A 119,429-nucleotide genomic window follows, 5' to 3' on the forward strand; every position below is an offset into this window, starting at 1 on the left:
CGGACCCTTGTTTGGTTCAGTTCAGCTCAGTAACACTTTCTCATCATATAAGCTTCTTTATAACAATATACCCCTGAGCCTCATTCCATGTTTTGATTTGAGTACTCCCAGTTTGCAAACTGTATTTGTCTATTTCTGAACTTTTGAGAGGATTAAGAGAATGGAGTCCGGGACATCAGGACAGATAGGAATCAGATGTTAGGGCCATGATGACAAAGGTATAAAGAAGGATTTGAAATATAAACTACAGGAATCAATTGATGGCAGAAGGGTATGGAGGGAAGGGATCTACATAGAGGTTTTTGAACGAGATGACAGAATAAGAATTAGTTATAGGTGTGGCTCCACAGTGTAGCGGTTAGCACATCTGCTTGACACGCAGAAGGTCCTGAGTTCACGCCCCCGGTGAAGCCACGAACATTAGCCCATAGCCCTGGTGTGCCCACCCCGCCCGTTCCCTCCAGTGCATGAAGTGTGGGAGAGAACGCCCCGCCTTCAGAGATCCAGTTCTTAAGGGAGAACCGGTAACATCCATAGGTCAGGGGTGGAAGTGGGAGGGGAAAGGAATTTAAAGGGGCGGGGGGAGGGAGAATTAATTATGAAGTTGGGATATTAGAACTTCAGCTTGCAACCCATTCCCAGACAGAAGCTGGTTTGGGATCCCAGCCTACCCACTGTACAACAAATTCAAAAAGAGTCTGGAGGCTTTGGCTAGGAATAAACGATAAAGATTTCTTCAAAGGTCTCAGGGTTTCCAAACTGGAAATAACTAGGCAATATACAGAATGTTTTGAAGAAGAAAAACTGAGGGTTCTTATAGTAAAAAGTACATTTCTGAAAAGAATCAGTCCTGTATTCTTAGCATTTGAATTTGTTCGAGATAGTAATCCTCTAAAGCAGCAATCCCCAGCCTTTCTAGCACCAAGGACTGGAGCTCCTATGAAAATCAAATGCCTAATGATCTGAGGTGGAGCTGAGGAGGTGATGCTAGCGCTGGGGAAAAACTGCAAATACAGATGAAGCTTTGCCCGCCCTCAGCTCACCTCCTGCTGTGCAGCTCTGTTCCTAACAGGCCATAGACCAGTACCATCAGTGGCCTAGGCATTGGAGACCCTAACTCTAGATGACTGGAGCTCTCGATAATGGATGTCAGGTGGTCTGGCTATGTGAACGATCTTTCCTTAGCCCTTCAAGGGATAATCAGAGGGTTGTTTGGAGATTTGATGTCTATTCAGGCAATGATGTAGGACTGGAAAGTTCAAAAGGTTATGTTCTCAGGCTAATTAAAACAAAAATAGAAGTTTTTTTTTCATATCTCATTCTCCTTGATTTTAGTAATTTAGCTACTTGACTATAGTGACTCCATTTTATTTCTTCACTCTATTCTTCACCACTAAAAACTGATTTTTGGCACATGACTTCTCTAATTTCTTACCAGTAAAAGAGAGATAATATCCATCTTGCTGGGTTATTGTAAGAGAGAATTTTGTCCAGCACCTAACCCAGTACCTAGCAAAGGTATTCAAATCCTGATGATGATTATTATTAAAGTTCAAATTTTAATCTTGACAAATGATTCCCTTCAGAATCTTGCCCTTAACTTCCACTACCATGATGGTGCTCGCTCTCGCCCACCTCTTCTGTCTCTGCTCTCTTTAGTGCCCCGATTTTACTATGCATTTGCGAACCTCAGATATTCAACTTCCCTTTCACTAGGATCTTCGGCTTTGACTCAAGCTCAAATCATAGCCATCTTAAAACAAAACAAAACAAAACAAAACAAAAACAGTAAAACACAAATAAGTCATAGGAAATATAGTCAATAATATTGTGATAGGGTCATACCGAGTCAGATGGTTGCTGGACTTATCATGGTGATCACTTCTTTAGGTATATAAATGTTGAATAACTATGGTGTATACCTGAAACTAATACAATATGTTAGCTATATTTTAATAAAAATCTTTAAAAAAAAAAAAAACACACAAAGCACTCATTCTCATCCCTGCCAGCTACCCTGTATCTTCTATTCGCAGTCAAATTTCTCAAGAAGTGTTTTCACTCACCGTCCTCTTCCCGTTTCAATTTAGTTTAAAGACAAAAACAATTATACAGGGTACCTAGAACAGGCAAATTTATAGAGACAGAAAATAGAACGGAGGTTACCAGTGGTTGGATAGAGGAGGGGACAGGAAATTATTGTTTAATATGCACAGAGTTTCTGTTTGTCATAATAAAAAATTTTGGAAATGGGTAGTGGTGATGGATACATAATATCGTGAATGCTAATTTAAAATGGCAAATTTTATGTATATTTTACTATAAATTTCGATGTATTGAGGCTTACCAAAGTATACTAACCTTAATTGTACAGGTTAATAAATTACTGGTCCCCTCCAGAGAGGGGCTCTATTCTAATGGAAAATCACCATCTATGAGTATTCTTTTCTTGAACTTTATATAAATGGATTTGTCCATTTGATCATTGTCAAATGTGTTGGCATAAATTGTTCAAACTATCCTCTTTTTCATAGTTATAGCTCTGAAGACTACCCTCTTTTTCATTCTTAATGTTAGTAATTTGCAATTTCTCCTTTTTTCTTGATCAGCCTTTTTAGTGGTTTATCAATTTTGTGTTGTTTTTCTTCATTGTATATCTGCCGTTTCATAATTCCTATTCTTATATTTATCATTCTTTCCATCTATATTTGGGTTTTTAATTTACTGTTTTATTTTCTGAAAAGAGAATAGATAATTTCATTTCAATTTTCCTCTTTTCAAATTGTTAAAAAAAAGAAGCAAGAGGCCAAAATGGAGTCATTTTTGCTAAGGCACATCACGAAACCAAAACTTAATAACTAACCTAACTGCAGTTTCAGACTCTCCCAGGAGTTGAGTTTTTAAACCAGTCTGGAATTTCCTGGTCAGCACTGGTGAGGTAATCTACCTGATATGACCAGCCTCTCACCCCACCTCTTCCACCCCCATCTTCCCCTTGAGGGTGTCCTTGCCTAAAATAATCCACTCTTTTAACTTCTTAGTCCCAATCTCTTTCTGCCTATAAAAACTTTCCATTTTGTACAACTCATCAGAGCTTCCTGTTAGTTGCTAGACAGGATGCTGCCCGATTCATGAATTGCTTAATAAAGCCAATTAGATCTTCGAATTTACTCTGTCAAATTTCGTTAACACAGTATATGCATTGATAACTATAAATTTCTCTCTAAGGGCCAGATAGCTGCATCCCACAAGTTTTGTTGTGTCATATTTTATTTATTTAGCATTCTGTTCAAAATATTTTCTAACTTCTATTGTGATTTCTTCATTCACCAATGGCTTCTTGTAATCTGGCTTCTTGTCTCACTACTGTCTTTGCTAAGGTCATCAATGACTTACTTGTCCATGTGTAAATCCATCAGACTTTCAGTTTCATTTTGGTCTTTAAGCAGCTGAGGACACTATTAACTACTTCCTTAAAGTTCAAGGCTCTTGGCACTGTCAGGGAGGAACTAACTTTCCCTCAGGGTTCTTTTCGGAGTTCTAATCATCAAATAGACATGACACAGATTAGCAAGACAAAATAACCAAATTTAATATATACCTGGGTGTGGGAACCTCACATATATGGACTCCCAAATTGAATCCCATGATACAAACAATCAGGTATTTAATAAGAGGCATTCTGTGGAAACAAAAGAAAAACAAAGGTTGATAATTGGAGCAGACTATAATCTTGATTTCTGAGTTCTGAAGGCAGGCAGTTAAGATTTTTAGATGTCTGTCTTGAAATCATCTTAAGATGGAAGAAGGCAGACAGTGACAGTCTGATAGACTCTCCTGGTCTGCAGTGTGAATGGCCCTGGTGATCTTTCTGAAAGGTACAACGATTTCTGTAGATAGGCTGTTGGGATTTCTCTGAAGTCTACATCAAGTTGTCCAGCTTCAGCTTGCATAGCTTTTGGAAGAGGGCAGTTTTAGTCCTCAATGATTCAAAGTCAAAGGATGGGAAAATAAAAATGTTAACTCAGAGAGAAGCAGCTAAATACTTAATAAAACTAGAAAAATTCAGGGTCCAGTCTGGTTTATAGGTACAAATATTTTTTTTTAATGCAAAAGACTATAAACAGCACTAGAATCTAATATCCACAAAAGTATATTACGGCTTCTCTTGAAACAATTTTCTTCTCTAAAATCGCCCCCATTTTAACCAAAGATAGACAAATTAGATTAATTTATTTGCAAAATAAGTCTAGTTTCAATAAACTCAGCCTGATTACTTGTAAAAGTCCAGCAAGAATAGTAATTAACCACATAGGCTCTTTTAAATCTGCTTTGCTGAAATTTTTCATAAGGAATCTTCAGACGGAACTTTAAAAGGCCTTTCAAGGCCAAGAAGCCAAACCACGTCCTTGCCATCAGACTTTACCTGCAATACCTATAGATTTGGAGTTAATTCTCCCTTCTCGAGGTACCCAATGTATCTTGAGCCTCTTTATTTGCATCTCTGTTGCAGAGATTGGTTAGGAAGAAGAGTCGGAGTCTGGAAATGCATTAACTAACATGGAAAAGGGAGAGGAGATGAATGGCAATGCTAGCATCCCCACCCCTGTCTCCATGGCTTTTTAGTCTCTCTCTCACAAAGCTGGCTTTGTTATTATTATTAACTACTATCAGGTTAGAATTACAAACTACAGCCAACTCCCAAATTCAGCCCCAAGGCCACCATCATGTTATTAGCTATTTCTTCTTTTTCTTATCCTTGTCCCTAGACAAGAAGTCCCAGAATAGGTAAGACGTGTGTGCCCTGCCTGCAGTGTGACCTTGTATGCAAGTCCACACCCGCTTCTGATGACCTTGTTGCTCCAAGACCAGGTATCCTGCCAGGACTGCAGACGTCTCTCACAACACATCTTTCAGGAAACAACCTTACCTGGAAAATCTGCTGTGAACTGTGTAAGCAAGGTACCAGGCTCTTTTCCCAAAGGGCTTTAATTAGCTTCCAAAGTCAATCTTAATTCCTTAAAGCTTTCTGGCTGTATTTAAGTCTATGCACCTCTTTCTCAAACGTGACATTCTAGTCAAAGCCTTGGTAATAAAACCCGTTTCCAATTGTGTCCTGTTATAAAGAGAACAGATTCTTAATGAACTTAGGCAAACAAAAATATTGCCATGAAAATAAAAATATTCATTGAGAGTTTCCAAATTCTAGAGGGATTAAGTAGAGAGAAAAAAATTAATGTTTTAATTCTGTTTACAAAGGTATAATGTACCAAATTGCTCTAAGTCGTAGTTAGCTTAAGAGAAAGAAAAAAAATCCTTATATCTAGAAAACAAAATATTTTTTAAATTAGCAATATTTCAAATAAAAAGTCATAAAATTTTACCATTCTCATCAATTCATTCAGTCCTGTGTAATTAAACTTGTTCTGCTTGATCAAGTTTTCCCATTATTTGTGATTCTTGAGAACTAATTGAGGGTGATAGAGCCCGTAATAATTCCAAAAAGTTTGCAAGGCTGTCCATAAAAGCTCATGTGATTTGTTCAGCGAGGTGAGTGTCCCAATCACTATAGATTGTGCAGGTATATGTTGTAAGAGACGCCTGCAGTGCTTGCAGAATCCCTGGTCTTGGAGCAACAAGGACATCAGTAGCAGATGTGGACTTACGCACAAGGACACATCACAGGGAGGGTGCACACACCTGACTGATTCTGAGACTTCTTGCTCTAGGGACTAGAAGAGGATACTTCAGAGAAGAAATAGCTGAGAACATGGTGGTGGCTTTGAGGCTGAATCTGGGAATTGGCTGTAGCTTGTATTTACTAACCTGATAGTAACTATTAATAAATTACAAAGCCAGCATTGTCGTGAAACTTAATAAAAAGCCATGGAGACAAGGATGGGGAATGCTAGCATTGCCATTCATCCTCTCTCCCTTATCCATGTTAGTTAAAGCATTTCCAGATTCTGACTCTTCTTCCAAACCATCTCCGCAACAGGTATATGCTAAGTGGGATATGCGTTTTCTAACAGTTTCTGTGCTACTGTGAGGGCATCAGCTTTGTGGAAGGTGAAACAACAAAAACATTTTTAAAACCCAGACTGGGTTTTCAAGAACGTCAGGATGGCGAAGTCTGGCAATAAGGGGTCATTTTTGCAAAAATAGAATGGACTTCATCCATGTTGTGGCGCGTTCAAATCTAAGACCCATGGAGCCAATTGAGATTAATTATGAGCTTTTATTAGCCGGCCGGCGACTGATTTCGCCCCACTAGAGAATCAGCCCTGAGCTTCCAGAGGATAGCTTAAAAAGCCCCCCAAACCCACTCCAGCAAGCAAGTAGGTTTACAGAAGCTGATGTTGGCGGTTAGTTTTGTTATCTATACTCTGGCGGCAATATTGTTTTATTGTTCTTCTTGGGAGCCTTGGGAGCTATTTTCCCCTAAGTAGCTGGCGCTTTGAGATATCACTCTCTGCCCTGTCCTTGGGGCTGACTTACTGAGGAATTGATACCAATAACCATAGCAACAAATTTTCCAAAGTAGTCACGGCCGGAATAAAGAGGGGAGATGTGAACAAGGAAGATGTTATTGAAATGCGCTTTTACACTATTACAATCCACATGTATCACCATCCGATACTCAGGTTCAATCCTTCTAGTGTGTGCCCCAAATGTGATGACAGACATTTTATGTTAGAACATTTCAGCTTTCCAGGAATTTCACAATTTCTGGAACACTTATAACATGTACAAATACAAATACAACATAAAGAAAGCTCAGCATTATTTCTTTTTTGACAATGCTTCCCATGTAATTTCAACCCACCAAAATAAGCCTAATTAGTTTAATATTTCTCTTTTGAGAAACAAGAGAGAACACAAATCTTTTGAGGTATTTTGGAGGTACTTCTGGAATGCCTCAAAGTTATTTCCAAGGTAAGATTGTTTATAATTTAAATTTTGGGAAGTTTATCAAAATATATCAAAAGATTTGGACTTTTGACTAAATAGGATAATAAGTCTTTATTAAGTGATGATTATCTATTTACCCAAAGTGACAATCAAATATTTTAAAGAAAAATAGAAGTTCACATAATTGTTAGCAAAACTTAGTTCTTACTATTGAGGAGATTCAGTTTTCTTAAGTAATGAAGGTCCTGATTAAGACAACATAAAACACAGAAAGTTATTTTGATAAAACACAAACTGGGCTTTTTAGGCAGGAAACTTGTACACAATATCAGTAGCAGACCAATAGTTTAAGAGGATTTTGTCCTTTTTAGCAGAAAGAGAAAACCAAACTCTAATCTTTTACCCACTGACTTTTGATATTTAAATTCACTTGATTAAATTTATTTCATTCTTATTCAGCTTGACCTCATATAAAATTTCCTTTCTCAAGACTCCATTCTCATAGACTTTCCATAATTTTCTGTGTCCCTTTTAATATGGAATTTTCTCTCACCCATTCAGAAATAATCAGGACAAAACTATTTCACTTCCCTTAACAAACCATATCTCATACCTTTTTTTTTTTAGCCAAAACATATTCTAGTTTTCTCGTATATACAGTTGCTTTCCTCGTTATGATTAATTTCTGTAGCTTTGTTGCAGAAAAGTTGCAAAAACTCAGACCAGCAAGAAACCAAGCAACGCCCGGAGGTTTGGAGTAACTCAATCTTATTACGCCAGTGGTCCCAGAAGAGCTAGTGCTCTGAAAATCTGGGCCCTGAACTTAAGGGCAATTTTATTTTTATATTCGCATTGTTACAGTTGGCATGGGCTGATTTACAGACCTCTGAAGTTGCTACAGGCAGTTACAGATCATAGGATTTTCTATCTAACAAGCACTAAAGTAATACATCTTTCTTTAGAGGATGAGTTCTCAGTTGACCTTGAGATCTCTGGCCTTGCAACAAGCATGTTTACAGAAGCAGAAAAGAACTGATTAGAAATGTTGGCCAGTTAAGAGAGAAATTCCTCTTCAGCTTTAATTACAAATATTAGAATTCTTACCCTTTAAAATCTTAATTTCTAGTGAAAACTAAGTAAGCAATTGTGAACCGTATTTTTCATCTGTATTCTTTAGATTGATACATGTTCGGTTGCTCATGGGCGCCATTACACCAGCGGGAAGGTGGCTCAATACCTAAGATGGCTGAGGGCTCACAACCAAAGTTACAGCAGAGGCTTTCCATGTGGCAAGATCAGCCAAACAGAAAAGTCCCCGCCCTGTAACCCCACCGACATCCTGAGCCAAAACCTTTAAAAACCGCGCCTATACCCCAGACACGTGTGACTTCCCTGGCCCTTTTGCTGGACTAGTCAATCTCACCCGAGGATCCTAAAAAAGCCTGTTTCATACTTGGCTTTGGATCAATTTCACCCTCATTCTCCTCATTCTCGTCTCCTCCGGCCGATCAATACATTTATGCACACATTTCATAATTTCTAGAAATATATATTTCCTCATAGCACCAAAATTTTTTTTTTCAAATGTGGCACAAGACATGTTTACTAATGGACCCAAATATTTTTAGTTCCTGTTTAATTACAGCAAAAGTAGATAAATCTATGTTTGGTAATTAATGTTTCATTATTGTCTTATTTGGAAATGCTCTAGACATTCAATGAATATTCATCATTTAATTTTGCTGGCAAAACTTTAAAGTTGCAGGTTACCAAAGAGATTTAGAAAAGCATTTTAAAGTTGCTAAAGAATAAACCTAAAAGAACCTTCTTATCCCATTTATGTTTATTTAATTTACTTGCTCCTAACAATTAAGTTCAGATTCCTACTGAAAATTTCATCATACCAAGTTATTTTTCTCACTGGCAATTTTTGAAACAGATAGAATGAACTATTGAACTAATAAACACAAGTAGAATAAACGCATTATTTAACGCTGATGATTCTAAAATATGCCTCTTTATCCAAACCAAACTCAAATCAGCTTTAATATCAAATATTTTCCCAAATCACATAATTCTCAAAAGCATTAAGGTTAGTTTTTGTTATGATTTTGAGAATGCTCATGTAAGTGCTGTGTTTTTAAGCCAATTTAATAGAGCTTTATATACATATACATACACACACACACACACACAAATTAACAATACCATTCGGAAGTAGAAAATACCACACAACACACAGACACAGAGATCTTTTAGTTATGAGACAGGTACCACAATGAAGAAATTAAAGCTGTTTTATTTGCAGAACGCCAAGCAAAGAGAATCAAATTGATCAGAAGGCTAAATTTTTTTAAATTAAGAATTACTTTACTGAAATTTGCATTTTAAAAGATGGCCCCGATAGGAGTTCTTTGAGAAGACCAGCTATTTACATCTCAAAGGTACAGGGAAAGAAATGCAAGCTTCCTCCAGGTCTTTGGTTTCATAAAGCCAATTTTATAAGCCTTTGAGATAAATAGGGAGGTTTGGGAAAGGTAAGAAGAAATGGTGGGGTTTGAATTGTTTCTGGAGCCACATCTTTGGTCAGGAACAGACTTCATTTGTATAACAAAGACAGTTTTTTTTTAATACCTCAAGAGTTGAGTTGCCACCTGAAAAGTTGCAAAGGACTGACAAATCCATCTGCCCGGTGTTGGAATGTTTCTTTCTCTCAGGGTACACTTCTTTCAGGCTCTGAGATCAGGGTTTCCAATCCAGCCAAATTTCTCTTCAAAAAGCTATTAAATCCATTCAAATATCTTGTCATGTTTTAGCTAGGATAAACAGTACGTATTTGTGGCTGTATTAAACAATTCCATGGATCCAAGAGGGCACAAAAATTATTACCTTTTAGAGCCTTATCCTCTGATAGCCAAAAGAAAGACTGACAGCCCTTAGGTCAAAACAATCTGTACCACAGAAGCACTTCTTGTAGCAAGCTGCTCTGAAATCTCACCTTTAAGTCTTCTTTGGTAGAGATTCCACGTCTGTTTATATAATACAATCAGACAAAAGAGATGCAATCAATGAAAGTTGATCTAACATTTTTTTTACATAAAGCCTGTCTAATTTTCATAATCTTATCTAGCCTTACATTTCTATATTTTTTTAATCTAACTGTAGCCCAAGCCAGGGCTTCACCTATGGGTTTTGGTACCACAGTTCATGAAGTCCTATATCAGAGAGTCCTGAAAATTTATTTTTCTATCTCCTAACTTTTGTGGTTCGCTCAAATCTAAGACCCATGGAGCCAATTAGGATGAATTGTGAGACTTTATTATTAGCCGGCTGGCAACTAACTCTCTGCCATGCAAGGTCAGAGGAGATCAGCCCCTAGCTCCCAGAAGAGGCAGTTTATAAAGCCTAGAACCACACCCTGGTTAACAGAATCAGGAGTAAATCCTTAATCCTTCCTGGTTTACTGGAAAATTTTCCACCCTTAACATTCTCCACTGGTTTTCTAGGAGAATTCAAATCATTGATTTGTCAACCTGGAGCAGTGGGCAGTGAGCTCTGAGAACCGTGAGTTTCACTGCCCGCACCCTTTTTTGACATACGTGGTTAACAGTAGGTCTAATCCTCTCCTATTCTGTCAGGTTTCACTTAAAGCCATACAAAGACCCCCTTACTTTAGGGCAGAGAGAATTAAGATGGTCCAGACTGGACCCTCGATAGTCTTATCTTTAGTGGGTCCTCTGTCCAATGCAGGGTCCATTGCTCTGATGTCTGTGGTGGATGCGCACCCCTGATTCTGGTACGGTGAATCCAATGACGATGTCCAGCTACCTTGACCGCAGTGGGTGTTGTGAGGACAGGGAAAGGTCCGTCCCAGCGGGGCTCAAGAGAAGCAGGCTGTACCTTTCTCACCCAGATCCAATTGCCTGGAGCGTGGTTGTGTGGCTGGACTGGATGCTGAGCGGTTGTTCTGGTGGCAGAGATCAGTTGGTGGGTCTCCTGCCGTGCGAGACAGAGGGCCTGCAAAGACTTAAGCAGTGAAAAATTATGAACTTCTGTTAGCTTTTCTTCCCCTAACTTGGGGAGGAGAGGTGGGGGTCTTCCAAACATGATTTCATAAGACGTGATGCCCTTACAATAGGGTGTGCACCGAGCCCTTAAAAGGGCATAGGGGAGGAGACTCACCCAGTGTTCGCCAGTTCCCACCTCGAACTTAGTTAAGGTTTCCTTCAAGGTCCTATTTATCCTTTCTACCTGTCCTGAACTCTGAGGCCTATAAATGCAATGCAATTTCCAATTGATCCCTAACACCTTTGCTAGAGATTGGCTGGTCTGGGCGATGAACGCCGGGTTATTGTTGGACCCCAGTGTTATGGGCAGGCCAAATCGAGGTATTATTTCTGAGACTAATTTCTTTGTTAGTATCTGAGCCGTCTCCTGCTTGGTGGGGAAGGCTTCAGTCCATCCCGATGAGGTGTCAATGAACACAAGTAAATACTTAAATCCAAAAGTTCCAGGGCTTATTTCTGTAAAATTTAATTCCCAATGTTCCCCCAGTGCTTGTCCATGAAGTCTCGTCCCTTGTTGTATTTCCTTGAAGGGCCCTGGATTCACTTGTGCGCAGATGTGGCACTGGGCTGATACCTGCTTGGCCATTTGTTGCAGTCCCGGAATGTAATAGTCTCTTTTTAACAGTTCAGTTAACTTGGTTCCTCCCAAGTGCATGCTCTGGTGAACCTGGGTTATAAGGTCTCGGCTCAAGGCTTCAGGTACTACAATGTGGCCATTCAGGAGCCTAACCCACGCAGTAGATTTCTCTTTTCCTCTCAGCTTGTTGTATAGTTTAACTTCCCCTGGAATGTAGGTAGGGGTGTCCATTAGCACCCTAGGTGGTAGGGCCGGCAGAATGTCAATTGGCCCCACTGGTTTTCTGGCAGCCTCCTTTGCTGTCTGTATAAGTGTTCACAGTCTTTTTTTCACCCCACCACAGAGCCTGAGTCACTGCTATTAGTTTAGCCCGCTGAGCTAAAGTTCTATGGCTTAGGACCTGTGCCCAGATAACAGTCCCTCCTGTAACCACTGCCGCTCTAGCATACCTGACTCCCTCTGAGACAAAGCTGCTCAGTCATCCAGTTATGGCCATGGGACGTCAGTCAGGTCTGGTCTAAGGCAGGTGATGTTCTCTAGGACCTCGAGGCAGTCGTGTATGGGCTGCTTGGGGTCATTATCTGGTAGCAGGGTGGCCAGGTTGAGAGCAGCAGTTTTCAGAAATTGAATGTGGGGTTTATTGTTGTTAAGTATGACTTTAGTCATTTTCTTAATCTGAGTGATATTAACTTCATCCCGGTTGTTGAAGATGCACAGGGTTACCTCAACTAGCTCACTCGAATTCTTGTCTTTAAACCTTCCTAACTTTTGTTACTTTTTTCCTAATATCTGGGGCCGACTGACTAACAAAAGTAAGGTTTTATCAGAAGCTGGCAATACCAATTGAGAGTCTCCTTACTTTGTTCGGTGTTGGGGTCCCAAGGCAGATGGGTGTATGGGAGGACATGTTGAATACGAGCTGGGTCTGTAGTTGGCTGTCTGTTTGGCTCTAACACAGCTTTGGCGCTCTCCCGCAGGATCCGCTCCCTTTCTTCTGAAGTGAATTAAACCTGCAGAGCTGCTGGCAGTCATCCCAGGTGGGCTGATGAGTGAGGAAAATAGTCTCTAAAGGAGAGATTAGTCCCTGTGGTTTTTATGAGAAAGAAAGGTTTTTATGTTTCCATTTATACAGATCTTTCCTGTTATCCGAAATTCCAATTTCAATATCAAGACCACGTATTTACTCAAATCATAGCTATCTAATTATTGTAATAGTTTTATTGTCATGGCCCAAATCAGAGCCATGCCCTTTGCTTCTGAACAAGCCCTTTGTTTCTGAACAGTCAGGTCCATTCTTGATATTCATGACATACGACAATTTATAATAACTGAAATTATGACTGAAAGATATTGACAAATTTCTAGGAACTTTATACAATTTCAAAAACACTTATATTGGTAACATGCATTTATAAAAATGTAACCTAAAGAAGGTTAAGCATCATTTATTACTTGACAATGCTTCTTATATAATTTAATATATCAAATAGACTGAATTAGCTTAACATTTCTCTTTTATAAAGTGACAAAACTAAACCTTTCAGATTTTCTAGGTGCCCTGTGGGAAGTCTCAAAGTTATTTCGAGATAAAACAAAAGATCTTATTTAGGTTTTATGTTGGGAAATTTGTCATAATGTCACAAGGTTTGATCACTTGATTAAATAGGATTACAGGTCACTATGAAACAATACTTAGTTATCTATTTAATCAAAGTGATAATAAAAGTTTCAAAGGTAAATATGACTATATAAAACACTTAGCACTCTTAATGTTAAGAAGACTCAGTTTTTTAAATAAAGACTATAAAGCACAATAAATTATTTTGACAAAATATAGAATCTTTATTTCCTAAGTGTATTGTTTACAGGTAAAGAAAAATCTTTTATAATCTCTTATTAGGAACAGACCAATAATCCAAACTCTAGTTTTGTGTCAATATACTGTTGATATTAAAGTTTATTTTAAAACCTTATGATAAATATGTTTAATGTTAGCCAACTTGGCTATAAAACAAAATTTTCTTTCCTTTTTTCTTAAAAACACATCCTTCATATCTCAAAACACATTTTATTTTCCTTGCATACTTTATATACAGAATTTTTTCCTTTACTTGTATTATTCTTAGTAATTCATTTACATATACTAGAATTCATAACTCTTAGCAGCCTTAATTTCTAGAGAAAACAATGAAGTAGGCAATTGCAAACTGCGTTTTATATATTACCATTCAATAGATTAGTAAATTTATGAATATACCAATTTTATAATTTTTAAAGGCATACATTTTTTCATAGTACAATTTTAGGAAGGCATAATTTATCTATAAGTGCTTATGTCTTTCTAAACCAACCAAAGCAGAGTTCTTTTACAAATCCACCTTTCCATAAAATAAACTTCAACCCAAACCGAAGAACCAGTTAGAAAGGAGACTCTACACTCTGTGAACCTTCTATTCAAATTCACGTTCAGTCACTCTCCAGACTCAAACCTCCAACACCAATGCATGTCCATCTCTCCACCATCCCTCAACGACATCCCGCTTCCAATCTCTACTTACACAACCATTTTCCTACTGCTCTTCCCTGCTCTAATCTAAAATATAAAGGATTAGCCTAACAGGCCCCTAATAGCTTTTTTAACTCTTGTATTTTCAATATTAAAAACAAACTCACTTCTATCACTGGGCAAATTATTTAAACTTCCTGCACCTCAGTTTCTTCATCTGAAAGGCTCTTTGCAGGTTGAGTGACCCCTCTGATGGCCACTCTCTTCCAAATGTGGGCCAATCTAACTGGCAGAACTCTGGAGATCGAAGGCGGTGACGCGGGACCCATAACCTTGAGCCTGTTGCCTGAAGTCTCTGAAATTACGGAGGAGACACTGTAGAGGAGTGGGTCTGGAAGAAGCTTGACCCATGGCGGTCAGAACAGCGGTGAAAGAAAATATGATACCTGTAAAAGTTAAAAAAGTTAGAGCCAGAGCCACGTGTTCCCCCGGGGACCAGTCTGGCAGGGCAGTGGCAGCTAAGCCAAGGGAGAAAAGAAGAATCAATAGACCTATAAGGAAAAGAAGAAGGATAAAAACATATGACATTCAGAGAGACTACAATTTCAAAAACAGACACCAAAGAGACAGAAATGATGGACCAACACAAGACAGGCACCAGTGCAAACAAGACAAAACCAACCAACCACTAGTTCACAGGGCCCAACCAACCAACCAGATACCCCAAAATCTGAATAGCTGTAATGCAGTCTGACTCACCCATGAAGCTGTTCCAGATGGCTCATGCCCAGTCATTACAGAATTGACTGATTCTCCCACTAGAGAATCAGAATTGTCCACCTGCCCTCCTGGGCAAGTCTGCCTGGTGTCCAGGGCTGAGGAACGTCTCTCAGCGGCTGTCCCCTGGACGGGGCAGGTCCTTGCCCAAGGTGGCTGGGGCCGTGAGTCTTAGGAGATCTCCGCCACCAGAGAGATCTCCTTGGGGCCTCCAAATGTTGTGGCGTGTTCAAATCTAAGACCCACGGAACCAATTAAGGTTAATTATGAGCCCTTATTAGCCAGCTGGCAACTGATTCTCCCTACCAGAGAATCAACCCTAAGCCTCCAGAGGAGGCAGCTTATAAAGCCTAAAACTATGTCTTGGTGGCCTTTGATTATGCAAGCAAGCAGTATACAGAAGCAGATGTTGGCAACAATATTGTTTCATTGTTTTTTCTTGGGAGCCTCTGGAGCTATTTTCTCCTAAGCAGCTGGTGCTTTGAGATATCACTCTCTGCCTTGTCCTTGGGGCTGACATACTGAGGAATTGATACCAATAACCCATAACAACATATTTTCCAAAGTAGTCACAGCCGGAATAAAGAGGAGAGATGTGAACAAGGAAGATGTTATTGAAATGCACTTTTACACTGTTACAGTACTAAAAGTTTTGTTTAAACCCATCGACGACCATTTTATTTATCCCAAATTTTTTTAAACTAAAGATTTCCACTCTGCTGGGAGGAGTCCTGAGACTCGACTTTCTCTTTGTTTCCCCCTTATTAATATTTAAAAATAGGTATCTCATTCTGTTTATTTCATTTGAAAGCCTTAGCTCTTTTTTTTTTAATTGCACACATATATTTAACGATACAATTTTACATAGAATGCTAAGAGTACTTCCTTCATATTTTACAGAAGGACTTAAAATACGGACTTTCTATTTATATTTATACCGTAGCATAGTCAAACCTAACTCCTAAATAGATGCATTACAATTTGTTTAGGGTTTAAAGGCTTAATGGCAATAATGAGGGGAGAAAAAGCTTAGGGTCGTTTTACATAATCAAATGAAAAATAAACACAAGAAATAGTCAATAAAATTTCATATGGCTTCATGCACCCTAAAGGAGAACGTGGTGCCCAATTTGGAGGTATGACTGCTATGTCCAAATAATCTCCTTTCTGGAACTTCTGCAACTGCAGGGTCATGGAATTGTCAGTCTCTTCTCTCTCAAATATGGTACTGCCAATCTCCTTTACTTGATAGCCAGGTCTTTTAATATCCATAAAAACAACTCCAAAATTGAAGTGTGTGCCCTTATTTCTAGCTTCTGAGTAGACTCCTTTCATAAAACTAGTCAGTTCTTTCAAGGTTGCCACACATTCCCAAGGGAGAACTCATCCATGTGGGGCTGGAAGGTCGTTGGTGTAAAGACAGACAGCAGCAAGTGGGCACATCCTCTCTCACTCCATCAGCTTCTCCTGCTCAATTTCCTCCTGGCTAACCCACAACTCAACTGCCATATTCCTCCTGTGGCCCACCAGAAGCTTGCTCTGGAAGGCCTTACTTTTCAACTACACATTTAAATGATCTAATCTAATTGAAACATTCCTCATAGTGGCTATTGTAATTTTAGAGTAACATTTCCTTGAAGACTGGCAGCAGTTTGGTAGAACTCTAGCTGTAAATGAAGTTTAGCCCACATTTCTGTCTGGCCATATTTGGGAGCTTTTACCAAGCTAAGTTCTTAGGACATAAAATTATAGGTTGTCTTTTAGCAAGATTTTGTCATTCTTTTTCTTTCATATTTCTTTTTAAGCGCAGGACAATTGTACTTCTAAATTTCCTGATATTTTACAATATCTGCAAATATCTAAAGGCAAATAGGAAGGAGTCTGAGTGGACTTTGATTTTTGTTGTAATTTGTCCTTCCTCCTTATTAGGGGAATCTTAATGACTAGCTATTATAACAATATGAGGGCTTTCTAAAATATTTCTTTTTTTTCAATTGGGAAGTTTTTCCAATTAAAAACACCATTGTCTGGCCTTGACCGTAGACTCCATAGAGACTCAAAACCAATACTGTGGATGCAAAGGAGAGTGGGAAAAAAGATGCAGCCTTCACAAGTTAAAATTATTCCAAGAGTTGGCCTAAGAGATAGGGGTGGGGGGGCCGGGGAGCGGGGACACTCTTTAAATGACTGTTTCAAAACACAGGAAATCATGTGCTTTCTCCCTTGAACAGAATAAGATTTAAGATTCCCTAAGCTTGGATCCACAGCCTATTTGGCTGCCTGCCAGATGCATAAGCATCATCCAGCTGGTAGAAATAATAAACCATCTCTGGGAGGAATGGGATAGACACAGAAAACTCTGGAGGGCCGTCATGGCCAGATGGAGAGCAAGGTACACCTTTGTAAGTGCGCCCTCTAGATGGTAGCAGCCAGAGAGAAAATATTCTCATTCATCATAAAGCCAAGTTCGCAGGATATACAAGACGAAAGGAGAGAGACAGAGAAAAACAAAATCCCATGAGTATTCATACCAAGTAACCAAGAGTAGCTAACTCAAGAAATGAGTTTCACAAATATTTTCTCCCGCCAATCTAAATTTAGAAGATCCTCAACACTTTTCCTTCCACCAGATCCTGCAGGTAAGACACCTTAGGGCCTTCAAAGGGTCATTGCAGGATGATAAGATCAAATGTTTAGTAAATAAAAGTTTGCCCTACCATATAGATGGGTCAAAAATGTTATTGCTGATAATCTCTTATGGGCAAGACCTCTAATTCAAGAAGTTTCTCTTGAGCCTGAAGCTAAAATTGCCTTCACATACCACAGAAGCACATCTTGGGATGACTAGCTCCAAACCCCCACAATTCTCAGCTGGGTTGTGCTCCAGAAGGTGGTGGCATGGAGTCTTGGAGAAATATTCTATCCCTTTGGCTGAGCTTTGGCCCCTGAAAACAGGGCAAGATGAAGGGTAAGATCATGTTTGGGGTCTAGAAGGAGAACCTCTATTTGGTGTTTAGAGAGGAAACACTATTCTTCATCTATGGTAGACTGGGCATGTACAAGGGAGAGAGGTAAAGAAGAAAGCATTTCAGTCTGGACCAGCTTATTGAGCCTGGCTTTTGTCTTAGCTGTGATTGGGACCTTGGACTGATGGGTGTTGACAAAGAGTGTTGTCATTAAACAATCTCCTTTACTCCTCTCAACAGTCTTTCAGTGTGTGGTATTGTTTTCATTTTATAGACAATGAAATAGAGACAGTAAAGAGCCAAGAATTTGTCCGAAGTCCCACAGCTAGGTAGTGGGACTGCGAAGCTTAGTCTTTGGGCTCAGGGCGCTGAACTACCTGAGATGAACTGTTCAAGGCCATTAGCCCACCACAAAGGAGGACGGAAATAGCAAAAGAGGCTGAATTTTAACTCTCCTCTTTCCCCTCACACACTACTTTTCCTTTCCGGTCTCCTAGCGCATCCTGCCTCCGTTAAAAAAAAAAAAAAAAAGTGCTGCTGTTCTTATTGTACATTAAATACTCTAGAAGACATCAACCTCTTAACAATAGCTTTCCCATAAACCTCGAATCAAAATCAACAAACCCTGTTGCATAATAAAGCAAATTTAAATGAATTATAATCAGTGTGCACACTAGAGCGAGCCTAATTTCCCAGTCCGAGCTATCCCAGGTTTGCTTTAACAATTTATTCCCAAACACTGGGCATTTGGGGAGTTTTCTGTTTGTTGTTTTAAATCCTGTTTTCCCACAGACTGCTATTTCCACAAAGAAGCGGGGTGGGGGGCGGAGGTGGATACTATATCCTCGACTCAAAAACAAAACACTTATTGCCATTCTACTTAAAGAAGACGCACCCCAACGCTGACTACAGGAGGTACCGAGCCCCCGGCACGCACCTAACCAGAGCAAAGTCTGTGGTCAGGAGTTACCACTGAGGGGTCGGTATCTGGCCAGCGCGGCCTTCAGCAGACAGCGGAGGGTGATAGGCTGCTGGACACCCACCCCTCTCGCCGATTGGTGGGGACAGCGAAGCCCGGGATTGGTGGAGCCCGGAGGGCTGCCTCCCAGCCGCTGCGGCTCCGGCTCCCTAAGAAAGGCGAAGATGGCGACTATGGCTTGGATGCTGGGACGGCGCGTTGCGAGCTGGAGGCTGCAGACATCGCTGTCGCCCCTCGCTGGCTTCATTTCCCGGCGGACCCACTCATTGTTGCCCGTGGACGATACGATCAACGGGCTAAACGAGGAGCAGAAGCAGGTAGGGAGCCTGACCGCGTTCCCCGCCCCAACGTCTCCAGGTCTGCTTCGTGCTCGTGCTCTCCTGCCCAGCGCCCACCCAGCCGCGGCGTGTGCCCAGCTTTCAGAGTTAGATGAGGTGTCAAAGACAGGTGTTTTGGTGGAGGATTGGCCGGGGCCACCTATATGTGGCAAAAGGGCCCTCAATCTGTCCTAAGTCCTTTTTACCTCAACACTGCCCAAGGCTGTGGTTCTCCAATCTGGTTAATTATGAACCCCAAGAAATCTTTTTGACATACACACCTGGGTTTTGAAAGACACAGTGCAGAGTTAGAGCACAAAGTTAAACAAAATATTTGAAAGATGCCATTACAAATTAAGTTGAACCAGAACCCTTCCAGGAGTAAGGACACGGTGTTTACATGAACAGAGTCCCCTCCGAGAATGTTATTCTCCTAATGTTATTCTCCTGTCGCTCTGAGCATGTGCGTGCACCTCCCTGAACTCCAAAGCCCATTTCGGTTTACCGTCAGCAGACAGAGCTTTAAATCCCCCCAGAGAGAAAGTGTTCAATCCTAGTTCTCAAACTTTCCTCTCAAGAGGAGTTTCTAATCATTTTTAGCCACCTGTCAGAGCCTGACAGGCACCTAGAAATGAAGGCAGTGTGGCTGGAGCTCAGTAAGTGGGGGTAAGGAGAGGTACTGGGGAAGGCTGGAAGGGTCAGTGGGGGTCAGCTTGTGCAGGGCCTTCTAAGTACAATGGAAAGCCATGGAATGGTTTTATGTAGGGGCGTGGCATTTAAAAAATAATCTTCAATCTGTCTAGATTGAGAACCTCAAGAAGGAGGGCTGAAGATCCTGTCTGAGGAAGCATAAACTAGTGGGGCCTCTAAGTTTTAGTCTGATGCTGTTTGGTGAGGTTACTTGTGGCCTGTTTCCCTGAATGTGTCCTTAGTAGTGGAGATGCTGTCCTCAGTGGCAATAATGTACTATTTCATAGACATCTGCCTACCTCTTTCCTCTAGCTTCGGCAGACCATGGTTAAGTTCCTTCAGGAGCACCTAGTCCCCCAGGCCCAGGAGATTGATCACAGCAACGAATTTAAGAACCTTCGAGTGAGTCCTGAGGCCCACACTGGGGGTGGAGGGGGCGGGGAAGTCTAGGAGCTGGGCTGGGCTGGGCTGTGAGTTGCACTGCTGCCTAGAAGGGCTCAAAGTCTTCTGATGAATGAAACTTCCTTAGGAATACACCTTTCTGTGAAGCATTTGGGTCTCCTTGTTCCAGGTGTCCAGGCATCTGTGACTGGCTGACTTCTCACAACTCTACTATACTCACTGCGTTCTGTTGACAGGAGTTTTGGAAGCAGCTGGGGAACCTGGGAGTTCTGGGCATCACAGCTCCTGGTAAGTATAGTTTCTTTTCCTAAAGAAAACCTATCTTGCACACTCTTTAACACCAATCCCAAAAGAAGCAGGAAAGGAGGGGATTATGCTCATAGAAACCTAAAACTTTCACCCCCCCCCCCCTTGGATCTGAGAAAGTGGCCATGGACTGTCAGCCCAGAGAAGACTACGCCCTTCTCTTTGTACTCTTCTGTTTCTTTAGGCAGTGGCCTTGATGAGACAGATTAGGTCAGTGTGGTTTACCACTTGAATCAGGATCACTCGGACTCTTGAATTCTGCATGCTTAATAAGTTCCCCCAAGTGATTCTGGTAGTTGCCTTAGTACCTCAGTGTTATTGCCTCCCCTAATCTCAAAGCTCTGCCCTACTAGTAGCATCAGGCAGGACTACTTAGGTTAGGTATGACACTGTGGGGACTGCTTATGTCCTTTGCCCACAGCTTGGCCCTGGAGCTCATTTGGGAGCAGGTAGTGCAGAGGAGAAGGATGCCTGTATCTGAGCCTCCACACATGATGGCCAGATGATGTGTTTCATAGGCTTTTCCTGTTTTCCTGGGCCTGTCCTGTGTCCCCTGTGGGTCTTATTATTTTCCAGGGATAAAGAGCACGGGGCTGGTGGGCTCTGGTTTGGATGTTGGCCTGTGAAGGAGAGGCGCAGCCTGGCTTGCAGTACCCAGTAAATAGATGAGCTGGTAGCCTCATCAGACAAAACTTGAAAGGAATACCCTACTTTGACTTGTATTCATTAGACATTGAAATAGAGGTGGAATTCAATATACTTCTTCTTACATCTTCCCCCCACCAGTTGGAGACAGCTCTGGGTTTTGAGCCTATCATAAAAGTTACATCATGAGTAATGATAAAATGAAACCTCTTAAAAATTAATTTGACCATCTCAATGGAAGATGATAGGGGGAAGGCCACTTGGAACTCCCAAACAAGACACTTTTTTCCTCTGTGTTTTTGGGGTTTGTGACGCACATAAAGAAGATGCTTCTGAATCAGGTGGTATTTAATGGAAGAAAGAGGCAATTAGAAATCAGATGAAAACCCTTTTAAGGGGGAACCTTGAAAAGAAAGCCAGATATGAGTTCTGGTTTCCACATGGTTGTCATGGTAGCTGTTTACAGTGTCATCCACCTCTGGGCTTTCCTTCCGAGAATTGCAGGGGTCAGGCCAACATTTCTCTGGAGCTTTGGATGAGCCTGACTTCTTGGTCAGAGTGAACATGTGCAGAAGGCCTCACCAGAGTTTACCCAAACAGCAGGGCAGGGGGTTGGTACCAGATGACCCAGCCACTTAGGTTTTGGATCTGCTACCAAGGAAAAGGTACATTTTTTTGTAAGGAGTTCTGAAACTCCCTACCAGCATCTCTTCTGCCCTCTGCTGTACTGCTGCTCCGATTTTCTCTCAGACTACGGTTCTGCTGTCCTCTAATATTGCTTTTTATTTTATTATTATTGGTTTTTTTTTTTTTTTTTTACTTTTATCAGTGAGATATAATTGTCATATAACGATGTGGAAGTTTATGGTATACAACATGTTGATTTGATAGTCCTGCTTCTTCAAGTCCAAACCTATGCTGTGTAACTCTCACCTTCCTCAGGCTATTTACACACACATTCTTTGCTTTGTATCTGTTTCTTGTGCTTTGGTTCTCCATCTTTGATCAGCATGTGTTTCTTAGTAAAACTCCAAGTCCTCTTTCTTCATTTATTCATCTGCCTCTGCACTTCCGTAGCTTTCCAAATAGTGAGTACTCAGGTCCTCTTGTCTTCATTAAGAGGTCTGTTTGGATAAAGCAGGAACTGCAATGACTGTTTTCTGAACCATACCTTGGCTGACAGGCAGTAGACAAAACCAGTTCTGTGTGTTTGTAAGCAGAGTCCATGGCACCAGCCTGTTAAATTTGCTGGGGAAACTTGGAATAGGTGCTACAAAAGTATTTCCCTGCACCTAATAAATGTAAGCTTCCTGCCAATGTCATAGTTTAATCTGAGCTACCTTTTCCACTCCCCCATACAACTTCCACCTCCAGCCCAGTATGGTGGCTCTGGCCTGGGCTATCTGGAACATGTGCTGGTGATGGAGGAGATTTCCCGAGCTTCTGGAGCAGTGGGACTCAGTTATGGCGCTCACTCCAACCTCTGCATCAACCAAATTGTGCGCAATGGAAACGATGCCCAGAAAGAGAAGTACCTCCCCAAGGTAAGGAAATCGGAATGGAGAAACACATGCCGATCTTGTGGTATAATCACCAGCCATGAACCACACTGGCAAGATCTGGTCATACTTGCTTTCTGTAGTATGATGCCCTGAACAGATATGGTTAGTTTGGGAAGAGGTTAAGGATTTGCTTTCATATACTTCAGTGAAAAAAATTAAAAATTGGGCCAGACCTCCTGAGTTGAGTTTTTCACTGGACAGCATGTGCAGAGAGCACTTTTAAGAAATGGAAGACTAGGACTTGCTTGCCTAGCAAGGGGAATGGGAAAAGGAGAGATATTTTCAACCTTGTAGATACTTGGCTTCTCTTGTAGGACTTTACCAATACCTTAGTCTGGAGAGACGTTTAAGGGGTTATATGAACAGGCAAGCAGTATTTATGAGCACCTATCGGTACTTCTGAAGACATAACCAAGCCCTTTGGGATTTTCCTTGCAGCTGATCAGTGGTGAGTACATTGGAGCCCTGGCCATGAGTGAGCCCGGTTCTGGCTCTGATGTTGTCTCCATGAAGCTAAAAGCAGAAAAGAAAGGTGAGGCCTCTCTTGACTTAGGAGCTGAAATGGGCAGAGGGACAGATCTTCTCGGGATAAGGGAGCAAAAATTGGGGGGTAGTCTCTGCTAGGTTTCCAGAACTATATCTCATCTGGGCAGCTTCCTGCTTAGCAGCAGGTCTGTGGACTAGCTGGCCAAGATGGGCCAACATGGCTAGAGTAAGTAGCCAAATTCCTGTTCTTAGGAGATCACTACATCCTGAATGGCAACAAGTTCTGGATCACCAATGGCCCCGATGCTGACATCTTTGTTGTCTATGCCAAGACAGATCTCGCTGCTGTGCCAGCTTCTCGGGGCATCACAGCCTTCATCGTGGAGAAGGTGAGTGTGACCGGGGTGGGTGGGGGTGGCTTTTGTTTCCTGATAGTGCTGCCAGCGCCAGATCCCTTCACTGATCACAAACACGGTCAATATTGTGTACTCTGCCAGGGCTCCTGGGGTGGGGGTGAGGCAGAAGGGCAGACTGAAAGGAGGGCAGCCAAAAAGTGGAGTCCAGGAAGGACGGTTCAAGTCTGAGATCAGTGGAGCCAGCCACAGAGCCAGGCCACATGAAGAGGGCCAGGAAGTTGAGGACTGAAAGGAGACAGCTGGATTTGACAGTGAGGATGTCATCAGGGGGCTGCCGAGAGCAGCTATGGGAGACTGAGGTAGGAGTGGGAATGCGAGTGGACACTGAAGACTGTACCTTCTGAATCTTGACAGAAGAAGCAAGAGGGAGTGAGCAGGCATTAGAATGAAAAATTAGGACTTTGTTTTTAAAAATGGGAGTGAACTGAGCAAATTTTTTGGTAAAGAGAAGAAAATAGGAGAGAGAGAACTTGAGATGTGTGGGAGCAAGTGAGCAAAACACAATGGAGCGTTAAGGGAGAAGATTTAGGCTGGTTTATAGGTGATGGGGGAACATGTATCTAATGACTTTGAGGTGGGAGACCAGGGCACCTGTGAGGGCTGGGAACCATGGGGGTGGGGGAGTTGGTAGAGTTTCGTAAATGAATGTCCTAAAGGTTTGCAGTACCCTCCCTAGGGAGAGGGAGAGTAGCTGACTAGGATTGGAGGGCAAGAGAAGTGAGTAGCCCAAAGGGCCTGGCTAAGATTAGGAAATTCAAGGTGGTTTAACACCATTTTCATCAGCCAGGAGGTGAGGGGAGCATCACAAGCGCTCCACCGGGCACCTGCCAACTCACACTGCATCTGATTAATCCAGGTCAAAGTATACAGGTGGTTAAATTTATCCAAGGCGAGACTCAATTAGGTACAGATGGCAGAGGAACAAGGGGGCAAAGGAATTGAATGGGCTGGTGGGTATGTCTTGGAAGTGATTTCCCTAAGGAAAGGAAACAAAGTGAGGAAGGATCATGAGGACCCCAGGGATCAGGTGTTTGAGAGAGAACTACTCCTGTGTGAAGTGGGGAGAAAGCAAGCTGGTAGGAGAAGAGGCTAGGGTCAAGGTGAAGTGTCAGGGCCGGAGCTTCCAGGAGAGGAGCAGTCACATACAAGGTCGGAACCTTGGGAATAGGGTGCTGCTGTGCCTTAGAGTACAGGGACTGGATGGGAAGGTGGGCATTTTGCAGGGTCTTCCCTTTACTAGACCCCCTTGGGGCCTGGTCTATAATCAAAGCCACCTCTTGTTTCTGTAAAGAGTATGCCTGGTTTTAGCACCTCCAAAAAGCTGGACAAGCTGGGGATGAGGGGCTCTAACACCTGTGAGCTAATCTTTGAAGACTGCAAGGTTCCAGGTGAGTCTGAAAAAGGGTGAGCCCCTGTCCTGACACCTTCATAAGCTAAGAAAGCCCATCTCTGGGTTGGAGAGGTTCCCCATTGTTAGTTTACCAATGACTTGTGGCTAGACGGTGAGTCTGCCACTGCTGTCCTTGCCCACTGGCCCATACAAGTGGAACTCTGGGCCTCTGGTAGCTATTCTGGTATGCCTGACTGGCTGCAGTGAAAGGTAGTTTTTCCTTGTGTGAATAGTACGTTGCCAGGGGTCGGATTCCAGGATCCAGAGTAGAACGGTAAGACCTACCCTCGCCCATAATGTCTTTCAGACATCTTTGTTTGTATGTTCCCCTATATAGCCTCGGTGAGGTGTTCATTAACAATGCTAAAACACCAGTACAGATCCTTGTCAGGAAAACACTCCAGGGCCATCCAGGGTCCTGGCTTCCAGGGTAGAGAGGTACTCAGCAGTTTCTGTCACTAATGCTGAATGGCCCATCTCCTGGACAAAAATTCTTCCATGGACCGCCCTTGGATTGGAGGAGGTGGATGTTACTGGAACAGAACAGGCTAGACCTGGGAGAAAAAGTAATCATGGACACAAATGTAGAAAAACTAGGAAGGGATTGGATGACTTCTAGACCAAATTAGCTTTTCTTTTTTCCCATCCAAGGCAGTGGAGGAAGAGAAGAGGCAAATCTGAGGATCGAGCCTTTGTGTCTGGTCTTCTGGTTGGTGTGTGTGTGGTGGTGGTGGAATCCATCCAGCATGCTCCACATCTAACTGGGAATGGTGAAGTGATACATTTTAGTGCCTTGTGTGAGAGCCATGGTACCAAGCCTAGTAGCTTTTATAAAAGTGGAGAATTCGTGGACAGCTCTCTTCCCTCTGACCAGCACTTTTCCCGGCAGCTGACAACATCTTGGGCGATCTAAGTAAGGGTGTCTATGTGCTGATGAGTGGTCTGGACCTGGAGCGGCTGGTGCTGGCCGGTGGGCCCCTTGGGTGAGTGTGAGTTTCAGTGGGAGACAGGGCTTTTGGCCTCCTTGGCAAGTGGTGTCCTTGCAAACAGCAGCTGCAGCTGTCCCCTTGTGAGCCAACACCTTCAGGCAGATGTACTTTCTCTACTGGAGGAAAAAAAGAATCTCATCCTCCCTCGTATAATTTCTTCACACTAAGGAAAAGATCATGTCTACAGCCATGCCACCCTAAACAAGCCTGATCCCATCTGATCTTGGAAGCTAAGCAGGATTGGGCCTGGTTAGTACTCAGATGGGAGACCACATAGGAAAAGCAGGTACTTTAGGTGTAAAAAATAAAAAAATAAGGGATTGTAAGCTGATACGGTCCTTGCAATCTGTGAGGTCAACCAAGGGTTGCCTTGCCTAAAATAATAAAATAAAAGATAATAAAATAAATAAATAAATAAAATAAAAACATAAAATAACATAAAATAAAAATAAAGGGAAAGATCATTAGGTGAAGGCCAGAGGAGCAATACTGCTTAGCTACCCAGGATGTGAAACAGGATGCCAGGGCTCTAAGGCTCTTCTATGCTGGGGTCGTGCTACTCTGTCTGGTCTTGGAGGACAGAGCACAAGTCCTGGGCAGTCAGTGCAGTGTGACTAAGCAGGGATGACAAGCGTCCTCACACTCCTTTTCTCCTCCCTAGAACTCCACCTCTTTGGCTCACTTTGCTGTCCCCCTAAGGCCTTTCCATGCTGGCATTTTGCCACCCCGACTGGCAGTGGGAGGAGAGCAAGACACAGCCCTTTCTCCTCTCCACAGGCTCATGCAGGCCGTCCTCGACCACACCATTCCCTACCTGCATGTGAGGGAAGCCTTTGGCCAGAAGATCGGCCACTTCCAGGTGAGTGGGATGCTTTGTTGAAATGTACCGTGTCATTGGGCTCAAGTTTTCTTTAACAAATCAGTACACAGGGCATGTGCAATGGGGCATTACTATCCTTCCCCAGGAAAATGTGTTTGAATGCTTGGAATACAGGCTTCTTCAGCACACCTGGCTTTTAAAGTTGACACATGTCACCTCACTTCCTGTTTGAGGTGAATGAACTAGGCATTGTAAGGGTGGAAGGCAAAGTGTGCAAGTCGTGGGGAGGCATGGGGGAAAGGAGTGGCATTTCTAATCACTTTCTGGTCTGAAGATGCTGCAGGATATTAATGAGGGTGGTGGTAGGTAGAGGGCCATCTCAGTGTGTCCAAGGCCCTCTTGCCTTAAGTCCAGACCCACTAACATCTCTGTGATCCTAGGCAAGTCCCATCTCCTTTCTGTGTTCTGATATCCTCATTCCTGGCTGTCAGGTTGCTACTGCTGACCTGCTTTTAGAAACAAGTGAGAGTGCAAGGAATGTGGCTTCAGCATGTTGACTGTGACCTCCCTTTGTGCCCAGTTGATGCAGGGGAAGATGGCTGACATGTACACCCGCCTCATGGCATGTCGGCAGTATGTCTACAATGTTGCCAGGGCCTGTGATGAGGGCCACTGCACCAACAAGGTAAGGGCCAGCCCCAAAGGACGCAGTGGGCCAGCTGCTGGGACTTGTTTTCTGTGTGGCCTTGGCAGGGCCCTGCTGACCCCTGGCCTCCTTCCATAGGATTGTGCAGGTGTGATTCTTTACTCTGCTGAGTGTGCCACACAGGTGGCCCTGGATGGCATTCAGTGTTTAGGTAAGTAGCCCCCACTCCCCATTCCTAGAGCTACCCACACTTCCAGAGGTTCCTTCTTCACCCCTCACTCTGAGTTTCAGCCAGCTGCAGTTGAGCTGATGCTGTTTGGCTCCTCCTGCTCCACCAAGGAGGAGGATATGGAAAAGCAAATGAGAAAACTGCTAGAGGCCATAAATTGCTACCACCTTCAGCATTGCTCTGCTCTCATCCACCCCCACCTCCTGGTCCTATGGACACTGGGAAGTGGGCAGAGAGAGATGCCTCAGAGGTGGAACAGCCTCGTTTTAATGCTGCACAGGAGTTAAGAGCACAGATTCAAGCCAGATGGCCCAGGTTAGAATCCTGGGTCTACTACTGGCTGGCTTTGTGACTTGTGCAAATTACTTCACCTCTCCGGGCCTAGCACCCAGTAAGTGCTATTCAATATCTCCTTGTCTGTCCCCCTTCTCCATGTCTGCCAGTAGTCATCCCCTCTCCCTCCCTGTTATCTTCCGTATTCTGGGTGGTCTTCCAGCCCCTTGTCCACCCACTTCTCAACTAGATATTCCCCACACTCTTCCTACTCGCCATCTTTTGCTGCTTCTCTTTAGCCAATCTCTCCTCCTATGGCCTGTTTCTATATTCTTGGTCTTCTGTTTGTCCATTACTGATCACTTTTCCTGTTGTCCTTTCTTCTCTCCCCAAACCTCGTCTGCAGGTGGTAATGGCTACATCAACGACTTTCCCATGGGCCGCCTTCTGCGAGATGCCAAGCTATATGAGATTGGGGCTGGGACCAGTGAGATAAGGCGGCTGGTCATTGGCAGAGCCTTCAACGCAGACTTCCACTAACCCCAGGACCTTTCACCTCTCTTCCCAGCACCTAGAGGCCTTTGGAAGTAGAAGTGTGCCAACACTCTGCCCGAGGCAGGCCCCGCTGTTCAGCTGTCCTTCTTGCATCAGCCTTCTGGCCTCTCTATAAGGTTGAGTTCGCCCAACAGCTGCCAAGCACTATGAGCCTAAGAGCTAGGCCAGGCAGCCAGTCCAGGAAAAGCATTCATTGGTTTAAAATGGACTTGGCAGGAAGCATAGCGGCTTTTCTGGAACTGGTGGGATGGGCTTTGGTGACTCTGTGCTCTCGCTCTCTTAACTTCCAAGGCTGACGCCTCCCACCTCCCAGGGTGGGCACCTGGGGCAGGCAAGCACCTACCCTTTTTTCTTGGGTGAGCCCATGGTAGGGAGCCCTCTAATGAAGTATACCAGAAACACACTGTCCCTGTCCATTTATTTGAAATTGGTAGCCTCTTTCAGGAGAAAACCTCCCCAAATCTCGCCCTTGTTTCTGCTGATGTTGAGAGGCATCAGCACCCAGCAGCTTATGAGCAGGCGCTCACCCTACAGCAGCCCGTCTGTCTCTCCAGGGCTTCATGTTGTAGGGCTGAAATCCCACCATATTGGTTACAACTTTGGGAATGGGCATCTCAGAACCCCTATGTTACACAGAGTCCACTGTGGAGTAGAAGCCAGCATGCTCATGAAGGGTCATCTTAATACTGGCCTCTGTAGCAGCACTTCTAAGCCCTTTGGCATTGCTTTCCCACTACCACTGTTCAGTCCTGGCCATGCAACAGCCCACAGATGACTAGATAGCAGTCCTGCATTGTCTGGCTCGACTCCAGCCAAGGCTGCCTGTGTACATTTCTCTGGACACCCTATGGCTAATTTTGTTACAGCTGCACAGCGGCTGCTGCCATTTTGTATTAAACATTATGAAGCAAACCCATCTGCTACTACACTGGTGGTTTTGAGGGAGAAGCAATCGACTGGCTATTGTCTCCTGTCTGGCTCCAGCCTCTGGTCCTTGAAGAGTGGCTGGTCCAGGTCCTGCTCCTGCTCTTCAGTATACTCGCTAAGGACAAAGGGTTGGAATCAGCCCTTAGGAAAGAGGAGTCCTCAGCCTCCCTTTTCCAGATCTTCCAGGGATTTTTAAAGGAAGGAGGGAGCCCAGAATGGTAGAGCTAGAAGGAAACTCCTAAGTTTCTGGAAACTAGCTCCATGTTTTTATTTAAAAAATCAAGACAATTTGATTTTGTGAAGGTTGGAGCTGGAGCTAGAATTCAGATCACCAGAAATAGGATAGGGGTTCTGAGAACCTCTTGGGGCCAGCCTTGGGCCCTACTGCAGAGCTGCCTGGATGGAGCATAGTCAAAGTGGAACATTTTGGGGTTGTTCCACTCCTACCTAAGCTCCCCGAAAGAGAATTGGTTTTCTTGGCTCTCACTCAGCTCAGCAGTGCATCTTCTGACTTTTGGTTCTGGCCTATATAAGCAAGTGCTATTCTGTACCTACACCAGCACAGTTCTAGCCTGAGAAGACCCAGGGCTTATGGCCCTGCCCCTTCACTTCCCCACCCTGCCTCCTGATTTATTGGAAACGAATGTGGCTAAAATGGTGGTCTTGCTGCCTTTAGCGTGTGGCTGGAACAACCAGCTTGGAGACAGTCAGAATGTGACAGTGGGATGTTTTTTTTCCAGTCGGGGGGTTTCAAGCCTGCCACCAACTTAGGGAGAAAGTGATCATTCTCCTGATACTATATGTGAAATAGATATGTTTAAAAATAAAGTTTCCTTCTCCACCCCCATCCCCACCCCACCCCCGCCAAAAAAAAAAATCATAGTCTGAGTCATGAATGGAAGGGCAAGGGGCCCTTCCACTCTGTTTCTTGTGGAGGTTTTGGTTGTGCAACTCTACAGCAGCCACTGCCAGTCCTTCCTGGGTCTGCCTCTAATTCCACTGAGTTTTAAGCAGGTCACTATCAGCCCAGCTCCCCTGTTGATGACGATCCCTGTTTTCCCACTGTTTGCCTTCTATGATAACGGCCTAAGGGAATGGCTCTCCAAGCGATGTCTGGGCACACTCTTTATCAGAATTTGGCAACCTATAAAAAATGCAGATTCCTGGATTGGCCCCAGACCTAATCAATCTCCAGGGATAATTCTGAGGCACAGGCGGCAACCTATTAGAACAACTGACCTTGGCTGAGAGGATGCTTCCCCAGAGGCCTGATTCCTAATTCTAAACCCATATTGTCTAGTAATGGGAATCCCTTACCTATGCTGCCCTCTCAAGTCTCATTTTGACGTATTAGCTCCTTGATCTTCGAGACACCCCAGGGCGTCACATGGTTGTACGGGGCCCCATTCCAGGAGATGGGTAAGGTGAGTTGACCAAGGGAGGCCAGGCAAACAAACAGCCAGCAAGCCAGCCCCGCCCAGACGCTGGGTGGAGCCAGAGCTGGTGTCAACGCGGCGTGGGGGCTCGGGAGGGCAGTCCAGTTCACGTTCCGTCGGGCGGAGACTGGACCCAGGACCTAGGCGGAGGTTAGTCTCGACTCCTAGTTAAAGGTAGGTTCAGGGTCCTCCCTCTGCCCCCATCCCCCAAAGCATCGCGCGTCGCGGAGCGTTGGTCAACTCTGTCTTGGGCTCGGGCTCGGGCTCGGGCTCGGGCTCGGGCTCGAGCTCGGGCTCGGGCTCAGGCTCGGGCTCGGGCGCGGCTCAGCGGGTCCTGCGTAGAGCTCGCCTGACCCCTGTCGGCTGCCTGCAGGGTCGCAGGCGCTCAGTGCCCGGTGCTCTGGCCTTTGCCCCGTGCTGTTCTGACGGCTCCCGGTCAATGAGTTCAAGATGCTCAGGGCTCAGCGACGTTTTGTTTTGCCAAATGAGGACAGTAAGGGGGCGGGCGGGAGGGGGGACAATAAAAATAGAGCCGGTTATTTTATATCTTGTATCATTTTTTTGCAAGAAAGGCCACTTTTAGCAAAAAAAGGTAGTCATGTTTTAAAAAATGTGTATGTTTTATGTTCATGGGTTTTAAAATATGATAGTTTAAAAGGCTTATTTGATAAAAGAAATCTTCCATGCCCCCCCCCCCACACAGGACAAAACCACTTTTGAATATTTAAGAGATTTCTTTTGGTAATTCACTTTGTGCTTTTCTAAGTGATATGTTTACTTATTGATTTAATCGCAGACACTCCTAAAGATAGTTCTTTAAAGTGCATACATTTGACTTTTAAGAAGCTCATTACATGCCCATATTTTCCTCACTTTCTCAGGTCAGTCCTGTTCACAGGACAGCATTTGGGAGCTCTGGGATCAGATGGTGCAGAGTCCCATCCACATCCCCAGCTGTCCCCTGCCTCTGCCCACACTTAGTGCTCTCCAGTACCCAGAGCAGGAGCCTGCCTCTCTGTGTGCTCCACCTGGTCACTTTGGCAGAGAGCTTGTTCTTAAAGCTGACCTTTCCTACACCCATCACTCACTCTCAGACAGAGCTAGCCTGTCTAAATATTTATTGGATCTACAACAACTTGACAACTTGCCTGCTCTCTTTGAATCCACACCTCTCAACCCTTCCTCTATACTGGGCCAGAGTGAACTACCAAGCTCCCCCTAAATCCTTCTGGGGCTTCTAGCACCTATAAGAGCTAAGATTTGGCAAGGCAAATAGGACTCATCTGCCCCTGCCTTTCTCTGCAGTGGCTCCTCTCCCCAACCCCACCAAGGACTTCTTTTGCAGCTGCAAATAGTCCTTACAAATGCTGTTTCTTATCCCTGTGCCCTTGTCCCAGCTGGTCCATCTATGGAGGATGTCCTTTTAGCCCTTCGTCTTACCCTTGCCTCCTCATCCCTAATGCCTCAGTTCAGGAGCTATCTCCTTCAGGAAGAGCTTCCTTCTCCACTCTTTGTTGCCACCCCAACCATCCTGAGTGGGGCCCCTTCCTGCTTCTCCTTGGGCATAAATACGTCAGTGGGCTTGACCCACTGTTGTATTTATCTCGTCTAATGTCTGTTTCCCCTACATTAGGCTAAGAACTTAAGGGCCAGGATTGTGATTTAACTGCCTCTGTATGCTCACCATGTAGCATGGTTCCTGGTGCATAATAGGTGCTTAACAAATGTTTATTGAAAGAGTAGGTGGATAGTCATGTGACACTCAGCTAACATTTTGCCTGTGCCATAGTTTTTTGTCTATGTTATCCCTTCTGAGAATATTGTCAGATCTTTGAGGTCAAAAACCATTTCTCACTTATCCGAATCCTCCCTACAGCACCCAGTGCTCACAGTAAGCACTCAATGGCTATGTTCATGCTGAATGAGTGAAACAACAGGTGGGCCAGAGCCTTGGCCTAATCCCCAGAGTTGGCAGAAACAGCAGAGCCAGCCGGCCTTTCCTGGCCCTGCTTTCCTCAGGCAAAACCTAGCGTGGCCAGGGCCCAGCTGCAGAGGTGAGGGCTCCCTCTCAGTATCTCTCTGACCCACTCAGAAACAGAAAGCAACTGTAGTGAGGGACAGTGGCCCCTCTTCTGCCAGCTGAGGACAAGAATGGGATTTGGATGGAGAAAGGGGACAGAGTTAGAGCACACGCCATCCTTTTTGTTTCTTGAATTAAATGTATGGTATATACAGAAGAGTATGTACATGCATATGTACATGCATATGAAGTGTAAAGAACAATAGTAAAACAAATTCCTATGTACCCAGCACCCAGGTCAATGAGGAGAATATTCCAAGTAGCTTAGAAGCCCCTGCTCCCCTCCCTGATGCATTTTCCCCGAAGGAACCATCACCCTGAATTTAGTGACAGTCCTCTCCCCACTTTTCTTTATGGTTTCCTACCTGTGTGTGTATCCTAAACAATTTTACTTAGATTGCCTGTTTTTAAACTTTCTACAATTGGACTCATAGTAAATATATGCTTCTGTATCTTGCTTTGTGAGCTCATCATTGTATAGTTTTTAAAGATTTGTTCATGTTAATAAGTAGAGCTGTAATTTGGACAATTTTTTTTTCTTGTACAGTATTCCATTGTGTGAAAAGACTTCAATTTACTATCCATTCTCATGTTGATGGACATTTGGGTTGTTAACAGTTTGGGATTACTCTAAAATATTCTCTATGTTTCTTCTGGTTTGTGTATGCTAGAGTTTCTTTAGGTCTATTGTCAGGAATGGAAGTTCTGTATTATAGGGTATACACCTGATCAACTTTACTAGGTTATTCCAAGCTGTTTTCCAATATTTCCTATATTTTTAGAGCAATGCCACCAGAGGTAACCCAGGGAAGAAGTGGCATGTCAGCCCCAGGGCCAACTCCATGAGCTTATTTTCAGCAAAGTCAGATGGCAAAAGGGTATGTATTACTGCTTCTCTGCTCAGGCCCATCAACCACCTAGTCAACAAACCTTTATAGACCAGCTAAGAGCCGCTCATTGGACCATGGGCTGAGAGACAGCGTTAAGTTAGACGGCCTCAGAGAGGGACAGTTATGTTCGCACTTACTCTGCCAGGTAGCCTGACACAACTTTGCCTTGGAAGATATAGGAGAGTGAGGGCTGAATGGGTAATTGGATGTTTCTTGAAAAGAGGAGCAATATTCCAAGCCTAAGATCTCTCAGCACAGGATGTATCTTCCTGCTCAGAGGAAGACAGTGGATCAGTGGAAGAAGGACAGAGGGCTGCCCTGTAGCAGCACAAGGAGGGAAGGAAGAAAGAGAAGATTGGGCTGTGCCCGAACCACAGAGTTAGACATCTTTCCATCTGAACACACCTGTTCCCTTGTGCCCATCCAGGGGCAAACACGGTGCACACACACATAGAGATACACATAGCTGCATACACCAAGAAACAGGCTTTAGACACACTGCAGGAGCACAGGCCAGGAGTGTGAGCTAGCAGCTGCCCTTGGGAGATAAGCGCAGAACAGGGGCCGCCTGCCTGACCTGCCCCAGCACATCTGCCTGGGCTTTTCAGGACAACCTGGGGGCCCCACCCCAAATGCTTCTTCTATTTATGGGAATGGGGTTTCAAAGGCTCTTAGTCTGTTCTTGAGCCCTGTCTGTCTCATGCTCCCAGTCTGGGCAGGGTTGGGGGTATGCAATAGGTCACTTTACTTGGTGAAGTAAAATTGTTTAATCAAATTTACTGTAAGCTGAATTAAAATTTAAAATAGGAAGAGGAGGACTCTTAAATGAGAAAAAGCTAAGGAGATGAAACTCTGTGTCCTTTCATTATTGGCCTGCAGCCTGCCCAGTTCTTCCTTTCTTTCCAGACGCCCTCTGTTGGCCCAGAGTGGAAGGGTGGGGTCTCCTGACCCAGAGTGGAAGGGTAGGGTTGCAAGGTTCTAATTAAGGCTGGAGGTATGTGGATTTTATATGACTGCAGTTGCCTGGGAGAGCGAGGATCTGCTCCCAGTGCTGAGACTGCTTCCAGTGGCCCAGCTGGCAACAGTTCAGGCTAAAGAATCACCAAGATATTGAGACCCAGCAAGCACCAGCCCCTCTCACTACTGCTGTCCCTGTCCCCACTTCCCTCGTGCCCCTGAGCAGACTATCCCCTTTGGTCCTGCAAGGTTGATAAGAGGGGTGAAGGGAGCAGGTTGGCCTTTGGGATCTCTGTCTTCCTGGGGTATCTCCCTCACTGGGAGGCTGCCTGACTCCTGAATGAAGGTGAAATCCTCACTGGAAAGCAAGTGGGGCCCTCTTTAGTTTTCTCCTGTGCAGGATGCCCAGACGCTTGAAACCTTGCCACTTACCACTCTTTACGCCATTCACTGACCCCTAGGGGCCAGTCAGAGAGCTTCATGATGCAGTTTCTCTGCTCCCTCCACCTCCCACTCCTTGCTCACCCACTCCTCCCAGGGGCTAGAACCTCAGGTCCTGGACTCCTGAGCCCTGGAGAGAGGCCATGGGGGTTGGGGAGAGTCCTGAAGGTGCCTCAGAGTGTGGAGCCTGTTGTCAACAGGTTAACAAGACAATCCATAAGTGAAGCTGTTAGTGCTCCCCAAGGAAGGAAGGGTCAGACAGAAACGCAGGCTTCTCAGTCTTAGCTTAGAGGCATCTCTCTCACTAATGGGTACCCTTTCCTATCTCATAGTCTGCCTTCCTAAAACTTCCACGTTTCCCTCTGCCCCCAAGTGGCCACTCCTGTGCTTCCCCACAAGGTTCTCTGATAAGACCCTTCCCTCCACCCAACTCTCCACCCCAGTCTGCCCCTCTCACCAGGAACACCTTCCCAACCCATTTCCCTGCTGCCTCTTGGAAACTTCATCTCTCTGTACCTCAGATTCTGCATGGGGTTTCCTGTGGCCCACCACCCAGTCCCCAGGCAGTGGATGGACCTGCTTGTCCACCTTCCTGCCCCCAGCCAGCACACCTCAGGCTCAGCCCATTGAATGACCCATCTCTGCATCCACCAATTCCATCTCAGAACAACTCTCACTTGCTGAGTGGCCACTACGTGCCAGAGGTGCTGGGAATTCAACGACCAGTAACAGTTATGGGGCCATAAAAACTTAAAATACTTGAGGAGATAGATGTAAAACAGATAAGTTGAGTCACTCTGGTCAAGTTTGATATTATTCATTCTTTAAGACCTAGCATGAGCACTACTCACCCAAACGTTACCTGTCTCTGGTTTGCTGCTGTATCCCCAGCATTAAGTCTGGCTTAATGAGGTGCTTGCCCAAGAAATACTTGCAAGATGAATGCCTGCCCTGGGGGGCTGCAGGAGGGGACCACCTCTCTTCCTGTCTCCTTCCACCAAGCTTATCTAAATGAAATCAGATTTAACTGAAACATCAAGGGCAAACTTGCAGGGGGGAGGAGCAGAAGTGGGCAGAGGAAATCCCAAGGCTTTTACCTTGAACTAAATTCTCCAATCTTTTTAGTAGCAACTAAAAGAGCAGAAGTCTGGAGTCACAGACTCTAACTTTTTGGAGAAGCCATCTGGACTGCCAGAGCCAGAACTGTACCTTTCATACTCCAGATTTTGAAGAGTCTGCTTTGTTGAACCCATACTGTTAGAATCCAGTCACTAAGTTTATCAAATCAGTAAATTTTACAGTAAAAATACACAAATCACAAAACCCACTCATGTTGGAGACTCAGAGGCCAAGGTAGCATTACAATTACTCCTGAAAATATGCAAACTGGGAAGAATGAGTTTAAGGGTAGCTGGCAGAGCCTGACACACAGTGTGGCTACAGAAAGTGGTTTTCCAGCACTGTGACTACGTGGCAAAGCAAACTGTAGAGTCTTGGAGGCACAGACAAAAGTTTTATTTCTCTTCCAGCCATTCATTTATTGATTCATCATTTAATAAAGTGGGCTTGGGAGGGAGGGAGGAGAAAGGGGTATAGGGATCAGGGAGCCTCTGGCTGAGGCAGCCTCAATTATCTGTTTGAGATCTAGATCTTTATCCCTACAGCCAGTAGGAGCCACAAAGGATTTAAGCAAAAGAATGATATGATGCGATCTGTTTTGGAAAGATCCCTCTGGCTGCTGCATCGGAAACTGTCTGGGGGGTGGAGAGGGGAAGATCTGTTGCTGGAGACCAGGGCTGCTGTCGCTGGGGTGGGAAGGAAGAGGTGTGAGGTAAAAATCAGTCAGGCTGTGGTGATGCATTAGACAAAACTGGGTAGGAGGTGGTGCCTTTACCCTCAAATGGAAACACTGGGAGAACACTGGTTTTGCCTATAGTTAGAAGTTGGTTGAAGTGTATCCGATGTTCCTGAAAGACCACATTGTCATTTCAGTGTCAAAACGAGTGCAGAGGGCAGGGAAAGGGTATTTTTGATGAGACTTTGCAAAAGGAATGTTCTTTTTACAAAGAAACATGGCAATACGCTTGCAACATTTTGCCCCCCCCCCCCATCTAATAGTGAGACGAATGTGGCTCACAGCAACTTCCTGTGTAAAATCCAAATGATTTGCTAACAGACGACTGGAAAACATAGGAACAAAGAATTATTTGGGGAAGCTCATTTAACAACAAGCGATGGAGGACCAATTAAAAATGACAAGGCTAGGATCTGCTACTTATTAGCTGTGGGACTCTGAGCAAGTTATCACAACTCTTTATGCTTCGGTTTCCTCATCAGTAAAGTGAGAATAATAACTACCTATTTCATAAGACTGGTTGAAGATTTTAAAAGAGTGTATAAAGAATTTAACACAGTAAGTACCTAGCTCATGGAATCTTTCCAAGAATTTTATCTATTACTATAAACTACACACCAACAGTGAGAAACAAATGAAAAAGGCAATTGCTGATTTCCCCCTCTGCTTTTCAATGATGAAGAAAAGTTGTCCATATAACTAAGCATAATTTTCACAAATCCCCTTGTTAGATTTTTAAAAATAGAATAACATTCACAAATTAGAAAATTTTGTCAGACCTGATGCCTGAGTCTTGGTTCACCTACCCAGCTATTTATTGTTTGGCCCAGTGTTGCTTGGGTTATATACTCTTTGCTGAGTCTTCAGTTTCAGAAGATCTCTTCTCTGCCGGGTGGAGTGGAAGCTTTCCAAGGTCAGAAGCAGTCTTATCTGCATCACCTTCGAGGTCCTGTTGGTGCCTGAACAGTGCTGAGTGTGAGTGGTGCTGTGGTTGGTTAGCATAGTCCAGGCTGTAGTTTGGAAACTTCTCCAGGGTGTATCTCTGCTGGGAGGGACTGGTCTTGCCTCTCATGGGTTGAGATTGACAGAAAATGGCAAAAGAGCCACAGGTGACTATCTCCCTCTGCTCTTGGTTTCAAAAGACTAGAGAGGCCAGTGGCTATGGATGGAAGCCTGTAGGAAATGGAGCCACTTTACCTTGGGAAATGCAATTAGGGATGCCACCAAAAATCTTTCCAAATGTAGAGGAAGATGGCTGGGGTCACAGAGACAGCTCTGGTATTGAGAGGGTGGAGTGGGAAAGCCATGGGAAGGGAAGCTGGCCCCTCCTCCAGACCCAGCAAAGGGAGGCATCCAGCCTGAGTAAGGCCAGAGTGGGACACACTGCAGCTGGGTGGACACACTACAGCCATGGACACCACGTGGTAGGAACTCCACCTGGGAGACAGAGGCGGCAAACAGGGGTTGTAGGACTGGATTCCAGAAACAGGGCAGACTGCAGGCATGGCTGGAAGGAAGCGTGATGGAGTAGATTCACAATTGCTAGTTTGGGGGGCATTTGCTAAGAGTCAGGCACTCTTAAGATATTGTAGAGCCAGAACTCCAACTCAGGAAGTCTGGCTACAGAGTTTGTATTCTTTAAAAACTTCATTATGTGAAATCTAGAAAGAGTAAAGGTTTTAGACCTACAGAGGGTTAGAACTCTGTTTAACCTTTATGCTAACTGCCATTTTTTAAAAAACAAAGGTCTGGAGCCACTCCAAGCCTTTGTGATCTTGAGCGGTTACTTAGATTCTCCAGGTCTCAGTTTCCTTATGTGTTTATAAATTTGAGTATAACATTTAGCTAAAACGGTCGTTGAGGATTTAATAAAGAAACGTGTTTGAGTGTGTGCCCATGCATTCTGTAAGACCCCTGGCTTTGGAAAACACTGCTCATTCCAGATCTGGGTGTCCTCATCATCCCAGGACTCTGGGAGGGGTCCTCTTTAACATATTCTCGTTTTATATCTGAGTAGACAAGTGTCCTGAAAGCAGTGACTCCAAGGAAGCTAAAGTACCAAGCGACCCACATCCAGATCACAGGCATTTCATGCTTCTTGTAACAGTCCTCCCTTCACTATTAAATTATTCAGTTGTTATTTACCAATCATTTACTATTCAGTTAATCCGATATGATTAGGCACCTGCTATTTCCATGTTCTCAAGAGTAGTCACCTAGAGGTGCCCGCAGACACTGGACCATGTTTTATTTTCCATCTCATCTCCAGCTTGGGTCCATGGATCTTGGAGAGTTCTGAGTAAACATCTGCACTCAGAGCAATAATAAAGGCATTATTAGAGATGTGCTGTGAGAATATAACAAGGCTCTCCAAAGTAGTTCCAACGGAGGCGGACAATCCAAAGGTCTGGACCATGACATGCATCCTTGTCTCTGTGGCCACAATACAAGGATCACAAACTTGAAAACCTTCAGAGGTCAGGCCGTTCTCATAAATTCCCAAAGAGGGCAAGTGAGACCATGACAAACTAGAGCATGCCTTCCCCATAAAGATGGCATTTGTTTCTTGGCACTAACCTGTTGTTACAAGTGGAAACGTGGGCCAAAGGTAGCCAGATCTTCTGATTTTTCAAGAGAAACCGGAAATTTGGATTTTTATTTTAAACCTTCAAAAATTTCATCATTGGCTCCTAATTTCAATCTTTTTTGAAAGCCCTGTGAGAAAGGAATTTATCAAAAACAATACTTATGTGCCTGCCGAATTCTGCTCAGAGGTTATTTGAGACCCCTGAATGGATCTCTGCAAGGGGAGAGGTAAAGGACTGTGTGTCCTGGGGCCAGGGTCTGAAGAACCTAGAATGCTGTCCTTCCTTGGGTATAGGGATATGCCAGACACACAGGAAGCTGAAGCCATAGTCCTGCCTTCCAGGGATCTGTAGTGTCATTGGAGAGACCCAGGCAAAGCAGATGGTCAGAAAGGCATAGCAGGAGACAGTGTGGAGCCCCTATGAATTCAGGGCATCAGGGAGCAAGGTGGACCTCACTTTGGGATACCTTTCTAAGAAGTCAGGCTTGAGACTCTGAGCATGAGGATTCCAGAGGTAGAGTCCAGGGAGCTACAGGAACAAAAATGAACAGGCATGACCTAAGCTAGGGACCCCAAAGAAAAACCATAAAGAGTTTGCTTCCAGATGTTGGAAAAGGCTTGCTGGAAAGGGCAGGGCTATACAGTATGAGGCTTTACTAACACTCCCACACCTTGTCCTGCTCGATCGTGGTCATGGTCAGAATGGGCAGGCAAGTAAGGCAAAGCTCTCCAGGCTTGTAGAAGGCAGTGCTGTGGGTTGGGGCCAGGGGGTACATCCATGACCTGAGAGTCAGGCAGACTGGCATATACCTCACCTATGTAACTTGGGACAGGAATAAACTGCTCTAAGCTTCAGTTTCCTAATCTGTGAAATGGTGACAGCGATCCTGTCTACCTCCTGGGATTGGGGTGAGGACAGAACCGGCTTCCAGAGCATGCTGTCTGATGAGCCAGCCCCAGAACCCCAATGAGAGACATTGTCGGTGTCTCTATATGGTTTTTATCAGCAATGTCTGATAATTCTAGTCCCAAATGGGGTGGGAAAGAGCACCTGGAAGGCGAAGCTGGTCCCCACGTTTGCCATCTTTATCATAGCATTGATTATGGGAGGGCAGGACTACCTAGAGGGGTGAAGGAGAACATGGATGCAGTGAGTGCGCCCCACTCCTTCCCTGGGGAGGGAGAAGGTAGCGCCCCTGCTTGGCAGTGGGAGCAACCCTGAGGGATGACTCTTCCTCAGGGATGGACCCTTTCTGCCCAATCCCACCTGGGAGGAGGGCAGAGACCCAGGATTAAATTTCCCTCAGGGAAGCCAGCACTGGATGGAAAGTGAAGTGCAGCATCCCCCCAGCATGAGCCACACCAACCTGCTCCCCAAACTGCCTCCCCAGATCTCTGTCAGACACCATCTGACCAGGACCTTACTTCCCTTAAAATCCTCCAGTGGCCCCTAATGCCTTTAGGATGAAGATCCTCCGCAGGACTTAGAAAAACTGGGTGGTCCCAGCCACCTCTCCACCCTTACTTACCCCTTGCTTCATCCCCTATTTCACAGCTCTGCACCTTTGCTAAAGCCGGTATCACTGCCTAGGATGTCCTCAACTTTCCCTTCTATCAATGTCAGGTCTACGTGAAGAATGCCTGCTCCTTCATAAAGACTGCTCGCCGCTTAGCCCCTTCTCAACGTCCTTGCACCTCACTCCAGCCCCACACCAGGGGCAGACCTTGGCATTCTTCCTTTTGCTTTCTCAGCAGCCATTACATGTTCTGTCGCAAAGTTACGTTTATCAAGCTGTTTTCTGTCTACTTGTCCCTCTGCCCCCAGCACATCCCAGCTCCCAACTGAAAGCTTCTTGAAAGCAGAAAAAGTCTTGTTCCTCGTGGTAACCCAAGGGCTAGCGCTTTCGCAGGGGGCATTCTAGCCACTCCACAAGGGACGGACAGCAGGCGGGGGCACCGGTGAGTGGGCAGCTGGTCGGAAGAACTAAAGCTGCGGATGGGACTGCTTTTTTAGAACCTGCGGGGTGAGGGTGGGGTGAGGTTAGCACTTCAGCCTCTGCGGTAGGCTCCCTGCGAACCCAGCCCACCCGCCCCACTTCCCGCTCCCGGAGTCCATGCCCACCGGGCCAGGTGATCTCGAACCTTCTCCCTCTCACACCCCAACAACAAACAACCCTCGCTCTCCCTCCGGAGAAAGGAGGTGGAGCCTGACCTCAGCCGGAGGCTGTAGCAGCTGCCGGAGGGAGGTGGGGGAGGGCTCGGAGCTCCAGTCCTTGGGGGAGCCTCTCCTCCAGGGAGTGGCAGGGGTGGGAGCCTTGGCGAGTTTCCAAGCGCCCGGGAAACCCTCCCTTGGCAGATTCGACCCTCCCTTGGCAGATTCGACCCTCCTTGGGCGAAGGGAGGAGGGGCAGGAGGGGTGGCTTCAGTGAGCGTCTGCTTCCGACTCTGTCCCTCTCTCGGTCTGAAGTGCCCTCGGACCCCCACCCCCACCCCATTCACACCCGCCCTTCCTCGAACCTTGCAGCCCCCCAAGGGCAGTGAGAGACTAGAAGCTGAGTAAGCCGGAGGGAGAGAATGAAACTCTGAGGGGCTCCTGCGAGCCGAGGTGTGCCCATCCCCCACTTCCCGGGCTGGGGTTGGGGGGGAGGGCAAAGCGGGGATGAGATGGACCCCAGGGACATGCCACCTAGCGCAGGAAACAGCCTGAAATGGTTTGAGTAGTGTGTAGTTGTTGGGGCTTTGATGGAGGCAACTTGGATAAGGGTCAGAGAGGATACCCCAAGGGGAAGGCCGGGGTCCTAAAATGGGTAAGAGGGAGGAGTTGGGAGAGAGGAAAGGAGAGTGTAGAAACAGCTTTTTTCTGGGGAGCGGCAACTTGCAAAGACTTCCCTTGGCCAGCAATCTGGAGGCTAGCACTGGACAGATGGGGATTTTGGACACAGTGCCATGGATATGTGTTCCCCAAAGTCTGAATGCAGGTAACCGCCCCACCTCCTTGTTCTTAGGAAGATACGGGGCCCACACAGAGCCGGCTGATCTCCCCCAACCCCACCCCGGGCTGTGGCAGTGGCTGCCATGAGAGAAAGAAGAGATCTTGTTCTTTGCTGGGTATTCCAATTCAGAGTCCCAGGAGAGCATTTCTGCCTCCCCCATCCCTAGAGAAGGGGCCCCAGCAGGTAAAGACCAAGCAGACATCTACACTTGCATTTGCCTGGGGGCAAATAATTTCTGGAGATCCCTTTAAGGAGGGGGTTCTGATCCCTTTAAGAAGGAGTGGGTCAGATAAAAGGACTATAAAAGTCCAGCTTTCATTATTTCCCACACCCCCGGGGGCTTCCTATGATGGGGGAGGGGGCAACTGCTGCAGCCGCATTTAATTGGTGCCCTGGTGTACCTTCCGGAGCTCCCGTTTGTCCAATGGGGCTTAAAGGCCAGGTGGCTAAGTACGCGTTCTTGGGACCTAAGAGTTCAGGCACTTTTAGGGGGCAGGGGAGCAGCTGCCCCACACCCTAGAAAGATGGGACCAGGGTATGGAATGTAGGAAGGGGAAAGTGGTTACTGCCACCACTACAAGGACTGAGTTGCCGGCTGGGGTGCCCTGCCTGGTGCCAGGTGGTTGGAACCCACAGCAGGCGATCTGCAGGGACTGCGGAGGGCAGTGGGGGAGGTGCCTGATGACTGGACTGGAGATGACTGAGCAGCCAGTCTGTCCCTGCTGTCAGTCTGGTCGTAGGTAGTGGGGGGAGGGGTGTGCGCGGGTTTTCTCAAAGCCTTGGATGTTTTCCTCTCTGTATCTCCCTCTTTCTGCTGCTCTCCTGCTCTGCGGCAGTTAACCCTTCCTAATGGGTCTAGAGGCTCCTGAGAGAGCCCCACTGCCTAGAGGAAGGGAGGGGAAACTTGATGGATCCGTTTTTCTCTCCAGACCCAGCCACAAACCCTTTTCAGTGGGGGACCTCCCAGCTGCTGGGTGTGCCAGGGTGAAGAAAAGTGATGGGCCCCAGGTATTGGCACAGCTGCCTTGGTGGAGTCAGTGAGGGGAGCACTTACTCAGGAAAGATTAGAGTTGCTGAAGGAAGAAGGAAGAGGTGGAGCCCTTTTTAGATGTGGAAGGGCTTTGGACTGGGAAGGAATGAGGCCCAGTTGCAGAGGTCTCTGGAAGCAGAGGAGAGGAGAGGCTGAGAGGTCTCTTAGGGGATGGGCAGGGTGTACGGCCCACAACCTCTTTTAAGTTGGCTTGTTGACCAGCTATAACAAAGAGGAGTGGGGAACAGGAGTAGGTCTGTGGACTGGTACAGGAGGAAAACCAAGTGCCTTTAGCCAGTCTGTTTCCTAGAACCTGGCTCACTCAGTCTGAGCCTCCTGGAGCAAAGGAGACAGCCACCCACATGGGGGAGGCTCTGAAGATAGAATTTATTCAACTGCTAGGCAGAGCAGGCGCTGGGAATGGGCTCTCAAGACCACTCTGCCTTTTCTCCAATCAGTGTTCCCTTGTTTCCCCTCCCACCAGGGCCCCATATAAAGACAACTCTCTCCCCACTAAACCCCCAATTTAGGGATACTGGATCTTTACTCCTGAATGCTGGAGGAAAGTCCAGTCTTCTAAACTCACCCTATGACCACTTCCTAGGCTGAGCATGGGCTTCCTGCCACTTAGGTCCTTCCCCATTACTAGGTACATTTCTCTTCTTCCTTTTGGCCTCAATCCCTGCATGAAGCCAAGGTCAGTGCAGGCTGATCTGCTGACAGGATCCCTGTCCCCTCAACTGTCTTGGCTCCATTCTGCCTGTGGCCACTGCTGCTGTGACTTTCTACCACCCGTCTCTGATGAGAGGTGGGGGACATCAACCCATAGGACAGACTGTTACAGGGTTACATTTTGTGAGGTAGGGGTAGGGCTGGTCTGGTGATGGTGGGGGGACTATTAGGAATCTTTGTCCTGGGATGCTCAGGGAGGAGAGAAATCTTCGGTTTCCTACTTTTATAGATTTTGCTTTTCCAAAGAGTGGGAGGTGAGAGAAATAGAGGCAGCTGTCCTAGGAGAACCTGACTCTTCTGAGTTTCCCTGCCAGTCTTAGCTTTTAGCTTCCATTCACACACTTCCCCTGCTGGGTGGCCCTCTCCTTTAAATAGGTTCCCCAGTACACCTAAACCTGCCTGGACCCCACTGACAGCTCTAGAAGTAGATGGGGAACCATCTTTCAGGGGTTTATTTCCCAGCTATAGGGGCTAGAAGTCTTGATTGTCTTAAAGGTTACCTATACTTAAGTGCTTGAGTCTCAAGGTTTAGGAATGGCTAGATAGCATGTGAGGTGCAGGAAGAGCCCCTTAGCCATACTCCCAAGGCTGGGTTTCTCCTCCAGACTAGGCAGCCCCAGCAGTTGAGGTGCTTCTATCTGTTGGAGGCCATCCTTGACCCAGCCCCTCCCTGGGCTGCTCCCAGGGCTCTGATGACTTGACACTACCCTTCTTGCTCCTGCTGCTGCTTTTACCTTCCAAACCTCTTTCCCCTGCCTGAATAGAGACCGAGGCTTTGTTCTGGGGTGGACTCAGCATTTCTCAAGAACCTACTACGTGCACATCCAGTGCTGGTTGAAGTGAATCTTTATGTCCTTCTGTCGCCTCTGGCGTTACAAGGTGCCCGAAACAGCCCCTTCCTCACTTCGCAGGGACCTCCTACACCTCCGTGTGACCTCAGCCTGCCGTGCCCACCCACCCTGCTGACCCCGTGAGCATGCTCAGGCTTGGAAAGGCACGTCTGTGGGTGTGAGACGGAGCCACAGCATTCAGTGACTAGCGGGAAGCCAGGTAAGTGTCCCATCCTGGCTTGGGGACGCGAGGGAGGAAGTCCAGCTTGGGCTGTCAGGCTGTCCCCCACCCCCCACCACGGCGCTCCCCCGGAGAGCTCCGATGTTCTCCCCGGTGGTGGAAGAGGATCTGTGGGTGTCAAAGACTCAGACCAGGCTCTACTGTCAGATGGAAATGGATGAGGGATCCACACTCTGCTTCTTAAATTAGGAGCTAGAGTGTGGGGGGCGGTAGGTGAAGGGGGAAAAAGATGCGGGTGAGGGGTTACCGAGCCAGGACCGACCTTGCTTGAAAGGAAAGGAGACGTGGCAGGCCGGGAAGTCGGAAAGATGAGGCAAGGGCGGGAGGGGCTTTTCAGCAGTCGGGGCCCTTTTGCTGGAGTCTGGGGCCCTTTCTGCAGGAAAGGGGGGTTGTTCTCGCTTGATTTTCGTCTGGTCTTCTCGAAGCTTTGCCTTGGGGGCAGCAGCCGCTGGCGAGGGTGGGGGTGTTCCTTAGCCCGCAGTTTTCTCCAGTGGGTGCTAGGGGAGAGAAGGGGGAAGAGGGATATAGAGGGGTGATGATCAGGGCGGGGGCGAGATAAGGTTTCTCGGGTGGGGGGCTAGCAGCTGGGGGACTGGGGCTCCAGGGTCGGGTCACCATGGGATACGGGCTCAGGCTCTGCAGACGAAGAGAAAAGCCAAGAAGCCGGCAAAGAAAACCACCACCCGCCACCACCCTTGGCACCGTACCCCTCCCCCCAGGCCCCACCACTCCCCGCACCGCCTCCCCCAGCCGCCTCGTGCTGCCCCCTGCGTTGGGACGACCGACCCACGATTCTGATTGGTCGGAGGCTGGGAGGGGGAGCCGAGGGCCGGATTGGCTGGCGGAGCCAGCGCAGGGCGGGGCGGCTGATTGGCGGAGCTGCCCGAGGGGCGCTCCGCTGATTGGCTGGGGACGAGGAAGCAGGAAGGAGGGCGGCGGAGGCTCCGCTCTCGGGGAGTTTGTGGGGGAACCGCGAGCGGCGTAGCGGATCCCGGAGCCCGGCCCCCGCCGCCCGCCCGTCCGGCTGTCTGCCCCGCCCGTCCGGCCCCCGCCGTCCTCCCGCCCCGGCCAGGCGCGCCCGCCCCCCCGACGGCCCCGCCCGGCTGCGGCCCCCGCTCCGCCCGCCCGGCCCCGGCCCCCAGGAGGAGGCGCTGACGCAGCAGCGTGGAGCCCGGGAATTGAGCGCCCCTGGGGGGTTCCAGCCGCCGGATTCCAGCCCGGCCGGGGCCTGCGGGCGCCCAGAGCCGCGCCGTCCGCGCCGCCGTCCCGGTGAGCCAAAGGCCGGGGTCGAAGAGGGGAAAAGGAGCGAGCGGGCGGGAGGGAGCGAGCGAGGAAAACGGACGAGTGAAGGGGAAAGGACCGGCCGCCCGTCAGCGCGCCCCACCGAGCGCGCCGCGCCGCCGCCCCCGCCAGCTCGGGAAGGGACGGACGGACGGACGACGCGAAGCAGGTGCGGCCGCCCGCTCGCTCGCGCCGCGTCCCTTCCCCGGGTTCGGCGACACGGTCCCGCCATCGGGGAGCGCGGCACGCCTCGAGGTGACAGCCCCCCGGGACTGCCCTCTTCGCTGGCCGGGGGCGGGGTGGGTGGCGGCCTCAGGGTGGCAGCTCGGCCGGGCGGCGGCGGCGCGGGCGTCCCGGGCCGCGGAGGGCGGGAGGACGCCGGTTGTTTCCTCGCAGCGGCGTAGCCGGCTCACCTCCGAATGCGCGGGCGGTGAGGCCCTGGCCCCCCCTGCCGCGCCCCCTCCCTCTCACTCCGCGCCCCCTCCCCCATCGCGGTCCCCGAGGCAAGGGGCCGAGGCTGGGGGCGGCGCCGCGGGATCGTCCGCTCAGGGTGGGGGGCGCCCTCCCGCGCTAGGAGCTGACCGGTTATTGCTGGATGGGGGGCAGGGATGGGGGCCGCGCTGGGGCGGGGGATAGTGTAGACGATCGGATCGGGTGAGAGGAAGGGAGGCGCCGAAGACGGAAGGGAACCGGTTCGAGAAGCGAGTGTGGGCCGCGGGAGGCCCGGCAGGGACCGTGCGGAGTGGCGGCCGAGTCCGAGGTGGGGCGGGGGGATCGAAGTTGTCAGACCGCCTCCAAGTGACAGCAGGACCCCGTGCTCGCTGCCTGGCCTGGTCTTGCCCGGCCCGTCCCGCCGCCGCTCCTCTGGGGCCGGGGGCCGGGTCAGGTCGGGCCCGAGGGGCCCGCTCGGCGGTGAAGAGCCGGACAAAGGCGGCGCCGGAGCGGGCGCAGGTGGTGGCGTCGGGGAGGGGAGCGGGTCCGAGCCACCCACCCCGAGGGGCGGGCGACAGTGCCGGACTCTGCCCCGGGGATTGCGGGGGCCGAGGCGCCCGCCGGGAGGAGCTGCGGCACTGGTTCATCTCTCCAGCCGCGGATAGCTTCGCGGCTCTGGGAAGAGTGGGGTCGACCCAGCCAGGTTGTAGGGGCACAGGGGCAGAGGTGGGAGTGCATATCTTGGGCCTGGCCGGTGGATGACCAGGTTGCTGGACTTATGGAGGTGACAGTCCGGGGAGCTGTTCTAGAGGCTACTAGGAATAAGGGGTTTCAGCAAGCAGTCTGCCCATGGCAGAGGTTTAATTCCACTGGGGACATCTCCCAATCGCCCATTGTAGACAATGTTAACAGGGCAGAGACCAATTGAATTGGGGATTAGGAGACACCCCTTAATGTGGGCCAGCAATCCATCCACAACTGCCTTTAGCACTTTTATTCAACCCGAGAAGGTATTCACATAGGGAAATAGAAAGCTTAGTTTATAAATCCAGGTAGAAATTTAATGATTAAATAAAAAAGGTTTTCAGTCTTTTTACTTTGTGCCACCTGAGAAACTTTCCTTTCTACCTTCTCCACCCCCATGTCTTCCCGGGGAAAAAAGAGAAAAGGGCCCCAGAAGGACCACATGTTCTAGAGGGACACCACTGTCCTTGGCCAGCTGGAGGACACGTGGGAACCAGTGGTTCAAGCCGAGACTGCCTCTAAACCCATTAGTGATCAACTCTAAACTAGAACACTATTTTCCCATCTTTAAAAACCCATTCAGAGCTCTTGTGCCCCTTTATATGACACCGTAATGGAAGAGTTGGGAGCACAAAGACAGAGAGACTCAGACTGTTTAGAATGGGGACTTTTGCTGAGAATCTGGGTTCAAGTCACACCTCAGGTAGATGCTGGTTAAGAGCTGCTCCCAGGTGTGGTTGGCTGTAATCTCACCTGGGCAAGCTGATGTCAACCTTGCTTAGTATAGGCATTAAGTTAATTCGTGGTCATCCTCTGTCCCCTTCCACAGGAGGGTCTAAACCCCCCAGCTGGGTGGAGTTGAAGCTTGTGGGAAAGAGGTATTACCTCATTCAGGAGACTAAAGTTTGTTCTTAGAGAACAAACTTTAAATTGTCTAAGATTCCGAGAACGATGAAGAATTCAAAGGTCCTCATCTCTTTTCTGGGGCTACACAGTACGTGATATCTTTTGGTGGCAGTAAGAAGGGGTGACCTGGTCTGGCCACTAGAATACAAAGGGGAATTACCAAAACAATGGTTTCCCTCTTTGACAGGCTCTTACCTGGCAGGAGTCTCATGTCAGTCAGATCAAGTGTTATAAGACGGTTTGCTCTGGAGAGTTTAGCCAGTGAAGAGGTTCGTTATCGTTCTCTCTCTTTCTTTTTTTTTGTCTCTCTTTTCCTTTTTGTTGCCTTGCTGTCCCCATGTCAGGCCTGCACTGTTGTCATGGCCCCTCTTCCCCTCCGGCTTCCTCTGGTTCTGATCCAGTCTGTACACAGCTGCTAGATCATTTTTCCTAAAGTACTTCTCCCCCCATGTCACTCCTCTATTCACAAACTTGCAGCGGCTTTCTTTTTTCTCACTGACCAGAGACAGTTCCTCTTGGACTCTCCCCTATCCATACAATGCACATTCATGTCCCTGCATCTTTGCTTTTGCTGCTTTCCCCAGTTGTCTCCAATTGAGGCATCTTTTGCCTTCCTCTTCTCCTGCCCAAAGCCTACACATCTTTCTTCTTGGGCCACTCCAGGCCAACATTGCTTGCCTCTGTGATTGTGACCCTGAATTTTACAACATGGTGTCATCTTGAGAGGTTTTATGGGTTGAAAGTTTTTAAAAGACAGGGACAGTACAAGTGTTAAACCTCTGTGTGTGTGTGTGTGTGTGTGTGTGTGTGTGTGTGTGAGAGAGAGAGAGAGAGAGAGAGAGAGAGAGATAGGGCGAGGGGAGAGAATATTCTAGGATTTTTGGTAGAGTGCTGTATACATTGTTTAATTGAATGAATAAATACAGTTGGCTGCCTAGTTGGGTGGGAACAGAGGGGGAAGCCTTCCCTTCTGCTTCCCCAGAAATGCTCAGTATGGAGTCCTTGGTGGTTTCCAACCTTTTCTGTCAAAGTCATATAGATAAGGCATGTTTGGGGTGCTTTAGCATGGGAAACAGATGAAATTTAGCTGCTGTTTCTGATATTCTGGCTGGTGAGGTCTGTTTTGTGAATTGCTCACATGACACCATATAGACATGAATTGGAAAAGGGCTGTAATCCTGTTTTCCTCCTACCCCACCAGGCCACTCTCCACCCGGCTTTGCTGCTCTTATGCAATTTTCCTTGTTGTCCATGCTAAATGAATCCATATGTTTTATCTCTTTTTAATCCCGGGTGTAAATGAGGGAGAAAACATGGTTCTGAGAAGAGAAAAGGAAAAGATTGCTGGGACTTTGGGGACTTGTGTTGGAAGAGGTGTTTATAGGGGCATCGCTGATGATCACCCCCACACTGGACCCATCAGAAAGGAAAGCTGGGATCCCAGCTCTCTTGGAACTTCCGTTTTGTTTTTTGTTTTTTGGTTTTTTTTCACCATTAACCCTGGACCATGAGGGAAATGGGAAAGAGGACTGGTAACTGGTTTGAGTCTAGACAGTGAAAAAATAAATTCTGCATCCATCCCATTTCCCCCAAACCTCCCTTTTGTGCCCCAGTTTGATGATTAATGGACCAGCATTTCCCTTCCAAGCGGGAAGGCCACCCCTCACAGTTGCCATGGCAATGTGGACCGCTCCCCGTCAATTAAAAAAATCCCTATTACTTCTCTCCTTGCTTCTACTGTAGCAGTAGACAAGCTACCTCAGAATGTGGCTCCTGGGCTCCCCTCATCTGCTCAGGCTGGTGCGCTAGAACATAGTCCTTCCTCTCTTCCTGTGGTTTGCCTGAGTTTCTTCACCCTCAGCAAGTAGTGTTCCTCTTGGATCCAGCAGTCCCCTGGAACAGTTCTATGAAGAAGCAGAGAAAATTACTCTTTTTTAATTCATCTGTCATCCAATTTAAAAGCCAGAAAGAGCCCTCTTCTATCTTTTACTTTCGGGTTTAAAAAAAATTTCCCTCCATGCCATCTCTGCTATGTAAAGGTATAAGTTGGGGAGCATTTTGACAGCCATAAAAGAAGTTTTAGTAAAAAGGGAAGGAATTCAACCTCCTCACATACTTAGTTCACATTGGAGTTCTATGGGGATTTTCAGTTTATTTTCATTCCTCCCCACCTCTCTGTCCCAGCATTCAGGAGGACTTGTGTGTTTTCATTTTATCTGTTCTTATTCCTCTTGGCCTTGCTTCGGCAACATCTGGCCTCAGCACCCTGTCGCAAGGTGAGTCATTAAAGAGAAAAAATCTTTAGGGAAAAAAAAAGTCTCTGGAATTGAGAAGTAGCCTGTGTTGAACTAAGACTGCCAGCTGAAGCTGCCAGGTTTATGGAGCATTATACAAACGGCCCCAACATTAAAGGGCCTCCTTTTTATGAATGGGTTGTGAAGAATGTAAATAAAGCAGCATCTCTCAATGGGGAAGCATTTTACATTAGCAGTACTACCCCAGTCCAAGGATTTATGGGAATTTGCTAGCACAGTCTGGCAAGACTGACTTCCTTTGTGAACTTGCCATTGTGCTGGGGACTTTGGGGGGATAAGGAGAGTGTACTTCATATTTAGGGCAGACTGAGCATTCGTGCTCTGCAAGTCTCTGGCCTTGACTTGATGGGCCAGCTCATGGTGAGGAGTGCCTGTTAATCTTGAAAAGACGAGAAATACACAATGTAGTCAAGAGCTGATGATTAGAAGTACACACTCCTGACACCTGGGGTTCTGAGATTCTGCAGCTCCTCACCCTTCAGGCTGCATCAGGTTCTCCAGGACAGGGTACAGGGAGGACCTGGATGATGAAATCTGGCCTGGTTTTATGAGAGGCACCTAACTGGAGTAAAATGGACTGGTTTGAATTTCAGCTCCTTTATGTTTCCCTTGCCCACCTCCTGGTATGGTCACTAATGAGCAGTAAACCGGCTAACAGGAGGAGGAGGAAGAGCACTGGTGATAGGGAGGCTGCAGATGGCTGTTCTTGGCCAGAGAAAGCTGCTGAGCACCAGCAGGGCCCTGAAGTTTCACTGTGGGGATTGGTGCCCTACCCTAGGCAACTTGGTCTAGAAGCTGGGGACCAGAGGACTGGGTTTGGTGAGCAGGCCTCAGAGCAAAGTCACGTCGAGGACTTCGTGTTGTGTCTTGGGAAAGATTTTCATATATCACAGTAGGAAACACCTGCAAGGATGGTTGGTTTTCACCTGATTCAATGTCCCCTCCCTGCCCTGCCCCCACACAAAAGAAAAACAACATTGTCCTTGAGGTCCTCTTCAGGTAGAGTCCATCAGGAATAAAAGAATGAGTTTATCTCTCCACCTTTCTGAGATCTGAAATGGGAACTTTTTGCTGAGGTACCGGAATGAAAAAATGACAGGTGATTCTTCTTAGTTAACAGTGTGGATGTCGGCAGGAACTTGGGGTCTGTATCTTTTTTCTCAAATCAGTTTCTTTCCTAACGGGTTGCAGGGGCAGGGTGCAAGGTGCTTTGACCACCCTGTCCTCTTTTCAGGATATGAGATCTGTTGTGTTTCTGCTTTTCCTGACCTCGAGATCTCACCTGGAGTGGTGCTCACTGCTCCTACTTCTTGTCCATCTCTAATCCTGTTTGGGCCCCCCACCCTCCCAAGATGCAGCTCTTTTAGCTTCCTGCCTGCAGAGGAAGGGGAGGTTGCCCTCTCTTAGGCTCTTCTTCAACTGCAGCTACCTGCCTCAGATGGGGAAAATTCAGTTTGTTAATCACATTTTTATCTGGCCAAGTGGTTTAGAGGTGAATTATCAGTTTTTAGAGGAAGTTTATAAAAATGATAAGATATCAGGGTACTGCTTGATGTCAGGATATCCTGATGAATATGCCAGAAGGGGAAGATTCACATTTTCACTGTAGCCCCTCCTCAGAAGTATGGGTCTGTCCCCTGCTGTGTGCCTAGAGGGATTCACACAATTTGGACATAATGTAGAAAAGAATTATAAAATTGATGAAATGACTATAAGAGTTGATTTTCAGAGAAAATTGAAAGGACTTAGATTTATTTGGCCCAAAGAGAGGTAGCCAAGGGGCAGTTATGCTCTGTCTTTGAACATTAATGTGGTTGTTTGGAGTGTGACCAAATTTCAATCCTCATTTTAGTTCAGGTTAGAAGAAAGATATTTTACCTGCTTCAAGAGATGTGGTTAGATGCGTGGGGGTAGTCTAGACTTTTCTGGATTTACTGTAAAATCATGACAAATCTTTGAAATTCTTAACCATTTTCTAGGACATGAAATGGGTTTGTTTCAAAAGTGCTTGTTAAGAGTTTATTGGGAACTTTGAGCAGGCTTTTCTGTAGAAACAATTTGTAAAATAATATTTAAGTTCCCTGGCCACCCTACTGATGTCATTCAGTTAGAGTACATTTTCAGTTCCTTTGTGGTGAAAAATCAGGAAAAACTAATAATGTATTAATGCCAATAATTAAAACAACATAGAAAAAAATATGCAAGTTGTCGGTCTGACCCAGCAACTGTCCTGTGTTGCAGTGGGCATGTGGGCTTTGGGACTGACCACAGACACCCCACCCCGCCTCTACTCTCATTGACACAAGAGCATGGTCAAGTTCCTTTACCTACCTCTCTTGTACCTCTTTTTTCTCCTTTTTTGGATAACTACCCCATGAGGTGGTTGTAAGAATAAATGAGAGTGAATCTAGTGTGCTTAGGGTGGCACTGGGCACATAGCAAGTTCTTGACAAACATTAGCCATCCTGTTAGAGTAGAAACTTCCGTGGTAGATCAAGAATTCTCTACCCAGGACCCTTATAGGATTTGAGAACTAATAATGCTCACTCTGGTTCTTTGCTGCTGAGTTTACCTAACTGAATATCTATGACGTTTTGTGTTGATATAAGTGTGCCTCTAGTAACCACCTTGCTTGCTCAATGGTTTGAGGTAAGTAGAATGAGAAGAATATTTTCCTGAGATATCTGGGTAAGTCGAGAGAGAGAAGAAAGAGGATGATAGTTAAAGGGGGTTGTGCTGTGTAAATACGAGATTTCTTAAATTAGCCCTATTGAACTGTTTTACATTGAAGAGGGCATGGTCAACTTCCGGGGATAGGGGAGAGTTTGGGGGTCAGAGTTCTTTGTCCTAGGCTCCAAGTGGTGCTATCAATCTAGGGTAGAAAGGGTATATGGGGTGGGGCAGGTGGGCAGATCTTTATTCATTCAGTAACCTCTTATTAAGCCCTGTGGATGGGATTTAGTGGTAAGGAAGGCAGAGCTTGCCTGTCTCAATAGAGCTTGCATCCTAATGAGAATGGCACTAATCAATTAGTTAGGTATGAGATAATCGGGTTTGGTACTTAGAATTCTGGTAGGGTCTGCCTTGTGGTTCTGCTTGTGCTGGCGGAACATTGGAAAAGCCTGGTCTTGGGTCTTGTTCCTCCTGAATGGCTAGGTGATTCAGGAAGTTAGCACTCTGCTGGGGAGGCTGAGGGCAGAGTTCCCATCCAGCCTGGTCGGCCAGTTTCTTCTGTTCAGGACAAGAGATAGCACCTCCAGTCTTGGCTAGCCATCTTAGATAGCTCAGTTGCTGGTTCCTGGAGTTTCCTGGTGGTTGAATCAACACATATCCTTTGCCACTCCTGGGCAGGTACTGGGAGCAGGCTGATGAGCTATTGTCGTGTTTTTGAGGAATAGTACATCAATGACATGAGGTTTCCACCTGATTCTGCTAAGGACCTGTTGCTGAGCTTTGGGGAGCCCAGCCCAATTCCTGTGTTATTTCTTCCAAACTGTTAACTGCCCAGAACAAATAGGTCCTGCTCCAGGAAATTTGTTTCTGGCTCAGTCTGGGCACTATGGAGTCTGGGTGGTAGGATCTGAGGGAGCCCTAGCCTAGAGCTCCTTTGTCCTTAGCCTGGAGTTATCCTACATGGAAGCAGTAGGGTTGAGTCTGAGAAAAGGTGCATTTGTCTTCTGTCTCAAGACTTCAGCTTTTGTCTGTTGCCCCTTCCTGCACCAAACGTTCTGAAGTGATTTCTCAATGCTGCCCACTCCCTACTGGGCTTTTGTTCCCTCAGTACACCTGGAATGAAGGCGGCCCTCAGTAAGACTCTGAATGAAGTCCTGGCTCAGTCATGCCCTCTGCGAAGCCACCTTGGAGCCAGAGCTCTCTCCACCAAGCTCTGAGCACTCCTTTACAGCCCCTATCTCACTTTCTTGTCCTGTTTTCCTGTTAACCCAAGCTCCAAACTCTTCGTCTTTTGCATTTTTTTCAGCACTTAGCCTAATGCTTGACATGTAGGGGGAAAGAATGAGCTTGTATTGAGTACCAGCTGTATACAGGCACTCTGCTAGGCCCTCTACACACATTCCTATTTGATTTGATTCTCATAACAACCTTGCTGTTTAGACGAGGAAACCAAGGCTCAGAGAAGATCAAGGCAGTGACCCAGGTCACTTAGGTTTAGCAGTGGCACAAAGTGACTTCCAGCCCCATGTGGGTCTCGTCTTCATTGTGTTAAGCTATGGCAAGGGACCAGTAAATGTTGGCTGGCTGAGCAAAGGTCACAGAGGTACTGTGTGCCTGGGAATGAGCAGCGGGTGCTTTGGCTTAGCTGGAGCCGTGCCTGCAGGTACAGGTCTACCTCTAGCACACAGGAGCCCTGCACTGGGAAGAAGCTAAGGGAAGGCAGATTCTTAACATAGGAGCATGTGCCTTTAAAGAAAGCCTGTAAATTCTAGTTTTGTGTTGCCCCTGATTACCTCCTAATTTGTCAGGCTGGAGTTTCTTAAAGCAGAGCACTATTGTATGACTAAAATGCAATGTTTTCTGCTCACTGCCCTAGCTCGGAGGTCTGTGTGTATATATTGACTTCTAGATCTGAGGGGTACACTGCCCCCTCCCTACCTGTGGGAAGGGCCTTGCCCTAACATTAGGGCATTGGCGGTTTTCAGTGAGGAGGAGATTTCACCAGCTCTATTGTTAATATATTCCTGTACTTAATTGCAATTCTAATATAAAATGGGGGGATCTCCTTTATTATAGTCTGAGTTAAAACTCCTCTCCCTCCGCACTGAGATTAGTGTTCCTTTACAGTTACAAGAGGTGGAATGCCTGGGTTTGCATTTGGAGCCAGCAGTAAGTGGAGGTCCTGGATGCTTGGGTGCAGCTCTGGGCCTTTGTGTCAGGTCTTTCCTACTGGAATGGGCAGAGTGGACAGGAGTAGCCAAAGGCAGGGCTGGCCATGCCCCAAACCCAGGTCAGGTGGGTACAGACCTTCCCTGCAGGGCTGCTCCCTCCTCTCAGCTCCCTTGAGCTTTCACAGTGAAGTGTAAGCAGCAGGTGGACTGACAAGCCGAAGATAGACTTGGTGCCTTCTGGGGGTACACCCCCCTCCTCAGATGGCTGCCAGTCCTGAGGGCAGTCTATAAAACAAGCCGTGTACAGATGGATCAAGTGAGTTCCCTTTGGTTGGGTGCCCCATGCTTCCGTTCATAGGATCCCGGCCTGATTGTGGAGTTGAATGGAGAACCTCCAGTGAATGAGTTTGAATGGGCATCATGGAGGTGGGGCAGTGCCCCAGGGCTTGAGCTCTGAGTTGTGCTGGTGCTGACCGGGACTTCTGGGTGGGGGTGGGGTAGGGGGGCTGCAGGGAAGCAGCAGTCAGATGGCCAAAACAGGCAGAACATAAGCCCTCTGACCCTATCCTCTAGGCCTTTAGCATCTGAGGAGTTCGCCTTTCACTGTAGAGTTGAGTGTTTCTTAGAGGCATGGAGCTGCTGTTTAGGGTCTTTTGGGATACTGTTTCTGTCCCTCCCTTCTCATTGCATTGAATACTGAACACCCCACAGTTCACCCCACATTAGGTCCTGCCCCAGAAAGGAGCAGCGTCTCCATCTTTCCCTGGGGTTGACACGGGTGTTTTCGGTGGACTGGTAGCAGAGCAGAGTTCAGGTGCAGTCTGGGTTTTCAGATTTCAAACAGCAGAAGCTGGCTTCCCAGCCACTCTGGGCTCCTACTGTAGGGGAACTGCCCAGGCAGAAGACAGGCTGCCTGCATCTATCTGGGTCTGGAAGAGAGGAGTGATGTTTGCGCCCCTGACTCTTACCCTGGTAGGCTCTTCCTGAACAGTGACTCTGTCATCCTTACCACCACTCTTAGGGAAAGTTCATTTTGATATATCCATTTTAGATAAGGAATTTGAAATTTAGAGAAGTTAAGTAAGTTGCCACGAGGGCAGGGCTGGCATTTAAATTCATATCTGCCTGACTCAAAGCTTTGGTTCTTTCTGCTTAACAGCTCTTGGGGATTCAAAAAATACAGCCACATCCCTGAACTGGGCATTATCAAAAGAATGTCAGCAGCTTCACCTCTTTGTTTTCCCATGAAATGATATCAACTAAATTTAAGTGGACAGGCACCTGCCTTTGTGCTCTTGCTTTTTTTCTCTGACAGAAGATTCAAGAAGGTCAGTGCTCCTGAGAAAGTATTATTCCTTCAGAGGAGGAGGGAGGTTATTCCAAGAGAGAGTGCAGAGGAGGGCGGTGTGTAACTCAGTGCCAGGTGTGTGGCAAAGTGGCTTGGGTCAGGGCCCTTCTTGGCACTCACCCAGATGACTATCAGGTCTCTCCTTACCTAAGACTTCCTGAATATTCCCCTCCAATTAAAATAAACCAGAAAGCCTGACAAGCAAAATTTAAAATGCACTATGTAAGAGAGGTTTTAGGAAGGGCAGTAGGATCCCTGAGTCTGGAGGTGGGGCAATGTGGCCTAGAGCTGGGTGCATAAGAGGAAAGCAATGGCCAACCCTAAGGCCATCCTCTGCTTGCATAGAGAGATCTGGGCTTGACCTGCCTGCCCAGGCTGTACCCTGGTTTTCCTCAGTGATGCCCACAGCCTACACTTTTTCAGGCCTCTGACCCTCTCCTGCACACAGTACCTTGGGTATGCTCCACCTGTGCTGGTGGGGGTGGAGGTGCACAGTGCTGTTGCAGCTTGAAGGGTAAAAAGACAACTCCTCCCTCCCTTTCTACTTCTGAGGAGATAACTTCCCCTATCCCTAGGCAGGCTGAGGCTGCACTGAAGCCCAGACCCTGCCTTAGCACTCTTGCTGGACCTGATCTCCAACTTGATTTTGAGACCTGATAGTGCCTGGGGGCCGATATGACCTGTTGACTGTCTCTAGAGTACACTTGTGATTTTGGATTCAACATGTAATTTGCTGGTCTTTGGCCTGGAGAAACCACCAGCGCGCTATCCTCCATGGCAGTAATAGTCCCTGGGGAATCCCTCCTAGGAACCTTCTCCCGAGGGGGCCAGGTCTACCTGTGCCTGGGAGGACAGGGCATCGCAGAGAAGAAGAGGGTAATGCTGAGTGAACCCCGGCACCCTTGTTTCTTGGCAGTGGTAGAAGTTCCTGGTTGCGCTGGTGTATAAGTGGGAGGGAAGGGATAGCAGGAGGACTGGCAGAGCTGGTATGGGAACCAAGCCTACTGCTTCCAGGATCTTCTTTCCCCAAGGAGCTGGGCCACCCCCTACAGGCTGGGAGCCCCCTCTCCACTCAGTCCCACCGTGAGTGGAAAAGCTGCAGCAGAGATTCTCACATGTCCAGCTTCAAAGCATGACTCAACACTTGCTCTCTTCAGATTGGAGTATAGTGAGGCAGGCAGCAGAGCCCCTAGTCTCTTCTCAGGTTGGTAAGTGACTGTTGCCTTAGGCACCACATTAAAGCTATGAGTTGTTTTGCTATGGGCTTCCGATGGCCTTGGGTGTATTTGGCGGGTGGTGGGATTTGGCAAAGTCTGGGGAGACTAGCAGGAGGCTCTTAGGCTTGATTTGAAAATGTAACTCGCCCTCTGCGATTTAGAGGCTTCCCTGAGAGTCAGCCAGATAGTCAGTTCATCAGCACAGGGACAGTGAGTGTCCCTGAGGGACTGGAGGGCTGAATGGGAGATGAAAGAGAGATACTCTACTGGGAACAAATTCCCAGGTTCTGAAGCCAAGCTTCTGAAAGTGGAAGGCTCCCCTCTCAACCTCTTCCTGCTTGAGACCTTTTGCATGTTGAGAAGGAAGGACTGAGTAGTGGGGCAAGTATTCCAGAATCCCAGGACCATCCATCCATGCAGCTAGTCCACTAGCAAACTGGGTGCAGGGGACACAGCAGTCACCCCAAGCTAAGAGCTCTTTCGTTCTTTTACTTACTGGGCAGGAAAGCTCTTTTCCCCATCCACCCCCTCCTTGTTCTGTTCCTGTGTCCTTAAAGGCCACAAGCCCAGGTGATCTCAGCCTTGGCCCCCAGCCATTCCTACTCCTTACTCCTCTGGTAACTTGGGGCCTGTTGAGGGGCTCTGACCTCTGCTCAGCTGTGTGGTCTGTTCACTTTCCTCCATCTCCAGGCCCTTTGGGGATAGGGAGGGTCTGGGCCTAGGCTTTCCTAGGAAATACAGATAGGCTTCTTGTCGCTGCTCCTCCACCTCCAGCACAGGGGTGCCCTGCATTTGAGAAAAGGGCCTGTGGGTTGTAAGCAACTGGGATGCTTTTGAGAGTGAAAGGATACATTGCTCATTAGTATGCTGAGCAAACAGGGATGGGTGGTCACCTTGATTAGAAGCTGGAATCTTAGGGAACCTAGCAGATGCCTGGGATTTTTTAGGAGTTCTCCTGTCTGTGGTTTTAGGAATGAATGGATTTGCCTTCTATGACTCTGCGTCTTGCCTGGGGCCTGGTCTCTGGGTAGTGGCAGGTCTCTGCATGGAGCCAGAGGCCAGAGCATCCCACGCTGCTTCCCTTTTCCAGTTTTCCAAATCCTTTCTCAGGAGTGAAGGACACCCACACTGCCCTCTGCCTGGTTTTCTGAGGACTCTGTCTCAACTAGTGCAGCATGTCTGAGGAAAGCAGGTAGCCAGTGACCCCAGCCACTGGCCCAAGGCCACAGGAGTTAGCTGGTAAGGGCTCTGGAATCCCTGGGAGCCCTCAGGCCTGGGACTTTCAGGGTTAAACCTGGCCCAGCAGGACTGCTCTCAGCTCCCTGGGTAAAGTGAGTGTGAATAACAATAGCAGTGGGGAAATTAAGCTGGAAAGCCTAGGCCTACTTGGGGGGGGTAGGGGGCGGTCCGCAGGGTACCAGCCACCTCTGGTACCTTACTTGGCAGCACCTTGCTTTGGGTGGGAGAGTAGGTAGAGAGTGAATAGCTCAGTAGTCTGGCCACCAAGCCATCCCACCCCCAGTTCATCATTGCCTTGGCTATATCAGCTTCTAGCATACAGCCAGCTCTGGTCTCTCTCATTCAGGATGGGGAAGAGGTAGAGGGCAGGCACCCCAGGTGTATGTTGGTGGTTTGTGTGTGGCAGGGGCGGGGGTGTGGGGGGGATGCAAAGTAGGGGATGATGCCTGGTTATGGGCATTTTCTGTCAGGAGCTCTGGACTTCCTAGCACTGCCCACATTCTGGCTTCTGCCTGGAATTATTGCCTACTAAAAGGGAGACCTGAGGAATAGAGCAGGACTAACAAGGCGGCCCCTGGTTAGGCCTCAGTTCTTCTCATTTATATTTTCTTTTCCCAACTCTTTGTGGCTGGCAGGACATTAAAGATGTACCTGGTGTAGTGTATGGTCCCTGGTTTCCTATCCAGAAACGCTGGCCCCAGCTTTACCTACATCCCTTCCCCAGGCACTGGCATTATTTAGGCTGCCCTTCACCGGAATCCCATGAATCAAGCTGGGTCTGGCTCCTAGCCCTGGCTGAGACCTCCTCTGACCACGGGCTCCTCAAAGCCAGGCCTTTACCCCTCTGGGTCTTTTCCAGCAAGACCTAGGTATGGCTCTCCTGCTGTACGTCCTGGGCAGGATGTCATCACAGGCTGGACTTTGCCTCCTCCACAGCCCAGCAGGCAGGTTCCTCATCTCAGCTCCTTACTGGCCTCCTTTCATCCTGTGGCCAATCTCAGAAGCTGCAAGATGGGGGAGGAGGGTTGGTAATATTTTTGAAGGAATAAATAGGCTCCTACCACCCAAGCCCCCATTCTGGCTGAGTGTCTTCAGAGCCTCCTCTTGGCCTGTGATGATTATCTAGTGGGAGAACAGCAAGAGACAACCAAGAGTTTTGCCCCCAGCTTCTTCTGTCTTCGGACCTTAGGGTCTGCACTGCTCTTAAGGCTCTTTAAAGTTTTAGTTCAAGGGGCCCTAGACTAAAAGAAGAGCAAGGCAGCTAGTCCTTACACAGCTGCCAGTACCCTGACCCCATTGGACCTTTGCACTCCCAAGAAAATCCACACCGGAGATGGGGCGAAGATAGGGCAGAGTTATTACAGGCAGGGCTGGATGGGCTGCAGTCGGGGAGAAAGCAGGCAGAGTGAGCTTCTCTCATTACCTGCCTTCTGTCCTACAGATTGGATATAATCCATGACACACACTCGGAGGAAGTCCCTTCCCATGTTGAGTTCTGGCCCCACTGGCCGCCAGGAGCCCCTGCAGATGGAAGGCAACAGCATGGAGCAGGAGGCGGAAGGTATGGAGCCAGGCATGCCTGAGAGCCCCGGGCACCTTGCAGGGCGCCGCAAGAACTACCCTCTGCGTAAGCGCCCTTTGGTTCCTGAGAAGCCCAAGGCCTGCAAAGTGCTGCTGACCCGCCTGGAGAATGTGGCTGGACCACGGAGTGCAGATGAAGCTGATGAGCTGCCCCCCGACCTGCCCAAGTCCCCTAGCCCAGCCCCTTCCAGTGAAGACACTGGCCTCACCCAGCCCCGCAAGCGGCGCCTGGCCTCCCTAAACGCCGAGGCCCTTAATAACCTGCTGCTGGAGCGAGAGGACACCAGCAGCCTGGTGGGCAGCCGACGTAGCCGAGGGGGAGACCCCCACCGCAGCCGGGACCATGACCGGGCCACTGGAGGCTGGTCTTCCTCCAAGAAACGTCCCCGGCTGAGAGACCTCGGTGGAGGAAGTCGGGACCTGTCCCCAGAGCCAGCACCAGATGAAAGTAGCCGTCGAGATGGTGACCTAGCTCCCAAGAGACTGGCCAGCCTGAATGCAGCTGCTTTCCTAAAGCTGAGCCAAGAGCGGGAGCTACCCCTGCGGCCACCTCGTGCACACCCAGAAGTAGATGGGCGCTCCACTGAGCCACTAACACTGAAGGCCCCGAGGCCAAAGTGGGCCAAGGTCAATGGCAAAAACTATCCCAAGGTTCGGCAGGGGCCCAACTCCGGGGAGGCTGCAGGTCCACCAGGCTGGCAAGGGTGCCCCGAGGAGCCATGGCTATCCGCTACCCCTCGTGGGCCAGCCAGCCAGCCACCTTACCGGCAGCCTCTAAGCCAGGTTGTGGAGAGCCCCTTGGGTCTACGCCCCCATCTGCCTCTGCTTATGGGTGGGCAGGCAGCCCTGAAGCCGGAGCCTGGGCGTCCAGGAGAGGAGTCACCTGCCCCCAAACAGGAACTGCATCAGCCCTCTTTTCCCACACCCCAGCTGTCCCTCCTGCCGATGCCTGGCAACCCTGCCGACTATAGTGGCCTATGTGGTCGGCCTGGGCTCACTGCAGTAGGCAGCCTCTACCTATACTGCCAAGATAGGCTGCAATGTGGGGGCTATTCTCCCTGCCCCATGCTCCCTGAGAGTAAGCTGTCCCCAGTGGCAGCACCTACCGAAGGGCTCTTCTTGGCCCCGAGACCAGTGCCTACGGGCACCCCTTTCCAGCACCCTCCTTGGAGCTCTCGCTACTGCTCCAGTGAGGAAGCTGGAGTGAATGGCTACAGCATCTGTGAAATGTTACCCCCTTCTCTTACCCACATCGGCACTACCTGTGGCGGCTGTTCCTACAAAATGCCTTTTGCAGCAGGTAAGCCTTCCTGGGCATGGGATGTACCAGGGAGTCTCTGAGACATGGTGTTCTAATAGGTTGGGTCGTGGAACAGAGTGAGGGTCCTTGGGGTTTAGGTACTGCAGGGAAGGTAGGGGGCTTTGAGAGGGGAGGACTCCCCTCGTTTTATACTCTAAGCCTAGGAGTACTCCCAGGAAATGGGCCTATGTTTAGCTCTTAGCAGCCCTGTTCTGTTCCTGCTGTCTATGGAGATTTCTTGGCCTGGGAGGTAGGTAGATAGCATTGTAGTAGTAGAAGGGGTAGGGAATGCCGTTTCTCCCTCTCCTTTGGGATGCCATGCTCAGTCTTAGACTCTTGAGTAGCAAGTTACATGTTGAAATTAGGGTTTTTGCCAAGATCTTCCCATGTCCCTTCTGCCCTCCTCATGGAAAGCTAGAATTACTTACTTTCAGGAGCCCAGACCATCGCATGCTGGCAAAAGTTAAGCATTCATGGGAAAGGGTAGGGAGTTACCAGATCCAATAGCTGGTGACAGCTATAGTAGGACGGCTTCTTCCTGGCCATACAGGCTTTGAAAGAGTAGTGCCCAGAGTTAGCATCACTTTGCTAGGGATGGATGGGGTAGGCACACTCTGAGAACAGAGTTCCCTGGCACAGACGGTGTTCTTAGGGCCCATGGCTTTGGTATCTGCCTTCCTGGCAAGACCTAGACACCTGAGAGGCTTGTGTTGCACTCCCAAATTGGCAGGAAGTGTCCTCACATGCCTCTTTGGGCTCCCTTCTAGGCTTCCCGGTAGAAATAAGGTGACCAGAGCCACCCTGGTCGGCACATCTTCCTTGCTTGTGGTAAAATGAGGGGCCAGGCCTTCCCAGGGCTCTCCCCTCCCCCACAATCCTTCTTATAGGGGTCTATAAAACAACTTTATAGACCAGTTGACTGGTTAGACTGGTTTTCAGATTCTGGCATGAGTTGGAGAACAGGCTTCTTCCTGGGCTTTTCCTCCTCTTTTGTATCACTCTCCAAATCTAGACATAACCTGTGGGACCCAAAAGTCTTACCCACTTGCCCCTGGGACACCAGTAAATACCATGTGCTAGGCACTGTTCTAAAGCACTTCACATATGGGAGGCCACATGGCATGTAATTGAGCATAGACTGTAGAACCAAACTGCTTGGAGCAAAATGTTCTCCCCCACTTCCATAGCCACATGACTGTGGAACAAGCCAGTAACTACTACATGTCTCATTTTTCTTAATTGTAAAATGGGAATAATGGTACTTGCTTCATAGGGTTGTTATAAGGTTGACATGAGTTAATGCACTGATTAAAAAAAAAAAAACAGCTCAAGACAGACTACGTGATAGTTGCAAGTATTATTTCTATTGCAAAGTGCTGAGAAGTAAAGTAACTTGGCCTCATGTTACACAGCAAATCAGTGTCAGGTCTGGGAATCATATCCTCGGCTGTCTGATTCCAGCTCCCCTGCTCCTAAGCACTACGGAAGGCTTGGAGAAGATTAAGTCAAAGCTAGAGAAGCTGTTCCCATTACCCGTCCCCTTCCTTCTTTCAAACTAGAAGGAGAAGTGGAGATGTCTGTGGGCCAATCTCCAAGGTCAAGAAACACCTTTGGCCGGTCACTTTGACGGTCCACCTTAAAGACCCCCAACCTGACCCACCTGCCACTTAGAATTAGGAGCAGACTCTGAAGATGGAGAGATTGGGGGTGGGGGGTTACTATTTGTCCTTATCTGCCCTGACTCCCTCTCTCCTTTTTCCAGAAGGCTGCAGGTCCCTGGGCCAGCTGGAATTTCCTCTCCCAGAAGCTGGACACCCAGCCTCACCTGCTCACCCCCTCCTGGGGTGCCCTGTGCCCAGCGTGCCACCTGCTGCAGAGCCTGTCCCTCATCTTCAGACACCCACATCGGAGCCCCAGACAGTAGCCCGTGCATGCCCTCAGAGCGCCAAGCCTCCTAGTGGTTCCAAGTCAGGTCTGCGCACAGGTTCCAGCTGTAGGCACACTGTGAGGAGCAAGGCTGCCCGCAGGCCAAGTCACCCCAAGCAACCACGTGTCCAGCGCCCACGCCCTCGCCGCCGTCGACGCCGCCGCACTAATGGCTGGGTTCCTGTTGGAGCTGCTTGTGAAAAGGCTGTCTATGTCTTGGTGAGTGCTAGCTCTTAGCCCATGGGTAGAATGGGTGTGGCTTTGGGGACATAGAACCTGCAGTGAGGTATGTGGATCCCAGGAACCTCAGCTCTAGCTATACTGTGAAGTGGCAAGGGTCTCCAGTTCATTTGTGCTCCAGGAACCAAGTATGCTGGCCCATTCTGCTCCCCCTGACCCTACTGATCCTATATTATCCACCTTGGGGAGGTCAAGGCATGCATAAAGTCACAGCTGATGGCTACCATCTCTGTCACTGACACTCAGAGGAGCTCTCTGAAGTGTCTTCACCTCTAATTTCTTCTCATGCTGTTCCTTCTATCCCGGATTATAAAGTGGATAATTTTCATGGGGACTTTTTGGATAAATATGTATAGGGGAAATTGGGATTAGGCAGAGAAAATCAGTGATACAGAAACATCTGGGATGATGAAAAGAACGTCAACTAAAATTTATTGAGCACTTCTTAGGTATCAGAAGCAAGCTAAGCACTTTGCATGCATTATCTGCTTTCATCATCACCATTACCCTATGAGGTATGTACCCTGTGTTCCTATAATTATCCTCAATTCACAGATGAGGAAACTAAGGCTTAGATTAAGTAATTTGCCCAAGGCTCTACCACTTGGCAGTAGTGGTTTTAGGGTCAAACCAAGACTGGCCCATTAGGAAGCCCGAGGAGCTCCCAGTGTTGAGGGCTTGGAGTGAGAGAGCCACCTGTTGGGGTGTGGTGGTCAAGAATGCAGCCCAAGAAGCTTTGGGCCACTTTCCCACCCTTGTTTCCACTTCTTATCCTTTCTCCAACCATGGGGACCCCCATCCCATCATGCCCCTGAAAGCCAGGCTTAAGGAGAAGGGGCCAACATGTAAATTCCTTCTGCAGTTTCCCATCCATAGTGGTTTTATTGCCCTGAGGAATATAAAGAGAGAGTGTCATTTGCTCCCTCCCTCCCTCTTCATTTTGAGTGGGGCCTTACAACCCTGTTTGTGTCATTGGTTTGTTGCTCAGGATGAACCGGAACCAGCCATCCGAAAGAGCTACCAGGCAGTAGAGCGGCATGGAGAGACCATCCGAGTTCGGGATACCGTCCTCCTCAAGTCAGGCCCACGAAAGACATCCACACCTTACGTGGCCAAGATCTCTGCCCTTTGGGAGAACCCCGAATCAGGTACCCCCTGTCTGAAGTCTGACCTGGCACTGTTCTTGGCACAGTCTGTCTTCTACTTAGCCAGGGTTTATCTTTTGCAGAGCTCAGCAGGTGGCCTTGTAACTTGGATTGTATCAGCTCATTAACCTTTCCAGCCACAAGGACCTGGACACTGTCCCCCTTCCTCACCTGTCAGTGCTTTTCCCCTTTTCTTCCTCCATGCCTAATAGCATTCCAGGCCAGAGAATGCTAGGCTTTCTGAATGCTTGAGATAGAGGACTTCGGTGGTTGGATCCTGCAGGATTGGCCCAGTATTAGAATTGGATGAGCCTCCAGAGCGGGTGGCCAGCTCGCCTGCCTAAGTAACTCTGGGGTTGCCAGCTCAAGTCATGACTGCTTTTCTTTGACCCCCAGGAGAGCTGATGATGAGTCTTCTGTGGTATTACAGACCAGAGCACTTACAGGGAGGCCGCAGTCCCAGCATGCACGAGGTGAGCTGCCCGGCAATGGGTAGGGGAATGCAGGGGTGGCAGAGGGAAGAGGTCATGGCATAAGGTGGTTCGGGAAGGGCAGCTGTAGGCAGTCAAGTCCCTAGACATGTTACCTTGGATTTCAGAGACCCTGGAGAAGGGCTTGGGTTTCAGCCTTTTTTCCCAACCCTGCCCTGGTTCATGTTTCAAAGGATATAGTACTCAGTCTTGAAAGGGGGACAAAAAAGGAACCTTTGAGGGCCAGGGCTGCCAGAATGGGAGCAAGTAATGTCTGCAGCACAAGAGGGAGATGGAAAAGGACTCTTCCCAATACCCTTTAGTACTCTACCCAGTGGTGTGCTAAGAGTAATAATGCCGCCAGGGTGTGGTCCCTCCCCCTCAGTCTGGACTCCCTTTTACTCTGGTTTCCCTCACTGGGATTTTCCAGAAGACTTTGACCGACTCTACTGTCCTCCCCTGAGCTGGTTGGGCTGGCAGGGGTCGGGGTTAGGAAACTAATGACCAGCTAGAGGAGGCACCTGGCTTCTCTAGAGTAGCATGGAACCTGGGAGGAATGCCTTGGGGTGCCAGGTGGCAAGCAGTTAGACTCACATTTCAGGGAAGCTCCCTGGCTTTCTGAGCACTAGCTGGAGTTAGGTCAGGAGTCTCAGCAATGGGGTTAATGTTCACCTTGTTCCTGGAATTATATGTTTCCAACTTTGGTAACTGATCTCCTGCTCTCTGCTTTTGAGCCTTTGCAGAATGAAGTCTTTGCATCGAGACATCAGGACCAGAACAGTGTGGCCTGCATTGAGGAAAAGTGCTATGTGCTGACCTTTGCGGAATACTGCAGGTGGGTGGTGCCCTGTACCTCTGGCTAGCCTCTCCCCTCATACCCCCCAGGGCTGTTTCTGGGCTGCCTGTGACTCCAAAAGGATCTCACTGAGCCTTACCTCCCAGAACTTTCTTCCTTACAGCCTGCTTTTACCATCTGATTTTTTTAGAAGAAAAAAAATTGTTTCCTGTCTGAGGTAGAATGGTTGGGCAGAGTTGGGGTTATAGTACTGCTCTTGGAGAAAATCAAGAATTGGCAGGTGGTCAAGAGGGAGGCTCTAGCAAGTGTGGTTCCCCAGTGACAGAGAAGGTAAACTGACAATTGGCAGAAAGGGTGTAACCCCTAGGATAGGGATGGAAGCAACACTAGCCGTTGTAGGGATAGGAGGAAACGAGACATCCTCACTCTCTGGACCTGTCCAGAAAAGGAATTGGAATTCCTGCAAAGGTGGCTTTGATAAAGACAGTGGACGACATGTCATTGCAGATTCTGTGCCATGGCCAAGCGCCGAGGTGAGGGCCTTCCCAGCCGAAAGACAGCACTGGTGCCCCCCTCCGCGGACTACTCCACCCCACCACACCGCACAGTGCCCGAGGATACGGACCCTGAGCTGGTGTTTCTTTGCCGCCATGTCTATGACTTCCGCCATGGCCGCATCCTCAAGAACCCCCAGTAGCCGCCTCCTGCCCACACTGGGGCTGCCCATGGGCAAGTTGGGGCTCAGGGCAGGGGCCACTGCTTGAAGCACAGCACTTGGTTAAGGGGCCACAGGGGCCTGAGGTTGCTGGCCTGTGGTTCTCTTGGGGGGGGGTGGGCAGGGGTCCTTATGAGTTTGGGCCCCAGGGGAGGGGAGGGGAGTCCAGGATATAAGAAAAGCATCATAGCCCTCAGCTTGGCCCAGGGTACCTCTCTGTGGTCCGTGGGTGGAGACTCCTGAAGAAGTCGTCTTCCCTGATGCTGAGCCAAGCCAGAGGGGCATGGGGCCTGGGGGGTGGGGGGGAGGTCTTTCAGGAACCAGGCCCAACAGACCTTTATTTAGCCTCCCCTGGGCCCTTCAAGAGGGAATGGGAGCCAGCTTTACCTCACCCACTGTGACCCACTGCTTCCCTATCAGCCTAGGACCAGGCTCTTTCAGATTCTAGTATAGCTCCGAGCTCGTTCCTTTAAGGCGTAGAGAGCCAGAGTCTGGTTTCCAGAGCATTGACTTCCTATTCCTGGATTTGGGGCCTTTCCCAGGCTTTCCTCCTTGGCCCCTGCAGTAGCCCCTGGTGCTGGGACAAGTTACCCGGCCCTCATTGTCATGGGTGTGGCCCACTTGTGGGAGTCAGCTTCCTGTTCGCCTCCTGGTGAGGGGCCACCCAGCAGGTCTGGCTTCCCAGAAGTTAACTGATCAACATGCTGTTTATCATGTCTGGGAGGGCAGAAGGGAGCTGGGAGGGGGTGGGGGGCAGGGGGCAAGAAAAATTGCTACCTGATTTATTGAAGACTTTCTCTTGCCTTATACTTGGAGGTTCTAGGAAACCTCTTGCAGAACTTCACACAGGACTATTCAAGCCACACCCACCTGAAATCAAACCAAAGGAGTGCTGTGGCTCCCCTTGCCCTGCCATCCCTGACCCCCTAGTCTTTTGTAGATTGCACTAATTTACATCCCAGCAAGAATCAACACTGTATCAGTTCACAGACCTGCTGAGCTGCAGCCACTCACTCTAGGAACTAAGGACTGAATTTCCAGTTTGTTCCTATTGCCCAGGGGCCCTGTCTTCACCTCATGCTGCTCCCCCAGAGTAAATTAGGAGGCTCAGCTCCTTGTTGTCCTGGCCAGTACTAGGCCTTGGTCCTGGGGCTCTCTGCAAGGGGACTAGAACAGCCTGGTTCTTTCCTATTTGTACCAAAGAGGAGCATGGTAGGGAGAAGGAGAGGAGCCCCATGTGGCTTGGGCCTGGTGCTGGGAACCTGCTCTTGAGCACTTCCACAGGGCACATACCCCTGGGGGGCAGGAGCCAAGGAGGGTAGCACTGGGTCTTCCCCCAGGGAGGGGCAGACACCCAGAAGGCTAAGCAGATGGCACCGGATGAAGACAGTCAGGCAGGGTCTGCAGAACAAGGTGGAAGTGAATGCTGAGAGTACTTCCAGCAAGCCTGTCGCTGTGCTGTCCTTGAGAAAATGGGCCACTCCTACATGGTCATTGGGATCGGGGAGGCCTGGAGGCTTCAGAGGTAAATTTACTTGGGAAGCCCAAATCCGAAGAGAAGGGACTCGGGTTCCCTTGTATGGAATAAGCTGTTTGGAGGAAGGCATCAGTCTGGGGTTGGGGGTGGGGGGTGCAGTAGGAGAGGTTGATAGAGTGGCTGTGGGGACTCCGGAGAGCCAGCCGTGGAGCCTGCTCATTCCCAGGGTGCTGGGCCCTTGCTGCCAAGGAGCCTAGCCTCACCCAGCAGGAGAGAGATTAAGGCCCCTCCTCCCAGGGTCTGCTGCCCAGAACTTAAATGCTTTTGAAATCTCTTAGATGTTGAAATATTTTTTCGAACCTGAAAATGCAGCTGGTAGAATTTCAATGGAAGCATAATTCATGTAAAATATATTTTAGTTGATATTTTGTAAAATGCACTTTTTGTGTGTGTCGACCCCGGTTTCTCAGATCTGTATTTCAGTGTTTACAAGGGAGGGAGGACCTTTCCTCACCTCCCTTTTGACAGAGATTAGAAGTACTTCTTTAAGAAAAAATAAATTTGAGAAATTGTATTGATTTAGAAAAGGATTATTTCCTGTGTGTCCTGTCATCTTTTTATCTGTGGGTGCAGAAGGGCTCACTTTATTTGTGTGTGAGGGGGTCTTTTAATACTTAAGAGTGCAGGGGCTCACTAGTGCCAGTATGTGAAGAGGGCAGGAAAGTAGGGGGAAAGTGGAGGAGAGGAGACAGGGAATGGGAACTTGCAGTTAACTAACATCGTGGTAGCCAGAACCACCTACCTGGGCTGTGTGAAATCCTTGGGTTTCTGGCCCTCCCCTGGCCAGTGACGTGGGAACTGGTCCCCACATAGGTGCACAGTGAAGATATCACCTCATCACCTTGGGTCATGTCCTTGGGAAGCTGGCCAGCAGAAACTGGCCTGGGGTGCCTGTATCTAGCAATAGGCACTCCTTGCTGAGGGAATGAAGGCTACATCATAGAGCCAAGGGTTTGTGACTGCCTGGATCCCTAGTTCACCACAGCCCCAGCACCTCAGTGTTGACTGCTCAAGGTGGGGTGGCTGTGAGGCCATGGGAGTTCCTAGGAGGCAGAGTATAGCTGCCCAACCCTCTTGCATTTTGGTAAGGACGTGGGCAGATGCATTTTCATAGAGGTTATTAGGGACATGGACAGCATCATGGATCTAATAGCACCACTATCAGTGTGCTGTTCACAGGAGTCCCCTGAGATGGGTGGTATCCTATCATTTCATAGATAGGAAACTGGTGAAGACAAGTACCTTGCCCTAGGACTCCTCCAGAGGTAACTATTCCTGTACTCATACTGCCTCACTATGACTGCTAATAGAAAAACTTAAGAGAAATAAGTATGTGCCAAATTAAATCAGTTTTTTCCTTAGTATGAGATGTACATATTTTTTTTAAAAAAAATTTCAGTAGAAAATGACCCCACCACCAGAAATCTACCTTCAGTGCTTTTGGAAGCAAGGAGCAGTTTGGTGAAGGTTGAATACATGCAAACTTCTAAGTCAATGAATGGAATGGCATCCTGAGATGCACCTCAGCATTCAGACAGTGGGATGTGGGGAGCCTACTCTGAAGACCTGGGAGGACACCAGGCTTCCCATTCGTTCCTCTAGCTCATAGTGTGTGCCCTTAAATTGGTAGGATTGGGGGATCATCCAGGGGCCCTTTAGCTTTATCTCATTCCCCAAAACCCCTCATACTGAATTCATCTGGTCAACAGTAGTGTCATCCTCCCACTAAACTCATCCTCTGGCATCTTCCCCAGTTCTGTCACTCAGTACAGCGTGGAAGCTTCTTCCTCCCTCTCAACCATTTCATGTTTGTGCTCCATTCATTTCTGAAGGGTTGAGATTAGGCATTTAGGTTCTGGAATCAGATTGACTCATTTAGAGTCTCAGCTTCCCTGAGCCTGTTTCTTAAGCTGTGCAATGGGAATGCCCATAGTACTAACCTCCCGGGGTGACTTGACTGAAGAAGAGAACACAAAACACTGAGAAGGCACCTGCCTCAATAAAGGTGGATTCTAATTACATCACTACTCTGTTTCAGAGCCTTCCTGGCTCCCCACACATACTGAGGTCTGGATACTTAGTGAAGTGCCCAGTTCTGGTGGGGACAGGCTGACCACTGACATTTAGAGCATTCCCACATCTGCCTCTAGCCCATGTGGCCAGCCTGGTGCCAGTTAGCATGTTTGGCTCCAGGCAAGGAAGCTGCTGCTCAGCCCCTAGCTCCTCATCCTTTAAACTGTGTGCTAACCACATCAGTGGTCAGTTACCAGGCACCAACTAGTCATTAGACCCTCACCAGAGTGTCCCAGTTAGCCCACCTTTCAGGCTGAGAAAGGGAAGACAGATGGGAGAGATTCCATTTTCAGACATTGCAGCATTACCAGGATGCACACTAATCTCCCAGGTACTGTTAAATCTAAGAGTCACCATGGAGATGAGCCTCTGGTCAGCGCCTGACAGCCTTGTTGCGCTTTACTGGAGTGGCTGGGACAGGGTGGGTAAGGGGAGCACACTGAAGCCCCTACTTCAAGCGAGAAAGATGGGCCTCTCCAAAGTCTGGATTCTAGGAGAGCGCTGGCAGGGCGGGGGAGAGGGTGCTTTCTCCAGAGTCACTCTTCGTAAGGGCGGACTTCGCCAGGCCAGAGTATGCGGCAGTGCTGGGTGCATGTTCTCTCCGTCCAGCTCCTTGAGGGCACGCGCCGCGGCCTGAGTCTTTTCTGCCTTCGAGACCTCGGAGCTTTTGTCCCCGGCACCCGGAGGATCAAGATCGCCCTGGTTCAGACGCCCTCTCCTGGGTGGGGGTCTGCTTGAGCCCTCCCAGCCTGCTCCCTGCAGGGGTGCCCGCCCCTCTCCCCGCCCCCAGCTGGGCCCGCCCCCGCGCCTGTGTGACGGCTGGGCCGGGGTAGGAGAGCTGCCGGGCGGGACATCCGGCCCTGGTTCCTAGCCGAGCCTGCCCGCCGCCCGCCGTCCGCCCCGGCGCCTCCGCCCGGCCGCCGGTCACCGCTGCGCGTCGGGGCCTCCCGCCAGCGCTCCTCTCCCGGATCCTCTCCCGGAGCTTGTGGCCCAAACCCTCAGCGCCCGCCCCCAGGCCGAGCCCCACTCCCAGCAGACAGCCCTCGGATCCGCCCGGCTCGCGCAGGCCCCCACCTCCGGAGCACTATGTTCCCCCGCCCGATGACCCCGCTGGCGGCCCCAAATGGCGCCGAGCCCCTGGGCCGGGCGGCGAGGCGGGCCCCACTGGGCAGAGCCCGGGCAGGGCTAGGGGGCCCGCCTCTGCTGCTGCCGTCCATGCTGATGTTTGCGGTGATCGTGGCCTCCAGCGGGCTGCTGCTCATGATAGAGCGGGGCATCTTGGCTGAGATGAAGCCCCTTCCCCTGCACCCTCCCATTCGCGAGGGCTCGGCCTGGCGCGGGACAGTCTCCCAGACCGGGGGTCTGTCCTTGAATGCCGAGGACTCGGACTTGCAAGTGAGGCAAGACATCCGGAACCGGACCTTGCGGGCAGTGTGCAGACAACCAGGTATGCCTCGGGACCCCTGGGACTTGCCGTTGGGGCAGCGGCGCACTTTGCTGCGCCACATCCTCGTGAGTGACCGCTACCGCTTCCTCTACTGCTACGTCCCCAAGGTGGCCTGCTCTAACTGGAAGCGGGTGCTGAAGGTGCTAGCTGGCGTGCTTGACAGCGTGGACGTCCGCCTCAAGATGGATCACCGTAATGACCTGGTGTTCCTGTCAGACCTGCGGCCCGAGGAGATTCGTTACCGCCTGCAGCACTACTTCAAGTTTCTGTTTGTGAGGGACCCCTTGGAACGCCTTCTCTCGGCTTACCGCAATAAGTTTGGCGAGATCCGAGAGTACCAGCAGCGCTATGGGGCTGAGATCGTGAGGCGGTACAGGGCGGGAGCGGGACCCAGCCCTGCAGGGGACGATGTCACCTTCCCTGAGTTCCTGAGATACCTAGTGGATGAGGACCCTGAGCGCATGAATGAGCACTGGATGCCCGTGTACCACCTGTGCCAGCCTTGTGCCGTGCACTATGACTTCGTAGGGTCTTATGAGAGGCTGGAGACTGATGCTAACCAGGTGCTGGAGTGGGTGCGGGCACCACCCCATGTCCGATTCCCGGCGCGCCAGGCCTGGTACCGGCCTGCCAGCCGCGAAAGTCTGCACTACCATCTCTGCAGTGCCCCACCGGCTCTGCTGCAGGACGTGCTGCCTAAGTACATCCTGGACTTTTCCCTCTTTGCCTACCCACTGCCTAATGTCACCAGGGAAGCCTGTCACCAGTGACCATGGGTATGAGCCAGCAGCTGTTGGGGACTGGTTTTGACGATGCCAGCTGCTTGTGCCTGCCATTTAGAGAAACCCTGGCGCTGAAGCCTGGAGTTTGTCCAGATGTCTGGATGTCAAAGACTGTCCTCAGAAGTTCCTTACCCTGGGTGGGTGGCCACAGTAGCTCAGAAGACAGGGTTGGACAGGAGTCCTGGTGCTCCCCTTTGGGATTTCTTGGGGACCAGTGTGATCGTTCTTGCCCTGGCAGAGCCAGTTATCAGTGAAGCAACACATCTGTTCTTCAGACTGGTTCCCGGCCCCTGGCTGTAGGGATGGTACAATTCACTTGATCTACCTTAACCTGTCGCCAAACCCAGAGGTGGACCATCAGGAACTAGGCCAAAACTGGGAGCATGGGCTCTCATCACCGCATTCATCTGCTCCTTGTGCCTCAGGGCTGGATTTAGCAGTCCTGCCTTACAAATGTACTTTGTGCCTTTCTGCTTCAGACTTGGAATTTCCTACATTTGCCAGGTTCTTTCCATTTTTCCAAGGAAAGGAAAACTGAGTCAGGACCCTTGCCTAGTAGATCCATTACCAGGTCCTGCAGGTATCCAAAGACCCCTGTGCCCAGCCTCTTGAGGCTCTGGGAACCTCCTCCCCCAAAATTGTGGCAGTGGCTGGTGTATCTGGCTGCTACTTTTCTGACACATTTATTTAAAATTTGTACTTTTTGAAAGAACCCTTATAAAGGCGTTGTTTCCTAATAGCCAAATTTTTAATAAAGCTGTTTTGTATACAAAGCTTCTCTGATTCTCTCTGAGTTCCTGTGCATCCAGGCATCTCCTAGATGTCTGTCTCCCTAGGTCAGGAGAGGGAGCTTGCAGGTGGAGAAAGGAAGACAAAATGTAACTTGCTTAGGTCAGTCCAGGGGGCTATTGCCATAGCATGGAGAATTTGAAGGCTCCCCCACAGGCCACACCAGATCACAGACTCAGCTTCTGGGATGCCACTGCAGGGCAGGCCCCATTGGGCATGGCACACCCCCATGGATTATTCTCTGAAGAAGGAAGTGGATGTGAGACACTGGCTCCTCCTCCTCTTAGGCAGGAATAGTTCTTGATTGAGGAGATCCCCAGATGAAAAAGGGGTTGTTGTATGAGCAATGGGAGGTTATTCCTAGCCTTGAGAATTATAAAGAAGACAAGGAGGTTGAGCAAGGGGCAGGCTTTTGCTGACTTAGGTTCAAAAGAAATTGTGGGTGTCGTGGGAGAATATACCTAGCCTTGCTATTGGCCTCACTTTGGAGGAGAAAATTGAGGGGACGGGGCTTCTATGCACACTTTTGATTCTCTACCACGACTCACCAGGAGGGCTTACCTTTCTTACCTTAACTTTTGTCTGGGTCAGATCCCCCTCTTCAGGGTCCCCTTGGCTCTAGGGGCTGCACCTCAGATAGCATCTGGACTTAGCATGCTCTGTTGTAATGGCCCAGGTACATTTTTGTGTGCAGTTGAGATTGTGTCTGTATTGTTCTCTTGATGTTCCCAGAACCTACCTTGTCCAAGGGGCTGGCACACAGTAGGCATGTATGTGGCTTAACAGAACCAAGGTGTACATCTTGCTGCAGGACAATGAGCACTGTGCTTGGAGTCACCCAGACCAATTAAGTCCCAGCTCTGTCTACCAGCTGCCTGACCACCTCTCTGAGCCTCCACTTTCTCCTCTGTCTCATGGGAATAATAACGCCTATATCATGTAGAGTGCTATGAAGATTAATGGGGACAAAATGCCCATCCCAGCACCTGGCTTAACGGTTATTTTTTTGAGATAGTAGTTGAACGTCTATGTCCTCAGTGACCTGTGGAGACAGGGAAGAAGTCAGGATACTGTCAACCCAGCACTGGAGACTGGAATTACCTCAGAGTAGAGCCCCTTCGACCTTTGGGTTCACTTCCCTTGCTAAATAGTCAGTCCTCTTAGCTTTCTGCTCCTCAGGGGTCCCCCACCCCAACTCTGCACCCAGCTCCTTCCTCCTAGCTGGGAACTCAGCTATTCAGTCCCGCTCACAAGGCCTGCAGTGTGGAACACCAAAAACCCAGAGGATGCTGGGCACAGCTGTTATATTTACCTCATCTCATTTAATCCTCACAACAGGCCAGTGCCACAGGTGTTATCCTGTTTTACAGAGTCAGAAGCCAGCACAAAGATGGTGAGTATCTTGCCCTAAGTCCAACCCAGGTGTTGTGCTTCCAAATTGAGGGGCGGTGGGATGCGGAGAGAGAGAAAGAGATATCAAGGAGGGTGGGAGAGAAGAAGGAATAGGGAGGTTAAGGATGATAAAGGACAGGTTGGGGGTCATTTTTAGGGGCATTAGTACACATTCTCCCTCTTCAGTTCTTTCATTCCTTCGTTTGCAAAAAATGCATTTAGCTCTGCTGACATTTACCAGTCCCCACCCTAGAGGAGTGGGAGACAAATGAAGTCCTTGATGTGGTTAGCTTATTGACTACTTTCCTCCCAGGCATTAAAGGGTGCCAGGCCACAGAGCATCCTGACAGGCAGAACCTGGACACCTGTGGTGTGGGGGGGAGGGTTTGAGGGTGAGAGGGAGAGAGACGGCTAAGCAGTCTCTAGAGTCAAACCCTGGGCAACTTAATTCGTCATCTATCCTTCATTTCAGGAAAATGGACTGACTTCTTAAAAAGAAGCTGCCGAAGAGGTGGCAGAGAGTTCTGGGGGTCCAGTTGGCTCTAGTGGGGCCTGCCTTATATTGGGCACCTAGGCCAGAGCTGGGGCGTGGGTTGGCAAGCTCTGGGTTACCAGGGGTGGGGCAGGGACATTCTCAGGACTGGCCACCTGGTTGTGTCTTTATGGAATTCCCCCTTTGTACTGGGTCTGCTCTCATACCCACAAGGAGCTAAGTTCTACACCACTGCCTTTAGAATTCACTTCATCCTGACAATCCAGTTCTCCTGGGCACAGGGGGATAAGGCTGGCAATTGTTTAACTTTTTTTCTCTCACCTCTGTCATGTCCCTCCAGGAGGGTCCCACCACATTAGACCTTCTATAGGGAGTGAGGTCTGAGTGGAGCAGCTGACTCTCCCCCTGGGTACACACAGAACCCTCCCCTTTCCCAGGGGCTCTTCACCAGAGAGGGTCAAATCCCCAGACACCCTCCCAGGGTGGATCCAGTGCTTTTCTTATTGACCTAGCCCCTGCATGGCTTCAAGCAAGAGGGAAGGCATTCTTTTTCTTCCTAAAGGAAAATACTAATAATTAATAATAACTACTCGAAAAAAGAGCACCTGTGTCGGGTACTGCTGGTACTGCATCATCCTCTTCATTCTAACAACCTAGGAAGGTAAGTAAAATTATTTCTATTTTATAGATGACGAAATTAAGCCTAAGTGACTTGTCCACAGAGATGGTGGGGTTGGGATTAAAACTCACTTCCGTCTAATGTTTGCTTCTCCGCATGTGAATATACATCATAAGTTAACCAGCTCATTGCATTTGCTGGTAAGCATTGTGTTCATTTTCTCTGGTTTTTGTGACTGTCTCCAACCCTTCTTCCCAACATTCCACAAGTGATTCTGTCTACAGACATCTCCAGCTATTACAAAATTCCCCAGATTTGCCCACCATGAGAATCAGCTTCTTAACAGTGCTGGACCCAAATTCTGAATATACTAGACTTTCAGTTTGAGTCCCCTGAGAAGCAGAAGCCACGGGAGAATTAGAGGTTCAAGAGATTTATAGGAGAAACAGCTGCGAAGGATAAAGAGCAAGGGAGCAGGAGGAGGCTGAAAGAGACTGACACCTGTGAAAGGAGAGCGAAGGAAAGAATGGGTGGGAAGAGTCGGATTACAGTGCAGCTCAAAGAAAGTCTCAGCGAGACCAGTGGCGAATCCCAGGCAAAGATTGCCTATTGGAGGAGTCCTCCCTCAGTCAAAGTGGGGGGACACAAACATTGAGGCCCATCAAAAGTAGATCAAAAACTATAGCAGCAGCTGGGGACTGTCAGCAATTGCACTTCTCACGGTAGTTTCTCTTAAAGGGAAATATGAACACAGCACCTCCACAGTTGTCACACAGACGCAACTTGGCTACTCTGACTAATGGGCATTGGTCCCCAAAAGTTCTGTTGAGATAAGGACATTTTCAACAACCGGAAAACAGCTGTTGGCCTACAAGAACCTCTAGATATCTTGAGAGTCTTGAACTAAACTCTTCCCCATGGCCACTCCCTGGTTTTATAGCAGGACTACTACTGTCTCTGCTTTCATTTGGGCGTTGGAAGACATGCCAATACTGTCATTTTCAGGATGTTTCCTCTGCGATTTACCCAACTTGCTACAGGTTTTGATTATCTTTGGTTTGTGTCATTGTCATTAACTGGTGTACATTGATGATCACTTTTGTATAGCTTTCATCTCTCATGGCTCACATCCATTCAGGTGAGAGCAGATTTCCCCAGAAGTTGTGTCTGAGTGCTGGAGCCCCAGACCTCCCAGGGGATATAGTCTGTGCTTCCTCTCAATCTGATTATCCACATAAATCCAGGGCAGCCTGAGTGGGAAACAAAGTTTTCCTAAAGGGACCTGCATGGCCACGGATACCACCAGGTCTTCTGTAGCATCCCCCTACTCAGCTTTTGAGCTTATTACTGCCCAGTGTTAGACCTTTCTGCAGAGGAGTCCCACAGAGACAAAGAGAAACATAGCATCAGTCCTGATTGTGCCTTTGTAAGGGGATGGACTGAGTTCAGGCCAGGTCATCTTCTACACCTCAACCCTGTATCCAGAAAGCTGTGCCAGCCTCAGTCTTGTGTGTGGCTTTGGGAAGTGGAAAGACATGAGGGGCTTCAAGATCTTGGAAAGGAAGAGCCTATCATGTCACTCTCGCCAGCACCCCCAGACCTGCTGGGCTACCACCTCACTGACTGACTGCAGATGAGGGAACCAGATATTTGATCTCACAGTAGTGTATAGGGCAGGAGGTCATCAACTACCCACTGGATCATTTCTCTGTCCTCCACTGTAGAGAGATTGAGTTGCCCAAGGGGCAGCAGAGCCCCAAGAGTCCAAGCATCGTGGCCAGAGGGGACATCAGAGTAGAGGAGTTCTTGAGAACTAGAGATCAGGCTGGCCCCTGAGCAAAGGGCCACAAGCTGCCTGGAGAAAAGCACTTGAGGCAAGCCCAAGAATGGTGTGGTTGGCTGGGTAGGGGTAGGGGTAATGGGCCAAGGCTTTCTGGCTGAGGATCTAAGCTAGACTAGGGGTCAGCTGACTACTGGCAATGTGGGCATGCCTTCCTTACCCACCAAAGAGAAGCTGTAGTGAGCCTTTTCCACAGAAGCTGTTGGACACAATGGCAGGCCAGTCCCCTGAAATGGAGGTCTCCTGCTTCCTGGGAGCAAGTGTCCAGTAATAAAAAGAAAGCTGTTCTGACAGATGAAAGAGCTGGCCTAACTAAAGCAGGGAAGCCAGAAGGGGAAAGCCAGCTCCAGTGCAACTTTTAAGAAGGACTCTTTGATTTTTGTTCACTGAAACTATAGCCCCAGCACCCACATATAAGACAATGAATAGACAGAGGCCTGGGGAGCTGTGAACACAGAGGGGAAACAGAACAAGGAACAGGACTCACAGTCTCAGCTCAGACGTCCGGTCCTCTCTGAGGCTTTTCTCAGCTATGACCACTTAGCCCTTCACTTCTAGGAGAGCTTTCAATCCATGAGGTCCCTTGTCTGTCCCTGCCCTATAAACTGGGTCAGGGCCAGGCCTGTTTCTCTTTGTATTTTGTACAGGGAAGGTGCTCAATAAAGGTTGAATAAATGAAAGGTCCAATGATTGAATGGATGAGTACATGGATGAATGGGTGGATGGATGAATGGATGGGTGAACAGGTATATGTGAGTGAGTGTGCTTGTATGTGTATGTGTGTGAATGGAAGGATGGATGGCTAGAAGGATGGATGGATGGATGGATGGACGGACAGACAGACGGACAGGTGGATGAGTGGATGGACAGACAGATGGGTGGATTGGTGGATGAGAAAGTATGTGGATGGATGGATGAATGGGTAAATGGCAACAAGGGGAATAAAGAAGAGGAACTTATTGTAGGAAGAGAAATGAGGAATCACAGGGGACATCTGGTGGTTAGCATATTGCTTCTTAAAAGGAAGAAGCTGGGGGGAGGGAAAGATGAACCACTAAGGAAGCAATAGCAGAGGTTTGGCAGATGGAGGAAATGGCCCAGGCAGGACCGGGGTCCAGGGCTTTTTGAGATACAGGAGGGAAAATGTGCTACCTGGATTGTCAAGAATATAGCCAAGTGAGAGACAGATGTCATGAAAAGAGGAAACAAGAGAGGAACCCAAGAGCTGAGGAGTGACCATGGGAGTTCACCAAAGAGAAGAACTTAAAACATTCAAATGGCTTCCCTAAAGCAGAGGTAAAAGGGAATCACCCATCTAGGCTTCCTACAAGGTGAGTCTCAGCCTCCAGTGGTAATTAGGGAGGGAATCACCTGAGGTATAAAGGTGACCTGATTCTTGCATTCCAGTCCAGACACTGCCACAAGCCTCTCTGATGATCTTGAGCAATTCCCTTCTCTAAGTCTCAGTTACCTCACCTGTCACTTCACTACCGTGTGGGGACTTGTAGACCACATGAGGAAAGGAATTTTACAAGGCATAAAACTCTGAACAAGCAGAAGGCTGGAGAGCAGCAGTGGGATGAGAGTTACAGAGTCAGGAAATCCTGAATTCAGATACTTTCTGTCTTGTTAGACACTCATTAGCTGGGCCAGTTGAACAAGCCTCTAAACATTTCTGAGTCTATTCCTCCACAAGTGAAATGAGCAAAATAACATCTATCCTGAAAAATTGTTGTGAGGTTTCAAAATAAGTCACAGAACATGCCCGGTATTCAATAAAAGGAAGCTAATGTTACATAAAAGAGATTATCAGGACTGCGCTGGGGGATTGGGCATCTAGTGCCTGGATGTAGGCTGGGTCTCCCAGGGGAAGGAGCACCTCTTTATCTTTCACGAAGCTCTGCTCTCCAAATTCTGTACATAGGGATTAAAAGTGTCATTTCAAGCTCTGATCTCCTAACTCCCACCCTGGAGAAATCTGAAGACCAGACTCTGAACATGGTTGATGACCTGGGCTGGGTGGGTCCAGACGTCCTCTTCCCGGAGTGTGAGATGAGCTCCCTCTCTGTGTCAAGGAACATTGTCATCACCCCTTGAGGGGCCTGGCAGAGTGGAGGAGGCTCAAGCAAGGCTCCAGCAGCCTGAGTCCTGCCATCATTCCATGTCAGAGCCTGTCATTCACTGGTTTACAGTCATTCTTTTGGTTTAAGAAATTATCCCCATGTAGATGCAATAGTCAAACAATCATAGTAAAGAGCTGTCATTTATGAACTGCCCCTTTGTGCCAGGCCCTGTGCAAAGAGATGTCTGTATATCTTTTCTTCTATTTTTTATTCTGAGAATGATCAAACCTACATATAGGTTGTAAAAATAGTATAGCAAACATCCATAGACCTAGATTCACCAGTTCACATTTTGTCACATTTGTTTTATCTCTGTATATGTATGTTTTTCTAAACCATTTCAGACTAGATTACAGACTTTGTCATCCTTTGCCCCCAAAATATTGCAGCATGTATTTCCTAAGAAAAAAAAAAAACCATTATGCTGTGTAACCTAGGACTGTAATCAAACCTAAGACATTTTACAACAGTATTATATGTCTACATTTAAATTTTTCCAATCATCCAGATAATGTCTTTTGACTTTTTATTTTTTTAAGTCCAGTCAAAAATCATACACTGTATTTACTTGTCATGACTTCTTAGTTTCCTTTCATCTAAAACAGTCTTCTATATAGTGACCCCCTCCTTTGGTCTTTCTTGCCATTGACATTTTGAATTGTTCAAATCAGTAGTTTGCAGCATATCCTTCAGGCTGGATTTTCTGATGGTTTCCTCATGGTTAGATTCAGGTTGATCTACATTCTCCTAGTGATTCTCTAATGGGTTTTACTACTCCATTTTACAGAAATGGAAGCCGAGACTCAGAGAGGGCTGTCATACAGCTACTGACAGGGTGTCCTGGGATTGGATGCAGAGAGTTTGGGTCTATGCTCATACTCCACACTGCCCAGAGAGCTGTGAAGGCTTATCATTTGGTTTATGTGATGAATTTAGCAGCCTCTTTTAGCACCTTGACCATGAATGGAGAGAAGATTTTGACAGGACCTGGTGCAAGAAGAAAAGGGATACTCCGTGGGAGGTGGCACCACCAACATACTCTGCAGTGAGCCCTAGCCTCCATGGTCAGCCTGGCGGGAACCCCCCCAAAGCTCCTTTAGGCTATTTTAGACATTTGACTTTTTCAGCTCCTTTCTAAAGACCTACAGGGGAAGTGATATGTCACATCACAAACACACGCACATACACACATCCTCACTCACACACCACATGCCATACACTACTAACAGTGTAACAATCTTCTGGGTACTGTCATAGGTGAATTCTGTCCCATTGTCTAACAACCCTAGGGCATTTCAGCCCTTCCCAGCCAGAGGGTGAGTAGAGAAGGCAACCCCATGACTGGCTGGGAGTCTCTTGCTGTGGAGGTCTCCTGGCCCTCTTCCTCACAACAAGTTGCCTAACAACCACAGAGGTCCTTGTGCTCTGTTGAGGTACCTTCCTCACAGGGAATGAGCAGAGTCTCTTTAGGGCCTTTTTTCCTGGCTTGGAAGCAATGCAAGTGCAGTATAGAATGCAGGGCTCCTCCCAGGGAGGGGTGTCTGAGAGCTAAGGGAGAATGCACATCTCACTCTGCAGTGAACTTTTGAAGAGAAAAGGGTAAAAGGAGGTTTCGGGAAAGAACTTCATTATGCCAGGATAGTCAAGCTTCTTGTGGAATGGTGCCACAGAGTTTTAGAGACCTACTGGCCAAGAGTGCTGGGTTTGGGTCCTGGCCATGCTCCTCCGTGTAAGTAGAGAGATAGATGGTTCATGTACCTGGAAAACTCCTTAATCATCCAGGCCTGCAGTTAATCTTGAATATGTGTGTATAACTTTAACCATTTTATTTGGGTAATATTTAGGACAAGAGTCTTTGCCTGAGGTCCTTGGGACCCCTTAGGGATCTATAGACAGAAGTCAGAGGTTTGGTAAACTTGGGGACAAGTTATATCTTTATTTTCACTAACCTCTTCTGAAATGTGTAAAATATTTTATGAAATATTATAAATTCATAGTTTTATGAAATATTAGTAAAATCAGTGACTTTGTCATCTATGGAAATGATAGATGTTTTATATTATTTTACAGTTGTTGAAGATATCACAAACTAGCAATTACATTAATAACTATTTAGAAATTAGGTGTTATTAGACCTGCCACTAGACCCTTAATGTGTTCATAAAGGAGCACATATCAATATGATATTTTTATTTTTTAATATTTTGATAACTAAATTTCAATATAATTGGTTTCCTTGCAATCATATGCATTCTTTATGCAAAACGTTATTCTGAAGCTTCACCAGGTTGCCAAACGAAGCTGTGACACAAAAAAAAAGGTTAAGAGCCTTGAGTTTAGGCTGCAGAAGTTTTTGTCATACTAAGACCTGAGGAAGTATTCCAGGGAGGCTTTTAATTTTGAACATTCAGTGTTGATGCTAACCTCAACAAATTATTGTATAGTATTCCTGATGGCTTGAACAACTACCTCATAATCCAGTATTGCCACGCCATCTCAGCTGCCGAGTTTGCATCTACAACAGAAGTGATGCCAAGCAGCTCTACCTGAATTGTTCCATTCTGATTAGAAAATAACAGAGACAGATCCAATACGTGAATGATGACAATAAAAAAAGAAGATGGTGAGGAAGTCGTTAGAACGAAGTGTACTGAATTCAAAGAACCTGCACCCAAGTGGTCTGCACCATTGTCAGGTGGGCAGAATTCAGTTGTAGCAACACTGTATCACTTATCACATAAAATTAGGGATTTTAATTTGAACTGTTTTTAGTAATTTTGTTTTGGTTTTCACAATAATATCATAAATGTTAGCGTAATTACCTTTAGATTCATGTTTTGAACTTGAGTAACAAATTAACACCAGAGATCTGGGAATTGTTTCTTCTTTAATGGGGGTAATTTACTCAAGGGCAAGAAATGCTGGCTCAGGTACTTATTAATAACTTCATGTTTCCTTCTCTAGCTTACCCCTTTTACTTTTGAAGAATGACTGAGTTAGAGTCTCAAGTTTGGAGTTACTTGATTTCAAAGGCTTCCCAGATACACAATTAAATAGGAAATTACCTAGTAATCTCTGGAGATGTCAGGTATATGATTCCTTGATTTGTGCAAAGTCATTTTCTCATATCATGAGAGCTGAAATATATAGGTGTCTTTATTCTGGTGAACGTTTTATACTGTGCTTGACTTTCTCAAGATATGACTTCTTATGATGTAAGCACTAATCATGGAGTTGGGCTGGGGGCAAACTGTCATGAAGTCAAGGGAACATTCAACGTATGGTGTCAATGAAATATTCCTCCTTTCCTAACCTACTCAGGAAAGCGTTTAAGTTATGTTTTCTATAGTTCTATTATTAAATATATATATATTCTAGATATGCTATATATATGCTATATATTTTTTTTCCCTTTTTCTTTTATGTAGCAGGGCCTGAAATTAGAAAACCTACAAAGTGTCAGATGGTTCAACTTTTGCTGATTAACTTAGAACCTCTTAAGGATCAACTATGAAGTAATTTACCAGTGTTGCTTTTTAAAAAAAATGTATAGCTCTTGTTGGACTCTGAGTCCCATTTAATGTGGCAATGTTGTCCCCGGAACTTCAGGCTCCCTCTCTATTTGAGAGTCCCAGCAGCTCACATTGCCCCTCCACTGCTGTGGGGGCTTTTCTGGTTGTCCTGGTGACCTTGATCTATGTTTCTAGACTACTCAACAGCCTGTGGGATGGTGTCCAGCCTTGGACATTGTGCGCCCTTCCTTGAATGGCTATGCTCTTCCTCAGGCCAGCTTCCTCTTGGCACAACCTCCTTTCCAGCCAACTAGTATGTATCTGTGCTGTCATGTTCTTACTTGTAAATATAGCTCCCTGTGTTGCCATGCCTGACTCCTTAAGGTCAGGATGGTTTCTCTTCCACCATTCCAGTTCTTCAAGTGCCCAGAAAGTTCAGTTTTACATTTCTTTTTAAGAAAGAACTTGGAAAATAAGTTTCCTGGGGCCTGGCTAGAGGACACTGCTTGAGGAACATCACTCAGAGCAGCAACAGAAGTTCTTAGATAAGGGTTTTTTTGTGCGTATGTGATTAAAAAAAAAAAGTAACAAATTCACTCTCAACAATTTTTAAATGAATAGTACAGTATTGTTAACTATATACACATTGTTATACAATAGATCTCTAGGACTTTTTTATCTTGCATGACTAAAACTATACCTATTAAACAACTCTCTATTTCCCTTCCCCCCAGTGCCTAGCAATCACCATTCTACTTTCTGTTTGCATAAGTTGACTATTTTAGATACCTCATATAAGTGGAATTATGCAGTACTTTTTTTTTTTTTTTTTTTTTTTTGTGGCTGGAATAATAGCATAATGTCCTCAAGGTTCATCCATGTTGTAGTATGTGACAAGATTTCCTTCTTTTTTTTTTCTTAGGGCTGAATAATATTTCATTGTATGTATATACAACATTTTGTTTATTCATTTATCTGCTGATAGACATTTAGGTTGCTTCCACATTTTGACTATTGTGAATAATGCTGCAATGGACATGATTGTGCACATATCTTTTCAAGATCCTGTTTAAATTCTTTTGGGTATATTTCTAGAAGTTGGATTGCTGAATCATATGGTAGTTCTATTTTTATTGTTTAAGGAAATTCCATATTGTTTCTTATTGTGGCTGTACCATTTTACAATCCCTTCAGCAGTGTAGAAGGGTTCCAGTATCTCCATATCCTCATCAACACTTATTTTCTGTTTTGTTTTGTTTTTTTCCTTTTTGATAGTGGCCATCCTAATGAGTGTGTGGTGATATCTCATTGTGATTTTGATTTGCATCTCTCTGATGATTAGCAATGCTGAGCATCTTTTTATATGTTTGTTTCCCGTTTGTATATCTTCTTTCGAAAAATGTCTATTCAATTCCTTTTCCCATTTTTAAATTGCATTTTTTTATTGTTGTTGAATTGTACAAGTTCTTTATATATTTGGATATTAACCTCTTATCAGATATTTACTTTGGAAATATCTTCTCCCATTCTATAGGTTGCATTTTTTTTCTCTGTTTGTTGTTTCCTTTGCTGCACAGATGTTTTTAAGTTTGATACAGTCCTATTTGCCTATTTCTTCTTTTGCTTTGTTGCCTATGTTTTTGATGTCATATCTAAGAAATCATTACCTATTCTAATATCAGGAAGGTTTCCCTCTATGTTTTCTTTTAGTAGTTTTATAGTTTCAGGTCTAAAGGATTAGACCTTTAATCCATTTTGAGTTAACTTTTGTAGATGGCATATCCAAGGGTTTATTTTGGAGCTTTCTATTCTGTTCTATTGATCTCTGTGTCTATCTTTATGCCAGTGCCATACTGTTTTGATCACTATAGCTTTATAATATGTTTTGAAATCAGTGTGAGGCCTTCAGCTATGCTCTTATTTCTCAAGATTGTTTTGGCTATTCAGTATCCTTTGAAATTCCATTTGAATGTTAGAATGGCTTTTTCTATTTCTTCAAAAAAATGCCATTTGTAAACCAGGGGCTCTTAACCTATGTTCCCAGAATCCCTAGATGGCATTTGGGGTGCTGAAAGCCCCCTGGAACTGCGTGTGTCTGCCTCTGAGCCTTTTAACCTAGTATCTGCTCAGACATCTGAAGACTCCCAGGAACCTGTAGATTGGACTCCTGATCACATGTAACAAAAAGGTCAAAAATGATGGCTGCAGGTAGTGGATTTGTCATGATGCAAGGGGAAATCACACATAATCATCCAATCCAAAGGATCTCATGGAATACAAATCTGGCCTTATACTTCATACTGTTGCTGTTGGTTTTTTCAGTTACCACTATTCTCACTTTGGGGAAAATATTGCTGTCTTAATCTGTATCCTTGAAAGCTTTATTAATTAGAAGGCAATATTCCATCAACTAATTATCACTGTAGTAGTGTTTCACACTAAAATGGATATCTGCTTTTCTCAAAACCTGTCTCTTTTCTGTTTGAGTCTCTGGTGGTCTATCATCTCAGACTATAAGCCCCACAGGGGCAGGACAAGCATCATTTTTAATTGTCCTTATCTCATCAGGTTGGGTGTGGAAATTTGGTGATGAAGTCATTATCATGAGTGTTCCCTGGTAGTATCTGAGCAGGTTGGGGGACAACTTCACAATGTGTTAATGCATTTTGTTCAGCAGTTTGTATTCTTAAGCACAATGGGACAACAAACTTTTACAATCTTTGTTAACTCAGTAATTGTTAATGAGACTGCTATGGACTGAGTTTGTGTCCCCTCAAAATTCATACATTGAAGCCCAAATCCCTAATGTAATAGTATTAAGAAGTGGGGCCTTTAGGAGGCAATTAAATTTAGATTAGGTCATGAAGGTGGAGTCCCTGTGATGGGATTAGTGTCTTTATAAGAAAAGGAGGAGACCAGAGCTCCCTCCCTCTTTACCATGGAAGTACACGATGAGAAGGCTGCAGTCTGAAAACCAGGAAAAGGGCTCTTAGATGCTGAACCTGCCAGCAGCTCGACCTTGGACTTCTCAGCCTCCAGAACTGTGAGAAATGAAAGTCTGTTGTTTAAGCTACCAGTCTGTGGTTTTGTTATAGCAACCCGAACTGACAAAGAGACTCTTACTGATCAAAGCACAAGTCAAATAACAGGATCTTACACTTTACTTTTCATAATTCAAACCACCCTTTCCTCCTGGAAACCACTGCCTAAATTGCAAACTTGAAGGAAGTTTTCCTTGGACCAGCAAAACAAATTTGCCCATCCCTCCTCTGAACATCTTTGACTAGAATGGCTCTGACTTTGTCCCACTTCCCACCTTCCTCCTAAACCTCTCTGTTACTCAGGAGTCTAGAGATATTTTACTATTCAGATTGTGCTGTTACTAGCATCACTGGTCAGAAAAGCATCCTTTTGGGCTACAGTCATTAGTGAGAGTCCAGGCCTGTGCTGGCATTTCCCGGAGGAACATAAGTTGCATTCAGGAGGTAACAGGCCTTGTGAAAAGTTTTAATGGTCAAATACTTTGGGGAAATCAAGAGTTACATGAAATTTAATAGATTACCGCAGGACTTTTTTTTCCTGATATATTACTGTGTCTTGTAGACTGAGTGGAAGGTGGAGACAGTGGTACATGTACAGTTCTTTCAAACTTATTTGACTCCATGATCCCTTTTTTCACAGGTCTGGGGTTCCTCTGATTTCACTTTGGGAAAGATAAATCTCTAGAAAGCACAAACCAGCTCCTAAATCAGCTTTGCTATTTAGACTGTCTCCTGTAGATAAACATATGTACTAAATGTTTCCATCTACTTCGAATTTCTAGAAAAAGTAAAAATTAGTAGGTATGATGCTGGTAGAAAGATGAGTGGTGTGTATGAGTGTTTATTTTATTACTCTTTGAAATGTACCTATATTTTATGAATCTTTGGTTAGAAATTATTTTTCTCTTGCTTTAATACTGAGTACCATAGCTTTTATAATTCACATACTATTATTCGTTAACTCTAGAAATAGAGAAATGAGCTTCCTGAAGTTTTAAATTATACTAAGCAAGACTAAAAATTATTCAGAACAGGTTTATTCTTTTCTCATTATTATTTTAAATCTATTTCTTTCAAATATACATAAAGAGATTATAAGGCTTAGAATACCTGTAAATATTGCCCAATTGAACTGTGTGCCACAGAGTAAAAAACTTCACCTTCTATACTTGTTATCCTCTGTTTTTTCCAGGATATCTATAACAGTAGTTTAGAGTACTAGGAGAAATCAAGGAGTTGAAATCAAGGAGTTCTGTATTTAAATGCCCACTTCATTATTTGTCTCTATGACATTGGGTAAATTAATTCACTTCTCAAAGCCTCAGTTTCTGGATCTGAAGGATAAAGTTTGTTTGAAGATTTAGATGGGATAATACATGTAATGCTCTATAAATTGCAGCAATTCATATAAAGTACTTACCAGCACCATGACTGACCATGTGAACTAGCAAGCAGAATGGATAATTGCTTGTTAATTTTAGGGGCAGCAAAATGTCTTCCTGCCCTCTACTTTTTGATTGTTAATTTTATGTGTCAACTTGCCTGAGCCATGCAGTGCCCAGATATTTTGTCAAACATAATCCTGGGTGTTTGGGGATGAGAATAACAGTTGTATCGGTAAACTGAGTAAACCAGATCGGTCTTCCTAATGTGGGAGGGTCTTATCAGTTCAAAGCCTGAATAGAAAAAAAAAGCTGACCCCTACCCCCCTCTCCCCCGAGCTGGGACGTTGGTCTTTTCCTGCCTTCAGACTTGAAACATCTGCTCTTGAGTCTTGAACCTGCTAGATTTGAACTAGAACAACACCATCAACTCTCCTGGGTCTCCAGCTTGCCAACTGTAGATCTTGGAACTTCTCAGCTTCCATAATTGCCTGAGCCAATTCCTTATAATACACACACACACACACACACACACACACACACACACACACTCACAGAGTTGGTTCTGCTTCTGTGAAGAATGCTGACAAATATAACTTGGATATTCTTAAAAATCCACAATTAAGACATTCAAGATAACTAGAGAAACATCAACTTAAGGACTGATATGAGCACGAAATATACAATTACTCATAAGATTAAGACTGAGTGAGAGTTAAAGCAAAGAAAATACACTGTGTAAAAACCATATGATCATGTAATGTAGCTATAGGACAACTATAAAAATTGGGGGGAAACAGGGATGGCATATGCAAAAAAATTTTTAACTGTTCTCACTAATTATATCAATGGTGGTAGTATCCATGTTATTCTGAGACTATTAGTGTGTATGATGTGGGATAAAGTAGATTATTAATAATGTAATAATCCAATTTTATCCTGCCCCAGGCTTCTTGGAATAGGAGAAAAGAGATGCCAATATAATACAGAAAAAGTTAAGTGAAAACCTTGTAATCCTGCATTCTTTTCACAAGCCACAGCTGCCTTGCCTTGTGCCCACAACTTTTATGTTCTCACACCCAGCATGACATGGACTCCAGCTCATTGACAGTCCCTCTTGCCTGGGAATTGCCCTTCCTTTTTCTTTCCCAGTCTCCACTCCCAGTAGTTATGTTTGTAACACATGAAAATACCCACCAACTAGAAGTGTTTGGATACCTTTACTAAACATGTGTAAGATGAAGCAGAGGAAGTAGATCTGAGAACAGAAAACCAAGACGCTGCCCCATAGAGACTTCCCTGATACCTGACAACTTTCTTATCCCCGGTTTCATTCCCTTCCTGGGGCCTGGCTGCACTTCTATCCTTGGGCTCTGTATATCCTTATACTAAACTTAGTTTTTCTCCATAAGCTTACTTGAGAACTTAGTCTTACCTATCAATTTGGAAAGGGTCTAGCTAATTCTTACTAAAGTATACATGACTAATTAAACTCTCTAAGAAACAAAAACAAAAACTCCTCAGTCCTGAATATGAATTGGAAATATCAGTAAGAACCCATGAGGTATTTTATATTTATCTATTGGTTGATATATCAATTCATCTATCCATCCTAAATCTGTCATCTTAAGAGGCCTAGACACAGTATATTCACTAGAGAAACTGTTTTACAGTTTACCAGCCTAGTAGCAGCAAGTATCTATAGTATTTGGATTGTAGTCATAAAATATTATTTTCTACTAAAAGAAACCAGAGCTTCTTGGTAAAATGGCTGATTCCAGATCTGGAGTAGGAAATAGACAAGATTAGCCTGAACATCTTGTTTTGCTGGATAGCAAGAAAGTAACCAAAGACCACTGCGGTCATGTCAAAAGACTAACTACCAACTAAAGATGGGACAATTTTAACTTCGAAAGGATAATAATTGTAACTGATTGAAAACATTGACTGTGTTCAAATTTATGAGTTCATACCACTATTTAGAAAACAGTCATCTTCAAAAAATAATAGTCTCATTATCTTCAGAATTGATAAATAAATGGAAAGATGGATTTATTTTGCCTTTCTACTGAACTTTACTACTGTGTAACTGAATAGTAGATAAAGGGAAGTGTTTATTTTTAAGTAAAGTACCCCAAATAATAGATTAAAAATAAATGCTAAAATATCATCGTTTTGTGGTCCCCAATGAACTAATATACATAGGCGCCGAGCATCGACGGCTACTAACATCACAAAACCTGAGATAACCAGCTGCCAATTTGCAGGAAATACAGAGGACAGAGAAATATTTTAAACTGTGACTTAGAGAGCTGGGATAATATGGCAAGCAAAACCACCAACAAAACTGACACTTATTAGGTGCTACTACATGTGGGCATTGTCCTGGCATTTTTTTTTTTTTTTTTTTGTAATTGAAAAATGTTTTACTTTTATAGCCATCCCTTTCGGAATTTAAAATAAGCAGCATATTCACTCAAGAAACTGTTTTACAATACAAAAAGTTAAAAAATATTTTGTCTGTGAAATATTTTTTATTTAAAAAATATTTTAATAATTCTAAAAATAATTTCTGGAGGCACGGGGTCCTGGCTTTCCATATATAATCTCACTTAATCTTCATAACAACCCCACAAAATAAGTACAACTATCATGCCTCACTTACACATAAGGAGAAAGGGAGGCACAAAGAGATTTATAGTAACTTGCCCAAGGTCACACAGCTAGCAAATACATGAGCTAGAAATTAAATTCTAACCATCTGGCTCCTGGACCTAGTCGCTAAACACCAGATTATCTTGCTTCTCATAAAAAGTTTTATTTTTTTAAGAAATAAAAGTTATAATAATAATGGCAAGCCCACGCATACACAGACACATACAGACTCTTAAGATTCTAGGTGTTATTTAAGAAGATAAGTGTAAATGCTAAAACCATAATATTAAAGTAGGGATAGAATAGTTCAGTGGAATCCTTTTCCTAAATCTGGTTTGGTCTCCACCAACTATCACCTTGATTCTCAGAAAGTGAAGGTGGGCAGGATTGATTTTTCTGAGCAAATGCTTCAAAAATGTGTCTTGAAAAAATTTTAAGGTACTGGGTTGGCATGGTAGCTATGAAGACTGATGAAAAGATGCTGGATACAGCCGAGTGAAAGCAAATACCTGAAGGTTGCAGAGAGGGCAGCCAAAGGGTGGTGTCTTTCCAACAAGCCCGGTGTTGGACAGCCCGACCACCTGCTCAGACTCCCAAGAGAAGGAAGAACCCTCTCCCCTCCATCCCAAGTTAGACTCAGCCTGGAACAAAAGCCAAAATGTGGATTCTGTTTACTTCGCATGAACCCTTTCCCCCACCTTGCAGCACCCCTTGCCCTCTGGTGTGGATCTTTCTCCTTTGTGACCAACCAGTTTTCTGGAAGCATCGTTTATACCTGAGGGTGAATTTAAATCTTTGAATTACCTCCTGCAGGGTTATAAGCATTTACATTTTATCTCTTATTTCTGTTAGAGGAATTCCAGACTTGCAAGAATTTTTTTGTGTGTGTGGTCGTAATCTGTCACCCAGGGGGTCCTTTGCACCCAAAATTCTCCCCAGATCGGTGGTTGCCTTCTTCACCTGGTAATGAGCGGTTCCAACAGAAGACCCTGGGGCCCTTGGCCCTAACCTCTGAATGTCCTGCCTCAGCCTACCTGTCTCATTCTCCTCCTCTGAAGACTTAGGGACCCTAATATTTATTAAAGTGAATTGTGGCTCAAAGGAGATATTTTGGCAGCTCTGGTGTCTTTCTTAAACCCAACAAAGAGCTCAGGAATGAGGAGAACCAAGCACCAAATGTCTGAAGTTGGATAACTGTCACTATCAAATAACTCTCTCTGAAAACCCTTCCTTTAATATATGCATGGTCTATGAATAAATGTTTCAAGTGTGCCCAAGCTGTTTCTAAGTACTAGTGCTCTCAATATAGGGCATCTCTGCTATCAATATGATGTGCCAATGAGATACTTGCCTTAACGAACACCAAGTTGACAGTTTCAAACATTTGATGTTTTTCTGACATGTATTTCAACTTTTCAGTATCCACTTCTTTCCAGGTAAATAAGATTAAGTAGAAGGAGGGATACTCACTTCTCAAATGGAAGCTTTAGGTGTCAAGAATTAGAGGTAGGAGATTTGGGGCATATGCACACAGATTTTAAAAAAATGCTGATTGCACTGGAATACAGTCAATAATACTGTAATAGCTAGGTATGGTGTTAGTTGGGTACTGGACTTATTAGGTTGATCACTTCATAAGTTATATAAATGTCTAATCACTAGTTGTATACCTGAAACTAATATTATATGTCGACTGTAATGGAAAAAATAAAAAAATAATAATTTTAAAAAATGATTTCTATACAGTACCAAGTAAATATTGTTACTGTTTTCAAATGGGTCAGATTTCTTAAGTGTTAGGACTCAAAATGATTGAAATAATCCTCTGCCTTTGTCTTTGGGTAGAAAAGTTGTGAGTGTCAGTATATGTTTCAGTCTCCAGATTCCTGGTCCTGCACAGTTCTCATTTGCCACTTGAATGAATGCATGTGCCTGAGTTTTCATAGCATACCCTCCCCCTTGGTTTTAAGGTGGCCTCCGTGCTGTTTGACCAGTCCCAGGCAGTGGTGGTGAGGCCTGGGTACTGATACATGCTATGAGTCAGGAATTCTGATGCATATATCCATTACCGTGACTAGTCTCTTTCCTTGTCACTTCCCATTCCTAGTAGATCAATGAGCTAAAAATGCCCCCTTATCAGTAATTGTTTTCCAAACCATCTGCACATAGAAATCATGCTGTTTAGGTTTACAGGTGCACACCCAAAATGAAGAACATTTGTTTTGTAACCGCTGTGATATTTGTAGCATTCCCCAGAATCAATGCTCCAAAGATTCATTAAGGGTAGCACTGATTCTGTTAGTATGTGGATCTTACTGACAAATGATGGCTCTCTTTCCATTGAAATATGGCACTTGCTTCAGTAAATCCTAAGGCACAGGCTTCGACATCACAATTGCATGTTCTAACAGAATGATCAAGCTTCTAGAAAGAGTTTTTTATGCTCATAGTCTCCATTTTCTAACTTCCTATTTATCCCTCAACTCTGGCTTCCATCACTCCATAGAAACATCTTTCCCCAAGGACAAGATCTTGGGATCTCTGACTCACTAGATCCAGCGGGCATCTTCAGGTTTCATTCTTGACCTCCCAGCAGCATTGACCCTATGGATCACCCTCTCCTTCCTGAAACACCCTCCTTTTTTAAATTTCTAGACAACCACCTCTACTGGCATTCCTTCTCACTCTCTGACCCCACCTGCTCTGGCTACTTCGTGGGTTCATCTCCATTCAGTCATTGAACTTGAGGTTCATCAAGATCTTTCCTGGGCCCATTTCTTTCTTACTGTATGTTTCCTTCACCAGCCATCCATTCATGCCCAATGTTTCAAGCACCATATATGCCCAAGATCTCACACACAGATCTCTAGCCCAGACTTCCCCCTCTAAGCTACAGATTCTTATATCCAACTGCTAATTAACATCACCACTTGGATGTCTCAAAGGTACTCCTGATTCAACATGTCTAAAACTCATGGGGTTTTTTTTCCCCCAAAAAGAAGAAAGAGGTGGGAGAAAAGAGAAGAGAAAGGAAGAGTAGAAGAAGGGAGGGGAGAGGAAGAAAGGAACAAACAAGCAAGCCTTGCTTTTTGTGCTCTCTCCCTGCCACAGTGAACATGACCACCATTCTTTCAGTTTCACAGGCCACATACCTTGGAATCTTGTTTAACATCTTTTTCTCCCCAAGTCAAGATTCTAGTCAATCACCAGTCTTGTCCTTGTTATCTCCAAAATGCCTCCACTTCTCTCTATCTCTACTCCATCTCCCTAGTGCCAAAGCGCGTTGATAACTAACAATATCTTATGCCTCGACTATTGCAATAGCCTTTTTTCTCTCTCCCCAAACTACCATTACCCTCATCCCAACCCAACTCTGCTTACATCCTTCAATAGCTTCCTTCTGGTCTTAGGATAAAGACCCCCAACACAGCCATAGGCCCTGCATGGTCCAGCCCCTGTCCTCCTCTCCCACCACAGTGGCCCTTCATTTCCTCAGTTACCCCTGCTTCCCTGCTTGCCACAGGGCCTCTGCACTTGCCATTCCTTCTATCTAAAATGTTCTCCCTCCCCTGCCTCCACCTCATTTTGCCTGTTTAACTGCTTCTCATCCTTCAAATCTTCTCGATTGTCACTTCCTAAGAGAAACAGTGTCCTTGACCCTCTACAGTAGATCAATTGGCCTGTCCTAAGCTCTCACAGTAAGATATACTCCATCTTTATGGCACTCCTGTCTGTGTGATTAGATCTATTAGTAAAGTTATTTAATTAACAGCCATCTCCCCATTAGCCACCGAGTTTCACTCAGATAGGGACTGTCTAATCCTGCTTACCTTTGTACCCTTAACATAGCTTTGGAATCTTACTTATTACAAACACTGAAAATGCTAAACTCAAAAGTGGCTTTTCAATTTTGCTTTAAAGGAGTATTTAATGGGTTTGTATTTATATTTTCTTAAATGACCATAAATGTTAAGGTTTCCTACTCTCACCTCTTTTCTTTTGATATGTTTCAATTGTGGGCGGGTCTACAAAAAACGAGGGAGTGTGGGCACCCAAAGAGTTAGAGTTTACAGTAAATGGTGTTTTGATGTCTCAAATATTATTTAAACCCTGAATGTGCCAGATGGTTACTGTGCATATTGCTCATCAGTGCTGCTGAAAATGTCCCCCTAGGAGACTGCCACTTGTTTCAAGGGATCATGAGCTGTGCTGCTCACACATACCTCCCAATCCTGGACACTTTTTTTTTATCTTTATCATGTTTTCACAACCTGACCACCTGGAGGTTGGTCAAGGGCATAAAAAATGCAATGATTTCTATAGACAAGCCCCCAGCACACTGAAGTCACTGAGTGAGGCCCCAGCACCCAGGCCCACCCTCTCCACTGGGTCAGCTGCACTGGCTCGTGCCCAGCTGAAGCTGCTCTGGCTGCTGCTCTTACCTCTCCCACCTCTACCACTCTGTAGCTGCCACTTTCTTACTGCTCCAGCCACTGGCTGCTAAAAAGAGATCATGGCCACTATCCCAGCTCTCATAATATTCAACAGCAGCTGACATCCCTCTGCAGTGGGAGGGAGGAATGATGGTTCCACCATGGTCACCAAGCCCAGCTCTCTGGGCCAACCCTGAACAGTCTGGCTTGTGAGCAAAATGCCAAGCTAGTTCCCCTGATGCTGTTCATGTAGCCCAACCCTCTCCTACCTGCCCACCCAGCTTGCTCCTCTCAGAAGTTGGGGGCAGCATTTTTCTACCTTTCTTATTTAGAAGAGTTAATTTTCAAGCTCCCAGAGCCCAACCTTGAATCCCAAAATTCCTCTTCCCCAGGATACAGTGGGCTTTCATATAGGAGAGGTCTTGATACAAGCTCTATTATCCTAGGCGCTGAGGTGACCCAAGCATAATTCTTGCTACACTTTCTTCTCTGTCAAGATATATATCCTATCCCCACCCCACCACTCCCTCACATAGTCTATGCCTCCTCAGCTCAGTCTTTACTTTCTCAGGAAAACCTCCTCTGACCCACAGAGCAGATCGGATCTCTCTGTGGTTTGCTCCCCTCTCTTCTGTACCTCTTACTGCAGTTTGTAATTCTATATTTGATTCTATCTATACCCCCCTCTAAAAGATAAGGTCATTGAAGGCAGCAATCCTTTTTTGCCCACCATCACATCCCCAGCACCCTGCACAACACCTAGTCCATGGTAGGGGCTCAATAAATATTTGTCGAATGAGTGAATAAACTATGATTCTCTTCATTATGTATCAATCTTTTGAGAGCCGGTCTTCAGTAAGCCTATTTCTCATGATGGCAAACAGAACACTTTGCGAGGCAGTCACTAACCAGTGCATACTGCATGTGGGAGTGCCACAATATTTCTACTTGTGGGTTGGATACTTGACCCCATATTTGATTAAAGTATTTCATTCAGAGTGGTAAAAAACACTGTTACTGGCTTGCCGGCAGTTAAACCTGGCTCTGGGGGAAGGGATCATGTTGCGATGCTGCAGATAAGTGAGGATACCAGTGCCAGGCAGGGAGGAGGCTGAGAAGATGTGGCAGCTCCTGCCTGACGACATTCTACCTCCTCCCTTCAGCTGTGCAGATTGCAGAGGGCTTGAAGAAGGGGTGGACAGTGCCAGAACCAAGTGACAGGTATTCCTATGATCCCCATAATAATGAGGTGACTCTTTGGAGGGGTCTTAGAGTGGAACTGTGTGTTTGGCTTCAAACATTTCTGGGTCTGCTTTGTGTTTTGTAAAGTAATCACACGCTGTGATGTTGGAAGATGGCAATATGTCTGACCAAAAAATGATAACAAAGCAGCTGTGATATAGAGGGATGAGACTGGCCTTGGAGTCAGAACCATCATGCAGCTCAATGGTTCTCAGTAAAAGTCACACATCAAGAATGAACCCTCAGTGAATGAAAGTAGAAGCTCCTGGGAAGCAGTATGGGAAGATGGAAAGAGCACTGGGCTTGTTGTCAAGGTAATAACCATTACCTTCCTCAGAGCACTTGCCATGGACGAGAGCTGTGCAGAGCACTTTTGCATGCATAAAAATGTGGATGAACTCTTTAGAACTGTGCTAATTAATACGGGAGTCACTAGCCACATGTAGCTACTGAACACTTGGACTGTGGCTAGTCTGAACTGAGATGTGCTGCAAGAATAAAATACACACTGGATTTTGAAGATGGAGTATGAAAAAAATGCAAAATGTCTCATAATTTTTCTTATGAAATATATGTTAAAATGATATTATATTGGGTTAAATAAGATATATCTCTAAAATTGGTTTCACCTGTTTCATTTTGCTTTTTAAAATGTAGCTACTAGAAAATTAAAATTACATGTGTGACTCACATATTTCTATTGGACAGCACTGCTCTAGAGAACCATAAAAATGAGTGATTATTGTTATGGTAATTTCACACAGAACTATATTCCATTTCACTGCTGAGGTCAGCACCTAGACAGTCTGACATAGAATGAGTCCCCATTCTTCTATAAATGTTTTAATGAATTAAAAAAAAAACCTGTGGATTTTAATCTTTTGAATTCAGTCTTTCTGATGTGTGTTTTATTGTTTTTCAAATAAACCAAGTCTTCCAAACAGAGGGAAGTCTCTGTGTCTGAGACATATATATTCAAAGTATTAAATGACAATTGAAAATATTCTGACCCAGATTCTTTATTTGGGTAGCTGGAGATTTAGCTGCATCTTGTGGAGTACAAGAATCACTTTTCCCTTACACGTAATAAAAATGATCCTTTTTTTTCTACTGTTACTTATCAAATGTTACATGTTCCAATTCATAATAATATCTGAATCATTACAAATATTGAAATCATTATTTCGAACCATTGTTTATGAAAACATATTATTTTACTGCATGCCTAAATTTCATCTTGTTACTTTTGACCTATCCTTCTAGTCTAGATAATTTTGAATCCTGATTCTTCAATTGAGCATAATGTTATCCCTTTCAGTTGTGCGTATATCTGCAAATTTTTTAGACCTTCTACTATTCATTAGGGTCACTAGATAAGAATGGGGCTCAAGAAAGAACAGTCAACTAAATTATAACTTCCATAAAGACAGAGGGACCAAAATTAATAGAGGACTGATCTACATTCCATACTGGAGTTATATTGCAGGAAACTGCACCTTATAATGAAAGGATTTTTGCTTTAGTTAGGGTAGTAATACCTGCAGTAACACATAAGCTCCAATACCACAGAGGTTTAACACAACAGAAGTTTATTTCTCCCTCAGATAACAGTCCAGTGCTAATGTTCCTAGTCAGTGGGTAGCTGTCCTCCCTCTGGTGACTCAGGCTGCAGGAGATATCTTCCCTCACATGGCTCTGCCATCTCCTAGGACTCTGTCATCCTCTTGAGCCAATCAGCAAAAACTTGGAGAAGGCACCCGCATTTCTTAATCCTTGCCTGAAAGTGGTGTACAATAACTTCTCTTCGTGTTCTATCAATGTGGATTTAGCACATGGTCAAACCTAGACATAAGCGGATCTAGAAATACAATTCCTGGATGGAAAGCTCCTTCCTAGAAATATACTATACTATAAAAGAGGAGCAAGAAGTCTGATAGACAACAGTCCATCTCTACCTTATTAATGGTAATTATTTCCATAAGGATGAATGCAAAAATGTCTAGAAATATCTTCAGACTTCTCCATCAAACATTACCCATTATCACTTCCCCCAAACACATTAAATAACAGTTAAAATGCATTACACAAACTCATAGGAATAATAAGACTGTAATCACTTGTGTTTTACAGGGACACTGCACTATTGCACCAAAAGCAATGGTCATAAAAGTGTACCCCCAAGATGGAATGAGTTAGGCACAGGGAAATAAAAGGCAAAGTAGCAAGATTACCGACATCTGCCTCTTTCTACTCTATGAGAGGAGCAGATGCAGAGAGAGGGCAAGATGAATCAGTTTGTTGGAGGCTGTAGTCTAGTTTCCTTACCACCCTTCAAGCTGATAAAAAAGAACTGAAGTATCAACTGGTTTCCTTTTTTTAATTTTAGTAACACAATTTGCATAGTTATTCATATTTGCTCTCTCCTGGCCAAAGATTCTGGATGACTTATCAGCTAAATACCTTAGAAAAATAGCTTAATACCTAAATTGTCATATAAATAAATACAAAATTATGTAAAATGTTGAAGGGTAAGCATGAAAAATGACCCCTCAATTTCTTTATATTTCCCAGTACCTAACAGTGCTTTGCCACAGCAGGCACCTGCTAAGTATTTATTGGGTTTTGACAGATTAAGGATCCAGAGTTTATGATTATGTCTTACCTGAGTATTCTGTTCTAAAGTATTTAGTTAAATAGTTTTATATATATTATAGGCATCGATCCCTCTCACGAATATTTCTTTAATGTGAAAAAAGTACATTCTATAAAAATGTACCCTAAACTGAGGTCTTCCCATATCTTTAATTATGAATCTGCTACCCAGCTCTGAATCTGGCAATGGGTTAAGAAACTAAATTTCTGTTCTTTATATGATTGGTGCATAATAAACAAAAATGTTTAAAAATATCTAAATATAGATATTTTTCTTCTTGATGATATCATGCTTATTTATCTATGTGCTAATGTGGGACAACAGAGGGGATTGATATTATGCAATAAATGCCCTGTTGTAAATAGACTTATTAAAATATAGCATGTCCTGCTAGGGTTTTTGGTTTTTTGTTTTCACTTTTGCAGCGTCCACTGTTCCCTTCTCATCATAACTTTTTAAAATTAAGTTTATTAGAATAACATTCCAATAACAGGTAAATTCAGCACATAGTGAATAACATTATATGAATCTCAGGTGTACAACATTATATAGTACGATATCTATATTCAATTGCGTGCTTACCATCTGAGGTCTAGACTCCTTCCGTCACCACATATTTGACCCTGTGCCCTCTTTACCTTCCCATCACACTCCTTCCCATCTGGTAACCACCATTCTGTTGTCTGTAACTATGACTTCATTTTTTTGTTTGTTGCTTTTTGTTTATATCCTACATATGAATGAAATCATACAGTTCTTGTCCTTTTCCATCTGACTTATTTCATTTGGCATGATACTCTTAAGATCCATCCATGTTGATGCAAATAGCAATATTTCATCTTTTTATGGCTGAGTAGTATTCCACTGTATATAGGTACCACATCTTCTTTATCAAATCATCTGTTGAAGGACATTTAGGTTGTTTCCATGTCTTGACTATTGTAAATAATGCTATGTTCTGCTGTTTTAAAATGTTCCTCCCTTAAATTGGGAAGATCTTTTTGTCTGTGACTAAATCCCAATGGCCACACATACACAAAATTCATTGATATATTCAACCACATTAGAAAGAAAATGTTCTTGCATAGCAAAAATGCTATAAGCAAAGACAAGAGACAATGTAAAATCTTGGGAAATATTTGCAACATGCATAACTAAAAGTGAATCTCTATTATATAAAGACCTCTTAGAAATAAAACAAAAAACAAACCTCACTAATAACCCAATAGGAAAATGAGCAAAGGATATAAAAGACCATACACAGAAAAGAAATACAGTGTGCCTTAAATATGTGAAAGGATATTCAACCTCATTCATAGTGTAAATTAAAACTGCACTGAAAACATTTCACTACGTTTGGCAAATATCTGAACCTTTGATAACACACTCTGTAAATGGGGTGGGGGTGGGGGGGAAAGGAGGGTGTTGTGAAATAACCTCTGCAGACAGCAATTTGACAATATCTCTCAAAACCAAAACTGCACTTATCTTTCCACCCAGCAATTCCACTCTGAGAAATTTACCTTAAAGATATAACTTACATGCAAACTGACATGTATACTAAGTTATTCATTATATTATTGTTTGTAATAGCAAAAATACTGGAAACAACCTAAACATCCATAGATAAGAGGACTGGATAATTAATTTGTGGCCCATTCATACAGTAGAACACTATCATATTATAAAAAAAAAAATTTAATAAGGAAGCTCTGTGAGCTGATATGGAAAAGATCTTTGAGATATAGTAAGGAGAAAAGCAAAATGCAGAACAGTATGAACAATGTGCTCCATTTTGTATAAAAGAGATTATTCCTACTTGCTTACTGGCACATAAACTCTGGGATCAGACTAATAATAGTGGATGGGAGCTGGTGGCTAAGAGATGCCAGAGGAGGGAGACTTTTGGGAGAAAGTTTTGAATATCTCCTGATGTTCTAACCTTGTTAATGTATTGCCTGTTCAATAAATTAAACTTTAAAAAGTAACGAGATCTCAATGAACTTTTAATTCAGATTTCGTAAAATGATGATATTAGGAAAATGTGAATTTTCATGACTAGTGACATAATTGTATGGTACAGATCATCTTGTATTGCTCATCTTGCACCCAAGTCTTTTCTCCTCAGTGAAACCACCAGCCCTCACTTCTTCTGGATCCTCTGCAGTGTCTAACCTGGGTACCAGTCAGGATCTGAGGACAACTTGTTGATTGATTAGTCCTCTCAGACTTTCACCTCTTTTTATCAAGAGCACTCCTTATGTATTTTCCATTTCCTCCTTTTAAGGAAATCAAAATATCAGAGGGAAAGGACAAGTAAGGTAGAAAGTTGCCAGGAAAATTGGGCCTCCTCAGAGGGTATCTTAAGGTTAAAAAAAAAGTTTCCATCTCATTGATGATAATGTGTTTGCTTTCTATTCAGTCAATTACCTATTGTGTGTCGGATGGTGTTTTCTGGTTCAAATGGCTGTCTGTATCAAATGCCAACATTTAAAAATCTATTTTCTCACTATGAAAAATCTATTTCCTCCACTACTGTTTCAATGTCGACAACTCTACTGTTAGAATCTGCGAGTTGGTGTCTTTTGAGCCAAAAGATAATTCGGCCGAGATGTCTGATTTTACGAAACAAATGTGATCTCACTACTCCATGTGAGCTGCTTCCTGAAAAATCGCTTAGTGGAGGAAAGACAAAAAACGCAAGACTCCAGAGCATGCTGTGCTGACCGCTGGAGCTGGCGGCGGCAGGGACAGCCAAGTCTGACAGACTCCCGCCAAGGCCGGAGCTCCCCCCACCTCCCAATACCAGATCCCTCCCAAGAGGAAACACGCCCTCCACTAGCCTCTGGAGGTGGGAGTGGGTACCCTCTGCAGGATCCGCAGAGAATCGTTCTAGGCAAAGCATTCTAGCCTTGTTTCCTGGGAGGTGGGTGTAAAAGGCAGCTTACCGCCCGCCCTGTGGGCCAGGTGCTTCCTGGTGGGGTGTCTGGGCAAGCAGTGGTGGGCCAGGGGCCTGAGAAGCATGGAGAGGATGGGTGTCATCTGCTAACTCCCAGGCTGGAGCTCCAGGGCCCAGCCAGAATGGCGCTCGGGCCCTCCCCCAGGACAGAGAGAGGGCTGCTCTCTGGGTTTAGCACTCTTCCCATCCATCTCACAGACTCCTGTTTTTTCAGCCCCACCTTTCCCTTTTTCTAATTCATTCCCAACTAGAGAGACTCTAGAACATGTATGCTTGGACAAGTTATTTGAGGGCAACTAATTAACCTAGTTGGGCCTCAGTTTCCTCTTTTGTATAATAAAATCAAACTTTACAACCTTTAGAAAACTATTTGGTAGTTTCTTGTAGTTAAATATACACTTACTCAATTCAACCCTTAGGTATTTACCCAAGAGAAACTAAAATCTATGTCCACTTGCCTACAAATATTCATAGCAGCTTAATTTATAATAGCCAAAGACTGGAAACAACTCGAATTTCCATCAACGAGTAAACTGAAAACACATTGTGATGTTTTCATATAATAGAATGCTACCCAGCAATAAAGAAAAAAACTACTGATACATGCTTCAGCATGATTGAATCTCAAAAGCATTATACTAAATAAGGCAGACTCGGTGATTCCATTTATATGAAGTTCTAGAAAAAGCAAAGCTAACCTGTAGTATAAGAAATCAGGACAGTGGGTTTCTTTGGATAGTATGAATTAAGAAGGGCAAAGGGAACTTTCTGGAGGGATGGAAATGTTCCATATCTTGAATGAGGTGAAGGTTATATGACTATATACATTTGCTAAATGTACAGAATTATACTTTAAATAATGTTTTATGTAAATTAGACTTCAATTTAAAATTTTCTTTGAAAAAATAATAGTACCTACCTTATAGAGTTGTTGTAATTATTATTTTTTATTTTTTTGTTGTAATTATTAAATGAATATGTAAAACATTTAGAGCAGTGTCTGGCATAGAACTATTACCATATAAGTATTTATATAGCATTTATAGTATATTCATGTAGTATTTACATAGCATTTGTACATAGTATTTGTAATTAATCCAAAATCTGTGACATTGTGGGAAAGATTGACACTTTAAAGTACTATATGTCAGAATTCCCCATAAAGAAATTCACACTGGGGGAGGAGGAATCATACCACTGTCCCCACTTCATAGGAGGTTGTGAGGGTTAAATGGGCCAGATACCTCAACTACATTAGTATTCGATTAATAACATTTTAAATGTGGATAGTTAAGTCATCCGATTTAACTTCCTGACATAATTTCTATATTTGTGAAATGTTGCTTCAAGTCCAAATACCAAAGAAGCACAGAATGAAGCAAGGAACACCACACATTCTTGTTACCTGAATACCACATATGCAACAGTCCCATGATGACTGCTCATAGATGCATCAGAAGACATCACCTCAGATTTGACTAAACTGCCCCTTTATGAGGTTGCTTGGGGCAGAAGAAAGCACTTGACTGCCCAGGTTTGAATGTTGGTGCAATTCTTATTACATGTGATATTGAGAAAGGTACTTAACCTTGCTAAGACTCTGTAAAATGGGGATAATACATACCCTCTGTGGATTTGGGGGACAGTCGAAAGAGAAAGTACATGTTTCAGAAATAAAAACTATGCCGATCTCTGCAGAGGGTGAATGCTGGTGATGAGAGGGTCTCTGCTAAGCAGGCTGTCTGGTGTGGGACAAAGTGTGTGTTCCCATGAGCAGCTTGGGAAAGGAAGGACCCAGATGCTCTTTTCTGCATGAGGAAGGGGGAGAGATGGGGAAGCCCAGAGAAACAGTTGGCTGGGAGTGACTGGGGCTGGGCAAGATTCAGAGGCCTCTCAGAGAAAGAGTGGTCGAGGAACAGCCAAAAAGGTGATTAAGGGAAGAGATGTCTAATGGAATGAAATGCTGCACTCTCTGCTATATGTATAAAATCCTCTCTCTCCTTGGTCTCCTCTATAAGCCTTCAAAAAAAGTCTACAAGATTTACTTAAGCTCTTGTGTATATGGATTTTTTGAAGAGGAGTGAGAGGAATTGCTAAGTCCTGCTTCAAGGATGGCACAGGGAGAAAAGGTAGACTGCAAACACCCAAATCTGGATTACGCATGTGCCTTGCACAGTCCTGAGTTCAGGGTACGTGCTTAATAAATAGTAGGCAGTTTATGTCGTGTTACCCGTGTGTACACGCTTGGCAGAGGAACCTGCCTCATTCCACACTGTAGACTCAGGTCAATTCCCCAGTACAAGGGTTTCTATAACAACGAAGGCGTATTTGCGCTTTCAGATGGGTGCTCGTGCGGTGAGGATGTGGCTAGAGCGGGCTACAGTTCTGCCTTGCCTGTGGGCCAGCAAAACCTCTCTCTCTGGGGAGCAATTTTTTTTCTCCTAACTCTCCACTTAGCTTCATGCTGGTCGTAGACTCTGGGCCCACTCAGATGTCGCACCCCATGTCCTGGAGTGAATCTCCCGCGTGTGTTCTCGCCCAGGCGGCACAGGTCCAGGGTCTGCCTCCTAGGATATGGCCACAGCGGCCTATAATCCGTGCGGTGACAGGACCCTATGCTTCCCGCGAGCACCAAGGTGGGCTGGCGGCTCTCCTCACTGCAGCCATCGGCTCGCAACTCTGGCCTCATGCCAGCCAGCCGCCCCACTCCCTACTGTGTGAGCCGAAGGGTGCGCAAGGACGTGTTTCCCGCCGGGCTCTCTCTCCCCAGGGGCCCGGCCAGGGTCAAGGTCTCGGCTCTGTCCGCTCTCAGCGCCGCCCCCTGGCGTTGAGCCGGCGGGAACGTGCCGGTGCTCTGGCACAGATCTTGCGCAGCCGGTTCCGCCAAAGCCGACGGGGCGGAGACTGGGCGCCGGTCTGGACCCCAAGGCAGGGAGGGGCGGAGGCTGCTGGCTGGGTGGCCACCCGAGGCCACGCTGCGCCAACCGACCGCTTGGTCCGCGGGCGCCCCTGGGGCCTGCGCTCTGCCTGATCGGAACAGAATGTTTCAGACCAGAGTTTTAAGACAACGCTCCCGAAGTAGCTTGGATTGAGACAGGAGAGTGTAAAACAGGGAGAGTCACAGCCTCAGTGCGCTTAGGTGGTAATGCAGCTGTGGATGAGCCAAGCCCTCTTGCAGGCAAGTCCAGGGAAGCCCTCTAACTCACTGAGGAGGTCAGCAGTTCTTGGCGCTCACTCTGACAGTACCCCACCCTCCTCTGCCCTGCTCCTCTGTTCCCCAAACCTCTACTTTGGGACTACGCATGAACTCTCTTGGCTCTGACACCCTTAACTGCTGAGCATCCATCTTTCTCCTCCTCTCCATCACCCTATCTTCCCAGTGACCTAATCATCCCCCAGACCCTTTCTCAGCCCTACCCCTGATCCTTAAGTAACCTTCATCGCAGCTTAACAGCTTCAGCAATAACTCTAGTACTCAACTCCCATCCCCATGTCTCAGTCTTCACAAGTCTGTGGCTATTTCTGGCTCCCTGTTCCCCCACCTCACTAATCTCTGTCCTTAACATATGCCCCAAACACTATCCTCCCCCAGCTGTCATCACGGTCTCAGAAACAGGCCTTAACCCCCCCCCCCACCTCCTTCGAATTTGGAGTCACTGTCCCAGGCCAACACAGAACCTTCTCCTGACCCTGCCTGATGGAGTTTGGTGGCCTTCTGGTATCCGCATGTGAGATTCCAGTCCCCACCCCAGCCTGTATCCTCACTCATGCTCACAGGGTTATCAGTGGAGTCCAGAGGCCTGGCAGGATCCTCTCTCCTTGTCCAGCAGGCCTGCTGAGGTCCACAGAACTGATTTAGGCACCTGCTTTCTGTCCATAGGACTAGATTCCTGTATCTTAATCTCACCTGCCACCGAAGGTCCTACATTCTCCAAAGACCTTCTGGGATGATGGAGGAGGAGAGGAGCTTGCCTCATCCTTCTTTCTGGCACACCCAGAAATGCTGTTCAGTCAGCTAAACATTCCCACCAAGAACTGGTAAAGGAAGCAAGGGCTGATTTGAACTTGTCTCTGCCGCCCCTGCTCTGACGTTGATGATGGCAACATAGCCACTTTACCTCTGTAGCACTCCACCACACTAAACCAGACAGCCAGACACATGCCAAGGGAGGCTGGAGTCCCTTTCCAGGGGCACTCAGGATGTGTGCTATAAATGGACACTTAAGAAGATATATACGTGCAGGTCCCTCATACCCCATGAGGACTCCACAGAGCCGTTCTTGGCCCATTCCTGAGGACAGTGTGTCCCCGTGTCTGGATGAAATCAGTTTATCTCTGAAAAGATAGTGCTTCTTATGTTTTTGGATTTTTTTTTTTTTTTTTTTTTTTTGCACAAGGAAAAACATTGGAGGAGAGGCTATCTGAGGGTGGCCAACTTTTTACTTTGCCAAGAAGTTCATTGGTAATAACTGCCATCTACTATCACCATTATTTCATTTGTAAACAAACTTCTTAATTCTAAAGATATAGAAATGACTAGCAGATTTTGCTTTTTTTTACTTTTTGTTTTGAAATGATGTCAAACTTACAGAAAAGTTGCAAGAATAGTACAATAAACTCCTATGTACTCTTCATTCAGATTTGCCAATTACTAACATTTTATCATATTTGGTTTATCATTCATTTTCCTGCTCTCTCTCCATACACACATGTGCATACACATGGAGGAACGGGGTGGAAGGGAAAGGAAATGCTCTCTCTATATACATAAATTTCTTATCTGAACCATTCGAGAGTAAACTGTAGATATGGTGCCTCTTAACCCTAAAATACTGCATTAGTATTATCAACATCAGGAAATTTAACATCTTTGATATAATACTATTATCTAATCTGCATACTTTATTCAAATTTTGTCAATTGTCCCAATAAAATCTCCTTCTCCTCCCTCTTGCTGCTGTCGCTCCCTCCTTCTCCCTCTCTGCCTTCTCCTCTTCCTCCTTCTCCTCCTCGCCTCCCTCTCTTCTTCCTTCTCCTCCTATCCACTTCTCCTACTCCCCTCCTCCACCTCCTCTTCTTCTCCCTCTTCTTCTTCTTTTTTTTTCTCCTCCTCTCTCCCTTCTTTTTTCCCTCCTCCCTCTCCTCCTCCTCCCTATTCTTCTAACAGCTATCATTATCTCTAGTTCAGGATCTAGATCAGGATCATATATTGCATTTAGTTGTTATGTCTCTTTAGTCACCTTCGGTCTGGAACAGTTCTTCCACTTTTCTTTGTCTTACATGATACTGACTTTTTTTTTTTTTAAGTACAGGTCAGTTATTACGTAGAATGTCCCTCAGTTGGAGTTTGTCTGATATGTTCTCCTGATTATATTCAGGTAATGCATTTTTGCCAAGAATACCACAGAAGTGATGTGTCCTTTCTCAGTATATCACATCAAGAGGCACATGACATTTGTTTGTCCTATTTTGAGAGATGTTAACTTTGGTCACTTGGTTGGAATGGTGGCAACTAAGTTTCTCCACCGTTTAATTATTGTTTTTCCCTTTGGAATTGGTAAGCAATTTCTCAGATGAATTAACAAGTCTTTTAAATAAAATAAAACTGGCTCTTTGAAAACTCACTCCATAGTCCTTATTTTCCTCATTTTGCTCTTGCCTGGTGAAAATATCTTCAAGATCATCAGTGATCCATAGACAGGCTCTTAAGAAATCACTACACAAAGATGCGAGTAAATCATTTATCTAACAAATATTTGAGTATTATATATGTCGAGCACTGTTATAGACCCTGCCTCTCTATCTAACCCCTTCTTTAGTCAACCTTGGCAAACTGGTCCTAGGCTTGGATTCCCAGAGTCATTTTTTGAGCTCCTTAAGAGCAGAGCTGATACAATACACATTAGGTAGTGGTTCTAGAACCTAACAGGCATGGAGTGTTACAAGGAGTTTGTCCTCAACCCCATGCATTCAGCCAGGATTTCCTGTGATGAAATAGATAGCATATTTTACATATGTGATTAAATATTAATTAGCTCTCCCTAAGATATATTGCAGTAACAAACAACTCTAAAATCTCAGTGACTTGCAATAACAAAAGTTTATTTCTCATGCACGTTTTACGTTGGCTGTGGTCTTCGGTATTCTGCTCTGTGTTATCTTCTCCATTCTGGGATCCAGGCAGAAACATGGCCTCTATCTGGAACATGCCATTCTTGTAACAGAGGGAGAAGAGAAGGAGTGGTGGTCTGCGTGGTTCTTAAGGCTTCTGCAGAGAAGAGCATAGCCATCTCCACTCAGATTTCATTAGCCAAAGCAAGTTTAATGGCCATGCCTGCCATTAATGGGACAGGGAATTACGTTTCCTCTACAGAAAGGAGTGCTGCAAGTCACATAGCAAAGAGAAAGGTTGTATAATCACCTCAGAAGAAAGGCTAGACTACAATCAGGACCAATAAACAGTATAATCAAGTATGATACCCCTCTTTTATAGAGGGCCTAACTTTCACTTTGCAGAAAATACAGGGGGCAGAACAAGTTCAACCACACCATGAGGAAACAATCACTAAATCCAGAATATGGAACATTCTGTAAGAAAGCCGGCCTACAGTCTTCAAAAGGACAATTTCGTAGAAAAAGAAAAAAGTGGCTAATCTAGATTAAATGATACAATAATTCATGAGCTTTGATTGAATCTGATTGTTAAAAAGCTATAATTGGGAAAATGGGGAAATTTTCATAGGACTAATAATATCAGATGATATTATGGTTTTATTGTTAATTTTCTTAAGTGTAATAATGGTTTTGAAGTTATGTAAGGGAATGACATTATTTTAGGAGATGCATGCTAATGTATTTAGGGATGAAGTGGAATGATATTTGCAATTTATTTTCAAAAAGTTCAGCAAAAAGGTGTGTGTGTGTGTATAGATATAAAAATAGAGAGAGAGAAAAAGCAAAGAAAGCAAAGTGATAAACTGTTAAAAATAGTTGAAGCTTGGTGGAGAGTATGAGAGTGTTCACAGCACTATTCTTTCAACTTTTTTGTAGTTTTGAATTTTTTTAATAAAAAATTTGGAGGAAAAATATATGGATATAGTTGTGATTAATAAAAATAACCCCCACCTTTAAAATGTCACTGAATGTATAGTATTTACACAGAGGAGATTCATCCATTTTTCGATGGACATCTAGGTTGCATGCATATCATGGCTATTACTAGTAAAACTTCAACGAACATAGGGGTGCAATTTCATCAACAGCGTATAAGGGTTCCCTTTTCTCCACACTCTCTCAAGCACTTGTTATTTTTTGATTTATTGATAATAGCCATTCTGACAGGTGTAAGGTGATATCTCAGTGTGGTTTTATTTGCATTTCCCTGATTATTAGTGATGAGCATCTTTTCATATGTTTATTGGGCATCTTAATGTCCTCTCTTGGTTCAGAAATGTTTAATCAGGTCCTCTCCCCATTTTTAAATCAGATTTTTTTCATATGTTAAGTTATGAATTCCTTATATGTTTTAAATATTAACACGTTATCAGATGTATCATTGGCAAACATCTTCTCCATTCAGTAGGCTCTCTTTTTGTTTTGCTATGCGAAACCTTTTTAGTTTTATGTAGTCCCATTTGTTTACTTTTTCTTTCCTTTCTCTTGCTCTAGGAAATACATCCAAAAAGATATTGCTGGCAGCGATGTCAAAGAGTTTACTGCCTGTGTTCTCTTCTAGGAGTTTTATGGTTTGAGGTCTAACATTTAAATTTTTAACCCATTTTGGGTTTAATTGCATATATCATTTTTCTGCATGTATCTGTCCAGTTTTACCAATGCCACTTATTGAAGAGACTGTTTTTACCCCATTGTATATCCTATCCTTTGTTAATTGACTATATAAGCGAAGATTTATTTCTGGGCTCTCTGTTCTGTTCCATTGATCTATATATCTGTTTTTATGCCAGTACTATCCTATTTTGATTAAATAGCTTTGATATCAGGATGTGTAATAATTCCCACTTTGTTCTTCCCAAAGATTTCTTTGGCGATTTTGCGTCTTTCGTGGTTCCATTTAAATTTTAGAATTAGTTGTTCTAATTCTGAGAACACCATTGGTATTTTAATAGGAATTGCGTCGAATTTGTGTGTCAGTTTAGGTAATAAGGACATTTGAACAATATTAATCCTTCCAATACATGAGCAAGATTTATCCTTCTATTTATTTGTATCTTGTTTAATTTCTTCCTTCAATGTCTTATAGTTTTCAAAGTACAAGTTTTTCACCTCTCCAGTTAATTCATCCCTAGGTACTTTGTACTTTTTGATGCAATTGTAAATGGGGTTGTTTTCTTAATTACTTATTTTTATCGTTCATTATTGGTGTGTAGAATAATAATAATTCCATATCCTGCAACTCTATCAAAGTTATTTATTAATTCTAACAGGGTTTGTTTTTCTTTTTTTGGTGGAGTCTTTAGGGTTTTCTATATATAGTACCGTGTCATCTGCAGATAATGAGAGTTTTATTTCTTCCTTTCCAATTGGAATGACTTTTATTTCTTTTCCTTGTCTAATTGTTGTGGCTAGGACTTCCAATACTATGTTGAATAGAAGTGGTGATACTGGGCATCCTTGTCTTAATCCTGATCTTAGAAGAAAGGCTTTCAGCTTTTCACCATTGAATATAATATTAGCTATGGGTTTGTCATTTATGGCCTTTATTGAGTTGAGTTCTATACCTACTTTGTTGAGGATTTTCATTATGAAAGGATGTTGAATTTTGTCAAATGCTTTTTGTGCATTATTGAGATGATCATATAGTTTTTATTCTTTACTTTGTTAATGTGATATATCATGTTAATTGATTTATGGATATTGAACCATCTTTGCATCCCTGGGATGAATCCCACTTGGTCCTGGTATACAATTTTTTTAATGTATGGTATTTTAAAAAATCATTGTAAGTTTTCTCTACAAGTTGTGCCTTACTATCACATGGTCCTCACATTTTTTTATGGTTAAAAAGTTTCCTAGAACAAAGTGGTGATTGTCAGATGAGAGGGATGTTGAGAAGCAGAATGAAAAAAGATGAAGGGATGAAGTACAAATTAGTAATTGCAAAACAGTCACGAGGATATGGAGTATCACATAGGAAATATATTAAATAGTATCATAATGGCTGTGTGTAGTGCCAGATGGGTGCTAGGGTAATTTGGGGGATCCCTTCATGAATTATATAAATGCCTAACCATTGTGCTGTATACTTGAAACTAATAATTTTTAAAAGGTAGCTAATTCAGTCATTCTAAAAAGCATCTTGGTAATATATGAAACACCTTACAAATTTCATATCCACTTTGACTTGGGAATTTAACAAAGAAAATAACTATAAATTCTGTAAAGATTCAACAACAAAAATGTTCATCCCAGTATTGTTTATATCAATGAATATTGAGTAGAATATAAATGTTCAACAATAAAGAGTTAGTTAAATATACTGTGACCAGTCACCCAAAGAAAGAAGGAATATCATGCAGTCATCAAAAATATTTTGGGATCAGCCATGGGTTGATAATCAGTGAAGCTGGGTAATTTGTATATAGGAACCCATTATACTAGGCTTTCTTCTTTTGTACATAAAATTTCTCCTTATTTTTTTTAAAGGTGTTACAGAAAATGTTTAACAAATGGAAAGATATTTGTACAATATATTTAGTTTATGAAAAAAACAGTATGTGCTATATGATCCTATTTTTGTTTTTAAAAATATTTAGGAAAAAAAAAAGACTGGAAAAATACACCCAAGTGCCTAACTTTGGTTATCTCTGTGGGTTAGATTTACAGGTAGTTTTTATTATTTTCTTTTTCCTTAATTCTAGTTTCTAAAATTTGTAAAGCAAGCATAAATTACTTTTACATTAAGAGGGAACAATAAAAATTATGTTGGAAGGAATGTTACTGAATTACCCGATGTTTTCTCCTGAGACTGAAGGAGCCCCACTGAGGGTCCCTGGGACCTTATCCAGAGGCGGGATCATCCCAAACCACAAGGTGGCAGTGCTGCTTGCTGAGGCCACCCTCCTTGAGCTGAGTACCCTCTGCTGCACCCTTTAGAGTGTCCTCCACCCTCTACTCTCCTCTTAACTTGAAAACACAGGGGCACCCCTTAAAAGAAGAAAGACAACCTGATGTACACTGCTGGCTCCTTCCCTCTCTGCACCTGGTTAGGAATGCAAATAGTGCAAGGGAGTAGAGATGGCAAATCAGGAAATGTCCCTTTCCTTGGGAAAACTGGGAAGCCTTCCCCACCAACACTTGTTTAGCTGTCTTTAGACAACTGCCAGTTTGTCTAGCAGCTGCCAGCTGGACTCTGTGTGTGTGTGTGTGTGTGTGTGTGTGTGAGAAAATGTGCTTTAAGAATGCATTCTACATGTTTTACTAATTGTGTCATTTTTCTTGTTTTTATATACATGTTTGTTTTAATGTTTAGAATCTGTTATTTCAGGACAACAATGTGGACAGAATATTGAAGAAAATACATTTACTTTGTACTCAGTTCTATGTATATTTTCTGCTTTCAGTCTACACATTGTTCATCATATTGGAAATCATTCCTGCTTTTGAAGCAGAATCAATGCACTATGTTGATATAGTTTCAGCAAATAACAACCAATATGAAGTGTATTGAATAATGGTATCATTTTGCATTACGGTCTATGGAATTGTAATAAAAGTACTTTATCTACAAAATAACAATGCAACTATATTTATAAAATCATTTCTTAATCAAGAAAATGTTTAATAATTTATTAAAGTGGACATTTGCATAATTTAAAAAATAATTCACCTAATTGTTTAAAGTGTAAAATTTAATGTTTTTTTTAGTATATTCACAGAAATTTGCAACCATCTCCACAGTTAATTTTAGAAAATATTCATCACCCCCAAAAGGAACTCTGTATACATTAGCAGACATTCTCTATTTCTCCCCAAACTCCTTCCTCAGACCTAAGCAAACACTAATCCAATGTCTCTATACATTTGCTCATTCTGGACGTTTCATATAAATGGAATTATACAATATATGGTCTTTCATGGGCTTCTTTCATTTGGCATAATATTTTCAAGATTCATCCATGTTATCACAATTACTTTTTATTGCTAAATAATATTCCATTGTATGGAACTTTTTTACTTATCCATTCAAATTGATGGATATTTGGTTTGTTTTCATTTTTTAGTTATTATGAATAATGCTGCTATAAACATTCATATATAAGTTTTTATATGGATATATGTTTTCACTTCTCATAGATATAGACCTAAGTAACTCAATTTAACCTCTTGAGGAACTACTAGGCTATTTTCAAGTAGCAGTGTATGTGGGTTCCAATTTCTCCACATTTTAGACCACACTTGTTATTATCTGTCTTTTTGATCATAGTCATTCTAATAGATGTGAAGTAGTATTTCATTGTGGTTTTGATTTGCATTTCCCTGATGGGTAGTGGCCATTTGCAAAGCTTTTTTGGAGAAATGTCTATTCAGATCCTCTGCTCATTGTTCTAGTTGGAGTTTTTTTTATTTTATTATTATGTCATAAGAGCCTCTTATATATGTTGAATACAAGCCCCTTAGCAGACATCTCATATGTAAATATATTATCCCATTCTGTGGGTTATCTTTTTACTTTTCTGTGGTGTTTTTTGAAGCTCAAAAGTTTTTTTTGTTTTGTTTTGTTTTGTTTTTTAGCTGAGACAACCCTGGGTTGACCTCACAGATTGCAAGGAACTTGTCATTTTATAATCCCTTATTTTTTTTTATTTTTTATGCCTGGTCTTCCTAGGTGGTCTTCCATCCAAGTACTAACCAGGCCCAACCCTGCATAGCTTCTGAGATCAGACAACATTGGGCTTGTTAAGGTTAGCATGGTTGTAGAAAAGTTTTTAATTTTGATGAAGTTTAATATATCTATTTTTTTGTCACTTGTGTTTTGCCCACCTCAAGGTCACAGAGATTCGTGCCTATATTTTCTTCTTATATTTCTTCTCAGAGATATATGGTATATATGGTATGAAGTAGGAGTCCAGCTTCACTCCTTTGCAATTGGATATCCACTTGTGCCAGCACCATTTGTTGAAAAGGCTATTCTTTCTTCCATTGAATTGCCTTGGCACCCTTGTTGAAAATTGGTTAATTATAACTGTAAAGGTTTATACCTGGACACTTCTATTTTATTGCTCTATGATTATGACTATCTTTATGCCGGTATCGAACTGTCTTGATTACTATGAATTTGTAGTAAGTTCTGAAATTAGGAAGTGTGGGTTCTTTTTCAAATTGTTTTGGCAACTCTGGGTCCCTGGAATTTCCATACGAATCTTAGATTCATCTTGTCAATTTCTACAGAAAATTCAGCTGGGATTTTAATATGGATTATGTTGAATCTGTAGATCAATTTGAGGAGCATTGGCATCTTAACCATATTAAGTCTTCTGTTCCATGAAGACTAACAATATCAAATACTGGTAAGGCTATGGAGAAATTGGAACTCTCATTCACTGCTGGTGGCCGTGTGAAATGGTATAACCACTTTGGAAAACAGATTGGCAGGTTTTTTTATTTAATAAAGTTAATACACATAACATAACAATAATTTATCCAAGAGAAATGAAACATATATCCACAGAAAGATTTATACATGAATGTTCACAGCAGTTTTATTCACAATAACTGACAATTGGAAACAACCTAAATATCCATTGATAAGAGAATGGCTAAATAAATTATAATATATCTAATACAATTGAAGTTAATAATTTAAAAATAACAAATTACTGATACATAACATGCATAAATTTTAAAAATATTATGCTGAGTGAAAAAAGCCAGACACAGAAGAATACATACTGGATGATTTTGTTTACATAAAATTCTAGAACAGACAAAATTGAGCTATAGTAACAGCAGATCAGTGGTTTCCAGGCAACAAAGGGCACAGGAGGGTTGACTGTAAGGAAGCATGAGGCAACTTTCTTAGGTGATGGAAATGCTCTGTCCTCGTTAGAGTGATAGTGATATGGGTGTATACCTTTGGAAAGTTGCTTTTATTGTACTTGATGTGCACTAAAATTAATATACTTAAAATGGGTACATGTTATTATAAGTAAATCATACCTCAACAAAGGTGATTGAAAAATAAGTCCATTCTCCAGAGTTGGCTATTACAAGTGCTTCAGCTGTCTCTATATCTTATCTGTATCACTTGCTTCATTAATTATCATAATAGACATTAAAAATGGGTTTTCCTTGGTGAAAATAAAGTCTTATTGATCACTAAATAAATATCTCTCTCAGTATTGTTATGAGGATCAAATGTGATAACATATATGCAAGTACAGCTTTGATGAATTTTACAAATTAGTCATAACTTATAAGGCAGAGATCCCCAAGGTTTCCAGCTTTTCCAGACTCCCCACAATCCTGACCTAACTGCCTGAGAGGTCCTTCTGGTTGCCCCCTGCTTGGATCTTGGCTTGTTTATCTCATCTCCAGCCCTCACCTTCTGAAGGACCCAGGTCCCATGGCACATGGTTGGGGAACCACTGGGATCTGCCTTGCCTCTGAGAGCCTGAAGGGGGTCAGGGTTGACCTTTGTCTCTTTGCCCTTACTCTGACCCCAACATGCTTTCTGCTCTGACTGGCCTGGGAGCGTTTATAAGCTGTCTCGACTACACCAAAGTCACTCAGACTCTGTTATAGACTGAATGTTTGTGTACACCCAAAATTCATATTTTGAAGCCTTAACCCTCCATGGTGATGGTGGGATTTGTGTCTTTATAAGAAGAGGAAGAAATCAGAGTTCTCTCTTTCTCTCTACCATGTGAGGATACAAGAAGATGACTGTCTGCAAACCAGAAAGAAGACCCTCACCAAGAACTCAACCATGATGGCACCCTGATTTTAGACCTATCAGCCTCCAGAACTGTGAGAAATGTCTGTTACTTAAGCCACACAGTCAACTACCGTTTATTATAGCAGTCTGAGCAGACTAAGGCAGACCTCATCTGGGCAAATGGGAAGTAAATTGCCCCTTCCTCTCAAATCCTAAATTTTCAAAAATTCCTTCTGAATATTCCAAAGCCATTCCATTTGTATCCATATCCAAAATCAGGGAAGCCTGCCTGTCTTCTTCAGGACCCTGTTGCTTTTAAGTGACTTCTCACCCAGATTCAAGGGATCCTCCGACCTTGCCCTGGTGCCACCAGGGCCTCACATTGTCCCTAGAGCTGAACCTGAATAACACCCCTTTTCCTCCTTTAAGCTTTGAGCACAGAAATCTAGGACTTTCAGGATTCGGCCACTGAAGCATGACCCCCTGCTTAGGCCATATTGGCTGGCTCCGGCCTGGGTTCTCCAGGCGTTAGAAGACATCCTCCCACAGAGTCTGGCTTGCAAAAGGCCCAAGCCCCTGGGGGGTTATACTCTGGTGTCTCTCCTCAGGTATAAATAAAACAGTGTCCTGAGTAATCGTACATCTTGTCCTTGGCTTTTTTCTCTCTGACCCTGCAAGCTACCTTGATTAGTGGTTGGAAGTGGTTGGGCTTTACCGTTCTTTCCCACTGACAGAGCAGGACTAAAGGCCCCTCTGACATCACCTCCTGTGAGTTGCTGGGTGTATGCGTGGGCTCTCCACTGCAGCCTTGCCTCACACGATGTGGGATCTGTAGACCAGAGCCAGGGAAAGTTAAAACTGCTTATACCCTCATACCCCAGTGATAAACACAGTTAAAAGTGGTCACTGTCCCTCCGGAGCTTTTTAAAAGCACATGAAAATATGTGTGCTTGTTTTTATGTGTGTGTGTTGGGGTAGTAATTAAAAAAAAAATTCTGAGATCGTATTCTTTAAACTCAATAAATATTTGTTCATTACCTACTATATGCTAGGCACCGTTTTAGAACATTGAAAATAATTCTGCAACTTGCTGTTTTTGCTTAAAAGCATAAAATCTTTCCATGTCGCTACATAATAATCTGTCATTTTTTATCATTGTAAAACAATGTATTTATCACTTTAATGTATTTTATGCTCTGATAAATGTGGAATTTCTTGAAGACCCTTAGCTACTTCTACAACCATTATTTAGTGGAATGCAATGAATAGATATCCTAAGATTAGGGAATCAGGCAATAGCATTGGTTACAGACATAAGTCATAGGCTCTTTCACTCTAATGGGTTAAAACATATTTTTCAGTTTTGCTTTCTACTGTGAATCTGTAAAGAGAATTGGTCGGATGGGTACAGCTACTTGTGATCTATGTGTTTGTGATAGCTGATACTGAAAGGAGTTCGTTGGGGTTGAAGGGCAACACGTGAAGGGTGAGGTTGGGCTGGGACATTGGAGGCCATGTAAATAGTCATGGAAGTAATTGTGGCATTTTAAGCAGGAGAAAGATTGAAAATTTTTTTGTTTCATTTTATTCTATTTTCCAGTTTTGAGATATAATTGACATATAACGTTGTATTAGTTTTAGGTGTATAACATAATGATTTGATACGTGTATATATTGCAAAATAATCACCATCATAAGTTTAGTTAATATTCATCACCTCACATAGTTATAATTTTTTTTTCTTGTACTAAGAACTTCTAAAGTCTATTCTCTTAGCAACTTTCAAATATACAATACAATGCTGTTAACTATAATCAACGTGCTGTACATTAGATCCCTAGAACTTATTCATCTTATAACTGGAAGTTTATACCTTTTGGCCAACTTTACCCATTTTCCCCATCTCCCCACACCTCTGCAATTACAATCTGTTCTCTATTTCTAATGAGGTTTTTTTTTTTTTTTTTTTTTTTTAGATTCTACATGCGAGATCATACAGTATTTGTCTTTCTCTGACTTATTTCACTTAGCATAATGCCCTCAAGGTCCACCCATGTTGTTGCAAATGGCAGGATTTTCTTCTTTTTATGGCTGAATAATATTCCATTGTATACATATATCACATTTTCTTTAAGATTTATATGTTAATGGACACGGGTTGTTTTCATGTCTTGGTAGTTGTAAATAATGACGCAATGAACAGGGGGGTGTAGGTATCTCTTTCATTTCCTTTGAATATATATATATACCCAGAAGTGTTTATTGGGTATTGTTTTCCATAGTGGCTGCACCAATTTACATTTCCACCAACAGTGCACAGCATTCCCTTTTTCTCCACATTCTCGCCAAAACTTTCTATTTCCTGTTTTGTTTTGTTTTTTAAATGACTGCTGTTCTGACTCTTGTTGCCGATATCTCCTTGTGGTTTTCATTTGCATTTCCCTGATGTAAGTGATGTGGAGCATTTTTCCATATGCTTGTTAGACATTTGTATGTCTTCTTTGGGAAAATATCTACTCAGTTCTGCCCATTTTTTAATTGAATTGTTTGGGGTT

General features: G+C 45.2%; 3 protein-coding genes, 2 long non-coding RNA genes and 1 pseudogene across 13 annotated transcripts; 4 read left to right on the top strand and 2 right to left on the bottom strand.

The window, feature by feature from the left end:
* Nucleotides 1-3,567: 3,567 nt before the first annotated feature.
* Nucleotides 3,568-5,116, bottom strand: LOC107514472. The gene is made up of 2 exons (XR_001597789.1): nucleotides 4,931-5,116; nucleotides 3,568-3,682 (listed from the first exon to the last, which is right to left on the bottom strand). It is a non-coding gene; the product is annotated as an uncharacterized LOC107514472 (long non-coding RNA).
* A 3,092-nt stretch (nucleotides 5,117-8,208) lies between these two features.
* Nucleotides 8,209-26,579, bottom strand: LOC107514471. 2 transcript variants are annotated; one of them, XR_004956273.1, is made up of 8 exons: nucleotides 26,568-26,579; nucleotides 20,743-20,747; nucleotides 18,596-18,598; nucleotides 14,822-15,141; nucleotides 14,230-14,508; nucleotides 12,416-12,640; nucleotides 10,698-10,938; nucleotides 8,209-9,941 (listed from the first exon to the last, which is right to left on the bottom strand). It is a non-coding gene; the product is annotated as an uncharacterized LOC107514471 (long non-coding RNA). The 2 variants fall into 2 exon arrangements; XR_001597788.2 differs by having other exon boundaries at nucleotides 8,209-10,938.
* On the top strand, nucleotides 18,916-29,426 carry IVD (isovaleryl-CoA dehydrogenase). Of its 2 annotated transcripts, none has more exons than XM_016152222.2 (12): nucleotides 18,916-19,101; nucleotides 20,104-20,193; nucleotides 20,430-20,481; nucleotides 22,519-22,688; nucleotides 23,145-23,238; nucleotides 23,445-23,581; nucleotides 24,900-24,996; nucleotides 25,888-25,981; nucleotides 26,765-26,846; nucleotides 27,388-27,492; nucleotides 27,592-27,664; nucleotides 28,362-29,426. In XM_016152222.2, the coding sequence occupies exons 1-12, from the start codon at nucleotides 18,949-18,951 to the stop codon at nucleotides 28,493-28,495; spliced, it is 1,281 nt and encodes a 426-aa protein (XP_016007708.1). In that variant the 5' UTR covers nucleotides 18,916-18,948; the 3' UTR covers nucleotides 28,496-29,426. The 2 variants fall into 2 exon arrangements, with proteins under 2 accessions (XP_016007708.1, XP_016007709.1); XM_016152223.2 differs by having other exon boundaries at nucleotides 23,529-23,581.
* Nucleotides 26,167-26,285, top strand: LOC118600700 (annotated as a pseudogene).
* A 4,326-nt stretch (nucleotides 29,427-33,752) lies between the features above and the next one.
* On the top strand, nucleotides 33,753-70,078 carry BAHD1 (bromo adjacent homology domain containing 1). 7 transcript variants are annotated; one of them, XM_016152217.2, is made up of 8 exons: nucleotides 33,753-33,831; nucleotides 45,350-45,488; nucleotides 61,277-62,716; nucleotides 64,479-64,861; nucleotides 65,871-66,030; nucleotides 66,424-66,500; nucleotides 67,232-67,332; nucleotides 67,801-70,078. In XM_016152217.2, the coding sequence occupies exons 3-8, from the start codon at nucleotides 61,291-61,293 to the stop codon at nucleotides 67,988-67,990; spliced, it is 2,337 nt and encodes a 778-aa protein (XP_016007703.1). In that variant the 5' UTR covers nucleotides 33,753-33,831; nucleotides 45,350-45,488; nucleotides 61,277-61,290; the 3' UTR covers nucleotides 67,991-70,078. The 7 variants fall into 7 exon arrangements, with proteins under 7 accessions (XP_016007703.1, XP_016007701.1, XP_036094859.1 ...); XM_036238965.1 differs by lacking the exons at nucleotides 33,753-33,831; nucleotides 45,350-45,488 and adding exons at nucleotides 56,540-57,359; nucleotides 58,394-58,587; XM_016152215.2 differs by lacking the exons at nucleotides 33,753-33,831; nucleotides 45,350-45,488 and adding an exon at nucleotides 46,470-46,778.
* A 2,385-nt stretch (nucleotides 70,079-72,463) lies between these two features.
* CHST14 (carbohydrate sulfotransferase 14) lies at nucleotides 72,464-74,622 on the top strand. Its single transcript, XM_016152335.2, has one exon. The coding sequence runs from the start codon at nucleotides 72,705-72,707 to the stop codon at nucleotides 73,833-73,835; it is 1,131 nt and encodes a 376-aa protein (XP_016007821.1). The 5' UTR covers nucleotides 72,464-72,704; the 3' UTR covers nucleotides 73,836-74,622.
* Nucleotides 74,623-119,429: the final 44,807 nt, after the last annotated feature.

Source organism: Rousettus aegyptiacus, unplaced genomic scaffold, assembly GCF_014176215.1.
Source record: "Rousettus aegyptiacus isolate mRouAeg1 unplaced genomic scaffold, mRouAeg1.p scaffold_m13_p_3, whole genome shotgun sequence".
Classification (NCBI taxonomy): Eukaryota; Metazoa; Chordata; class Mammalia; order Chiroptera; family Pteropodidae; genus Rousettus; species Rousettus aegyptiacus.

Coding starts and splice junctions, on each gene's coding strand:
- IVD (XM_016152222.2), top strand. CDS start 18,949: ATGGCGACTATGGCTTGGATGCTGGGACGGCGCGTTGCGAGCTGGAGG. Junction 23,582..24,899: donor CAGCCTTCATCGTGGAGAAG/GTGAGTGTGACC, acceptor GTTTCTGTAAAG/AGTATGCCTGGTTTTAGCAC. Junction 26,847..27,387: donor AGAAGATCGGCCACTTCCAG/GTGAGTGGGATG, acceptor CTTTGTGCCCAG/TTGATGCAGGGGAAGATGGC.
- BAHD1 (XM_016152217.2), top strand. CDS start 61,291: ATGACACACACTCGGAGGAAGTCCCTTCCCATGTTGAGTTCTGGCCCC. Junction 62,717..64,478: donor CAAAATGCCTTTTGCAGCAG/GTAAGCCTTCCT, acceptor TCCTTTTTCCAG/AAGGCTGCAGGTCCCTGGGC. Junction 67,333..67,800: donor ACCTTTGCGGAATACTGCAG/GTGGGTGGTGCC, acceptor ATGTCATTGCAG/ATTCTGTGCCATGGCCAAGC.
- CHST14 (XM_016152335.2), top strand. CDS start 72,705: ATGTTCCCCCGCCCGATGACCCCGCTGGCGGCCCCAAATGGCGCCGAG.